General features: G+C 40.8%; 3 protein-coding genes across 5 annotated transcripts in view; 2 read left to right on the forward strand and 1 right to left on the reverse strand.

Moving 5' to 3' along the window:
- Nucleotides 1–658: 658 nt before the first annotated feature.
- On the forward strand, nt 659–26,271 carry slc25a48 (solute carrier family 25 member 48). Its single transcript, XM_060926991.1, has 7 exons — nt 659–745; nt 18,311–18,354; nt 18,456–18,527; nt 18,761–19,017; nt 19,317–19,576; nt 20,285–20,418; nt 26,048–26,271. The coding sequence occupies exons 1-7, from the start codon at nt 700–702 to the stop codon at nt 26,150–26,152; spliced, it is 918 nt and encodes a 305-aa protein (XP_060782974.1). The 5' UTR covers nt 659–699; the 3' UTR covers nt 26,153–26,271.
- Nucleotides 26,272–44,782: 18,511 nt separating this feature from the next.
- On the forward strand, nt 44,783–113,442 carry cplx2b (complexin 2b). Of its 3 annotated transcripts, none has more exons than XM_060926993.1 (5): nt 44,783–44,847; nt 76,285–76,408; nt 97,102–97,258; nt 110,312–110,487; nt 111,648–113,442. In XM_060926993.1, the coding sequence occupies exons 3-5, from the start codon at nt 97,228–97,230 to the stop codon at nt 111,843–111,845; spliced, it is 405 nt and encodes a 134-aa protein (XP_060782976.1). In that variant the 5' UTR covers nt 44,783–44,847; nt 76,285–76,408; nt 97,102–97,227; the 3' UTR covers nt 111,846–113,442. The 3 variants fall into 3 exon arrangements, with proteins under 3 accessions (XP_060782976.1, XP_060782975.1, XP_060782977.1); XM_060926992.1 differs by lacking the exon at nt 44,783–44,847 and adding an exon at nt 62,436–62,550; XM_060926994.1 differs by lacking the exons at nt 44,783–44,847; nt 76,285–76,408 and adding an exon at nt 62,436–62,550.
- A 25,096-nt stretch (nt 113,443–138,538) lies between these two features.
- The window catches only part of thoc3 (THO complex 3), an 18,261-nt gene continuing 12,620 nt past the window's right edge, over nt 138,539–144,179 (reverse strand). Inside the window, exons 3-6 of the mRNA XM_060926995.1 lie at nt 143,924–144,128; nt 140,055–140,216; nt 139,291–139,391; nt 138,539–139,169 (exon numbers count right to left, since the gene is read on the reverse strand). Of these exons, the coding sequence (XP_060782978.1) occupies nt 139,006–139,169; nt 139,291–139,391; nt 140,055–140,216; nt 143,924–144,128 (632 nt within the window). The 3' untranslated portion in view covers nt 138,539–139,005. The remainder of the gene's footprint in view (nt 139,170–139,290; nt 139,392–140,054; nt 140,217–143,923; nt 144,129–144,179) is intronic.

The following is a 144,179-nucleotide window of genomic DNA, read 5'->3' on the forward strand; positions in this document are numbered from 1 at the left end:
CTGTGGTCAAAAAAGCACTTTTTCTAAATGACACGAGTAATTTTGCTAAATATGACATATATTGCCATACATCCACCAAAAATAACGTTATCAACAATTTTTTTTTTTTTTTTTTTTTTTTTTTTTGCATGGTAAATAGAGCTATCACAGGGCTGCAATAAACAACCAAGTTTATTTAGTCAAGCCTTTTGATATTGAAGATAATAAGTGTTAAATGTGATTTTTAGCTTGCGTACACTGATTGTAAAACAACCCATGTGTAAACAAGATATTTTCACAGTCAAATAAATAAATAAATAAATAAATAAATGTCTGGGGTGATCATGGAAATATACCCTGCCTTAATGTGATACTATGGATACATTTGCAACATATACTTAATAATAATAATAATAATAATAATAATAATAATACACTAATTTGACAGCATACTCAAGATTTAATCATATCAAGGAATTAACCGGGTTTGTGGTCTGATTCCGTTAAAATCTCTCGAGGCTCCTATTGGTGCAGAGAGCCGTGTTTCCACAGAGCCACGCCCCCTAAAACGCACAGCTCGAATGAAAAGCAGTTTAGCCCTCGCTCTGCTCAATAAAAAGGCAGTGATCTAAAATGTTTTCTGCAGTTCGAAGCCCTTGATCGCGCAGAAAAATAGCGCTTTTTTTTTTTTTTTTGCATTTCTAAAACATCAAAGAGAAGATGAGTTATTTTCAGCTGGATGATTTTTTTGCAGGCTGGATAGGAGGTAAGCAGTGTTTTGTTTGTTTTTATTTATTTATTTACTCATTCATTCATCCATCCATTCATTCATCTTATAGACTGATTGTAATGAATAGAATAATTAAAATGGGTTTGTTATCTACAGCAGCTTGGTGTGGGGGGGAAACCTTCTCTGTTTGCTTTGAGAAGTGTGGTAATGGCTTACATTGGGAAAAGTAGCTCGATAAGTGCTGTTCAAAGTCAAGTGAAACACTGTAACAAAGGCCGATAACGTTGGCATGGATTCCGTGTAGCTACTGAATCAGTCCTGAGCCTCAGATCATCTATCACCGCTTCAGAGTGCTGACCTGTTGTTTAAAATCATCAGAACAGCGGCTTTGATCGCATCAAATATGTATTAAAATAATAACATGATGTTAATCGGTATTGTGTGGAGTAACGTCGCTTTTCTTCCAAGAAAATATGCAGGAGTTGCATCTACTGTTGTTAAAAAGCCTAAGATGTCTAAGCTGTGATGTAGTCGCTTCATAGGACTTCACAAGAGTCTTAAGAGATTTCAAGTTTGTAAGCACTGCACTGCAAGCTGTACCTATCTATACTCTCAAACCATCCTTTAAAACTGCCAGAGTTTACTTGGATGTTTACTTTATGGCAATCTATCATGGGGCTGCAATATTATGCCTGAAGCAGGGGTGTAGCACAAAACTCTGGGCCCTATACATAAACAGTCTCTGTGGGCCCCCTTCCTCTCAATACTTTTTTTCTAAGGCCTGTTTAAAAAAAAAAAAAAGAGAGAGGTTCATTGCAAATGACAACATTTTGTGTTTCCTGTGTACTACAAAGTCCACAGTTTCCGAAACGGATGTCCATTTAACTTAAGTTTTGCTGTGAGGCAGGCAATTTTTGTTTGTTTGTTTGTTTGTTTGTTTGTTTGTTTGTGTTTTTTTTAAAGGATAAACCTTGATGGGTGCTCTGGTATTTCTGGCAACATAGCAGAAGAGAAGTAGTTCCAGTGACCTTTTATTATTTTTGCTTCAACATACAGATGCTACAAATCAAAATAAAACCAGCCAGATATGTCTTGACCTCCTCGATGGAAAACAAGTGGGTTTGAGATAAAGGGATGTGACAGGGTTTGTTTGTTTGTTTTTGGGTTTTTTTGCTGCAAGACATCAGAATCAGAATTATGGTTATCGGCCATGCGTGTTGATACACACAAGGCATTTGGTTTCGGCAGTTGGTGTCTCTCTAGCCATAGAGAAGAAAGGGGGGAACGCCCCCACCCCCCCCCAAAAAAAAAGTCTGAATATATGTATATGTAAGTTATGTATATGTAATATAAGAAATGTACATGTAATGTACAATATAGGCATTACACAATAATATGCAATCTACTATAACTATTATATAAAATGTACATAATATGCAACAGCTACAGTATATTATACACAATATGTCTAAAATATCGGTATTGTTCAATATCTCCCCTTATATTGCTCATATGATTTTAATCAGTGTTTTGCTTTAGGCACTGTTCCCACCTCCCTCAAAATTGCTTCAGTTGCACTAATACTAAAGAAACCTGGTCTAGATCCTCTTTCACTGTCTAATTACAGACCCATTTCTAATCTCCCTTTCCTAGCTAAAGTAATGGAGCGAGTTGTAGCCTCTTAGCTTCATACTTTCCTTGCTCATAATGATCTCTATGAACCCTTTCAGTCAGGCTTTCGCAATCTGCACAGCACTGAATCTGCTCTCAAGAGTTGTTAATGACCTCCTGCTCTCAACTGATGCTGGTCATCTCAATGTCCTTGTCCTCTTGGACCTCACAGCTGCCTTTGACACTGTACATCATGAGAGTCTGGAAATGAATATCTTCTTTTGGTATTACTGGCTTAGCTTTAGCCTGGTTTCAGTCATATCTAGCAAACAGGCAACAGTTCATCTCTATTGGTGTTCATAAATCATCCACAGTTACTTTTGCTCAAGGTGTGTCTCAGGGTTCTGTCCTTGGTCCCCTTCTCTTTATATTCTGTTTCTCCTATAGGCCAGACTATTTGCAACCATGGCCTTAACTTTCATTGCTATGCTGATGACATTCAAATCTACATCACTGTCACCCCTTCCATAGCCTCTGTTCAGCTGCTAAGGACTTGCATCACTGACCTCAAGCAATGGCTGCATAAGAACTAAACTTAATGCTAGCAGAACGGAGGTTCTATTAGTAGGTACCAAAAGACAGGTTCTGAACTTCTCCAGTTTCACTATTGATGTTGATGGTGTATCTAATAAGTCCTTCCCAAGTTATAAAAAACCTTGGCATTCTCTTTGACTCCACCCTTACATTTGAACCCCATTTTAAACTTATTACTAGCAATGCTTTCTTTCACCTCTGCAATATTGCACGTCTCCGCCCTTTTCTCTTTGAAACTGATGCCAAAATGTTGGTCAATGCGCTTCTTTTCTCGTCTTGACTATTGCAATTCTCTCTTTTATGGTCTCCCTGCCACATTGCTCAATCGCCTGCAGTACATCCAAAACTCAGCAGCTAGAGTCCTCACACTCACCAAGCATACTGCTCACATCACTCCTGTTTTACAGCAGCTGCATTGGTTGCCAGTTATCTCTCGGATTAAATACAAAATCTTGCTTCTAACCTATAAAGCTCTTCATGGTCTCGCCCCTTCCTATCTCTGTGAGCTAATTCATTTGTACTGTCCCTCCTGCTCCCTCAGATCTTCTGTCTCTGGACTTTTGACTGTCCTATGTTTTAAACTGGCATCTATGGGTGGCAGATCATTCAGTGTTGCTGCTCCTAAACTTTGTAACTCATTACCACTATCACTTCATGACTGTTCCACTCTCTCTTCCTTCAAAGCTAACTTGAAAATTTTCCTCTTTACCTCACACTACTCTTCCTAATGTTGTTTTTTTGTGTGTGTGTCTCTCCTTGGGTTTGTGAAAGGTGCTATATAAATTGAACTTATTATTATAATAAACACTATAATATATCTATATAAATAATATACAATATCAGTAATATACCTCCCGCTGCCTTAGCAGAGCTAAGAATATTATCAAGGACGCTCCCACCCTGGCTTTGATCTGTTCGAACTGTTGCCCTCAGGGAGGCGCTACAGGTGCATCAGGGCAAAGACAAATAGATTTAAAAACAGCTTCTTTCCAAAAGCCATAACCGTCCTAAACTCGGATATGCTCTGACTTTATAGTCTATTTTATTTTACTAATTTATAAATGTGCAGTACTTTTATAAGGTGACTCTCCATGCAATACTTTTATAATGTGCAATACCACACTCCAAAATGTGAAATGCAACACATACACCTCAGGACTGTGCACCTTACACACAACACATGCACCTCAGGACTGTGCACCTTACACACAACACATACACCTCAGGACTGTGCATCTTACCTTACCTTGCAATACTTCATAATGTGTAATATTTTATCTTATGTGACTCTCTCGTGCAATAATTTACAATGTGACTGTCACTGTGCAATACTTTATATGTGCAATACCTCACTCCATAATGTAACACAACACATACATACACCCTGGGTGCGATTTGCTGGGGGGGATCATCCCCCCCTCTGGTTTTTATCTCTGCTGAAAAAAAATCCTCGGGGACAACCCCGTCAATAAAACAAACAAACCAAAAAAAAAGTTGACATGACAGGCATGTTGTGACACAGTTTTCTATGGTCTACATTGCACTCACTTTCAAAATGACCCGAAGTGGCAGCTTTGATGTTCACGAACGTCCCCAGCAAATAGATACATTGTAGATAATAACAATATCTTTGCGTTCTCATAGAACGCAAAGATATTATCTACAATGTATCTGCAGGGATGCAAACAGCGCGCCTTTTGGCGGATGCCGCCTTTTTCACGGCCGTTTTTTGTTTTTTTTGTTTTTGGGGGGGGCGTTGGAGTGTCTGATTATAATTTCAAAGTAAATTCTGTATTAAAATTACTAAATAAGCAAATCCGTTACAGTCCATGAAACAGGAAGTATAAGGATGAGAAAAGTTTAAATCGGAAAGCTGCGCACAATGTGAACTGCGCCATCAGAGCAAACTGTTCATTTAGTATTCATGTATTTTAGTGATTTTCGAGTCACTGTCCATTTAATCCGGAGGGAGAGAAACATCACAGCAACGCGACAAGCAATGCGAACTTTGTTGTGTTCGTGTATTTAGTCAGAGAGATAGGAAGATGAATTTACTGTACTATCTCTGGTTTAGTGTTCGTTTTCATTTAGTGTTATTCATTTGATATCATCGGATGTTATTGAGCTGTTAGCCTATTGTTACCTTAATTTTGTGACCTTTCATGATTTAAAAAAAAAAAAACATCCCCCCTTCTGGTTTTTTGACAAATCGCACCCTGCGTACACCTCAGACTGTGCACCTTACCCCCCTTTTTTTTTTCCTTTCCTCTCTCTTCCCTTCCCCCCCTTCCTCTCTCTCCCTATCTACACGTTGTTTGCACTGTTATTGGAGATGCTTTAATCTCATTGTACATGTGTACTGTATAGTGACAATAAAGGCATTCTATTCTAATATACTGTATACATTATAAATGTATGCTAACAATATAAACAGTACACCATATACAGACAATATGCAGGATAGTTACAGACAAGACATATACTAAAAATATACACGACAGTCAGAGTACACAGAGTGCAGTGAGGTACAAATGAGTATACAGGAGGTAAAAGTGGTACAACAGTATAATGGCAAGGAAGGTTCAGGTCAGGTATTTGACACTGATGGCATGGGGAAAGAAGCTGCTCTTATGTCTGGTGGTTCTGGGTTGCAGTGCTCTGTAGCACCTGCTGGAAGGGAAGAGTTAGAAAAGGTTGTGACCAGGGTGTGAGGAGTCCTTAATGATTTTTTTTTTCTCTGCCCACTTCCTCATCTCATTCATCTCATTATCTCTAGCCGCTTTATCCTTCTACAGGGTCGCAGGCAAACTGGAGCCTATCCCAGCTGACTATGGGCGAAGGCGGGGTACACCCTGGACAAGTCGCCAGGTCATCACAGGGCTGACACATAGACACAGACAACCATTCACACTCACATTCACACCTACGGTCAATTTAGAGTCACCAGTTAACCTAACCTGCATGTCTTTGGACTGTGGGGGAAACCGGAGCACCCGGAGGAAACCCACGCGGACACGGGGAGAACATGCAAACTCCGCACAGAAAGGCCCTCGCCGGCCACGGGGATCGAACCCGGACCTTCTTGCTGTGAGGCGACAGCGCTAACCACTACACCACTGTGCCGCCCCTCTGCCCACTTCCTGGTTCGTGAAATGTACAAATCCTGGAGACTGGGCAGGGGAGTACCAATGATCCTTACTGTTTGCTGCAGTCTGTTCCTGTCTGGTTTTGTGGCTTCTCCAAATCAGACTGTGATGGATGCGCACATGAAAGATTCAATGACAGCAGTGTAGAGCTGTCAGGAGCTCCTATGACAGACCATACTTCCTGAGTTGCCACAGAAAGCACATCCTCTGCTGGGCTTTAAGGATGGCATTGATGTTGGAGTCCCATTTCAAGTCTTGTGAGATGGTAGTTCCCAGGAACTTGAATGTCAACTGTGGAGACATAGGGCTGCTGGATATTGTGAGGGGGAGCATCGCAGAGGGGTGTCTCCTGAAGTCAACTATTATTTCCACTGTCTTGAGTGTGTTTAGCTCCAAGTTATTCTGACTGCACTAGAGCACCAACCGATCAACCTACCGCCTGTATGCAGACTCGTTGCCATCTTGGATGAGGCCTATGACCATAGTGTCATCTGCAAATTTCAGGAGTTTTACAGTTGGGTCCATGGAGGTGCAGTTGTTGGTATAAAGGGAGAAGAGCAGTGGGGAGAGGACACATCCCTGAGGAGCACCAGTGCTGATTGACTGCATGCCAGAAGTGACTGCCCCCAGCCTTACTTGCTGTTCCCTGCCTGTCAGGAAGCTGGTGATCCACTGACATATGGCAGGTGAGACATTGAGCTGGAACAGCTTGGAGAGGATTTCTGGAATTATGGTGTTGAATGCTGAGTTGAACTGTACGAATGGGATTCTTGCGTAGGTCCTTGGGCAGTCAAGATGTTGCAGGATGTAGCACAGTCCTATACTGACCACATCATTCCCTGACCTGTTTGCCCTGTAAGCAAACTGCAGGGGGTCTAGCAGGTGACCTGTAATGCTCTTCAGGTGGGCCAACACTAGTCGTTCAAAGGACTTCATGACCACAGACATCAGAGCCTGTAGTCATTTAGTCCAGTGATGGAGGGTGTCTTGGGGACTGGAATGATGGGGTGCTTGAAGCAAGCGGGGACTTGAGACAGTTCGAGGGATCTGTTAAAGATCTGTATAAAGATTGGACCCAGTTGGTCAGCAAGGCAGGAAGGGGAGACTCTATCAGGGCCTGGTGCTTTCCTGATCATGTGACTCTGGAAGAGCCATCTCACGTCCTCTTCAAACACCAAGTGCAGCCTTGGCATTAGAGGAGGGTGGTAGTGGGGTTGCCAAGAGTGTGATGAGGACTGTTGTTGATGGGCTGAGATGGGTGAGGGGAGTTAATGTGTTCTCCTCAAACCTGCAGTAGCAGACATTCAGGTTGTCAGCCAGGTCTTTGTTTTCCTCAGCAAGGGGGATAGTCTCCTGTAGTTGGTGACATATACCCCTTTTCCACCAAATCAGTTCCAGTGCTGGTTCACAACTCGTTCAACTTGCAAGCCAGCTGAGAACCAGTTTGCTTTTCCATAGCTCGCGGTGCTAAGGGAAGCCACGTCAGTTACGTCATTGTATGCGTCAGTTACGTCGCTACGTTTGCATAAACCTTGGCGCGAATATCGAAGCAAAAACAACACAGAAGAAGCAGCAGCAGCAACAACAACAACAATAATAATAATGGATGACTTCGTGTTTGTACAGCTGCTGCTTCTCGTTGCTTAAAAATGGCAATATTTTGCGGTCTTGTTATTGTTGTTGGTCTTAACAACTCCGCCCCCCGCTGATGTAAGCGGTTCTTTCCTCTGGCCCAGCAAAGAGCTGGTGCTAGCCTGGAACCGGTTTTTCTGGCCCCAGAGCCAGTTCTTTGTCAGTGGAAACAGAAAACTCGGTTCCAAACTAAGCACTGGCCCTGAACCAGCCCTGGAACTGCTTTGGTGGAAAAGGGGCAATAGAGGCCTGCAAGACACTGTTGCAGGGTTGTTGGCTGAAAATCTTTCAGCTTTTCAGTGTAGCTTCTCTTAGCTACTTTGATTTCCTTAGTCAGTGTGTTTCTGGCCTGCTTGTAGGGGGCCTTGTCCCCACTTTTGTAGGCATTCTCCTTGGCCTGTCAGAGTTGCCTTAGTCTGGGTGTGAACCATGGTTTTTACTATTGTAATTGCAGTAGGTCTTGTTTGGTACAAGCATGCCTTCACAAAAGCTGATCTAAGATGTCAGTGTCTGTCAGTTCATCCAAGTTGTCAGTTGCCACTTCAAAAACACTCATCAGTACAATCAAAACAGTCTTGCAGTTCATGATTTGCCTCGCTGGTCCATTTCTTCAGTTTTCACCACAGGTATTGCAGATTTTAATTTCTACCTGGAGGCTGGGATGAGATGGACTAAGCAGTGATCAGAGTCCCAAAGCTGCACAGGGAACAGAGTGATATGTATTCTTTAGAGTTGTGTAGCAGTGATCCAGGATGCTATTATCTCTGGTGGGACAATTAATATGCTGTATATATTTTGGTAGTTTCAGGTTTAATTTTGCCCTGTTAGACTGATAATTTGAGAGCTCTTCCCTGAACATTGTAGCCACAGAAACTCTATGTTCTAGGGAAATGAGTGTTTCACGAGGATATACACCACTTGTATTTTTCATATGAGCTTCATCTGGGATATGGAGATCCAAAACCATGACCTAAATCTCTGTCACTCATGAGGAAATTGATTAATTGTTTTGATAAATGTGTCTATATAATAAAAAAGAACATCACACATTGGCTCGAAGATATTAAATTTATCTTCTCGTGTTAAAACTTGCATTTTTCATCTGAAATACATCAGATTTTCATCAGATGTCATCAGAGTGACATTTCATTTCGAAGACGTCACTTCCAGTGTTTTCCCGCTGACTAGACACGTGTTGTCAAAGTGGTGAACCGGTTCAAAATTATTTTCATTAACTTGTGTTTTTGGGGGTTTTTTTGTTTGTTTGTTTTTTGTTTTGTTTTTTTGTGTCCCCATATAAAGAATATTACACAGTGGAACAAAGATAGGAAGTTTATCTTGTGTTGAAAATATTTTCACTTCATTTCACTCACTCATGGATGTTCACCACTCAAAGAAACTTCATATCTTTGTGCAACCATGTACAGTGGTGCTTGAAAGTTTGTGAACCCTTTAGAATTTTCTATATTTCTGCATAAATATGACCTAAAACATCATCAGATTTTCACACAAGTCCTAAAAGTAGATAAAGAGAACCCAGTTAAAGAAATGAGACAAAGATATTATACTTGGTCATTTATTGAGGAAAATGATCCAATATTACATATCTGTGAGTGGCAAAAGTATGTGAACCTTTGCTTTCAGTATCTGGCATGACCCCTTGTGCAGCAATAACTGCAACTAAACATTTCTGGTAACTGTTGATCAGTCCTGCACACCAGTTTGGAGGAATTTTAGCCCATTCCTCCATACAGAACAGCTTCAACTCTGGGATGTTGGTGGGTTTCCTTACACTGCTCGCTTCAGGTCCTTCCACAACATTTTGATTGGATTAAGATCAGGACTTTGACTTGGCCATTCCAAAACAAACTTTTCTTCTTTAACCATTCTTTGGTAGAACGACTTGTGTGCTTAAGGTCGTTGTCTTGCTGCATGACCCACCTTCTCTTGAAATTTAGTTCATGGACTGATGTCCTGACATTTTTCCTTTAGAATTCACTGGTATAATTCAGAATTCATTGTTCCATCAATGATGGCAAGCCGTCCTGGCCCAGAAGCAGCAAAACAGGCCCAAACCATGATACTACCACCACTATGTTTCACAGATGGGATAAGGTTCTTATGCTGGAATGCAGTGTTTTCTTTTCTCCAAACATACCACTTCTCATTTAAACCAAAAAGGTATATTTTGGTCTCCTCCATCCACAAAGCATTTTTCCAGTAGCCTTCTGGCTTGTCCATATGATCTTTAGCAAACTGCAGATGAGCAGCAATGTTCTTTTTGGAGAGCAGTGGCTTTCTCCTTGCAACCCTGCCATGCACACCATTATTGTTCAGTGTTCTCCTGATGGTGGACTCATGAGCATTAACATTGGCTAATGTGAGAGAGGCCTTCAGTTGCTTAGTTACCCTGGGGTCCTTTGTGACCTCGCCGACTATTACACACCTTGCTCTTAGAGTGAGCTTTGTTGGTCGACCACTCCTGGGGAAGGTAACAATGGTCTTGAATTTCCTCCATTTGTACACAATCTGTCTGACTGTGGATTGGTGGAGTCCAAACTCTTTAGAGATGGCTTTGTAAGCTTTTCCAGCCTGATGAGCATCAACAACGCTTTTTCTGAGGTTCTCAGAAATCTCCTTTGTTCATGCCATGATACACTTCCACAAACATGTGTTGTGAAGATCAGACTTTGATAGAGCCCTGTTCTTTAAATAAAACATGGTGCCCACTCACACCTGATTGTCATCCCATTGATTGAAAACACCTGACTCTAATTTCACCTTCAAATTAACTGCTAAGCCTAGAGGTTCACATACTTTTGCCACTCACAGAGATGTAATACTGGATCATTTTCCTCAATAAGTAAATGACCAAGTATAATTTTGTCTCCTTTGTTTAACTGGGTTCTCTTCATCTACTTTTAGGACTTGTGTGAAAATCTGATGTTTTAGGTCATATTTATGCAGAAATATAGAAAATCTAAAGGGTTCACAAACTTTCAAGCACCACTGTAATATCCTCTATGTATTTGTACCAATGCAGAGAAACATAAGTGAACCACATCTGAATCGCTCATGTTAAACGATGTGCCAAACCTCTCAACTGCACATTCAAAATCAAATTAGAACTATTACAGCCATTATAATTAAAGGTCCGTATTCTTGGGTTTCACGTGCGGTCACATCCGCCTCATTAGTTATTTAAAACTTTAGTTGGTGGTCTACCAAAGCTCAGTTGACAGTGTTTGTACAAAGAATGTGCATTGCTCGCATGAAAAATGCCTTATGCTTGCGTTGTTTTAGGTTGTTCAAATCACTCAAACTATGAAACTGATAAGTTTCTTCAGGGTTCCCTGTGAACTAATAAAGGGTGAGCGAACACAGGATTTCACAAAGATGTTGAGAGGTTGCTTTTGAACCTCTCACTTAAATCGAAGGAAGCCGATTCGAAGCATGCTTGAGTTTGCAGTGATCACTTGGTGAAAGGTTTGTATATCCCTCTCAGCTATGTCCTTAATGTTTTCCAAGTACTTTTCCTGCTACGTGTCGTTATTTTACAGTACTTTATTTATTATTATTATTTTAAGTCACGAAGTGCTAAAGTCCCCAGCGGTTTCTTTGTTTACTCCTCACTCAATGGCCACCATACTGAAAACAACGTGTGTCTTGCTTTCTTTAACAGGGTGTCCTAGCGGTCTTTTCAACGAGTCTTTCAGCAAGTGCACGCGATCAAAACAACCACGAATAATAAAGTCCATATGCATGAAGGTCACGACAAAATTCTTACCTAGCCATGCAGTTGCAGTGCGCCGTGATCACTTCTCCATCTTGTTTAACTAAGATCCAGGTCTTTAAAGGGATTTCTGATTATCTTTGTGAATGATTTACCCAAGCGATAAGAGCCAACATAAGTGAGAATCAAGCAAACTGTTTTTTTTACACTTCAACTTGCAACGCTTCGTTGTAAAGACGTGAACGAAATGCTTAAATTACAAGATTCATTCGGCAGCAACTTGATACCAAGGTCCTTTACCCAGCCACATACAAAAAAAATTGTAAGCCTCCATACTCTTCCATGCTTTCATCTGTTTTGCGGTGAAGAAGGATGTCTGCACCAGACAGTTCGAGATGTCGGGGAACTCGACTGAAGGGTAGTTTTCAAGATCATATGACAAATCCTTCTTTCCCAGACTGTAGGGGTCGATTCCATTGCACATAGCAATATTCTGAACATATCTAAAGCGAGCAGTGGCTTCTAGATTACGAGCATACTCGAAGTTATCGCTTGTTGTTTGCACTATGGCAGCCATTTTGGTTTGCTCGACCACCAACAGTTTTTGTTTGTTTGTTTTGTTTGTTTTTTACCGGAAGTGAAATCGCTACAAAAATTCACGTGACTGAAACCCAAGAATCTCTTCATGTCATATACTTCAGCAATCTAGATGTACTGGGTTAGCAGAACAGAGCATATAAAACTGTAACACTCTTGACAAAAAAAAAAAATCAAATCAGAAAACATGCTGCAGCAGAATCAGATATTTTTGTATATGTTAGGTGGACCTTGGACAGCTGAAACAGACAAGTTTTTCGATCGACATGAAATTGTTCTGGCTGAAGACAAAAAAATATATATAATTTTCTCAACTTTTTAAGTAAACATGAACACAGTTGGAAACAGACCAATGTTAAAAAGTCACTCCCTCCACCAAGAACAATATGCCTGCAGTTACCAAGGGTGCCAACAATTCAGTGTTATGAGCCATGCAACCACAAAGACTTGAACAGTGCCAAAACAGCCCAAATTGTCAACTAGTTTAACCACTACTCAAATTATTTCTAAAAACTGCCTTCAGGATATCTTATAAAATGACACATTTATGATTCTCTATTCAATTTCATCTCTTCTAGCTTTCTAAGACTGTGAATGTATCTTTGCTGTCAACATGGTCAATATCCATCCATTATCCATAACCGCTCACCCTGTACAGGGTCGCAGGCAAGCTGGAGTCTATCCCAGCTGACTATGGGTGAGAGGCGGGGTACACCCTGGACAAGTCACCAGGTCATTGCAGGGCTGACACATAGAGACAAACAACCACTCACTCGCACATTCATACCTACGGTCAAGTTAGAGCCACCAATTAACCTAACCTGCACGTCTTTGGACTGTGGGTGGAAACTGGAGCATCCAGAGGAAACCCACGCAGACACAGGGAGAACTCCACATAGAAAGGCCCTCGTCAGCCGCTGAGCTCGAACTCGGGACCTTCTTGCTGTGAGGCAACAGTGCTAACCACTACACCAGGGGTGTCAAACATACGGCCCGCAGGCCGGATCCAGCCCGCTAGATGGTTTAATCTGGCCCCAGACTTGTAGAGAAAAAATTTCTAAGGATGTCAAAAAAAAAAGTAAATCTCTAGCCCATTCCTGTGACGACTTATAAATTTTTAAAGAAATAACCGAAATGCTCAATTCAGCCGCTAGGGGCAGCCAAAAAAAAAAGCAGCACTAACATAAGAGATCAGGAGATAAACAGCACATTTTAGCAATGTGGCCAGATGTGCTGTCTGATTCCATGAATGGCAGTCTTGCCTCACCACTAAGTTGCTATCAAAATTATCAAGAGTGATTTCCCCCCCCCCCCCCCTTACCAAAATGTCTTTGTCAAAAAGAAGAAAAGTTGACATAGAGTGCAGAGTTTTCCAGGAAAAATGGACTGAGTATTTATTCACAGAGGTGAATACAAAACCAGTGTGCTTGGTATGTAATCAACAGGTTGCAGGGCTCAAAGAATATAATATTCAGCGCCTCTATGAGACTCATCATAAAGAGAAATCTCACAATTTGTATGGACAATTAAGAAAAGAGAAGATAAATGAATTGTTAGCTGGTCTGAAGAAACAGCAGTCTGCATTTATTCGCAGCCGTGAGGTCAGTGATGGAGCAGTGAAAGCTAGCTACCTTATTGCAAACGAGTTGGTGCAAGCATCCAAGCCATTTTCTGATGGTGAACTCGTGAAAAAATGCATGCTGAAGGCTGCAGAAGTCGTGTGCCCTGAAAAGCAATCTGCCTTTGCCAACATTAGTGTGGGGAGTTGGTTCAAGTTGTCAGATGTAAAAATGTATTCACTCAGCTGTATAAAAATAAACCAGTTGTTTGAGAGTGAAATGCATTTTATTTCAAATCCATTGGCCTCTCTGTGAATAAATGTGTAATAATCTAGATCCCTTGTGATCAGTGATTATGTAGGCTACAAATGTAGGCTGAAGCATAAAGCATAGCCTACTGAAAAAAACAATGCTAAAGATTTGGAGTTGACAAAAGTTATTTTGCAATTATTTTACTGGTCCGGCCCACTTGAGATCAGATGGGCTGTATGTGGCCCCTGAACCAAAATGAGTTTGACACCCCTGCACTACACCACCGTGCCACCAATGGTTAATATCTCTCATCTCAATATCTCTAGCCGCATTATCCTGTTCTACAGGGTCGCAGGCAAGCTGGAGCCTATCCCAGCTGATTACGGGCGAAAGGTGGGGTACACCCTGGACAAGTCGCCAGGTCATCACAGGGCTGACACATAGACACAGACAACCACTCAGACTCACATTCACACCTACGGTCAATTTAGAGTCCCCAGTTAACCTAACCTGCATGTCTTTGGACTGTGGGGGAAACTGGAGCACCCGGAGGAAACCCACGAGGAGAACATGCAAACTCCACACAGAAAGGCCCTCGCCGGCTACGGGGCTCGAACCCGGACCTTCTTGCTGTGAGGCGATAGCGCTAACCACTACACCACCATGCCGCCCCCATGGTTAATATATTATGTATAATTATGCTTGCTCATAAAAGATGTTTGGATCCCAGATATAGGTTTTGTGGCTGTACTATTATACAAAGAGATAAGAAAAGTACATCTGTAGCTAAAAAAAAAATCATATAGGAACTTAAAGCGTACATGTCACATCCCCATTGTGTATGGAGGAAAAAGTACACCCAACAACATATCCTGGTAGATACAGCATGTCCTCCAAGTAAACTGCTTGCGCATCACCAAGTCATCCCCAGAATCCAAAGCGCATGCACCGTAGGGCAATAATTGATCTTACTGTAACACTCCTGACAGTTTTGAGGTGTTTTTGAAAAAGCTTTCGTCCCATCGCCACTGTATTAGCCACGTAAATGGTTGGCAGCAGAAGGGAAGCGCAAATGTAGAATTTTAAAAAATGGTCACAGGTGTAGTATTTGGGGTAATTTTCAAGCAATAATGATCCTGTCTTTGCTTAAAAAAGACAAATTAGTCAATTTGTTACAAGTCAACATATTCAATGCCAGCTGGTCTAACAACAAGGTTAGCAACAGCTAAACAACTGTCATCTCTAAGAATTGAACCACCAGCTGGATATCTAACACCAATGATCAGCCATTAGAGTACCTGTAAAATTAAACAGATTACTGTTGAATTCAGAGCATTTAAAAGTTCACACACAAAGCACAACAATCCTGACTTTTTTACATTTTCAAGGAGCATAACTTTGGTTGCTTTCAAGGTCACAACACCAAAATTGCAACAGCTTATCTTTAGCATAAGGACTTTGTGGAAAACTGCTAACGTCATCTACAATAGATAACATATTACACTACATTACACTACATTTAGCAGACGCTCTTATCCAGAGTGATGTACAATGAGTGCAAAAGTCAGGTACACAAAGTGCTGAACTTCTAGACAAGAAAGTTCTAGTGCCAACTGAACAAGTGACCGCAATACCAAGTGTAATATGCTGTCGAAGTACCAATATTCAAACAGCCAAGGAAACAAACCAAATATATAACTAAATAGAGAACTCAAAACTGCTAACCCCAGGCTAGACTGTACACAGCCTGAGTTGGTCAAGACCAAAACACAGTTACACAGTGGGCAGGGAAGAAGGGAAGAGGTGCAGCCTGAAGAGGTGAGTCTTCAGTCTGTGCTTGAAGGTGGTCAGGGAGTCAGCAGTTCTGACCTCAATGGGAAGGTCATTCCACCAACGGGGAACCAGGACAGACAGCAGGCTTGGCAGGAGCAGAGAGGAGGAGGGACCAGGCAACCAGTAGTGGAATGTAGGGATCTGGCTGGTGTGTAGGGGCGGATCAGACTCTGGAGGTATGCTGGCCCTAACCCTTTGAGAGCCTGACAGTGCAAAGTTATTTGAGTGCAACCCATTTTTTTTTTTTGGTAACAGGCCCTAAATGCTTGTGTAAAAGTGGATCATAATGTGACAACTCAAGAATGCCAAGAAAATTTCCATTAGGGACCTCAAGTAAATTTGAGGTTTTGCCTCTGAATGCAGGATTTCTTGAAGCTGAATCCAGGATCACATCCAAAAGCCTCTGGAAAATCATTTTATTTTTCTCTGCTTCTGTCTGCAGCTGTTTTTGATGATGGCCAACAACTCCAGTTGCTGCCAATAATGAAGGCTGAATGCTTTTCCATTTCACATAGTACTTCTTATGTGGCAGATGTGTCTCATGTTCTGGTAGTTTTCTGTTCATTTTTAGCCATTTAATGTTCTCCAACTTAAGTCCATCTTTGCTGTTCAGGGCACTTTTGGATGGTTTTGTTTGCTCATGAGAGAACCGAATGTATGGAATGCAGTGGCAAGCCTTGGCACTCACACTATAAATAAGCTAATCTTTTTCCATTCTCTCATGCCCACTGGCTGACATACTGAAGATAATTCAGGATTTGATCCATATCTTTGGGTTCCGTTTTGGTTATGTCTGGAGGTTTTTTGAGGTTTTTCTTTTTCTGCACTGTTAGCCAGCCTGTAAATAATTATTTCCCTCTGTTGATTTAGTTAGCCTCTCTGGCCAGCCCTCTCCTCGGCTTTATCAACACCCTTACTTCGCTTCTCTTGCTTTCTTCACTTCCATCATCTTCTATCACATCATCTTGCTCACTATCTGCTACGTGGACAAACCCCTCTACAAGCATGAAGCATACTTTGATTTTAGCGACTTAACCTGCTTATAGCGCAACAGTACAATAAAACAGACTACTTGATTTTTAGTGTTCAGTCTTAAGCTCCTTTCAGTCGAAAATGCGACAAATGATCGCTTGAAATAAGGTTCAGTTGCCACTACATGAGCTCACCTTGTCTCATGTCCTCAGTAACATTAGGTGATGAGGGACCTGCTGCTTCACGTTCTGAGGCGGTTTCTGAAACTAAGGGCTATGTGTTTCATTGTGTTTTAGCTTTGTAAGGCAATTTTGATGGATATAATGTCATGACATTGTAGCTATGATGCTGATCAATTTATGATTATTCACAGAAGGCGAAATGAATCAGTGAATAACCAAGATGAAGTCAAGGTTATTATTCACTGAGCCTGAGGTGGATAACTGTTTTAGTATAAATACGCAGGTGATTTTATTTTTAAAAATCATATTTTAAAAAAATGTATTTCAAACTTCAAAAGTGGCATGCACATGTAATGTAAGACTTGTTACTTCTCAATGCTGACTCATAAAGACTGTTTTGAAATAGATAAAATAAATCACAATTCCACCTTACCTTTTGAATAGTTTGTAGCATCTTTAGTGCTTTTAGAAACAGCATTTTCCTTTCATAATTTGTAATTCTTCCTCATTTACAGTGGCTATGCGATTGGCTGCTATTTTGCTGAGTCACTTGAGGTGATTATCGAGAAATAGTACGAATTTCTCGACCAATCAGCACGTGGTTTTCTATAATCGCCTGCGTATTTATACTAATGTTATAACGTACAATGCAAATATGCTCCAAGCTAGATTCCTGACTGAGTCCCTTCAATCCAAATAACAACTGCTAATATTAGCTAACATTATTTTCAACTAGGTTTTTTTTTAACCGGAGTCGTCTTTTTAGATCTTTTTGAGTCCAAATTTTTACTAAGGAGAAATATGATTGAAATTGGTCCAGTAGTACCATGTTGCAATGCTAAAACCTGCAACTTGGCTATATGGTGTAATCCAAAGGGGCAGGCATGCACATCAGATCACGACTGACAGGCGACTTCCTTTCTTCATTTTTGATATCCAGATTTGCCTTTCTTGGGGAAAGACATGACTAATGTTATGACTAGTGTTCAAAAATCAGCATTTTGGCATAAGCAGTCACTCTGGTCATTTAGCATAATTGGAGATCAAGTGTGGCGGTGGATTAAACTATTTTGCACTTTTTGTAAGGGGTGAGAGTGGATTCAGAGAGCCTCTACTATTTTTCCAGAGTTTGTGTACTTCTGATACCAATTACTGAACTAAAAATATATATGTACAGACAAACTTTTCATTCTAGGCTTCAAGGCCCCCACCCAGTAGGGCCCTGGGTAGTCATTACCCTTCCCCCCCCCCCCCCCCCCCCCCCCCCCCCCCCCACTACAACACCCATGGCCTGAAGCACATATGTGGTATTCAATAGAGAGGACAAAGTGTTATTCATTGATCAGCACTCAGGCTGGACAAGAAACTACAAACCTGAACAGCTCATCCTCTCCAGCAGCCTCGTCCTTCCCTTTAAAACAGGCTAATTGTGTATGTGTGTGTGGGTTTTTTTTTTTTTTTTTTTTTTTTTTTTTTTAATTTTCCACCAGGTGCCTCCAGTGTGGTTGTAGGACATCCACTTGACACGGTGAAGGTATCACAAATATTAAATAACTATAGCTGTAAAAGTCAATGCTGCAATCTGAACCTTTCTTCCCATCCTTGTGGAATATTTAAAAACTCTTCATTTAACAGACACGTTTACAAGCTGGAAAAGGCTACAAGAATACCTTCCAGTGTATTCTAACCATCTACAGAAAGGAAACTGTAAGTGATGCAGACATATCCATGAGCATGAGGAAATGTATTTTAAAAAAAAAAAGTTGACAATCCTTTTTTTTTTTTTTTTTTTTTTTTTTTAAATATATAAATGTGGCATCCTTGTTGGTTTCCAAATATCCCAAAACATCTAAAGTTCTTCAAAAGTCACTGGAGGATGTGTTTTTCTAACATGTGTAAATTGTGTTAAATGAACAAAATTGACCTTTTTTCACTTGCAGTTTACTGGCTTTTTCAAAGGCCTGTCCTTCCCGCTAGCAAGCATCGCACTGTATAACTCAATGGTGTTTGGCTTCTTCAGCAATGCTCAGAGATTTATTAGCGATCTTCGTTATGGTGACAAAAGGCGCCCGTGTAATATGGTTGACCTTACCGTGGCCAGCATGATGACCGGCCTGGTATCAGTGAGCCTGGGGGCCCCGGTGGACCTAATCAAAATCAGACTGCAAATGCAAACTCAACCCATCCTTTCACGTAAGTCTGAAACTGAAAAAACTACATTTGAAACAACTACAGCTCACGTAATGCTGTATGTGGTTTTTTTTTTTGTTGTTTTGTTTAAAAAGTGTTGGACATTTCCATGTAAAACACGTGCTGTACCTTGCAAATATACGATAGTTGTTAAAATTGGATGCCCAAGTGCAGTAAGATTTGCTAACTTCATAATCATTGTTTAAGACTGCAAAGTTAGCAGAATAGAGACATGACCTATTTATGTCTCAAGGGTAAAACTGACCTACTGTTTTCAGAAAACTTCACACTTGCTGGCAATGGCAGTGTCCCTCTTCGATCAGTGGGGCTCCAGAATCAGCATAAAGAGTGTACAGTATACAGAGGACCTCTTCACTGCATCAGCAGCATCCTGCAGGCTGAGGGAATCCAAGGACTCTATAGAGGAGCAGGAGCTATGATACTCCGTGATGTGCCTGGTTATGCCCTTTATTTTATCCCATACACACTCTTCTGTAGCTGGCTGAACCCTAACAGTAATGGCTCCCCTCACCCCTGCTCCATATGGCTTGCTGGTGGGTTAGCAGGTAAATAATACCATTGCACTACATGTAGACATACTCTGAAACTTCGTGATTTAAAGCCCAGCACACATGGGTGACTTCTCGTCGCAAGCGTATTGCGATTTTTGGACGCAAGTTTCCCCTCTCGGGTAGTTGCATGTGCGCATTATCTGCGACCGGTGGGTGATTTGGGGAGGGGGGAGGCAAGTCACGTGGAAATTACATGAGTACTTCGTGGGCGGGCATTGGCTGAGCCTTTGGAGGTGATTGCTTCGTTATCATGAAGACACGCATACGTGGCGATATCTCTGCAACAAATCAGCGGCTGGGGTTTTTGTTTGTTTGTCACGGAATATCAGGCATGTTTGATACCTGCAATCTGTCACAAATATCCACACCCGAAGCAGGGGTTTTTTTGTTTGTTGCTTGCATCAAAAAGTTGCGTGACGAAGCGACAGAAAATCACCCGTGAGTGCAGGGCTTAAGATCATATTTATGCATATTGTTAACCTGGAAAAACAACTTAATGACTCAGTCTTGTTTTGTTTGCTCCTCATTTATTCCTAAATATTAAGAAAATATATTGTTAATTCACTTGACATCATATCATGGTGGTTCTATGATATAGATTTGGTCTTATGGCAAATTATGCGTAAATCAACAAAATTAAATCTTTTAGATGCTTCTCATTTGAGCATGTGTCTCACTTCTTGAATGTGTCTTGCTTCACAGGAGCTATCTCCTGGGTCACAGCAACGCCGGCTGATGTGGTTAAAAGTCGACTGCAAGCTGACACAATGCACCACAGAAAATATAAAGGAATTGTTCATTGTATCATACAAAGTTACAAGACTGAGGGACTGCATGTAAGTTTATTACTTCCTAGTTATGTATGTAACTGCGATTCAGTGGTTCACCAGATAACCACCTAAGATGCCTCCTTGTGTGCATGTACGTGCATATGGAGAACAAAGTGACTGTATGATGTATTTGATGTAAATATTGTTGTCATACAGCTATAATTCCTTTAAACCTTATCAAAGGATTGTGAACAGATGTTGGTTCCAAAAGACAGGCAAACCTGGAAGTTATCCTGTGTTCATAGAATCAGTTATCTACATAACTAAAATGCTAGTTAAGCCCTCTTAACTGCCATGGTTGGTAATGATCATACTGATGACCTACTATGCCACAGCTAAAGCCAACTTTACACCAAACAACGATTTCACTGTCACCAAAAAAGTTCCAGTGTGGGAATAAAATCATGAGGTTTTTTGCTAGAGTTGTGGCACATTCCCTTCATCTCGATCATTTGGTATAAGGTGGTCAGGATAGCTGTCTTAAATCGGTCTTTTTGTCATCTTGACAATCCAATAAAATCAACCATGTTTATCACAAGTTTTTCATGCAAAAGGTGACATGATTATTGTCGACAACCAATAGATGAGCTCTCTCCAGCACCAAGCAGGAAGCAGCAAAGTGGGTACAGGAACATCTCTCAAAAGAAATCTAGTTGCAGTCTTGCAAATTGTGACCCTGCAAGATCCCCAGTTTTTGTAAAATCATATTTTGTGGCTAAAAACTTTGATTAATGACTTGTCTTTAGATGTGAATGTGTCAGACTTAAAAAAAAAAAAAGCCTTTCAAGAGTCTTTTCAAAGTCTTCTAGTGTATGATCAGCGTAAGTACTGTCTATGAGCAGGAGACACTCCTGTGGCATAAGTAGCAAGTCACAGCCTGTGCTCACGAAAAAGCTGGATGAGGCAGGATGCAAGTGCAGTGAAAGAGGGTTTATTGAATGTATAGAGATCTTGCAGTCACGTGACCGGAAAGTACACAACCGCCATCTTGTCGGTCAAAAACACAGCTGAATACTACTGCACTCGTGTACAGAATGGATCAATTTCAACCGACGGACTACACGGCTCATTTTTCTAATGAACAGATAACTAGATACATGTCTAAAATAAACGATCTACAGATTAGTGACCCTTATGGCTTACCGGACGGAGTTTTCACGACCGGATTTTGAACTGCCAGCGGAATACCCGGACGTGTATAATTACCTCATTAACTTTCCCTCGCTGTTCAGTGGTGAAGCACTGTGTGCTTATAAATCTCTGGACAGTTATCTTTACAGAAATTCAGGATTTGTCAGCGACTCAGATGTGGCATCTTGTAAACAAGAATCCTCATTGGATGGGTAAGTCACTTAAGTATTGAGTATGGAGCACTTGCATGTGACGTCACAGCCGATCCAGATTGTGACAGACGCCATCTTGTAGGTCAAACGCCATATTCCGCCTTCTACTTCTGCTTTTACTTCTACCTTTTCTTCTGGAAAACCCTACTATATACAATTCTACTACAACGGCTGCAGCTACAAGCTCTCCCTACCTGTGCACGTTTTTTGTTTTTTGTGTGTATTTTTGCGTGTTGTTCGTCTGTACCGGACTTCAATATCCACTACAACCGTATGGAATTACTGAACATTGGTTTCCAGCAGAAAATGACGGTTTGTAGCGATTTCCATCGCATGCACAACATTCCGGACGAGATGGCGAGACCAGCGGGGTCTCTGTGGATTGTTATCAGAAGCAAAGCTAAGGAGGCGGCGCCGGGAGTGGAAGCAAAAGCGAGGCTGCAGAGCCGGCCTGTTGACTAAGCTCAGAAAACAGCCACTCAAATCTCCACTGCCAAGCCTCTATCTCTCCAACGCCAGATCCATGTAAACAAGACGGACGATTTGGAATTACAGCTGGAATTACCTTATTCTATTCTATAATCGGCTGGTCAGTGCTATAGAGATCTTGCAGTCATGTGACCGGAAAGTACACAACCGCCATCTTGTCGGTCAAAAACACCGCTGAATACTACTGCACTTGTGTACAGAATGGATCAATTTCAACCGACGGACTACACAGCTCATTTTTCTAATGAACAGATAACTAGATATATGTCTAAAATAAACGATCTACAGATTAGTGACCCTTATGGCTTACCGGACGGAGTTTTCACGACCGGATTTTGAACTGCCAGCGGAATACCCAGACGTGTATAATTACCTCATTAACTTTCCCTCGCTGTTCAGTGGTGAAGCACTGCGCGCTTATAAATCTCTGGACAGTTATCTTTACAGAAATTCAGGATTTGTCAGCGACTCAGATGTGGCATCTTGTAAACAAGAATCCTCATTGGATGGGTAAGTCACTTAAGTATTGAGTATAGCACTGACCAGCCGATTATAGAATAGAATAAGGTAATTCCAGCTGTAATTCCAAATCGTCTGTCTTGTTTACATGGATCTGGCGTTGGAGAGATAGAGGCTTGGCAGTGGAGATTTGAGTGGCTGTTTTCTGAGCTTAGTCAACAGGCCGGCTCTGCAGCCTCGCTTTTGCTTCCGCTCCCGGCGCCGCCTCCTTAGCTTTGCTTCTGATAACAATCCACGGAGACCCCGCTGGTCTCGCTATCTCGTCCGGAATGTTGTGCATGCGATGGAAATCGCTACAAACCGTCATTTTCTGCTGGAAACCAATGTCCAGTAAGTCCATACGGTTGTAGTGGATATTGAAGTCCGGTACAGACAAACAACACGCAAAAATACACACAAAAAACATAAACGTGCACAGGTAGGGAGAGCTTGTAGCCGCAGCCGTTGTAGTAGAATTGTATATAGTAGGGTTTTCCAGAAGAAAAGGTAGAAGTAAAAGCAGAAGTAGAAGGCGGAATATGGCGTTTGACCTACAAGATGGCGTCTGTCACAATCTGGATCGGCTGTGACGTCACATGCAAGTGCTCCATTGACACAGAAAACCAGATATACGCTAACGGGCATGAATTAGAATTAGGAATACACAAGGAAACTGACTGGCATTGAAACGGGTACTAAAACCAAGGAAATGAGCCTAAGCATGGAGCAGGATCTAGACTATACATTGGAGAAAACAGAGCACGAACATCAAACTAAAACTGATGCTTCGCATAGGGCACAAGAAAACGCAGTTCTTAAATATATACACTACCGTTCAAAAGTTTGGGGTCACCCAGACAATTTTGTGTTTTCCATGAAAAGTCACACTTTTATTTACCACCATAAGTTGTAAAACGAATAGAAAATATAGTCAAGACATTTTTCTGGCCATTTTGAGCATTTAATCGACCCCACAAATGTGATGCTCCAGAAACTCGTCTCGTCGTCTTCCGCTTATCCGGGACCGGGTCGCGGAGGCAGCAGTCTAAGCATGGAAGCCCAAACTTCCCTTTCCCCAGACACCTCGGCCAGCTCCTCGGGAAGAACACCGAGGTGTTCCCAGGCCAGCCGAGAGACATAGTCCCTCCAGCGTGTCCTGGGTCTTCCCCGGGGCCTCCTCCCGGGGGGACATGCCTGGAACACCTCCCCAGGGAGGCGTCCAGGAGGCATCCGAAAAAGATGCCCGAGCCACCTCAGCTGGTTCCTCTTGATGTGGCGGAGCAGCGGCTCTACTCCGAGCTCCTCCCGAGTGACTGTGCTTCTCACCCTATCTCTAAGGGAGCGCCCAGCCACCCTGCGAAGGAAACTCATTTCAGCCGCTTGTATCCAGAAACTCAATCTGCTCAAAGGAAGGTCAGTTTTATAGCTTCTCTAAAGAGCTAAACTGTTTTCAGCTGTGCTAACATGATTGTACAAGGGTTTTCTAATCATCCATTAGCCTTCTGAGGCAATGAGCAAACACATTGTACCATTAGAACACTGGAGTGATAGTTGCTGGAAATGGGCCTCTATACACCTATGTAGATATTGCACCAAAAACCAGACATTTGCAGCTAGAATAGTCATTTACCACATTAGCAATGTATAGAGTGTATTTCTGATTAGTTTAAAGTGATCTTCATTGAAAAGAACAGTGCTTTTCTTTCAAAAATAAGGAAATTTCAAAGTGACCCCAAACTTTTGAACGGTAGTGTAAACTAATCAGAGGAGTGACAGGCAACAGGTGAGGCAGGTAGTGACCTGGGAATATGGGAACATAATGAGAAAACAAGGGTGGAGACAAGACCTAAACAAGTGCACATGGCAAAGTCCATAAAGTAAGTCCTATGGAAGTGTATGTCTAGCACCACGTGTACACGTATGTGGAGCTTCAAACCTGTTCCATGTTTGGGATGAAAGGGGTGATTCATAATGACTGCCAACCTGTAGGCCAAATTGATCACCCAGTGGGCTGGTTTGTGTTTAGAAAGTGGACCCCTCCAGTCCAAATAGTATTGCAAGGTGCATACTGTGCATAGTGAGCAACACTCAGCAGGTTCCCATCATGGAATGCTGTGAGGTCAATACATTGGTTATTTAATTGAGTGGGTGATTTTAAGCAGAAACCCAAGAACACAAGCGCAAGTCCGCCACACATCCAGCCACTGGTACATTCAAGATGAGCTTATAGCCAAGGCATGCAGTTCTCCAACACCTTTTGCAGAAGTGATCAATAGCAAAATGGCAGACTATTCATTAAGGGGAAATAAGTATTTGGACCCTTTTTTTTTTTTTTTGCTATTTAATATACATCCTGTGCATATATTCGCTTCACATTTACACCTAAAATGTCTTGACTTTTGTACTTGGAGGAATAAAACAGTATGTATTCATATGCATACTGGATCCAGGTGATAGATCAAAAAGGAAGGTGCTAATACAGTCCACTCACTCATGAGAGCAGCAGTGGAAACTAAGGTCTCACAGGTCAATTTAGGTCTTGGTTTCATCAGGTTGCTGAAGCCATAGTCTGTAAAGAGCTTACAAAGCATATACAGGATCATATTGTCAATAGGTATCAATCAGAAATACTGGTCACTCCTTACACGTGGCAATAATCACTTATATTTTCTACATGTCTAGGATATGGGTTAGAGTGGCTAGATGGAAACCTTTTCTCGTGAAAAAACACATGCAAGCCAGCCTAAATTTTTTGAAAACATATTGCAAAATGTGTTTATGATCTGATGAAACCAAGAACAATTTTTGGCATAACTCTAAAAGCTATGTTTAACACAAGGCAGATTATCAGTTGAAAAACACCACACCCACAGTGAAGTATAGTGGTGACTGCATGCTATGGGTTGCTTCTCTTCAGCTGGGACTGGGGCTCTAGTCAAGGTAGAGAGAATCATGGATAGGTCCAAGTACCAATCTATTTTGGCACAAAATATGCAGGCTTCTATTAGACGGCTAAAGATGAAAAGTTCGACCTTCCAGCATGATAATGACCCAAAGTATAAATCCAAGTCAACAAAGAAATGGTTTGAGATCAGTGTTTTGGAATGGCCCAGTCAGACCTTGACTGGACTCTTGCATTACAGACATTTAACAGACACTCTTATTGATCGAATTGCTGCTTCAGTTATAATTACTGGATTAGTATTATCCTGTATTATATGCAATATATTGTAGACTGTACTGTCAACTACGTAGGACAAATGGATGCATGGAACTGTCTGTAATGCTTTCACTCTCCATTTCAGGTCTTCTTCCGTGGTGTATCAGTGAATGCCATCAGAGGATTTCCAATGAGTGCTACAATGTTCCTGAGTTATGAGTTGTCTCTCAAGTTCTTACGAAGCTTGTGAGAAGTGTCCAGAATTCCACCAAAACTGAGACTTTTAATGTGGAACATTTTTAATGTTAAGAATTTTGGTCCACAATCTCACTATGTGCCAACATTTAAGTTTAATGGACTAAATGTGTGTTACCTGATTGATGCTTTACTTTTGGTATCAATTATATTTTTACTTCTTATATTAAGAAAAAAAACCCTATATGAATTGCACATGATTTTACAAATCTCAAACTTTTTATCAGAGCATTTTAATACATGTACAGTCATGTGAAAAGATAAACACATCCCATGGAAATTAAAGACTTTTTCTCAACATATTTAAACCAGCAAACATTTCACCATTTTGATGCATTGCCTACAGATAGAGCGCTTTAGAGCTTGGCATGATGACACCACACTCTCTTCAATAACAAGGAGAACACCAGACTCTAGATGCCAGGTTTAAATAAGACCGGTTCCACCTGCACCTCCATCTGCAAGAGTTTCTAATTAATGGCACCAAATCTGGAACAACTGATTCTAATTTTATGGACTTGAAATTGGGATAAATGTAAGGGTGTAATTTTTTTTTTTTTAATTATTATAAATTACTATAGACTGTCTATTTTAGGTGTCGTTTGTTGGAGTATATTACTTTTATCTGTAGGCAACGTATCAGAGGGTGAAATGTTGGTTTGTTTAAATATGTTAGGAAAAGTCTACAATTTAAATGGGATGTACTTATTTTTCATGATTGTATATTTAATAATTTAGTCTTTTGTTGACATGCTTTCTCTGTAAACATTTGTAACATCTTGGAAAAATAGGACAGTAGTTCGTGTCTTAAGATGCTTTATTCTTTTTTTTTTCATTTTACCATATTAACATTTTATTCATTAAATACAAAATGGCATATTTCTAACGAGAGATTTGTTTTCAATATGATATAATGTAGTCCTGTCAAAAAAAAGTCCCTCCTGTGCCAGGACCTGATTTTCCCAGGCAGTCTCCTGTCCCAGTACTAACCAAGCACTTAGCATGTTGGGCAGCGCCAATCTCCATAGTCCTTGGCCTCTCACCTAGTACATAGCTAGGGTTACAGGGGTCAGTCAACGTAGTCCTGTAAATGTAGCAAAGTTAGCAAACTCAATTCCATAAAAAGTACAACCCCAATTCCAAAAAAGTTGGGACACTGTGTAAAACATGAATAAAATGAAAACGGAATGTGAAGATTGGAAAATCATTGAAACTCTACATTTCATTGAAAATAGTACAAAGAGAACATAAATGTTGAAACTGAGAAATTGTTTTTTTGAAAAATATATGGTCATTTTGAATTTAATGTCAGCAACACATTTCAGAAAAGTTGGGATAAGGGTAACAAAAGACTGAAAAAGTTGTGTAAGGCTGAAAAAAAACCTTATTTGGTTAATTGGCAACAGGTCAGTAACATGATTGGGTATAAAAAGAGCATCCCAGAGAGGCAGAGTCTCTCAGAAGTAAAGATGAGGAGGGGTTCACTGCTCTGTGAAAGACTATGTGGGCAAACAGTGCAATAATTTAAGAATAACGTTCCTCAGTGTAAAATTGCAAAGAATTTGGGGATCACATCATCTATGGTACATAATACTCAAAGATCCAAAGAATCTGGAGAAATCTCTGTATGCACTGCAAAAAATGGCCTTTCAAAAATAAGAAATAAAAGATTAAAACAAAGCATATTTGCTTGAATCAGGTGAAAAAAAAATCTGCCAATGGAACTAGTCAAATTTGACTTGGTAAGATTTCTTAAAGTAAGATGAAAAATCTAACCTGTTTTTAGATGAAATAATTCCAAAATAAGATTGGGGAACTTATTATGCGAGATCTGATTAACTCAAAATAATCAAAATAGTTCTTATAACAAGATCGTACTTCTTACATTTAGCCATTCAAGTCATTTTTATTTATTCCATTTTAAGGGTATTTCACTTAAATTCATGACAGTCTTAGCAGTAAAAACTGAATTTAAGATAAATATACTAATATTAGGATTGTTAAATTCTACAACTAAGCATTGCTAGCTTAAAAGATTCTCCTTTTGTGACCTGTAATTAGTAAAATACTCTAGATATGAGACCAGAGACTATCTTGAATCAAGTTGACGACACGTGTAGCATTGCAACAAGTTTTTTTTTTTCCCATTTCAACATTCAAACATTAAAACATCTCTTAAGATTCCACTTCCCCAAGACCTCAGGCACCAAAAAAATTTAAAAAAAAATTTTTAAAAAGTCTACGCATTTTGACTTACAGTGCTTACACAACGCCAAAGCAACAGTGCATTTTGGGGGCACTGACTATTCATGTATACGAGGGGTTTACTAGATCAGGCACAAAAAAACCCCAAACAAAAAAAAAAAACTGAACTTAACTCACAGCATTCCAAAAAGACCTCACTAAAAGGCCCTCCACTCACGCATAGCCTTTTTGAAGGCACTTGTCTGGTCTAGAGTATGTACAGCATCTAGAAGGAGCTCACTCTGAATGACTGAGAAAACAGTCGCAGTAAACTTAGGCCCACTTTACACGGGGACGGTCTGAAACAAAAACGCAAAAGTCCGTTTTCATTCTCATTTTTTTCCGTGTCTACACGACCGTTTTCAAGGAGGAAATCTGCGTCTATACGGTGATGCATAAATGTGTGGAATCCAATTGGATGTGCATGCCAGGCGGCTAAGTGGTGCTGTGAAAGACCTCCGCTATGTCTGCACGCATGCGCAACGTCTTCCGTCTTGTCTGATCTGCACATCTGCGCCGCGAAAACTTTGACTACTCTGGCTATGGTAAGTAAGAAAGTAAGTAAAAAAGTAAGAGCATACTATACCCGCCTCTGTTCATTAACGGTATATGTGCAGATTTGGTATAGATGTTCAAAGGACTCCTGGACGTTTATTAAAGCTGCCAGAGCAGCTTGAAGGTCCGTTGGATCGATGTAATCAGACATGCTCTTACTTTTTTACTTACTTTCTTACTTCCCGGGCTGGCATGTACAGTATATGACATGTATGACGTAAACGCGTACCCGACGGGGGCTGTTTTTAACTTATCCACTCTGGAAGGCATTTTCAAATTTTTTCCATTTGTCAGCCTCGGAAATGCCGTCCCCGTGTAGACGAAAGGCACTTCCGATAAAATATTTAGTCGTTTTTACCCGACAGCGTCCTCGTGTAAACGGGCCATTAGGATATGTAAGGTGGAGTTGAATTGTAATGAAAGATTCAAAGATTTCAGTAAAGTTCATTTATTCCCAAAACAAGCATACTTTGTTTTTTTTTCTTGAAACAAGATGAACCGCATTTGACAAATGTCCAAAATGTACTTACTTTTTTTAAAAAAAAACTTGTTTTATTTTCAAAGGTGCTCTAAATAAGACTTTTTCAAGACATTTTGTCTATACAAGATTTTCAAGATGGACTGTCTAAAAACTAGCCTTTCTAGCTAAATGAGGTTTTGCTTGTTGGGCAATTATGTCTTATAATAAGGGTGGCTAGATGTTTTGACTTGAAAATAGACAAATAAACTTCCTAAGATTTTTATTTTTTGCAGTGTGCAAGAGACAAGGCTGAAAACTGACATTGGATGCCTGTGATCTTCAGGCCCTCAGGAGACACTGCATTAAAAGCAGATAGGTGTCTGTAGTGGAAATCACTGTATGGGCTCAGAAACACTTCAGAAAACCATCGTCTGTGAAAACAGTTCATTACTGCATCCACAAATGCAAGTTAAAACCATACATAAATAATATCCAGAAACACCGCCACCTTCTCTGGGCCTGAACTCTTTTACGATGGACTGAGGTCTGATGAATCAAAATTAGAAATTCTTTTTAGAAATCATGGACACCACGTCCTCCAGGCTAAAGAGGAGAGCGACCATCCGGTTTATCAGTGCACAGTTCAAAAGTCAGCATCTGTGATGGTATGAGGGTGCATTAGTGCACATGACATGGACAGCTTGTACATCTGGGAAGACATCATTAATGCTGAATGATATATACATGTTTCAGAGCAATATGCTGCCATTCAGACAAAATCTTTTTCAGGGAAGGCCTTCCTTCTTTCAGCAAGACAATGCCAAACCGCTTTCTGCACGTATTAAAACTGCATGGCTCCGTAGTAAGAGTCCAGGTGCTAAACTGTCCTGCCTGCAGTCCAGACCTGTCTCCCATTTAAAACATTTGATGCATGATGAAGCACAAAATATGTCAAAGGAGCCCACAAACTGTTGAGCAAATTAAATTGTATATCTGGCAAGAACGAGACATTTCTTTTCCAAAATTACAGCAGTTGGTTTCCTCAGTTCCCAAATGTTTACAGAGCATTGTTAAAAGTAGAGGTGATGCAATACAGTGGTGAACATGCCCCTGTCCCAACTTTTTTGAAACCTGTTGCTGACATCAAATTCAAAATGAGCATATATTTTTCGAAAAACAATAAAATTTCTCAGTTTCAACATTTAACATGTTGTCTTTGTATTATTTTCAATGAAATATAGGTTTTCCATGATTTGCAAATTATTGCATTCTGTTTTTATTTACAGTACACAGTATCTAACTTTCCTAATTGGAACTGGGATTGTACAAGTCAGCCAGTGGCATTGATTTATATATATATATATATATATATATATATATATATATATATATATATATATATATATACACACACACACACCACTCATATTTTTCATACGCGTTACATCTGGGACATGGAGAGCCAAAACCGTGACATCTTTCTCTTTATGTCACTCGTGATGAAATCAATGAAGTTTTTGATCAATTTGGGTACTTTTTGTTTGTGAATGTGTTTATATAATAAAAAGAAAATCACATGTTGACTTGAAGATGAGAAGTTTATCTTCTCATGTTGAAAAACTCATATTTTTCATACAAAATACATCGTGGATCTGAGTGACCTATTTCACTCCGATGTCGTCACTCCTAGCGTTTTCCCGCTGACTAGATGCGCATTGTCAAAATGGCGAACCAGTTCAAAATTTCAAATATTTTGATTAACTTGCATGGGTTGGTGGGTTTTTTTTTTGTTTGTTGTGTTTTTTTGTGGACGAGTCTATATAATATAAAGAATATTACATGGTGGTGCGAGGATATGAAGTTTATCTTCTCATGTTGAAAATATTTTCACTCATTCACTTTGCTCACTCATGAATATATACATTCACCACACGAAGATAAACTTCACATCTTCACACAACCATGTAATCCGTGTAATATATATCCATCCATCCATTACCGCTTATCCTGTGCAGAGTTGCAGTCAAGCTGGAGCCTATCCCAGCTGACTATGGGCGAGAGGCGGGGTACACCCTGGACAAGTCGCCAGGTCATCACAGGGCTGACACATAGAGACAAACAAACATTCACATTCACACCTACGGTCAATTTAGAGCCACCAATTAACCTAACCGCATGTTTTTGAACTGCGGGGAAAACCGGAGCACCCGGAGGAAACCCACGCAGACACGAGGAGAACCTGCAAACTCCACACAGAAAGGCCCCCATCGGACACTGAGCTCGAACTCAGAACCTTCTTGCTGTGAGGCGATAGCGCTAACCACTACACCACCATGCCGCCCTAACATATATCCTCATATACATAATTAGTGTATATGTGTGTATAACAAGATTCAACAACATTTGACAGTATAGGTTAGTGTTCTAACTCATCAGAAATGGTGGCTCTAAAATTTAGCTATTTTATTGTTTGTTTTTTCATACATGTTAAAATGATGTAACTTCACTGACGCGTTCATCCTGCACTGCCCCTCCCCACACACACATCCTCTGTGAGCCCCTGTGCAGTGGAGGAAGGAGTTTGACGCTGGGGGTGCCAATTTTGCCCCAGGGTCAGGTCTGGGGGGAAATAGAGATGTAGCATTTAATGTCACAAACAATATCAGGGCCATATTGACAGGAAAAAGTTTTTTCTTTTTTTCTGGAGTGCCAGTTTGTCAGCTGGAGTTCAATCAGTTAGCTAGTAAGAAATAGTCAGACTGTACTTTTCAAATGGTTGACAATTCTTGTGTCCTGGCATGCAAAAATAAACTTCTGAAAAACAACAGCAAGTTGTTTTACCATCTTCCTCGAGATATTCAAAGAAGGAATCCATGGATTTACCTGTCGCTCATTGAGTTCATCCATTGCGGCTTGAGGAATCTTAGCCTACCTGTTCTAGGAAAATCATTCATTAATTAGATTGAAATCTTTACTGACGATTTATGCATTGGAAATAAACTAAGGCTTAATCAACAGTTTTTGAATAAAAGGCTGTTTGTCTGCTTACTACAACAGTTAGCCCAAATGTTTTTAGCCACAAAGCTAAAAACTAACAAAGCTCCTCTTACACACTGCAAAAAAAGATCTCTTGTTGAGAGAAAATATTTTTAATTTGGGTGAATTTATCCATTATTTCTTATTAGAAGTTTACTAGAACTCAAATATAAGATTATTTAGCTTACTTTGAGACGCTTTTACTAATTTCAAGCCTTAAATTTTCTTATTCTATTGGCAGATAATTTTGCTCATTTTAAGCATTCAATTCTAGAAAGAAGCAAAATTATCTGTCAATAGAATAAGAAAATTTAAGGCTTGAAATTAGTAAAAGCGTCTCAAAGTAAGCTAAATAATCTTATATTTGAGTTCTAGTAAACTTCTAATAAGAAATAATAGATAAATTCACCCATATTAAAGGTCCCATGGCATGGTGGTTTGTTGACGCTTTAAACGGGCTCGTGGAGGTTTCCGGATGTTATATCCGCAGCCTTTCTCGAAATGAACCCTCGGCACGTAGATATAGCCTCCTGGGAGAAAGCCCCATTTCAGCGCTTTTCCCAGTGCGTCGTTTTGCTAATGAGAAGCAGGAGGCGGGGAAGGGTAGAGGGTGGGGGCGGGTCTTATCATTAATATTCATGACATGTAAACATCTTACCTCTGATTGGCTGACAGCACTGTGACGCTACCTCCAGTGGGTCAGAACAAGCGGATGTGGGTGTCTTACTATGGCGAGAGAGAAGGAACAAACCGTGAAGGGAAAAATACCGCGCACTGACGTCATTAAGGTGCGACGCGCGGAAATAAAATAAATTCAACAAATGTTTGGGTTTTTACTGAACAAACAAACAAACAAACAAACAAATAAAATGAAAGAGTGACTTAAAAAAAGAATGTGGGTGTCTTTGTAAAAACTGTTTTGATTGGCTATTATGACAGAGCAGGCTGCATGTTTTTTGGTTTTGTAGCGCAGAGTACCTGGCTAACTGCAGGAAGCGGTTAGCTGCACAGCTAATGTAGCCATTGCAAGGCTAACATGGCACCGATTTTACAACACGGCAAAACGACTTAACAGTTATACACTTACTTGTTCGCTGTTTGTGGCTGATGCAGCGGGTATGCTTGGTACGGACCCAGGCTTCAGTGACAGTTGATGTGCAAAACCTGCCCTGTACTGTCCCAAGTTGTGGAAACATTCCTCAGGAAAATGCTTCCGACAAACATATACCGTCTTAGGTAGACTCGACGGCGTATTATTGAAGTAAATAAAATTAAGCCACTGCGTCTTCAGGGGCTCTCCCGTCGGCAGTAAAAACAGATTCTTTTCTGTGTTGTCACATCCATGTACAGCGCAATTTCCATGTTTCGCTCGCTTAGGTGATGCCATGTTGTGTCATCCCTCTATGGTCTCCTCACTACAACTGGGCGGGCAATTCATACAGTGGGTGGGAATCCAGAGGGGGGCGTGGGGATCATCTCCCTTGCTGACGTAGGCAAGGGAAGAGTTTATCAACGTGCCGTTTTGACACACCATTCTCAAATGTTGGGCATAGTTTGGTTTACACATTATGAAATTTCTAGCCACTGGGGTGACTTAAGAAGGTCAGAGGAACTCATTTTAACGTTAAAAAACCTCAAAGTGAACATTTCATGCCATGGGACCTTTAAAGATATTTTCTCTCAACAAGAGATCATTTTTTGCAGTGCAGTGCTTCATTTTGAAATTTCAATCACCAGTAACAGCAGAAATGTTTTTTGCTGTCAGGCTATAGGCTACTCTGAGTTGGAACAGAACAGTTTAGACAGAACTGTTGTTGTAAGATGTGGGTGGAATGACAGGAGACATGATGGATGGGATTCCACATGAAGGAAGCACATTGCATGATGGTTATTTGACAATCTAATCACAACCAGAAATTCTCTAACTCTGCCTGTCCCCTCTGTTTCCTACACCCTGCCCCTGTGTATGCACTCTCTCTAGGTTATGCCAGGGATTTTTTTTTGTTTGTTTGTTTTTTGCTACACTTGTTCATTTAGGGTGGCACGGTGGTGTAGTGGTTAGCGCTGTCACCTCACAGCAAGAAGGTCCTGGGTTCGAGCCCCGGGGCCGGCGAGGGCCTTTCTGTGTGGAGTTTGCATGTTCTCCCCGTGTCCGCGTGGGTTTCCTCCGGGTGCTCCGGTTTCCCCCACAGTCCAAAGACATGCAGGTTAGGTTAACTGGTGACTCTAAATTGACCGTAGGTGTGAATGGTTGTCTGTGTCTATGTGTCAGCCCTGTGATGACCTGGCGACTTGTCCAGGGTGTACCCCGCCTTTCGCCCGTAGTCAGCTGGGATAGGCTCCAGCTTGCCTGCGACCCTGTAGAAGGATAAAGCGGCTTGAGATAATGAGATGAGATGAGATGTTCATTTAAGCAAAGGTTACTAAACTGAGGACCTGGATTACTTCTATCACCAAAATATTTGGTATAATTATTTAACAGTTTAAAATAAAAAGAGCTACCACAATTTGTAAACCATTTTTTTTCTCTTTATTGATGTCTAGTTATAAATGGCTTTCTCTGCATCAATAGTCTTTTTTTTTATTGTACCATAAAGTGACTTGAATGGTATTTGAAATTCATTGTGTAAAGAGCGAACCTGAAAGGACTATCTGTAGTCCAAAACAGCAATGTTAATGATTTTGAAGAATGTTTCTTTGCATTTTATTTTATCATAAATGCATTTCCAACAGTGTGCATTATTGTAGAGAATGTATTAAAACCTGACATGGTACATGTTTCCACCAGGTGGAAGCATTGTATCAAATTGTAATGGTCTGTGCAATGTGTTGTGTTTCTTTTTTTTTTATATAAAAGCGTGATATAAAAGTAGTTTACTTATTTTTATAATTAATTCAACAATATAAAAATTGCACATATTTAGCTAAATGTATTGCTACAGGATCAGTATTCACTGTTATCATCGTGGCTTTTAAGATTAAATATACAGAAAAGCAATAGCTGATTTTATTTAATAGAACAAAGATTTATTATCATGAAATATTAAAAATAAACTTTTAGATTAAGTTATTCTATAAATATTTCTCTTGTTATTGGCTAAACTAAACTCCAAATGTCAGTAATATCTTTCCTTAAGGTCTTCTGGTACTGTAGCTTCACATGCGTGGGATATGTATGTGAAATATTCAGTATATTAAGTAGCATAGTGGATGATGATGATGATGATGATGATCGTGGATCAGTTCCATGCAGTAGGTTGGATAGTTTCCTACAACTAAGAATTACTGACTTGTACTTGATTTAATATACAGTGGTGCTTGAAAGTTTGTGAACCCTTTAGAATTTTCTATATTTCTGCATATGACCTAAAAGATCATCAGATTTTCACACAAGTTTTAAAAGTAGATAAAGAGAACCCAGTTAAACAAATGAGACAAAAACATTATACTTGGCCATTTATTTATTGAGGAAAAGGATCCAATATTGGCTCTAAATTGACCGTAGGTGTGAATGTGAGTGTGAATGGTTGTCTGTGTCTATGTGTCAGCCCTGCAATGACCTGGCAACTTGTCCAGGGTGTACCCCGCCTTTCGCCCGTAGTCAGCTGGGATAGGCTCCAGCTTGCCTGCGACCCTGTAGGATAGGATAAGCAGCTACAGATAATGGATGGATGGATCCAATATTACATATCTGTGAGTAGCAAAAGTATGTGAACCTTTGCTTTCAGTATCTGGTGTGACCCCTTGTGCAACAATAACTGCGACCAAACGTTTCCGGTAACTGTTGATCAGTCCTGCACACTGGCTTGGAGGAATTTTAGCCCATTCCTCTGTACAGAACAGCTTCAACTCTGGGATGTTGGTGGGTTTCCTCACATGAACTGCTCGCTTCAGGTCTTTCCACAACATTTCCATTGGATTAAGGTCAGGACTTTGACTTGGCCATTCTAAAACATTAACTTTATTCTTCTTTAACCATTCTTTGGTAGAACAACTTGCATACTTAGGGTCGTTGTCTTGCTGCATGACCTACCTTCTATTGAGATTCAGTTCATGGACAGATGTCCTGACATTTTCCTTTAGAATTTGCTGGTATAATTCAGAATTCATTGTTCCATCAATGATGGCAAGCCATCCTGGCCCAGATGCAGCAAAACAGGCCCAAACCATGATACTACCACCACCATGTTTCACAGGTGGGATAAGGTTCTTATGCTGGAATGCAGTGTTTTCCTTTCTCCAAACATAATGCTTCTCATTTAAACCAAAAAGGTCTATTTTGGTCTCATCCGTCCACAAAACATTTTTCCAATAGTCTTCTGGCTTGTTCATGTGATCTTTAGTAAACTGCAGACAAGCAGCAATGTTCTTTTTGGACAGCAGTGGCTTTCTCCTTGCAACCCTGCCATGCTCACCATTGTTGTTCAGTGTTCTCCTGATGGTGGACTCATGAACATTAGCCAATGTGAGAGAGGCCTTCAGTTGCTTAGAAGTTACCCTGGGATCCTTTGTGACCTCGCCGACTATTGCACGCCTTGCTCTTGGAGTGATCTTTATTGGTCGACCACTCCTGGGGAGGGTAACAATGGTCTTGAATTTCCTCCATTTGTACACAATCTGTCTGACTGTGGATTGGTGGAGTCTAAACTCTTTAGAGATGGTTTTGTAACCTTTTCCAGCCTGATAAGCATCAACAACGCTTTTTCTGAGGTCATCAGAAATCTCCTTTGTTCGTGCCATGATACACTTCCACAAACATGTGAAGATCAGACTTTGATAGATCCCTGTTCTTTAAATAAAACAGGGTGCCCACTCACACCTGATTGTCATCCCATTGATTGAAAACACCTGACTCTAATTTCACCTTCAAATTACCTGCTAATCCTAGACGTTCACATACTTTTGCCACCCGCAGGTATGTAATATTAGCTTATTTTCCTCAATAAATAAATGACCGAGTATAATATTTTGTCTCATTTGTTTAACTGGGTTCTCTTTATCTACTTTTAGGACTTGTGTGAAAATCTGATGATGTTTTAGGTCATATTTATGCAGAAATATAGAAAATTCTAAAGGGTTCACAAACTTTCAAGCACCACTGTAGTGTATGGCCTGGAAATGTTAGGTAACATACTGTACAAAAATGCTTTGCTTCAAAGGGTGTTTGCTAATTGTATTCATTATAGATGAATTATAGTTATTAAAATAAAAGAGAGTGCAGAAAGTATTATACCATGTACTTTATCTACAACCCATGGAGACTGAGACCACAGGCATAAGAAACTGTAAAGCTGCATTGTGTTTCAGTCCAGCTGAAAGCCTTCAGCCCTTCCTCTACTCATACCAATTGCCTTCCTCCAAAGTCCATTAGCAAGATGTCAGAAATGTCACTGTCAGAAATAGGGGTACAGTAGGAGTCCATTTCTGTTCCTCAAGGTACAGTCTACACTAATGTACCCCCTAGGGCTCATTATTGGACCAAAAGGTAACTATCTGTACCTTTTTGGGGCCAAAAAGGTACATACATATATGTTCCCAATCAGTATATAAAGGGTACTGCCCCAGTGACAAACCATTGTACCCCTAAAGGTACAATAATGTACTTTATTTTCTGAAAGTGTAGAGGCATGGGTAAATCAAGTCAATAAGTTACTGAAGAAAATCTACAACCCCGATTCCAAAAAAGTTGGGACAAAGTACACATTGTAAATAAAAACGGAATGCAATGATGTGGAAGCTTCAAAATTCCATATTTTATTCAGAATAGAACATAGATGACATATCAAATGTTTAAACTGAGAAAATGTATCATTTAAAGAGAAAAATTAGGTGATTTTAAATTTCATGACAACAACACATCTCAAAAAAGTTGGGACAAGGCCATGTTTACCACTGTGAGACATCCCCTTTTCTCTTTACAACAGTCTGTAAACGTCTGGGGACTGAGGAGACAAGTTGCTCAAGTTTAGGGATAGGAATGTTAACCCATTCTTGTCCAATGTAGGATTCTAGTTGCTCAGCTGTCTTAGGTCTTTTTTGTCGTATCTTCCGTTTTATGATGCACCAAATGTTTTCTATGGGTGAAAGCTCTGGACTGCAGGCTGGCCAGTTCAGTACCCGGACCCTTCTTCTACGCAGCCATGATGCTGTAATTGATGCAGTATGTGGTTTGGCATTGTCATGTTGGAAAATGCAAGGTCTTCCCTGAAAGAGACGTCGTCTGGATGGGAGCATATGTTGCTCTAGAACCTGGATATACCTTTCAGCATTGATGGTGTCTTTCCAGATGTGTAAGCTGCCCATGCCACACGCACTAATGCAACCCCATACCATCAGAGATGCAGGCTTCTGAACTGAGCGCTGATAACAACTTGGGTCGTCCTTCTCCTCTTTAGTCCGAATGACACGGCGTCCCTGATTTCCATAAAGAACTTCAAATTTTGATTCGTCTGACCACAGAACAGTTTTCTACTTTGCCACAGTCCATTTTAAATGAGCCTTGGCCCAGAGAAGACGTCTGCACTTCTGGATCATGTTTAGATACGGCTTCTTCTTTGAACTATAGAGTTTTAGCTGGCAACGGCGGATTGCACAGTGAATTGTGTTCACAGATAATGTTCTCTGGAAATATTCCTGAGCCCATTTTGTGATTTCCAATAAAGAAGCATGCCTGTATGTGATGCAGTGCCGTCTAAGAGCCCGAAGATCACGGGCACCCAGTATGGTTTTCCCGCCTTGACCCTTATGCACAGAGATTCTTCCAGATTCTCTGAATCTTTTGATGATATTATGCACTGTAGATGATGATATGTTCAAACTCTTTGCAATTTTACACTGTCGAACTCCTTTCTGATATTGCTCCACTTGGTGCAGAATTAGGGGGATTGGTGATCCTCTTCCCATCTTTGCCTCTGAGAACCGCTGCCACTCCAAGATGCTCTTTTTATACCCAGTCATGTTAATGACCTAATGAGTTGCAATTTGGTCCTCCAGCTGTTCCTTTTTTGTACCTTTAACTTTTACAGCCTCTTATTGCCCCTGTCCCAACTTTTTTTGAGATGTGTTGCTGTCATGAAATTTCAAATGAGCCAATATTTGGCATGAAATTTCAAAATGTCTCACTTTTGACATTTGATATGTTGTCTATGTTCCATTGTGACTACAATATCAGTTTTTGAGATTTGTAAATTATTGCATTCCGTTTTTATTTACAATTTGTACTTTGTCCCAACTTTTTTGGAATCGGGGTTGTATCTTTTATTCAGATTTACTGTTCTTCTTTTGTTGTTTATATAACTGAATAGCATTCAGTACACTGCACACACTGTAGAATTAGCATAATGCTCAGATGTAGCTATGCATAAGGAAAATATTGCTTTAAACATATAATAAAGAAATGTAAATATGTTGTCTTGCTTAAAACCTACCTAATGTGATAAGGATTTTGTGAAGAATCTCATTTTCAAATATTCTGTTGTAGGAAAAGTGGTTATATGGAAACAGATCGCAATGTTTCTTCAGAGATGACATTATTGCTGACTGGTCATAAACTCTTCTAGATAACCTTGTTGACAGTCAGTGTCCAAGAGGTCCTGTCTCCATCACTCTGTTGATTCTGAACAAACCGAATTCAATTAATCTCTGTGTCACAGAGCATGTTAAATCAACATGATCTATCAACATGCAAAAAAAAATGCTTGGAACTATTTTATAGAAGTGCATCTTGTAGTAGGACCACAAAGTAGAATTAGATTTTTGCATCCTTGAAAATATTTCATAACTGGGGAAAATAGAATCTATTTTGCTAAATCTAGTGAAACCCACAGTAAGAAAATGAGAGCAGGCTCTTTGGTCATTGATTTCTTTCACAGGATTAAAATGGAATCTTGAGGTTTGAAACCTCCTGAGCCACGTAAATGCATGTACACTCCTAACAGAGATGGATTATTGTCCTCCTCATCTCTCTTAGCCAGGTGATGGCTGCTTGACTCAGCTGCTTTAAAGAGGAAACGACATCACGAACCAAAAGCAGACGCTGTTGTTACTAGCTTTAATATTTAGAATAAAGCAAGGGAACACATTCAATTTGTAGGTCTGTATTGCAAAATTCATATTATTTTTGTAAAGAGCCTTGTTTGCAGATTTTTTTATTTTTTTTGCTCTAAATATTAATGTTTCATTAGGGAAACAGTACATTGAACTAAATTCAGTTGTAATTGCATTTTAACGGCACTAATGTTTGAATCTCAATTGCAATCCACATGCTGTAATTCACTATGCATCAGTGACTGTTTCTCTGCAAACACATTGTGATTGGGTTACCTCAGCATGTACGTGGATGTCATGAATAAGGTTTTATTGCTCTTTTATTGTTGGGACAGGGAAGGTTCGCATGCCAGCTGCTGCTCCTGGCTGGTATATAAATCCCCTGAGTGTACTTCCCTACAAAAAAAGCAAACATGAGACAAGAGAAACATAATACCCAGTCTCTGCACTACCTGGAGATTCTTCTTTACTAAGCTGACTTTACAGGCTGTAGAACAGATTGTCTGGATGTTATTTTGTCGCAGTGGCATTAATGACCTGATGCATCAGACACAAAAATGAGATTAAATCAGTTTATATAAGATGCGTGGGATTTGGTTGGCAAAAATCCCACAAACTGTCTAAGCTAGAATGGATAGTAGTGGATCACATATGCAAATATAAAAGTGTCACAATAGTATTTATGCATACGACAATTTTGCCCTCCGTATAGACATCTTCCTGCTTATCATGATAATATCCATCCATCTATCCATAGCAGCTTATCCTGTTCTACAGGGTCACAGGCAAGCTGGAGCCTCTCCCAGCTGACTATGGGCGAGAGGCAGGGTACACCCTGGACAAGTCGCCAGGTTATCGCAGGACTGACGCAGAGACAAACAACTATTCACACCTACGGGCAATTTAGAGCCACCAATTGGCCTAACCTGCATGCCTTTGGGGGAAACTGGAGCACCCGGAGGAAGCCCACACGGACATGGGGAGAGCATACAAACTCCACACAGAAAGGACTCGAACCCAGGACCTTCTTGCTGTGAGGCGACAGCACTAGCCACTACACCATCATGCCTCCCCTTGTGATAATATGAGATTCCTAAATGCAACACAAAGATCATTGCAATATGCTTTAGCTTATATAAAGCTATAACACTATAAGATATAAATGATACAATTTATAACTGATAAAACACTATAGCTACAATTATAATGCTAAGATGTTTTTAAAACCCTGGATGAAGTTAAATGTCAGTGCCAATGGCCTTTAAGATGAAACACTGGACGGATGTTTTTTCTTGACCGTGAAATGCACTCTGGACACTAATCCGTCTAAACAAGACGTGTTTTCCCTATGGACTATCAAGTTTATCTTGGCTTAACCTAACTCAGTTGTATTGAGATGTGTGTTTAGATGCAGTAGCACACTGTGTCTCCTCAAACAGGCTCATAAATATCATGGTCTTACACCATATTTACATTGCATTCATTTGTATTCTGTTGCATAGTGCATATTTAAGAGATTATAGCAGAGTTTTGAACATGGATATAGCATATGAAGAAGCTCCATGGGCTGAGGCATGTTTTAGACAACAGGATGGATTAAATTAACCATATTAACAAAATGATTATTTTGAACTGATTATTTCTTTTTTGGTGCTACATGACTCTAAATGGTATGTAAATAGTATACGAGTGTTTCTGTGAATACTGAGAAATTTGGGGTGGGCAATTTGGCAAAAATGAAGTATGTTGGGTTTTGGTATCTGCCAAATGATAATACCACATCCCAAGTGAAAGGTACACAGCAGAGCCACACTCAGGACACCAGGTCATCACAGGGCTGACACGTAGAGACAAACAACCATTCACACTCAATTTAGAGCCACCAATTAGCCTAGCCTGCATGTCTTTGGACTGTGGGGAAAACCCACACAGACACGGGGAGAACATGCAAACTCCACACAGAAAGGCCCCCGTCGGCCACTGGGCTCGAACCCAGAACCTTCTTGCTGTGAGGTGACAGTGCTAGCCACTACACCACCGTGCCACCTGATACCAACACTGAGCCAGATATTTTATGCAGCTCTGTTTAAGTCATGTCCATTTATGTGCACTACTAGGTCTGTTCTTTATGAGTGTTTCTGTGAATACTGAGAAATGTGGGGTGGGAAATTTGGCAAAAATGAAATATGTTGAGTTTTGGTATAAATATTGCCAAATGATAATCCCACATCCCAAGTGAAAGGTACACAGCACAGCCGCACTAAAATGCTTTTATATTTTTCACTATACAACACTAATCACATACATCATTCTGTGAAATGTCAGCTATGTGACAGATAGACCAGCTACTATCTATTCCTGTAATACAATCCTGGTGGCTGTAATCCTTAAGTATTTTGATCAAATGGCTTGTTGTCTAGAATTTGGCTTCATCAGTAGGCATTGTTGATGAAATTGTAGCCTGCACTGCAGTACCCAGCAGCACTGGCAATGCTAAATCTACCTTAAATTAGACATCACATAGTTGACAAATTTTGAGCTTTCTGGCTTGCCATGTCCATTGGTATCAACCAGGGACGCAGGAACTAGGGGTGCTGAGGGTGCTGCAGCACCCCCCTCCTGGACAACAGACGCAACTACAACATTGGCGTTGTAAATTCAGGCATACGTTTTTCTTTTATTCTAAAATAAAAACAAAATGAAAAAACATTTTTTTTTCTAATTTTTACATGCTTATAAGTAGTTTTAAATGTAATTTAAAAATTTGGTTTGAGGTGAGTGATAAACGTTTAGACTTCAACCAGACCGGAAAGAACAGTGGCGTAGAACAGTGCACTGGTGGCGGGAGAGTTCGTTTAGCTAGTGGTGTGTGTCAATGTAGCAGCAATGAGCCAGAAAAGGATTTCTGATTTCTTTAAAGATGGAGGGGGCCAAAAAGCCAAAGAGAAAAAGTCTTATGACGGAGGGCACGAGGAAGTTCAGGAGGAGGACGAGAGGCCTTCATCATCAGGGCAGGCTTCCCACTCCAGCACTGGCTGTAGCACTGCCACTGACCAGCAGCTAACTGGCTGTAGTGAAAGCACCAGTAGGGCTACCACCTCCCCTGTCAGCGAGGCAACAAGTGGGTATGTACCCGATGATAAACCCTTTCAGCCTACTGTAAGAAATAATACTGAGAATATAGCCTTTGGGCTATATTTGGTGCATCATCCGATGACATAGCCTACAGCACCCTGCACTTCAGATGAGTTCCTGCGTCCCTGGTATCAACCTATTATCACCCAGGGTCATGTGCATGAAGGGAGTGGGCTGCCACTTTGTTTCATCATACTGACTACTTACCGCAGTTAATCATGCAGATGTAATCATCGTCACATAGTTGACACATAAAAAAGGTACGCTTCAATTTTTACACACTTGACTCCATGCAAAAAAAAAAAAACATACCAAAAGCATTACACAAGATGGTGTGTATGAGATGTTGTTCTGTTGCCCTGCCAGATAACACGAGGGAGGCGAACCTTGTATCTGAGTAGCCATTGCAATATTGGGGCTGAATTCAGCATCGTCACATAGTTGACCGCAAGTTCGTGGGACACCTACTTAGGCTGAGCTGTAGTCGAAATGATTAAAAGCTGCATCAAGTTTAGATGTATTTTCTTTAAACACGCTCATATCCATGACATGCACAGAGGGTAATCTTGTCTCCTGGCTTTCAGTGGAGAAATAACACTGTTAGTTCAAACCAAGGTGACAGGTAGGACAAGCCAAGTTGGCCATTTTCACACTTATTTCGATTTTTTTCCAACAACTAAGAAATGTCAGCGAGGTCTGCCGAATTTTTTCACAGTAGGCCCCAGGGAGTTCTTGCTGGATGTACAGGTCTTAGATCTCTCCACATTACACAGGCCTTGAGATGGCTCTGGGACACAAATTTCTCAGCATTCACAGAAACACTCATAAACTATGTTAATTAGGATAGTGCATTATTTGGTGTTATGTAAAACACAGCATAGTTATATAATAATGGGTAGATTATAACATTAATCATTTAAAAAATTACAACACCACAACCCAAATTTTCTATTCACTGTAAAAATAAATTATTCAAACATATTCCATATGCATTGTGAAACGCAGAGAACATACTGTATAGATTGCAGTTAGCTAAAAACAGATCTATTGACTTTATTGTTCAGTGAGCTTCAAAGTCATAAAAGAGCTGTCCATATAGTCACAAATGTTACAGGAAATAGATCACGCCTACGTAAATGTCTAATGATTTCAGATAGATACAGCTTACTGGACAGCAGGATTTATTACAGAAAACTGCACAACGCCAAAAACAGGTGAGCAGGCTTTTTGTAATAATAAATACTGTGGTGTATGAAAGGTGCAAGACATACAGTACCTAAGAGTACAGATGACACAACTATAGTACACAACTGGTTCTCTTTTTTTCAAAGGACCTTTTGAATTAAAGAAAATGTTTCACTAATGAATGACACTTTGGTTTTATGGTTTCTTATTGCTATTCTCGCATAAAAGCTCTGACATAATAACCAAGCTAATATGATGGTTACTTGACAGTTGCCTAATGCTTCATATAATACCAATCAGAAAAATTTGGGATGGTACGTAAAATGTAAATAAGAAAAGAAAACAGTGATTTCTTGATTTGTATTTCATTACAAACAGTATGAACCCAAGATATTTCATGTTTTGTCTGGTCAACTTTATTTCATTTGTTAATATACATTCATTCCTGTGTTTCAGGCCTCCAATACATTTCAAAAAAGTTAGGATGGGGGCAATTTATGGCAAGCAGTGAGGTAAAACAATTATATAATGATGTGATTTGAAACAGGTGAGGTCAACAGGTGATTGTAATCATGATATGGCACAAAATCAGTATCCAAGAAAGGCCTAGTCTTTGAGAAGCAAAGATGGGCCAAGATTCTCCTGTTTGTCAACAAATGCCTGAGAAAATTATTGAAATGTTTAAAAACAGTGTTCCTCAAAGAAAGATAGGAAGGGATTTGGATACTTCATCCTCAAAGGTGCATACCATTGTTAAACGATTCAAGGAACTTGGAGGAATTTTGGTGTTTAAAAGGCAAGGGCACAAGCCTAAGCTGAACACCCATGAGCTTTGATCTCTCAGACGGCACTGCATCATCCTTCTGAACCATCATTCTTGTATAGCTGATATAACCACGTGGGCTTGGGATTACTTTGGCAAACCTTTGTCAAACACTACAATATGGAGTTACATCCACAAATGCCAGTTAAAATTTTACTTTGCAAAAAGGAAGCCTTATGTTAAACTGTGTCCAGAAGTACCATCATCTTCTCTGGGCTCAGACGTATCTGGGATGAACCATCTCACAGTGAAAATGTGTATTGTGGTCAGACGAATCAGTATTCCAGGTCTTTTTTGAAAGAAATGGATGCTGTGTGCTCCAGACCAGAGATGAAAAAGACCATCCAAACTGTTACCAGCAACAAGCCAGGGTCTGTCATGGTATGGGGTTGTGTCAGTGCCCTTGGCAAAGGTAACTTACACTTCTGTGATGGCAGCATTAATGCAGAAAAGTACATTGAGATTTTGGAGCAACAGGGATATTTCAACAAGACTATGCAAAACCCCATTCTGCACACATTACAAAGGCATGGCTGTAGAAGAAGAGCGTGCCTGTCCCCTCTGTCCCCAATAGAAAATGTGTAGTGAGTTTTGTAACAAAAAATATGACAACGATGACCCCGTACTGTTGCGCACCTTAAGACCTGTTTGCAGGAAGAATGGGACAAATAACACCTGAAACATTTCATCACTTGGTGTCTTCAGTCCCTAAATATCTTTTAAGTGTTGTGAGAAGGAAAGGCAACATTATAAAATGGTAAATGCTTTACCATCCCAACTTTTTTGAAATGAGTTTATTTGGAAAAAAAAAACAATAAAGTTAATGAGGTAAAGCATCAAATAATGTGCTGTTGTATTGTTTTGAGTGCAATACAGGTCAAAGATTATTTACAAATCATTGTTTTCAATTTTAAGGTTTCAGGTTCAACAGATCGTTCCAATTTTTTCTGATTTGGGGTTGTATCTTTTCATGACCTTGAACTCATTGTGGCTCTAATTCGAACAGAATAGACTTTTATTGTCATTGCACAGTGGGGTACAACGAAATTGTGATTATAGTGTCATAAGCCTCATTGTTCTCTTTCTCCAGTCACAGCATCATAAAACATGAATATAAAAAAAAGAGTATACAGTCTATTGGAGCTATAATGTATTGTTTGTTTCAAAGGTTATCTGTGAGTAAGTATGGCCTGTAATCTAGAATTTATAACAGTTAGCTAAGTACAAATGTTAAACTAAATCACAACCATTAAAGGACCACTGTGAATGTACCACAGAAGCACAGAGTACCTCATTTCTTTTGGATGATCTATATAGAAGTTTTGAGTCTGTAGTGAAAAAGGTAGGTAGGTAGGTAGGTAGACAAATAAATAAATAAATAAATAAATAAACAAACTAACAAATAAACAAACACTCACCAGCCACTTTAATAGGAACTTGTTCTTGATTCTAAGAGTCCTGTTCTTGGCTGGCAGGAATGGAACCCAATGTGGTTTTCTGTTGTTTCATGCTGAGATGCTTTTCTGCTCACCACGGTTATAAAGAGTGATTATATGAGTTACTATATCCTTCCTGGCAGCTTGAACCAATCTGGGGTGGGTTTCCCCAAAGCCTCTTAATGCTAAGACCATCTTAACTAGGAGAGAGAGTGTTCATTGTGCTGTTCCCCATGATCTTTGTGTTATAATGCTTTTGGGAAACTCACCTCTGGCCATTTTCCTCTGACCTCTCTTATCAACAAGATGTTTCCACCCACAGAACTGTCGCTCACTCAATGTTTTTTTTGTTTTTCGCACCGTTCTGCGTAAACTCTAAAGACTGTTGTATGAAAACCCCAGGAGATCAGCAGTTTCTAAAATTTTTTAATTTTGCATTTTTTTAATTATGTTGTATTATATTGACAATTTATATTGACAAAAAGACAGGAGGCTGAACTGAAGGTAGTAGAGCTGAAGATGCTGAGATTTTCTTTGGGAGTGACAAAGTTGGACAGGATTAAAAATGAGAATATTAGAGGGACAGCACATGTAGGACGGCTTGGAGACAAAGTGAGAGAGGCGAGATTGAGCTGGTTTGGACACGTACAGAGGAGAGATCCAGGGTATATTGGAAAAGAATGCTGGAGATGGAGTTGCCAGGTAGAAGGAAAAGATGAAGACAAAGATGAGATTTATGGATGTGGGAAAAGAGGACATGAGGACGGTTGGTGCTACAGAAAAAGATACGGCAGACAGGAGAAGATGGAGGGACATTATCTGCTGTGGTGACCCCTAACAGGAACAGCCGAAAGAAGATATTTGAATTATACACACATCATATTGAATAATATTAGTTTATAGTCTAATTAATAAATGTATATCATTTTAAAATAAAAAAACTTGTAAATAAAAATCTCAAAAAATATAATTTCACAAATAGAGATTTCAGGGTGGCACGGTATTTATTATATTGTGCAACTGTATCCATAGTATGAGAATGATGCATGTTACATTTCCGAGACAACCTACGATATTTAATGATTTGACGATGTAAAAATGTCTTGATTTACTTATTGATCTGTGCATTGACCGTGATACATTATCAAGTGGCTTCCCATTTAATCTTTTGTGCTTGTAAATGACCGCATAACCTTGTAGTTGCCATGTACTGTATTTACAGGATTATGCTTTAATCAGGATGTTTGTTGAAGTGGGAAAGTTACATATTTTAACTCAGTTGGGAAAAAAGTACCAGCAAGATTACACAAACAGAGCTTATGTTGCAATTTCTGAAAACTGTATATGCTTAATTTTTATATGTATTATGGTTCTTCTTGTCAATGTGAATATAATGGGATTTAAGATTTACTTCATGCAGCTGCTACAGTAATAAGGTGAGGCTCTAGCTGTGGGTTTGGTGTTCACATTTACAGTATCATTACACCACTGAGACTTGATAATGTATCTTTTATCCAAATAATATCTGATGGACAACCTTTTATTTTTGGTCTCATAAAATATGAATCTACAAGGGATTAATTTACATTAATCCAACAACAACTTTTATTGATGATGATGATGATGATGATGATGATGATGATGATGATGATGGCAGGCAACATGGCCGTATTCACATTCCTACATGGTATTTTATAACTGTAACTGACTTCACTAAATATAGTTTTGCATGTGGTTTCACTCAACATGTTTTGGCACTCTTGATTCTTAGAAGGTATTATACATATAGCAGCACCTGACACAGGAACAAAAAGACATGGAAGAATAAGTGATATAAATAAATACAATATTGAAATTGTATATTTATTTTGTATTTATATATATTTGAATTGTTTATTGTGATAAGCAATTAAAATAAGTCATCAAGTACATCAACCTATGCCAATTCTATAACCCATATAAATTCTAAGTACATCAGTCATACCAAACCAACTGATAAACCCATGGGAGCAATGGTTAAAGATTGACTTGCTTTATTTTGACTATATGATGTATATTGGTTAGATTATATGAACTCTCATATTCATGAACACGCCTAAGGAAGCATTCATCTGGTTAATCTAAGATTGGTCAGGATGGACTGAAAATATTTCTATTGTACAGATTAACTTCTGTCCTGCACTTAGTAATCCAATAATTTTAGTTTTATGCTCTATATACATTCAGGATATTTTGCTGACTAAAACATATTTTAATATAATAAAATCTACAATAAAAAAGTCCTCTTTGTTTATTATGCCCTCTGTTGGTAAATGCAGAGCTAATCCTGGGGAAATAATTCTGTTTCATCAACCACTGACTGGGTCTTTGGTTTAAAAAAGATCACATGTTTAACTGTTTAAAAAAAAAGGCCACTTGATTTAATTATTTGATTTGAAAACACTTATTAGGTCATCATTTTAACAACACACAAAAGTGGCCTTTACACTGTATTAGAAGGACAGGCATTCTTTATTGGTACTTGATTAAACATGAACACCAAATACAAACACAAAATGTGAATAAACAGGTCCTTTATACAACAATCCCAAAACTCAAATCTCAATCTTTTTCATTTGCATTAAGTATCCTCAGCAAGAGTTTTTTTGCTCATCATAAATCTGCAAACATGTCCATGTATACAAGAAGAACAAATAGACAATCACATTGCAGAGTTCAAAATTGTGAAGCTTGTGGCCAGCGAATTGGACAAGACAGCAAATGCTCTATGGGATGTGAACAGAGCATCTGTAGCTGAGACTAAACAAACATGACCATAAAAGCATGGAGACTAAATGGAAACAGTTCTGATAGTTCTCACCAAATTTGAAACAATGTTATTTCATACCCCTGTTTCCATTTAGTCTCCATGCTTTTATGGTCATGTTTGTTTAGTCTCAGCTACACATGCTCTGTTTACATCCCATAGAGTATTTGCTGTCTTGTCCAATTCACTGGTGGCATGGTGGTGTAAAGGCCTCTGCATGCTCTTGCGACAAGGCTTTCGCAGATAGCTTTTCGCAGACAGCTGTAATTTATCGTTGAGCGGGGAGTAATAGGCGTGCGCGATGTTATTCACCGCCACAACGCAAGGGGGCGCGAAGTCGCGAAATCGCTAGGAGTAGTTGGTGGGTGTGGTTAGTGGAGTGTTTACCCTCCGGTTACTTATAATGACTAGAACTGGAGTCGTATAGATGTACGTACTTCCTCACTTCCTCGATCAACCGCTCTTCGTGCTGCTCCATCTTCGCTCATGTTTTTAAAAATGGTGGTCGTGAAAACAAAACAAACCGGGAAAGTAGGGAAGCGAAAGTGCATGTACAGCGGATGTAGAGTGGACCAATCAGAGCCCTCTTGTCTGCGACGCTGTCTGCGAGGCTGTCTGCGGTGGTCACAATTTTTGGGAGGTGCGCGCAGAGCGTCTGCGAAGGGGGGGGCTTCGCAGACGCCATCTGCGACGCCATCTGCGAGGACTGGGTTGTCAGCATAAATTGGCCTTAAGTGGTTAGCACGGTCGCCGGGTTCAAACCCAGCGGCCGGCGAGGGCCTTTCTGTGTAGAGTTTGCATGTTCTCCCCGTGTCAGCGTGGGTTTCCTCCAGATGTTCCGGTTTCCCCCACAGTCCAAAGACATGCAGTTAGGTTAACATGGGCCTTGGGCTGAAGTGCCCTTGAGCAAGGTACCTGACCCCTGACTGCTCCCCGGGCGCTCTGGTGTGGCTGCCCACTGCTCTGGGTGTGTGTGCGTGTGTTCACTGCTTCAGATGGGTTAAATGCAGAGGATGAATTTCACTGTGCTTGAAGTGTACATGTGACAAATAAAGGTTTCTTCTTCTCTTCTGTGTGGAGTTTGCAGGTTCTTCTCATGCCTGTGTATGTTTCCTGTGGTGTCAGTTTATTTGTATAACGCTTTTAACAATAGATATTGCCGCAAAGCAGCTTTACAGAAAGACTTTAAACATATGAACTAATCCATCGATCCATCCATCCATTATCTGTAGCCGCTTATCCTGTTCTACAGGGTCGCAGGCAAGCTGGACCCTATCCCAGCTGACTATGGGCAAGAGGCAGAGTACACCCAGGACAAGTAGACAGGTCATCACAGGGCTAACACGTTTTATCCCTAATAAATTAATTTATCCCTAATGAGCAAGCCTAAGGCGACAGTGGCAAAGAAAAACTCCCTCAGACAACATGAGGAATAAACCTTGAGAAGAACCAGGCTCAAAAGGGAACCCATCCTCATCTGGGTGATAACAGATAGCGTGATTATAAATAACTTATTTTATAACTGTGTCCTATATAGTCACACAGTACAACTGTGTAACCAGGAAGTTCATTATAGTTTTAGCATAAAGTCTACTTTGTTGATGTTATCAGCTGTTCATTGATGAAGACTTGAGTGCAAAACTGTTCATGACAACTGCAGTCCTAAAGTTATCATGTCAGTTGTAGCCCAGAGCCATCTTCTAAGTGTGTCTTTCGACTGTGGATATGGGTCCTCCACAGGAGTGATTTGATGAGACTCTAGCCAGAAGTAGGGCATCAGGATGGATCAGACAGGTCTGAAGAGCAGGATTTATTTATTTATTTATTTATTCATCTCATCTCATCTCATTATCTCTAGCCGCTTTATCCTTCTACAGGGTCACAGGCAAGCTGGAGCCTATCCCAGCTGACTATGGGCGAAAGGCGGGGTACACCCTGGACAAGTCGCCAGGTCATCACAGGGCTGACACATAGACACAGACAACCATTCACACTCACATTCACACCTACGGTCAATTTAGAGTCACCAGTTAACCTAACCTGCATGTCTTTGGACTGTGGGGGAAACCGGAGCACCCGGAGGAAACCCACGCGGACACGGGGAGAACATGCAAACTCCGCACAGAAAGGCCCTCGCCGGCCCCAGGGCTCGAACCCAGGACCTTCTTGCTGTGAGGCGACAGCGCTAACCACTACACCACCGTGCCGCCCCTTATTTATTTATTTATTTATTTATTTTATTAAATTTATTTCTTACAGGGACCATGTACAAAATGCATTAATCACATAAAGGGAAAATGTGCTGTGTACCAGATTTAGCTACTAGCTAATTTCTATCTGCAGTCCCTGGCCAGATGAAGAACAATGGGATACACTGCAATAAAGAGAGGCCAGCATCACTGGTATCTCAGGATCACCATGTAACTCAACAGAGACAGGCAGAGGGAGAGGCAGAAAGATGGAGAGGGGCGGGAGAGAGAGAAAGAGAGAGAGAAAACACAGGTTGTTAGGTATGCCCATTGTCATCTAATGGTTAAGAACAGTATACATTTTCTGCTGAGTGCAAGCAGGGACTCTGGCAAGACTAACTATGACAGCATAAGTAAAAGGAAGAGCCAGAAGGTAACACAGACATGAGGGAGCCCTGGGACATAAAGCAGTCAGCCAGTCCACTGTCAACAAACTGGAGTGAATGTGTAAGAATGGGGGGGACAGCATCCATACATCCCAGTTTACCTAAATACTCTATGCCTGAGGACCCTCCAGATCTACTCCTTTACCTAATAAAAGGCTTGAATAAACTAAAACGTTTTCAGGCTAAACTTAAACCACTGATGCCCCTTTTCCACCAAAGCAGTTCCAGGGCTGGTTCGGGGCCAGTGCTTAGTTTGGAACCGGGTTTTCTGTTTCCACTGACAAAGAACTGGCTCTGGGGCCAGAAAAACCGGTTCCAGGCTAGCACCAACTCTTTGCTGGGCCAGAGGAAAGAACCGCTTACGTCAGCGGGGGGGCGGAGTTGTTAAGACCAACAACAATAACAAGACCGCGAAAGATCACCATTTTTAAGTGACGAGAAGCAGCAGCTGTACAAACGCGAAGTCAGCCATTATTATTATTATTATTATTATTATTATTATTGTTGTTGTTGTTGTTGCTGTTGCTTCTTCTTCTTCCGTGTTGTTTTTGCTTCGATATTCGTGCCAAGGTTTATGCAAACGTAGCGACGTAACTGACATATACAGTGACGTAATGACGTGGCTTCCCTTAGCACCGCGAGCTATGGAAAAGCAAACTGGTTCTCAGCCGGCTCGCAATTTGAACGAGTTGTGAACCAGCACTCGCACTGGCCCCGAACCAGCCCTGGAACTGATTTGGTGGAAAAGGGGTATGTGACTGTGTCTGAGTCCCGAACACTACTTGGAAGGCTGTTCCATAATTGTGGGGCTCTTTAACAAAAGCCTTTGCCCACAGATGTACCCTTTACTATATGAGGTACCGACAGGTAGCCTTTGGTTTCCTCTGATAGTCCAAAGACATGCTGATTAGTGAAACTGACTACTCTAAATTGCCCATAGTTGTGAATGGTTGTTTGTCTCTGTGTGACCACCCTGCCTCTCACGCAAAGTCAGCAGGAATTGGCTCCAGCTTCCCTCGTGACCATGATGGATGGAAATACAGATTTTATATAAATCACACCAAAGGTGAAGCATTCAGGATTTGCAGAGAAATTTTTTTAGAATCATCAAACACAGCATTTAACAAATCATGGTCTTCTGCCACATTTATGTCCATGAAATGAAGTGAAGAGATGTAGACTAGAGGTAAACGGAGTAAAAAATGGAAGATATGAGCCATAATGAAGTAAGTGCTTCTAAAATGTTTATGTTGGAATGAAATAGATGTGTTTTTAAATTAAGCTAACTTTGGTTGTTAGCTGCTAATAATTACCAGCAAGCAGAAATTAGCATAGCCTTGCTAGCTAGAACATGACCTAAGTACTGTAATTACACTGGAAATTGTGATTTACATCTGTAGAAAACTTTGAGTAGAACATTTTTTTTTAAGTTATTTGATAACTTGGAAAGCATCTACTTTTTCCTGGGAATACTGGATGCTTCACAGTGGCATCTCATCTCATCTCATCATCTGTAGCCGCTTTATCCTGTTCTACAGGGTCGCAGGCAAGCTGGAGCCTATCCCAGCTGACTACGGGCGAAAGGCGGGGTACACCCTGGACAAGTCGCCAGGTCATCACAGGGCTGACACATAGACACAGACAACCATTCACACTCACATTCACACCTACGGTCAATTTAGAGTCACCAATTAACCTGACCTGCATGTCTTTGGACTGTGGGGGAAACCGGAGCACCCGGAGGAAACCCACGCGGACACGGGGAGAACATGCAAGCTCCCCACAGAAAGGCCCTCGCCGGCCACGGGGCTCGAACCCGGACCTTCTTGCTGTGAGGCGACAGCGCTAACCACTGCACCACCATGCCGCCCACAGTGGCATCATTTACATAAAATGTTTATTGTTGAGATTTGTATTTTTGAGATTTGTATTTATTCTGAATGTGTTAAATCTCGGAATCATAACTTGTAAATGTAAATTAAAGGAAACTTTTACCCCTATCCAGTTTAAAACAAAGAAAAAAACTGTCTTTTTATATTAAAGGAATAATTTTATTTAATAAGATGTGTATTTAATCCAAATATATGAAATTCATATTCAAATAATTCTGTCAGCTTCTAAGCTCCATAATATTCTACCTTGGTTATGCCTACAGCGCCGACTGAACAGTTGGCAATAGTGTTTGTTTGGTTTTGATGAATAGGAGAGATAATGACAGATGAGTAGAGCACCTTCACAGCATCACCAAAAAGCTGTAAAACCCCTCTTATAAACAAACTAAAGTTACCGAACACATGTAACACTAAGTTGTTGATTGATGGTGCCACTGGCTGAAAAGCAATGAAAAGCAATTCAGTGCTGACGTGTCCTTCAGTACAGGTGTGAAAATATTATATGGCAGACAAAGTGATTAATGTTCATGAAAAATGAAAATAGTTTGAATCAGCTCAAAATGTTCTCCTCTTTCAAATAAGGTAAATATCAAGTCACAAATCTGTTAACACTACAATATTGAAAATGACAATAGATTTCACTGCTTACGCATGTTTCCTATGACTTAACATAGTATTATTTTACCAGGCCTTCACACTGTATATGTCCATCATGATTTACTGAAAAGAAACAAAATATGAAACGAAACTAGCTACTAGGCTTTATCATTGTAATCTCCGATTTTTATTTTCTTGACTGAAAATGTATGAAAAAGCTCAACACCCCTTATTTCCATCAAAATTGCTTAGTGTTTTATTAATCTTACTGTGTTTATTTGTGTTGATTTCATGAACATAAGAGTACGTTTAACTGGATTTGTGTACACCATATGTGTTAATGCAACAGTGCAGGTGTTAAAGGTGTATAGAAAGCAGAATCTAACTGTTTTTAAACTTAAAATTCAACTTCAGGCTCTTCCATTAGCGAGCCTTCCAAAGAAAAACACATACATACGTATACAGTGAGAATGCTAGTGCAAGAGGAAAAGTCAGCATGGCTGACCTGTGAGAAGAGATTCCTCCTCACTGTGGTTGGTTGGATGTTGTGGTTTATTCATCTGAGAATAAATTTTATTGAAAGCTGCCGGAATGGAGAACTTAACAAAATATTACAAAAATTATTATTTAATTAAAAAAATAAGGTCTAGTTTGGCATTAAGAACACACTGCATGTCTGCAGGGCTGCTCACAGCTCCAGGGTTCCTGTGTTTGATCCCAAGCTTGGGTTGCTGTCTGTGAGATGTTACACATGTTCTTCCCATGTCCACATCCATGTGAGTTCCTTCTGTGGTTTCCTCCATTTTCCTCCCACCTCCCAAAAAATTGCTGGTAGGCGAATTGGCTTCTTGAAATTGTGTGTGTGTGTGTGTGTGTGTGTGTGTGTTTGGCCTGGGATGGCCTCGCACCCAGTGTTCCTGAGATCAGCTCTGGAAAATGGATGAATGAATGAATGAATGAATGAATGAATGTCTGCAACAGTATAAGTGATTATTCTATACTCTAGATGTTTGTTCAAGGCGTATATACAGTCCAGTCCATTGGCATTGTTAGGCCCTATCTCTCGGGGCTATAGCCCCAGGTATTTTCACCCTCAAAAAAAAGTAAGAGATTAATAGAAACCAACTGACTGAAACTGATCAGAACTTGACTTACAGCATCCAAAGACGGGGGGGACACGTAATTGAGCACTGCACAGTGCACATTCAAAATTTTGGTAACTGCCAACAGAAGAAGAACATTCAGAACTGGTTGGAAGATAACTTCAGGGGAAAAAAATCCACTATTGTTGGATTTTTCCAAGATGAAAACAGATGGTAAGTCATCAACCATGGCTGTGTATATAGAATGTATCAACAATGTAGCCTCTCGAATTATGTTGATGCACAAAAATTGCTCTGTGTAGCCTGGTTATGTTGAATTTACAGCGTGGGGTCTGTATGATTAGTGAGCCAGGCGAGCTCAAAAGTTCGAGTGGTTTAATGAATATCTATGGTGGTGGTCTATTTGCCCTGACTAAGCTTATTTAACAGGTCAACAACAATTTGTGTTCATGTAGACACCAATAGTTGCCCTGACATAATTTAGTCATATGTTATAATGCTACATGTCGACTACGCGGAACCAGCCAGCCGACCATCCCATAGCCAGCCTTTGGCATATTAGTCACGTAGAGGGATAAAATAGTTTTATGTTTTGCCACACAATATTAATGTCAACATAAATTTGTGTTGTCCAGACACCACAAACGAGTTGCTGCAGTCAACTGAGCCTGGATGTATTGGAGAAAACGGTATTTATGTGTGTGAGTGTGTGAGAGAAACTTGGAAGACATATTTATATGATCATAGTCCTGTGAGATGGGATGTCATCTGGGATTTTGAATGCTGTAATATAATAATTTAGCTTAGAATTGGTGTCTTTGTGGTCCTAAAGGAGACATGTGAGTGAGAAATTATATTTTTATTAAACTCAGGATTGATTTTATGAGTGATATTTAATAGTCAATTGACACATGCGTCAGTTTCCTGAGACATCATGGGTGTTGATGATAATTTAATAATAAGGAGACAGAAACTGAAGTGAACTACATACATTTAAAAAGAGCAGTGCAAAAATCACTAATAGTAATGTCATAACCTTTGAATTTGTGTGGGTGATAATCTCATCTCATTATCTGTAGCAGCTTTATCCTGTTCTACAGGGTTGCAGGCAAGCTGGAGCCTATCCCAGCTGACTACGGGCGAAAGGCGGGGTACACCCTGGACAAGTCGCCAGGTCATCACAGGGCTGACACATAGACAACCATTCACACTCACGGTCAATTTAGAGTCACCAGTTAACCTAACCTGCATGTCTTTGGACTGTGGGGGAAACCGGAGCACCCGGAGGAAACCCACGCGGACACGGGGAGAACATGCAAACTCCACACAGAAAGGCCCTCGCCGGCCACCGGGCTCGAACCCGGACCTTCTTGCTGTGAGGCGACAGCGCTAACCACTACACCACCGTGCAGCCCCGTGGGTGGTAATATTTATTGTAAAGTTAGATATAATATGGTGATATAGTGGTTAGCATTGTTGCCTCACAGCAAGAAGGTTCTGGGTTCGAACCTCACGGCCGACGGGGGCCTTTCTGTGTGGAGTTTGCAAGTTTGCTCCAGGTGCTCCGGTTTCCCCCACAGTCCAAAGACATGCGGTTAGGTTAACATGGGGCAGCTGAAGTGCCCTTGAGCAAGGCACCTAACCCCCAACTGCTCCCTGTGTGTGCATGTGTGTGTTCATTGCTTCAGATGGGTTAAATGCAGAGGTTAAATAGCCCCCAAGCATAACTACATCATCACTTGTTTGCCACAGTGGGGCATAGCCGGGGTCGGTAGTTGAGCAATATGATGGATGTCAGATTAATTTTACATGAGAGCAATGGGAGAGGAGCGATTTTGCTGTGCTCTGTCGTGGAAGACAATGAAATTGGTGATTTAAAGAGGTGGATAACATGTCACGGGTTTACAGCAGGAAAATCGGAATCCAAATCAAGCTTGGTGAGAAGGTAAGAGTCTACCATACAGAGTCTACCATACTGTACAACGACAACATCAAATCTCAGAATGTCTCATTTCTGAGAACGTATATTGGATCACGAAGCAATCTTAGACTTAAGTCTAAATTTGTTTCTTTTAATATTCAGTTATTCTTTAGCATTTTCTAAGAAACTTTGTTCTAATGAAATCTTAGCCTTGTACTTAATCTTGATCCAGCACAATGAAAGTTACAGCTGCAGTTAGGGAAACTATTATGAAAAATCAACTGTTGACTTAAGTCTAAGATTGCTTCGTGATCCCGGGCCCAGATGAACAGCGTCAAAACATTTATAAACTAGAAAAGCACTCGGAGAGCACAGACCTCTGCCAAGAATCCTTTAAAAAAATTCGGGATCCAGAAGGTGATCCGGATCACCGCCAAAATTTAATGGATTGTTACTTGTGCCCAGTCACGCCTCTGGAAAAAAATTTCAGAGCAATCCATTCATAACTTTTTCCGTAATGTTGCTAACAGACAAACCAACAAACAAACCAATGCTACCGAAAACATAACCTCCTTGGTGGAGGTAATGAGTGATTAGTTAAATAAAACTTGATATCAGGAAACATTACAAAAAAAAAAATTGGAAACCCGCTGATCTGCCATGTCATGTTCAGTATAAGTGCATTTTCTTCAATAAATGCCGCTAGTGAGATACACTGAACATTATAGACCCCTTCGCAGTAAACGTCATTCATACGTAAGCGGAAATTGCGCGCGCAGCCTGGACCCAAAAAAGACTCAGAAATGCCTAGTTGTTGTGTTGTCGGGTGTCAGAATCGTAGCAGTGATGGGGTTAAAATGTTCAGAATTCCAGCAGGATCTCACCCATTCCAAAAAAATCGCCGACATCTATGGCTACAAGCCATCAAACGTGTAGACTGGGATGAAAGCACTATCAAAAACGTGCGGGTTTGCAGCGCCCACTTCATCACAGGTAAGATCAGGCTATTTATTAAATCTTTCTTTTTTATTCTTTCTAGTCTTCGCTTATTGATGTAGCAAAATATTTTGGTAACGTTTGTTTGATTAGCTGGGTCATAGTTACACAATGTAATGAATATTGTTAGCATGTTAGCTTAGCTTTGCATGCAGTTTTGTTTGTAGGAGAGGTCTCGCTTGACTCAAGCAGTCCAGATTTTGTGCCATCATTATTTGTGTATGCCGAAAATCACAATTTTAAAGCAAGGATGGAAAGGTAGAATTGTGTGCCCTCACTCTAAATGCCAACTTGCGTTGACTGCTCTAACCTAGCTCCCGCCCCGTTCAGTTTCATTTCTGCTCTCTGCCTCTCGCTTTTTACGCAGCTCTGATTTCTCTTAGCTGCACTCTTTACACTATCATTCCTTTCATGCCATTACCTCCTGCAAATTGCTGTTTAGTGTTGGTATTTGCTGTTGTAGCTAAAGCCACATTGCCATCACATCACTGGCATAATTTGATTAAAACAAAATGAATATGAATGTCCCATTGTTAATCAAGTTGTACATGCTCGCACATAACATAATCATATGCGTCTAAAGACTTGTAGGCACGAAGTTTTTCGTGGGTGTACACTGAAGTCTTGTCAATAAGGTACGAGTATATATCTGGCCATTGTATACCAGGGAACTTACTAACATCGTCCGTCCACTCTTTAATTAAATGCGGATCCGGTAGGCGATGTCCACTTGTTAGAGTTAACTTATTTATGTAGCATTCTCGATCTTGTAACGACAATTGTTTTGCATAATCTGACAGCTCATAATGCTGGTCTATGGGCAGCGCCATTGTTTCTGGGTCCAGGCTGCGCGCGCATCCTGGCAACGGTCGGTTTGTTTACAAACATGCGAAGGGGTCTATACATAACCGAAAGAGAACCCTTCGTGGTTTGGGAGTTTTATTGGTCCGACAGGCTCGTTTGGCTGCCAAGCGCTTAGGCACATTGAGAGGCAAAGGCCAAAGAATGCTTCTTTATTTTACAGGCTTTGGAATATCACTAGTTCCAGACAATGAACAGTGTCGATTGTTATAATCTTCTACAACCGAAGGCCAGTCCGCAGACCATGGAAATATTGCTGGGTCACAGTTTAAGTACGGCTTTTTCCCACCAGAGAAATGTAAGCTACAAACACTTGTCCATTTCATTGCATATTAAACTTATCCATTTCTTTCTTCTCGACTGGCAGCTGATAAAACTCAATTTAGGTGTTCCCTTTGTTGTGGAGACACAGTAAGGCACACAATTCCCTTTAAGCATGGTTAAAACCAGTCAGACAGAACAACGCAGTGTTTAACAAAGGTGAAACTAAACAATATAGCGGAGCTGACTCCGGGTATCGCCCATAATGCATTGCGGTAAACAAGCGATGACGTAGTTATGGGTTAGGGTCATTTCACTGTCCTTAAGTCTGTGCTTGAGTGTACGTGTGATTAAGTAAAGGCTTCTTGTTCTAACCTCATCAATCTATTGATGTCAATCTCCCATAAAAAAAAATACACCCCAAAAAAACTTGACTTAGCCCCTGGTCTTTTCAGTAGCTAGAAACGCCTCTGGTCTGTTCAGTCGGTTACAATTCAGAACAATGTAAGTGTTAATGCACAAAGTAAGAATGTATTCAGAACAACAGATTTTCCATCCAAGTGTTAAAAGGGAACTATGGTCATTTTTAAACTTGCTTTATTTCTTAATTAATGTGTTATTCAATTACATTTTCGCTTTTAGTAACCTTATATTGTGACTCATATTGGCAACTATCCATCCATCCATTATCTGTAGCCGCTTATCCTGTTCTACAGGGTCGCAGGCAAGTTGGAGCCTATCCCAGCTGACTATGGGCGAAAGGCGGGGTACACCCTGGACAAGTCGCCAGGTTATTGCAGGGCTGACACAGAGACACAAACAACCATTCACACTCTAATCACACCTACGGTCAATTTAGAGCCACCAATTAGCCTAACCTGCATGTCTTTGGACTGTGGGGGAAGCCGGAGCACCCGGAGGAAGCCCACGCAGACACGGGGAGAACATGCAAACTACGCACAGAAAGGCCCTCGCCGACCACAGGGCTCGAACCCGGACCTTCTTGCTGTGAGGCGACAGTGCTAACCACTAAACCACCGTACCGCCCCCATATTGGCAACTAATTGCAATTAAATATTATACTTATTGGCCTATTTGGTTTTTAGCCATGTTGAATTTAGTTCGTTTGGTCCACGGCAAGCGTCGCTTATCTGCACGATCTTCACGAGACTTGTGCGAGACTTTGAAACGTCATGCGTCAGCCAGGTGTCAGTGCCGCCATTTTGAACACTGTTTTCCAAACGAAATATTGCTCAAAAACAAGTTTAAATGACGATTACTGCCTACTTTTTTCAAACTTTCCTGATTGCTATCAAAACAAATAAAACTTCCGGCTTGATTACATCAGCATTCGAAAGAGGGCGCGCATGTCTCTTGACAGCGTTGGCAGATGTCGGTCACTTTGATTTCCGCTGTACGTTTTACTTCCGTCCTACGATGTCTTGCACAGGTCTCAACGAATCTCGTTTACGCCCATTGCTTTGACATATGGACTGATATATTACATAGCGTATTTCAAACACTCCTAACTTGCGATAGCAGCGACAAAATCTCATCTCATCATCTCTAGCCACTTTATCCTGTTCTACGGGGTGCGCAGGCAAGCTGGAGCCTATCCCAGCTGACTACGGGCGAAAGGCGGGGTACACCCTGGACAAGTCGCCAGGTCATCGCAGAGCTGACACATAGACACAGACAACCATTCACACTCACATTCACACCTACGGTCAATTTAGAGTCACCAGTTAACCTAACCTGCATGTCTTTGGACTGTGGGGGAAACCGGAGCACCCGGAGGAAACCCATGCGGACAACATGCAAACTCCGCACAGAAAGGCCCTCGCCGGCCACGGGGCTCGAACCCGGACCTTCTTGCTGTGAGGCGACAGTGCTAACCACTACGCCACCGTGCCACCCCAGTGACAAAATAGCTCTCAAAAATGCATTCCTATATTTAATAAAATGGGATAAATAGAATTTTGATAATAAGAAATTTGCCTTCAGTTCTCCTTTAATGCAGCAGTGGAGGTATTCAACACTTGGATAGTATATTGAAAAGACGATTGTCAAGGGAATATTACGGTAGGTATGTTGTTGTTGTTGTTGTTGTGTGAAGTATTGCTTGATGTTTTGCACAATGATTTGAAAAGAAATGAGGCGTGGGACTGTTGTTATTTATAACAGAGAGAGGAGGTGTGGTCGGGAGGGGGTGCACTGTGGAAGAGAAGGTACAGAGAGAAGGAGGGAGGAGTGGAGCTCTGCGGAAGAAGGGAGGGAGGGATGGACGGACGGTAGGAGGGAGGTTCGGAACAGCGCAGGCGAGCAGACGCTGTTCTCTTCAAACACATAAGGCGAACTCACCCGGAGGTTGCAGCTCTGTGTCTCCCTCCTGTCGGCGCAGGTCTGTATGCCTTATGATGATTGCATGCCTGGGTTTTTTTCGCTCTCCATCATCCGCAGTATTAATGCGGGCGCAGGATAGCGTCAAGCGCGCGGCACCGGGTAGGACGGCTTCAGCTTCCAAAAAAAAAAATAATAATAATAATAATAATATTTTTTTTAAATCACATGCACACACACACACACGATGAGCACCATGAGTAAGTTTCCAGGTGCATGAGCGCTTTAATGCGGAAGGCGGCTGGAAGGATGCGCAGGTACACAGAGAGATGCGATGGTGGAGGCGGAGGAGGAGGAGGATGCTGCTGCTGCTGCTGCTGCTGGGTTTGTTGTGGAGGCTGCCGGTGTAACACTGGTGTCCGAAAACCGGAATCACACATCGCTTCTTCTCATTTGGTTCCTTCCGTTATAGTTCCATCAGTAACCGAATACGCATGGGCCTGAACAGATGCGCAATATTTACAGCAGGCTTTCACATGCATACACAGCTTAAATAATTGATTTGAAGCTCAACTGATCTTCCCTGATGCCTCATGATCTCGTGTGTGTGTGTGTGTGTGTGTGTGCATATTGAGGACTGGAATACATTTTATACCACCAGAGTTAGGACATTTTTGAGGAAGTGAGGACATTTTTGGCCGGTCCTCACTTCTTCAAAGGGCTGTTCGAGGGTTAAAACTTAGTTTTAGGGTTCAGGTTCGAATTAGGTTTAGGTTTGGGTTGGGATTAGTTGTGATAGTTAAGATTAGGGTAAAAGGTTAGGGGTTAGACTTTTAGGTTGAGTATTATGTCAAATAGTGTCCCTACAAAGGTAGAAGTACAAGGGTGTGTGTGTGCATATTGAGGACTGGAATATGTTTTATATGACCAGAGTTAGGGCATTTTTGAGGAAGTGAGGACATTTTTGGCCGGTCCTCACTTCTTCAGAGGGCTGTTCGAGGGTTAAAACTTAGTTTTAGGGTTCAGGTTCGAATTAGGTTTAGGTTTGGGTTGGGATTAGTTGTGATAGTTAAGATTAGGGTAAGAGGTTAGGGGTTAGACTTTTAGGTCGAGTATTATGTCAAATAGTGTCCCTACAAAGGTAGAAGTGTGTGTGTGCATATTGAGGACTGGAATACATTTTATACCACCAGAGTTAGGACATTTTTGAGGAAGTGAGGACATTTTTGGCCGGTCCTCACTTCTTCAGAGGGCTGATCGAGGGTTAAAACTTAGTTTTAAGGTTCAGGTTCAAATTAGGTTTAGGTTTGGGTTGGGATTAGTTGTGATAGTTAAGATTAGGGTAAGAGGTTAGGGGTTAGACTTTTAGGTTGAGTATTATGTCAAATAGTGTCCCTACAAAGGTAGAAGTGTGTGTGTGCATTTTGAGGACTGGAATACATTTTATACCACCAGAGTTAGGACATTTTTGAGGAAGTGAGGACATTTTTGGCCGGTCCTCACTTCTTCAGAGGGCTGTTCAAGGGTTAAAACTTAGTTTTAAGGTTCAGGTTCGAATTAGGTTTAGGTTTGGGTTGGGATTAGTTCTGATAGTTAAGATTAGGGTAAGAGGTTAGGGGTTAGACTTTTAGGTTGTTTGAGTATTATGTCAAATAGTGTCCCTACAAAGGTAGAAGTACAAGGGTGTGTGTGTGTGCGTGCATATTGAGGACTGGAATACATTTTATACCACCAGAGTTAGGGCATTTTTGGGGAAGTGAGGACATTTTTGGTCAGTCCTCACTTCTTCAAAGGGCTGTTCGAGGGTTAAAACTTAGTTTTAGGGTTCAGGTTCGAATTAGGTTTAGGTTTGTGTTGGGATTAGTTGTGATAATTAAGATTAGGGTAAGAGGTTAGGGGTTAGACTTTTAGGTTATTTGAGTATTATGTCAAATAGTGTCCCTACAAAGATAGAAGTACAAGGGTGTGTGTGTGTGTGTTCGTTCTGTAACAATGCTTATAGAGTAGGTAATAAGTCTTATCCTATGCATGATATGTATATCTCTGTGCCACTATTTTTTCCAGTTTGAAATGCACCAAGCATGAAAATGTACTGTTTGGTAAACTGCAATCAAAAGCCTCTCAGTTAGCTTGAGACAAAGATGTTACTCATCTAAATATGTGTAAATTAGCAGTTACTGATGTGCAGATTGACAACCTAATCTACAGACTGCGACGACTAAGACAACGTGAGATCTTTGTAAGACAGAAAAGCACAGGGCATGGTGAGGCTTCTCTGTGCTGCAGATACACTAGAGTTAATGGGACTCTGCACACTCGATGCCCTAAATGCACATTGCTGTTTTACACCATTGGTTCCTGAGGCAAAAGAAGAATAATGTGTAGCCTCTGAACATTCTTCATATGCTTTCTCAAAGCAACGATGTGATCATCACTGTAAAACTGTCAGATACTAAAAGCTGTGATTAATGTAGGCTGCGCTGCTCTCATGTGCTCTTCAGTGTATGAAGGGTTAGAACATGATGTTAATCAAAGTATAAAAGGACACATAATCATATAGCTAAAAATTATACAATTATTTAATTATATGATAATCTAAAACTGACAGGGAATGGGACATGGTGGTGTTGGGCTGGCCAAGACTAGCTGGGATTGGCTCCAGCTTCCTTCATGATTCTGATGGATAAGCAGTACAGATGACTGATGGATGGATGGATTGATGGATGAATGACAGGAAATGCAAATAAAGACACAGATAGGGAAATGGTACAAATAAAGTTGTGTACATCTCACAAACAGATAAATGCTGTGTAATTTTGAATAACCATTTGACACGGCTCTAGGAGAAGACTAAACATGAACATACGGGGAAAAAAAACATACAACATACAGTATGCATAAAGCCTGCCTCTTCGGGCCAGTGGGTCATGAAATAACAAGCAGCCTTGTTACTGTAGCCTTGTCCACTGCTTAAATATTTGTTTGAATCTATTTATCCAGTCTCGGAAGGTCAAAATCCAGCACGGTTTGGTGATTTTCCTGCTCTGACATGTCTATTTAACATTAAGTGGTGAGTTTAGTCATGTGACATTGATCAGCAAAATAACAAAACCATCTTGGACCCTAGCCTTGTTTGACTGGTGTTTGGTATACTTCTAAATAATCCTGATAGTCTTACTGGAAACCTTTGCTTTTAATGGCATAAATATTGTATTCACCCACCCACACACACACACAAACACACACACACCTGTGCCATCACCTAAATCTATCAATTATGACTATAAAGCTCAGCAAAGTGAAAGAAGTGTGTCAGCTGCTAATAAGTTGCATGTGACAGGTGAAGAATAGCATGCGCTGAAGCTTTTCCTTGTGTTTTTCTGAAAAATCATCAGCAGAGACCCAGCAGCAGGGAGAGAAATCAAGTGCTAAATTATTCATATGTGCACCAAAGAAATAGCCCATGCAGGATGTAGTCGGAGCTTTCTGTGCTTCACAGTCATCTTGTTAGGTTCTAATGGCATTTAGCCCATAGAAAAAAAAAACCTTCCGATGTACCTGGGTATGAGGACATATTTTTTGGTACTGATACCAACACCATCCATTATCTGTAACCGCTTATCCTGTACAGGGTTGCAGGCAAGCGGGAGCCTATTCCAGCTGACTATGGGTGAGAGGCAGGGTACACCCTGGATAAGTCACCAGATCATCGCAGGGCTGACACATAGAGATAAACAACTATTCACACTTGCGGTCAATTTAGAGCCACCAGTTAACCTAACCTGTATGTCTTTGGACTGTGGGGGAAACCGGAGCACCCGGAGGAAACCCACGCAGACACGGGGAGAACATGCAAACGCCACACAGAAAGGCCCTCGTCAGCCACTGGGCTCGAACCCGGACCTTCTTGCTGTGAGATGACAGTGCTAACCACTACACCACCGTGCCACCTGATACCAACACTGATCCAGATATTTTATGTAGCTCTGTTTAAGTCATGTCCATTTATGTGCACTACTAGGTCTGTTCTTTATGATTGTTTCTGTGAATACTGAGAAATGTGGGGTGGGCAGTTTGTCAAAAATGAAATACCGTATGTTGAGTTTTGGTATAAATATTGCCAAATGATAATCCCACATCCCAACTGAAAGGTACACAGCACAGCCGCACTAAAATGCTTTTATATTTTTCACTATACAACACTAATCACATACATCATTCTGTGAAATGTCGGCTATGTGACAGATAGACCAGCTACTATCTATTCCTGTAATACAATCCTGGTGGCTGTAATCCTTAAGTATTTTGTATAAATGACAGAAAATACTAACTTGTAACTTTTTTCTGAAGTTGGGACAAAATATAATCAAAATATTTAAGCTAATGATAACTAAGCTAGGCCTGTTACTTTTTGTGCTCCCCTTCCTTTAAAGTCAAAATCAAATGGCTTGTTGTCTAGAATTTGGCTTCATCAGTAGACACTGTTGGTGAAATTGTAGCCTGCACTGCAGTATCCAGCAGCACTGGCAATGCTAAATCTACCTTAACCTCCTAAGACCCAAGCTGTTTTTTTTACATGCATTTTTTATTTCTTTTTGCTATTTGGGCTTATTAGAACCTGATTAGAATAAAAACTAAGCATCATCTTTGATAAGATGTACTTTTTGAGAAAAAGTATGTCCACATATGTGGATTCTTGTTCTGAATTTCTAAAAAGTGCTGTCCACGTATGTGACCGCTAGGCCCTAGGAGGTTAAATTAGACGTCACGTAGTTGACGTCACATAGTTGACAAATTTTGAGCTTTTTGGTTTGCCATATCCATTGGTATCAACTTGGTATCACCCAGGGTCATGTGCATGAAGGGAGTGGGCTGCCACTTTGTTTCTCATACTGACTACTTACCGCAGTTAATCATGCAGATGTAATCACCATCACATAGTTGACATGTAAAAAAGCTACGCTTCAGTTTTTACACACTCAACTCCATGCAAAAAAACATAGCAAAAGCATTACACAAGATGGTGTGTATGAGATGTTGTTCTGTTGCCCTGCCAGATAACACGAGGGAGGTGAACCTTGTATCTGAGTAGCCGTTGCAATATTGGGGCTGAATTCAGCATCGTCACATAGTTGACCGCAAGTTCGTGGGACACCTACTTAGGCTGAGCTGTAGTCGAAATGATTAAAAGCTGCATCAAGTTTAGATGTATTTTCTTTAAACACGCTCATATCCATGACATGCACAGAGGGTAATCTTGTCTCCCGGCTTTCAGTGGAGAAATAACACTGTTAGTTCAAACCAAGGTGACAGGTAGGACAAGCCAAGTTGGCCATTTTCATACTTATTTCGATTTTTTTCCCACAACTAAGAAATGTCAGAGAGGTCTGTTGAATTTTTTCACAGTAGGTCCTGGGGAGTTCTTGCTGGATGTACAGTTAGATCTCTCCACATTACACAGGCCTCGAGATGGCTCTGGGACACAAATTTCTCAGGATTCACAGAAACATTCTTATAGCATTATCTACTTGAATTAAAATCAGTCACATTAGTTAGTTACATTAGTTGCCTTGATCGAGTAAGGTTGCAATGGAGAAAAGTGGGTTTTCCTTTACTTCGGAAAGTGCTTCTGTACGGCTGTATGTAAAGTATGTTTCGGTGTTTTCATTCATTATTATCAGTGACTGATAGTGGCTAATTGTCAAGAGTGAAATACTGAGTATGGACTGTTATTTTCACTCAGCTCCTTGCCTGGTCAGTAATTGCTGCAGCACTGATTGCTGTCATGTGCTGCTAGCAATGAACTCTTTGTGCTGAGTGTTACATTTAAGATATTATTTTGAAGTTCTTGTATCCCGTAGGAAGATAATATGGTACCTCCTCTAGATATTTCTGAAGAGAAATGTTGTTGTTGTTTTTTTTAATCTTTGTTTCGATTGCCATCTTTAATCACGAAGTACGTCAAGCTCAGAAAACTCATTTTGTGTTATCTGTTCATTCGTGCAAAAACATACACTCACCGGCCACTTTGTTCTTGATTCTAAGATTCCTGTTCTTGGCTGGCAGGAGTGGAACCCAATGTGGTCTTCTGCTGTTGCATGTTGAAATGCTTTTTTGCTCATCATGGTTGTAAAGAGTTGCTATGAGTTGCTATATCCTTCCTGGCAGTTCGAACCAATTTGGTCATTTTCCTCTGCCCTCTCTTATCAACAAGGCGTTTGTTTCAACCCACAGAACTGTCATTGCTCACTCAATGTTTTTTTGTTTTTCGCACCATTCTGTGTAAACTCTAGAGACTGTTGTGTGTGAAAACCCCAGGAGATCAGCAGTTTCTGAAATACTCAAACCAGTCCATCTGGCGCAAACCAATACCCATGCCACAGTGAAAGTCACACTTTGAGATCACAATTTTTCCCATTCTGATGTTTGAAGTGAATATTAACTGAAGCTCTTAATTTGTATCTGCGTGATTTGATGCACTGTGCTGCTGTCAAGGGATCGGCTGATTAGAGAACTGCATCAAACAGCAGGTGGATGGGTGTTCCTAATAAAGTGGCCGGTGAGTATACACTAGGCTAATAGCACATGGTATCAGATGTTTGTGTTAGAGTATTTTTACGACTATGAATAAATGAGCGTAGTATTTGACCAGTACCCAAGACTAGTGTCTGGATCAAGCATCCCTACTTCAGAGGCTAGCAGTACACATTAAAATATCCTAATAACGCATCCTTATCAATATCACAGTTAGTGACAAGCTAAACAATATTATTTGAAATACATACAAAAGCTCTTCCAATGTTGGGAGATTCTCATGATAGCAGGTGTGTGTGCACAGGTGGGAGAGTATATTGTAGATGTAGAAAATGGGGCAAACACATTAACATCAACTTTTTGTTTCAGATTTACATGCATTTTTTTTGTTTTTACTTCACCTTGTTACTCCAACACCGAAATGAATTTCTGTAATACAAATATGATGAAGCAATTATAAAAAATGTTTCGAGGATGTGATCCAAGCACATGAGGATTCACTTTCAATAGGAAACTCAAATTAATTATTTTGACCCCAAACAGAATGCATAGTACCAGTTAAGTTTGGACACACCGACTCGTTCATAGATTTTTCTGTATTTTTACTATTTTCTTCATTGTAGAATAATAGTGAAGACATCAAAACAATGAAATAACACATGGAACATGTATGGAATTATGTGGCAAGCAAAAAAGTGTTTTAAAAAACAAAATGTGTTTCATATTTTAGGTTCTTCAAAGTAGCCAGCGTTTACCTTGGTGATGCTTTGTACACTATTGGCATTATCTTAACCAGCTTCATGAGGTAGTCACCTGGAATGCTTTTCAATTAACAAGTGTGCCTCGTCAAAAGTTAATTAGTGGATGAGTTTCTTGCCTTCGTAATGTGTTTGAGACCAAACAGTAAATAGTAAATAATAAAAATACAGTAAATAGCCCTGGGCGGTATGGTGGTGTAATGGTTCGCACTGTCGCCTCACAGCAAGAAGGGTCTGGGTTTGAGCCCAGTGACTGACGGGGGGCCTTTCTGTGTGGAGTTTGCACGTTCTCCCTGTGTCTGTGTGGGTTTCCTCTGGGTGCTCCGGTTTCAGGTTAGGTTAATTGGTGGCTCTAAATTGACCATGAATGTGAGTGTGAATGGTTGTTTGTCTCTATGTGTCAGTCCTGCGATGATCTGGCAACTTGTCCAGGGTGTACCCTGCCTCTCGCCCATAGTCAGCTGGGATAGGCTCCAGTTTGCCCGCGATCCTGCACAGGATAAGCGGTTACAGATAATGGATGGCTGGATAAATAGCCCTATTCCACAAATGTAATAATGCATATTATATCAAAAAACACTCAGCTAAGTAAAGAGAAACGACATCCATCATTACTTTAAGATATGAAGTCTTAAATAAAGAAAAACCACTGAATCAAAACCTGTGTCCAAACTTTTGATTGGTCCTGTAAGGGTTAAAAACTGTTGCAATTGGCAGTGAGACATTTAGGAATTTGGCAGTGAACTGAAAAGACCTTTAATTAATCTAAATAGTTAGCGATAATTCTCTTTTGGGTGCCTTGCTCACAGCAAGCATTTTAAATGAGAGCTTACTGTATCTTTCTTGCCCACATTGTTCCTCCGTCTAAGTGGTGCGCTTCTGGGCAGAAACAAAGACACTGAGCACTCCGACTCACAAGATATGCATGAGGTAGCTAAATGTCACTTTTTATCAGGTTTTGGAAGTTGTTGTTTTTTTTTTTTTTACTGAATCATGCATGAAATAATATTTAGTTTGTGTGATTTTATTTTAAATGGTTTTGTGTGTATAATATAATATAATATAATATAATATGTTGTGTTATATTATTACTTTTCAATCTACAAAAAAACACAAACAAATTTTAAAATAATTAAATAAATGCAAAGCTCTAGCATACGTCGTAAAGCACAGCAGGCCTGTTCCCGTGGCACAGATGGGCTAATATATATTCCACAGGAGTATAACTGCTAATATCCTTTGCTAATCTTAAAAACTACATGTGGTACAGAAAATTGAAACACATTTTGATGTGAAAGCCTTACAAGACAGATGTTGCAAGCCTGCTTTTTGGTTCATTTACTTTGTAAGGTCTGTGTTCACTCCTTCCTGTTTATACTGAGATAATGACAAAACAGCAGAGAGTAATTAGCCTTTCTACAGGCCTGAGAGTCAATATAGCACATATTATAAAATAATTTGTCAATGAAAAGTGCCTAAAACAGGATAAGCTATCGTGTTAAACAAAATCTGGGACTAATAAAAAGTCAGTAAATAAATGATAAGTGATCGTTTAGATGATCAGACTTTTAGGCTTGTTTTTTTTTTTTTTAAGCACCATATGTATTTAACTTTGAATAACAGCTACAGTGGTGCTTGAAAGTTTGTGAACCCTTTAGAATTTTCTATATTTCTGCATAAATATGACCTGAAACATCATCAGATTTTCACACAAGTCGTAAAAATAGATAAAGAGAACCCAGTTAAACAAATGAGACAAAAATATTATACTTGGTCATTTATTTATTGAGGAAAATGATCCAATATTACATATCTGTGAATGGCAAAAGTATGTGAACCTTTGCTTTCAGTATCTGGTGTGACCCCCTTGTGCAGCAATAACTGCAACTAATTGTTTCCTGTAACTGTTGATCAGTCCTGCACACCGGCTTGGAGGAATTTTAGCCCATTCCTCCGTACAGAACAGCTTCAACTCTGGGATGTTGGTGGGTTTCTATACATGAACTGCTCACTTCAGGTCCTTCCACAACATTTCGATTGGATTAAGGTCAGGACTTTGACTTGGCCATTCCAAAACATTAACATTATTCTTCTTTAACCATTCTTTGGTAGAAGGACTTGTGTGCTTAGGGCCATTGTCTTGCTGCATGACCCACCTTCTCTTGAGATTCAGTTCATGGACAGATGTCCTGACATTTTCCTATAGAATTTGCTGGTATAATTCAGAATTCATTGTTTCATCAATGATGGCAAGCCGTCCTGGCCCAGATGCAGCAAAACAGGCCCAAACCATGATACTACCACCACCATATTTCACAGCTGGGATAAGGTTCTTATGCTGGAATGCAATGTTTTCCTTTCTCCAAACATAACGCTTTTCATTTAAACCAAAAAGTTCTATTTTGGTCTCATCCGTCCACAAAACATTTTTCCAACAGCCTTCTGGCTTGTCCACGTGATCTTTAGCAAACTGCAGATGAGCAGCAATGTTCTTTTTGGAGAGCAGTGGCTTTCTCCTTGCAGCCCTGCCATGCACACCATTGTTGTTCAGTGTTCTCCTGATGGTGGACTCATGTATATTAACATTAGCCAATGTGAGTGAGGCCTTCAGTTGCTTAGAAGTTACCCTGGGGTCCTTTGTGACCTCGCCGACTATTACACGCCTTGCTCTTGGAGTGATCTTTCTTGGTCGACCACTCCTGGGGAGGGTAACAATGGTCTTGAATTTCCTCCATTTGTACACAATCTGTCTGACTGTGGATTGGTGGAGTCCAAACTCTTTAGAGATGCTTTTGTAACATTTTCCAGCCCGATGAGCATCAACAGTGCTTTTTCTGAGGTCCTCAGAAATCTCCTTTGTTTGTGCCATCATACACTTCCACAAACATGTGTTGTGAAGATCAGACTTTGATAGATCCCTGTTCTTTAAATAAATTTGGGTGCCCACTCACACCTGATTGTCATCCCATTGATTGAAAACACCTGACTCTAATTTCACCTTCAAATTAACTGCTAATCCTAGATGTTCACATACTTTTGCCACTCACAGAAATGTAATATTGGATCATTTTCTTCAATAAATAAATGACCAAGTATCATATTTTTGTCTTATTTGTTTAACTGAGTTCTCTTTATCTACTTTTAGGACTTGTGTGAAAATCTGATTATGTTTTATGTCATATTTATGCAGAAATACAGAAAATTCTAAAGGGTTCACAAACTTTCAAGCACCACTGTATATCTTCTGCTTGGACATTAATAGTCAAGTCAAGTTTATTTGTATAGCACTTTTAACAATAAACATTGTCGCAAAGCAGCTTTACAGAATTTGAACGACTTAAAACATGAGCTAATTTTGTCCCTAATCTATCCCCAATGAGCAAGCCTGTGGCGACGGTGGCAAGGAAAAACTCCCTCAGACGACATGAGGAAGAAACCTCGAGAGGAACCAGACTCAAAAGGGAACCCATCCTCATTTGGGCAACAACAGACAACATGATTATAACATTAACACTTTTAACATGAAGACAGTTTCGTTGATGTTATAAACTCTTCATTGATGGAAACTTGAGTGCAAAACTGTTCATGACAACTGCAGTCCTAAAGTTAGCAAGTCAACTGTAGTCCTCAGCCATAAAAGCATTACTGTAAGAGTCCAGAGCATCCTCCAGGTGTAACTTTCAACTGTCCTCATGGGGCCGTCCTCCACACACAGGGCACCAGGATGGATCAAGCAGGTCCGAGGGGCAGAAGAGGTCAGCATCTCGATCCCAGGACCGACATGTAACTCAGAGGGACAGATTGGGGGGGAGAGAAAACACAGGTTGTTAGGTATACCCTAAAAATGCGATGGTGTTTCAATTTTGACTGAAGAGTTGCTCATGTTGATCCATGGCTGTATCCGTGGCTAAACGTCGTGCAAAATCTATTGTTAGATTTTTAAGAAGTCCCACCTTTATTCATGAAAAATTAGCCTGCGCATTTACACATTATGGTGATAATTAAGTTATTCCATGAAATTGAGTCATACGTGTGCTGATATGTGCTATAAGCCATGTACAACGAGATTGAGTGGAATAACTGTTTTATTTTATCCACATCTGCTGGATTTTGAGAAACAGCACTTTTATTTTTTGCAAATTCGATAAATAAAAACTTTATACAAAATGTCTGACAAAATCATTTCCGCTTAGAATGTAAACAAACTGGCAAAATGACCATAGCAATTTGTGAAAAATGCTATAATTCTTGAAAAATAAAAAAAAGCTACGTTCTTACCATCAAATATTTTCATTCCATATTTATTGATTTTTTTTGGGGGGAGGGGGGAGATCTGCTTCTTCTTCTTTATGTTTTTTTTTTTTGGTGGTTGGCAAACCGACTTAAAGGTGCATTACCGCCACCGACTGGGCTGGAGTGTGGAACAGGAGATATCTCGGGGGGGAATATATTCTTTTAGCTATTTCTGTTGCTTTTAAATACTTGATAACAATTTTGGGGGTTTTGTTTCCAAGTAGAGTTTTTATTTTGTCCTCAGTTGGTTCAGCAACACGCGCCACCATTTTGTTTTTCTCTACTCACGGTATATGAGCTGATAGCCTAGTAGTAGAGTAGCCAATCAGAACACGCGATTGCTCATATCCAGTGAATGTGGATAGAATAATAAATGATATTCACAACCTACAGGTTAATTTATTGCTCCTGCTATACAAAATTAATCAAAGATTGAACATTTGTAACAAAATCTAGTAGTATATAGAATTGCAGTCATCTGTTTTACACCCAATCTTCCATAAGTCTACAATTTTATGTTTCTTAATCTATGCAAAGTTTTGAACACTTGTTTACATGTATTACAGGCTTGTAACATTTGAAAGAACCAATGAGTATTAATAAATATTGGAGAGGCGATTCAGAGCTTCTATAGAATTAGTGTTCCAGTACTTTTGCATTAACCCTGCATTATTATGTATGAATTCCACTATAATTACTGAAGTCAACAAATGTGTGGCAGACATACAGTAGATATGGTGTTGTGACAGAAGCTAATTGGCCCCCATATGTGAAAAAGCTTTTGTGACCTCCCATGCTATTAGCACACACTAATATACTTTGACACCTACTTCGTAGGTGGTTAGGGAAAGTGAATGCAGAAACCTTCCTGGAAAGCAACTAGCTACAACTGGTCTTTCAATAAATATTCATATGCTGCTGTAGTATAAATATACATATGTTGGCCTAAGAACATCAAGATTGGGCAATTTTTATAGTGCAGACAAAATTTTTAGAAAAATTTTATAAAACTAATAATTAAATAATATTGGCTGGCGTTGAGTAGTATATCAGGTATATTCCATTCAGCTGGCATGATATTGAACTTGTCTTTGACTTGTTCAGTATCATGCTAGCTGAATGGAATATATCTGATATACCACAAAAAAAAGCCAGGCATCATTATTATTATTATTATTATTATTATTATTATTATTATACATTCCTTTCGGATGTTCAACGCGTCTTTCAAAATTCTCTCAAAATCTTACTTTTTTAACGAAGCAAACCTAGCGGCCATGTTTGTTTACAAATTGTCACAGTTGCTCGCTAGCGCAGAAGTTTTACGTCTCCGGTGTATCTCTTTTCCAGTTTTTCAATGTCCGTTGATATGTTTTTTTTTCTCTTGTAAATATGCATGAAGAATATCTCATGAAGTTTTGGTAGCCTTTCAGGTGTTCAACACGTCTTTCTCTTTCCTGGCGAACAAAGAAATGCTTCTGCACATGCGCAGCAGAAAGCTTTCTCATTGAATATTCGCATCAGCTCCAACGTGTGACGTCCTGTTGTCTTGACAACCATGCAATATCGTAAACCATATTCAACGCTCATTCTCCATTGGGCAGAGTGACGTAATACACGAAGGATAAGCGATATGCTAACAATATTGCATGCTATCAAACCAAATGAATGGAACCAGCTAGAAGGGAATAGAACACTTTTTTATTCCCTCGAAAAAGTGTCCTGTATGGATAATAATACATCATATTTAATATTTTAACAGTTATATATTAAAGCTACAGTGTGTATGATTTCTTTGATTAAAAGTGGCCAAAAATATACTGTATAATAAGATGCTCCTGTCCTGTGCTGTCGTGAGTCGCCCTGACCATTGACACCCAGCGCAGTGGCAGAGGGGTCAGCTTGGAGTTGCCAGGACTTATGGCAGGTCATATGTCAGCCTGGATATTTTAAACATCATCATGGCCCAACTGTAGGCAAAAAAGAGGTCTGACTATAGTGGCAGGCAAAGTCATAGCCTATTATTATGTTTATTATATATAAAATCGTGAATAGTGTTAAATGGGTTTATGTGAAAATCTGCTCTATGGATGTAGCTGAATATGAATACATTATTCAAAATGAACAGATAATGTGTTCTAAATGTATACAAGTACAGATATGAATCAGAGGGTACGGTTCTTTTTTCTTTTTTCTCTTTTTTTTTTTAGAAACCTTGCAAGAAAGATTCACAGGACACCTGGTGTTGAGGCTAGAGACGTGGACTGGGCCTGGGATCTGCAGGACACAAAAAAAAAAAGTCAGAAAAGCCGGAGGGATTTTACTTTCATGCAGGTATGAGTGAGTGGTCAAATATGAAGTACACAGGACAAGAAAGACATTCAGCACTGCACAGTGCATTTATAGCATCCTTAGTAACTGCCTGGTCAGGATCATGGTGGTTTAAATTAGGCAAAAAGTTGATAGTAAAAATAGAACCAACAAAATTTGTTAGGCAATATTGTGGTCCAAACAAAAATAATAACTGCATGAGTGGGATGAAAAAATTGTCCTCTGCACATCTGTAGTTGAGACCAATTATGAATTTGATCGATGTAGCTCAGGTTGAGGAACTGTCAGATCCATATTTCACACACCATGCTGACAGCGTTGGCCGGTGGTGTAGTGGTTAGCACTGTCGCCTCACAGTAAGAAGGTCCTGGGTTCGAGCCCAGAGCTGGCGAGGGCTTTTCTGTGTGGAGTTTGCATGCTCTCGATGTGGGTGTGCTCCAGTTTTCCCCCACAGTCCAAAGGCATGCAGGTTAGGCTAATTGGTGGCTCTAAATTGACTGAGTGTGAATGGTTCTTTGTGTCTATGTGTCAGCCCTGCGATGATCTGGAGACTTGTCCAGGGTGTACCCCGCCTCTCGCCCATAGTCAGCTGGGATAGGCTCCAGCTTGCCTGCGACCCTGTAGAACAAGATAAGCGGCTACAGATAATGGATGGATGCTGACAGTGTTGGCATTTCTATGTCTGTTTTTACCCCAATGTGTTCCAGTGTTTCCAGGGGCATAGTGATAGGGTTCATATTTCATTTTAAAAAACAATATGAAATAAAACCCTCCAGTATAGCCCACATCCACTTTGGGTTTAAATCTGAATACAAATCTGAATACTTGGAGTGCTAAACATATACAAGTGCAGATACAGTTAGAGTCATTGCGTTGCATTCCTAATCTGACCATTGAGAGTGATATCATAGTTAAACATAATTAAAGGTTCTGACTGCAAGGTTGAATTATAGGTAAAATGTTCTATGTTTATTGCTGTCAGAGTTTTAAGATGTTTTGCTGTTGCACACACCGTTTATCCTATGTGTGTGTGAATGTTTTGCCAAGATAAAAGCGTCCCACATTTTATGATTCTGGAGATTGCTGAAGCAAGTGAGCAACAATATCGCGTGACCACCATTAGGCGTGTTTGGCCTACTTTTAACCAAAACAAGTCGGTGTGGACAAACATGGCGGACTCGGCTCTCCCACCAGCTAAAAGCCAGTGGAAAAGGAAAGGAAAGGCTGCCTAGTGAGTGCAACTGCAAGATACAACAAGATTAGATGACGTGTCATTTTTCTGGACAGATAACTAAATCATTCTAGCTAGCGCTTAGCTATCTTAGCCTGAGAATGCATGGGCTCGACTCCATGGTAGCAAGTACAGAGTTATACACCTAATGTTTTGATCTTACAGAGAAAGAAACGATAACACAAAAGCAGTAACAGAGAAAAGATATATTCATCTTTTGTTTCACGGATCTATTCGCAAATGTCAACCACAAATTACATCCCTGCGACTCAAAACTCTCCGAGGTCGATGCAGAGTCGCGAAGTTTTCCACGCATCGCCATCTTGGTGCGACGCAGTTTCATAATTATGCTAATTAGTTAAAGCATCTCGCGTTCGGCTATTTCCATAGGGCCATACTGTTTACCTCAAGAAGTAGGATATTTGGTTCCAAAATGGAGAAAAGCGTCCCTCAGCACATCAAAATGATTACATCTCATCCACATGATATTGTTCTTGCGAGACAGGGGAAAATGCCATGCACAAGAAAAAAAAATTTAATTTCAGATGACCTTGCAGTCATCACCTTTAAACAGTTTAAACAAATTAAATCATATGCAAATTAGTGTGTTGAACAACGTTTAAATATTTAATACATAATTTTTAAAAAAAGTTGTGTTGATGTATTTTTTCACATGATATTGTGATATGAGTAAAGAAAAAAGCTATAGATTCTGAAACCTGGACTTAAACAATACAGACTCAACAAACTGTTTTGCAGAAAATATTTGGACAAGACACCAAGATGAATGTAGTAGTAGAAAATAAGGTGACTGACATATCTTGTAGACATTTCATTACTCATTTGGGGGGCTCCATCATTATTCACTATGATAAGTAGCAAAAAAAAATCATGATTTTCCATGACTTACAACTAGTAGACATTTGCAGTTGACCAGGGTTATTGAAAACCTTGACAGGCAAGTACAGGTGCCTGAGAGAGATGATGCAAAACCTTGGCAAAAATGAGCTGAAACATTCCAGCCAATGCAGGTTTTACTCTGCAAGTCCCAGGTATGACCTGCTGTGTGGTGAAGAGGACAGTGTGTGGAAAGAGTGATGGGTAATGAAGAGTTGATGTCCTGGATTCTCCTGCACTCCACTAGGCCTCATCATGTCCTTCTGGCATCCTGTGTTTTACATGGGAAGCCATTGCCCTGGTAACAACTCTTCACACCTGATTCTTAAACGCCACTTCATTTGCCCCTGCCAGTTTGGCGGTACACTCAGGTGGGACCTCAAGAGGTTATTTAAATGCGCACTTCGCCTGGATATCAAAATCTCTTTTATTCCTATTGAGTGTTAGCTTTGTAAATCTAATTTTCATGATGTTCACTACATAATAGAACTATATTCAAAACCACAGCACCTCAGCTTCATGTCCTAAAGAGTTCATCCATCCATCCATCCATCCTGTGCAGGGTCGTGGGCAAGCTGGAGCCTATCCCAGCTGACTATGGGCGAGAGGCGGGGTACACCCTGGACAAGTCCCCAGGTCATCACAAGGCTGACACATAGAGACAAACAACTATTCACACCTACGGTCAATTTAGAGCCACCAATTAGCCCAACTTGCAAGGCAAGGCAAGGCAAGTTTATTTGTATAGCGCATTTCATACACACAGGCAATTCAATGTGCTTCACAAAAAATAAAAGCATAAGAACAGTAACAAAGAATTAAAGTAAAAGTAAAATCATTAAAATCCAAGATTAAAAAGAAATTAAAATAAAGAAAGTAAAATCATTAAAATCAAAATTAAAAGAAATTATATTAAAGGAAATTAATTACACTCTAGGTAAAAATTAATCAAGTGAAAGCATCTGAAAACAGCTTTGTCTTGAGCCTGGATTTAAAACTAACAACAGTAGGAGCATTTTTGATATCATCTGGAAGTTGGTTCCAAAGCTTAGCAGCATAGCAACTAAAGGCTGCTTCACCACACTTCGTTTTGACAGCTGGTATTACTAGCAAGTTTTTCTCTTGTGATCTTAGAGACCTAGTTGGTGCATATAATTGAAACATATCCAGTAGGTAGCTGGGTCCCATCCCATTTAATGTTTTAAATAGAAGATTTAAAGATAGTCCAGATTTTGAAGTGCAAGTCTTTGGACTGTGGAGGAAACCCACGCAGACATGGGGAGAACATGCAAACTCCACATAGAAAGCCCCTCGTCAGCCACTGGGCTCGAACCCAGAACCTTCTTGCTGTGAGGCGATGGTGCTAACCACTACACCACCGTGCCACCCCCTAAAGGTTTCATTTCAGAGGAACTTTATTTACATACAGTAGGTTCTCAACCTTGGAGGTTTTTAACCACCATTATTTATAATGTTACTCGATGTATATCAACATTTTTTTGGAAAATGTAATAATTAAAAAATTTGGAGCTCCTCTTAAAAACATTTTACACCACCTGTCCCATATAGTGTAATGTTAACCCTTTGATGCAAAACATATGCACACCCCTTCTAATGCACAACATGGGTCAAAAATGACCCGCATTCATTTTCCAGGTTATTTCATGCTGACTGAGTTTTTTTTTTTTTTGCTCTATCTTTTGAAATCAATTTATTTTATGATTGAATATTCCAAGTATTCTTTAAATATCTTGTTTTTAATTACCACAAATCATTAATTTAATTTTTTCTTTCCTACTTTATGAACAAAAATACTTTTTATATTACTACACATGGGTCATCCAAGTGTGATTTAAAATTAAATGTCTTAATACTATAATAATAATAATTTGTTTCAAGTAATTACTTTAGCAGTGAATGGGGCCAGTTATTTATTTATTAACTATGTAGTTAGCTAAGCCAACTACAATAAAATTAGCTAACTAAAGTAGAATATGTCAACAGCTAGGTAGCTAATAGTAATTACTTGTAACTTTCTGACAAGTAATCTACTCACTCTCAAGGTAACCTAAACATCATCAATTTTTTTCTAAGGTAATGTTAGAACAATTGAAAAACATTACTTCCATGTATTAGATGGGCAAAGGGCGCTGTGCTGAGCTGTGAAATGTCTGACACAAGCACAATTCACAGTTCCCACCAAACGCTGGAGTAAATGCATGCGGGTCGTTTCTGACCCATGTGTGTAAACTTGATGTAGAATTACAAAAGCTGTGCTTGTTCATAACTTAAGAAAGGAAAAATAAAAATGATGATTTGTGCTCAACAAAAACAAGATATTTACTGCATATTTGGAAAAGTAAATGACAAAATGAATTTATTTCAAAAGTATATCATAGAAACACTCAGCCATACATGAAATAACCTGGAAAATGAATGCAGGTCGTTTTTGACCCATGTTGTGCATTAGAAGGGTAGTGATACAAAAAGGGTTTTTATTCAAAAAGTAAGAAAGAAAAAAATAAAATAAGGATGTATGATGATCAAAAACAAGTTAATTGAGGAATACCTTGAATACTGAATGATGGAATTAATTTATTGCAAAGATGTAGAAGATAAAACCTTAGCCGGGTCACTTTTGACCCATGTTTTACATCAAAGGGTTAATTAAAGTGGCTTTTACACCAGACACTGGAACAGAGTGACTGTTTTAAAACAAATATAAGCATGTTTTTGTGCAGCATGGTTATGGTTTCTCGCAAAAAACACTATAAAATACAATATTCATGCTATACTTTTTAAAAAGTGCGTTGGTTATATTTTTACTTGTTGCCACTATAGGAATTATTGGGATGGTGTTGTAATTACAGGGCCAAAAAGGTTGGGACTCCCTGGTTTACAATAGGAACATGTGTGAAATGCAAATAAATAAATAAATTAAATTAAATTAAATAAAAGTCACCCCACAAACTCTATACACACCTTTTCAGAAGCACTAGGAGCACCGTCACTCATCATTAAAACCACAAATTATTGTTCAGTCAAGCATGCATGAAGCAGGCAAAGCAGAGGCCAAAGTTAATTAATGGCACAGCAGGAATAGATGAAGAATCCCATAAAGTCAAACCACACAGACATATGTAGAGTTCTTGATAAGAGCAAAGACGTCCTCAAGAGACTTACAAAGACTTTAATTTCCCAAATGCAAAAGCCAGCCTTCAGTTACTTACCAATTGATTGGCTATTTTCTGCATTAATTTTATAAAAAACAAAATGTTGTCAGGGCGGCACGGTGGTGTAGTGGTTAGTGCTGTCGCCTCACAGCAAGAAGGTCTGGGTTTGAGCCCTGTGGCTGGCAAGGGCCTTTCTGTGCAGAGTTTGCATGTTCTCCCCGTGTCCGCGTGGGTTTCCTCCGGGTGCGCCGGTTTCCCCCACAGTCCAAAGACATGCAGGTTAGGTTAACTGGTGACTCTAAATTGACTGTAGGTGTGAATGGTTGTCTGTGTCTATGTGTCAGCCCTGTGATGACCTGGCGACTTGTCCAGGGTGTACCCCGCCTTTCGCCCGTAGCCAGCTGGAATAGGCTCCAGCTTGCCTGCGACCCTGTAGAACAGGATAAAGCGGCTAGAGATAATGAGATGAGATGAGAAAATTTTGTCAAGTATATTCACACTTTTTCATAGAATTTTGATGCAATGCTTTCATTAACGTTCTATCTAATATATAATATAATTAACAGATAATCCTATGAAATTATCTATCATCTCCCATGTTTGAGATATGCTAATTTCTTTCACAGTAAAGAAAGAAAGGGTTTCATGTCTTATGGAACGATGGATCTGCACAGCATCCTCTCTTGACTTTATGCCCTACATTTAATCTTACCATCTATGGTGCTTTGCTGTCAGAATCATTTTGTAAATCAAGCAGGGAAACATGCAGTTTAATGTAATTTTCCTCTGTACCAGGCTTGTAGTACTCGAGTCCGACTCGTGCCCTAATTTTAAGGACTCATTACTCGACTCGGACTTGAGCACTGAGGACTCGGACTTGGACTCGGACTCTTGCATTGCATTAGGACTCGGAAAATGGAGACGAGGACTCTAATTTTTTCTTTATTTTTTTAGTAACATGCCATAATAATTTGGCATCAGATATTTATATCTACATTAATTTTGTACTAATTTTGTTTCAGAGTGTCACACCTGTGCACCTTGGCGTGTGCATCAGATAGACTCTCAGACGCGCTCCGGACAGCATGCGCACCAAGTGGACTCTCTCGTGCACGCCGTAAACATCTCGCACCTGCACAGGATTAAGGTGCAAACAGCGCGCCTATATAAAAACTGTGAAAATGCACTTACTTTGCGAAGTATTGAGTTGCGTTTCTGACACATTACCGAGCCTTATTTCCTTGTTTGGTTTCCTGATCCCTGATTTCCTGTTTCTTGTCTTTGATTCTGCCGAGTCTACGATAGCCTGTTTGTACCTCGCTCGACCTATTGCCTGTTTCACTGTTTTACAATTTTGCCTGCCGTTCTGGATTGTTTACCTGTCTTCACTTGTATTAATTAACACACCTTCTGCATTTACATCCGTCTGCCAACCATCTCTGACAGAATACTTCGCACTCCCTGACAAAGAGAAGCACGTTCACCTGTTCATACGTCATGTTCAGGAACAAACTAATGTTAATGGTGCTAAAACAGCCACCATCAAATGGTGCGGTTGGACTCGACTCGGATCAGTAGTGGACTCGGACACGACTCATATATTTTTTAATGACTTGTACTTGACTCAGACTTGAACACTGGGAACTCGAGACTGGATTATGTTCATGTTGAACAACTCTCATTCTTTTCATGTGCAGCTCAGACCATTTTGTGCTTCTTAACATAAAACAATGCTAATAAAGACCGAAGTACAAATTTACCATACAACAGCTTAAAACACTAAGTGTAATGTCAGTTGGGGGATGCCATGGCCTTATGGTTACTGAAGCAGATTTGGGACCAAAAAGTTGCTGGTTCAATTCCCTGAACCAGCAGGAATGGCTGAAGTGCCCTTGAGCAAGGCACCTAACCCCCAACTGCTTCCCAGGCTGCACTGGGTCTTGTCGCTCTTGATAAGAGTATCTGCTAAATGCCTATAATGTAATGTACAGCTCACAGTGTTTAAAGACCATATATGCTACTTTTTTTTTTATGTCAGCACAAAAATGGACCCCTGATCCGTTTTAAATTTCAGTACAGATTTTTGTTATATTGAAACAGACATTCTTCTCTTTTTAAGGTCTCACAATAACATGATTAGGAATTTGCACAACGGTCATGATACACAATGTTGGGTTGCTCTTTAAATGGTGGAAAATACAAGATTAACAAAGAACGAACTAAAGTAAATGTCACTTAATATTTGTAATTCAGTCTGGAGCTTAGCCATGGACAGCACATATACACTCACACAGGATTTTATTAGGAATGCTACACTTACACAGAGTAGGGTCTTACTTTGCTCTCAGAACAGCCTAAATTATTCGTGACATGGATTACACAAGATACTGGAAACATTCCTTTGAGATTCTGGTCGATGGAGACATGATTGCATCACATAATTCCTGCAGATTTTTTTTTATTCATGCTGCGATTCTTTTATTCTACCACATCCCAAAGGTGCATTATTGAATTCAGGTAAAATGGTTAGGAAGGGGGTGGCATGGTGGTGTAGTGGTTAGCACTGTCTCCTGACAGCAAGAAGGTTCTGGGTTCAAGCCCAGTGGCCAATGGGGCCTTTCTGTGTGGAGTCTGCATGTTCTCCCGTGTTTGCATGGGTTTCCTCCAAGTGCTCCGTTTTCCCCCACAGTCCAAAGACACGCTATGTATCAACCCCGCAATGATCTGGTGACTTGGCTAGGGTGTACCCCACCTCTCACCCATAGTCAGCTGGGATAGCTTGCCCGCGACCCTGCACAGGATAAGCGGTTATGGATAATGGATGGATGGGAAGGCCACTGAAGAACACTGAACTCATTGTCAAGTTCATGAAACCAACTTTAAATTGTGGCTATGAAGGGATGCACATGGTCAGTAACAGTACTCAAATAGGCTGTGGCATTCAAGCGGTAATTGGTATTAACGAGCCCAAAATGTGCCAAGAAAACATTCCCCACACCATTACGCCACCTCAACCAGCTTGGACTGTTGACACAATGCAGGTTTGATCAATGGATTCATGCTGTTGGTGCCAAATTCTGACTCTACCATTTGTGTGCCTGAGCAGAAATCGAGATTCATGAGACCTGGTTATGTTGTTTTTGTTTTTTTCCACTCTTCAACTATTCGGTTTTGGTGAGTCTGTGCTCACTGCAGCCTCAGCTTTCTGTTCTTGGCTGATAGAATTGGAACCAGATGTGGTCTTCTGCTGTTGTAGCCTATCCACCTTAAGGTTTGACAAGTTGTGAATTCTGAGATGCTTTTCTGCTCAGCACAGTTGTACAGAGTGATTATCTGAGTCACTGTAGCTGGTTTTCAACTCAAACCAGTCTGGGCATTCTTCATTCATCTCTCCCATCAACAATGCATTTCCACCTGCAGAACTGCTGCTCACTGGATGTTTTTGTTTTCTTTATTGCATCATTCTGAGTAAATTCTAGAGACTGTTGTGCATGGAAATCCCAGGAGATCAGCAGTTATAGAAATACTCAAACCAGCCCATCTGGCACTAGCAATCATGCCACGGTCAAAATAATTGAGATCACAGTTTTCCCCATTCTGATGGTTGATGGGAACATTACCCGAAGCTGCTAGCCTGTACTGTATATGCACGATTTTATGCATTGCACTACTACCACACAATTGGCTGATAGATAATCACATGAATGTATGTACAGGTGTTCCTAATAAAGTGGTCAGTGAGAGTGAGGCCACCAAAACATATTGCTCTTCATTCAAGACTCATCTCCAAAGCTGAAATGTCAATTAAAATCTCAGTTGTCAGAAAATAAAGGTTTGTCCAGTGTACAACCCCGATTCCAAAAAAGTTGGGACAAAGTACAAATTGTAAATAAAAATGGAATGCAATAATTTACAAATCTCAAAAACTGATATTGTATTCACAATAGAACATAGACAACATATCAAATGTTGAAAGTGAGACATTTTGAAATTTCATGCCAAATATTGGCTCATTTGAAATTTCATGACAGCAACACATCTCAAAAAAGTTGGGACAGGGGCAATAAGAGGCTGGAAAAGTTAAAGGTACAAAAAAGGAACAGCTGGAGGACCAAATTGCAACTCATTAGGTCAATTGGCAATAGGTCATTAACATGACTGGGTATAAAAAGAGCATCTTGGAGTGGCAGCGGCTCTCAGAAGTAAAGATGGGAAGAGGATCACCAATCCCCCTAATTCTGTTCCGACAAATAGTGGAGCAATATCAGAAAGGAGTTCGACAGTGTAAAATTGCAAAGAATTTGAACATATCATCATCTACAGTGCATAATATCATCAAAAGATTCAGAGAATCTGGAAGAATCTCTGTGCGTAAGGGTCAAGGCCCGAAAACCATACTGGGTGCCCGTGATCTTTGGGCCCTTAGACAGCACTGCATCACATACAGGCATGCTTCTTTATTGGAAATCACAAAATGGGCTCAGGAATATTTCCAGAGAACATTATCTGTGAACACAATTCACTGTGCAATCCGCCGTTGCCAGCTAAAACTCTATAGTTCAAAGAAGAAGCCGTATCTAAACATGATCCAGAAGCGCAGACGTCTTCTCTGGGCCAAGGCTCATTTAAAATGGACTGTGGCAAAGTGGAAAACTGTTCTGTGGTCAGACGACTCAAAATTTGAAGTTCTTTATGGAAATCAGGGACGCCGTGTCATTTGGACTAAAGAGGAGAAGGACGACCCAAGTTGTTATCAGCACTCAGTTCAGAAGCCTGCATCTCTGATGGTATGGGGTTGCATTAGTGCGTGTGGCATGGGCAGCTTACACATCTGGAAAGACACCATCAATGCTGAAAGGTATATCCAGGTTCTAGAGCAACATATGCTCCCATCCAGACGACGTCTCTTTCAGGGAAGACCTTGCATTTTCCAACATGACAATGCCAAACCACATACTGCATCAATTACAGCATCACGGCTGCGTAGAAGAAGGGTCCGGGTACTGAACTGGCCAGCCTGCAGCCCAGATCTTTCACCCATAGAAAACGTTTGGCGCATCATAAAACGGAAGATATGACAAAAAAGACCTAAGACAGTTGAGCAACTATAATCCTACATTAGACAAGAATGGGTTAATATTCCTATCCCTAAACTTGAGCAACTTGTCTCCTCAGTCCCCAGACTTTTACAGACTGTTGTAAAGAGAAAAGGGGATGTCTCACAGTGGTAAACATGGCCTTGTCCCAACTTTTTTGAGATGTGTTGTTGTCATGAAATTTAAAATCACCTAATTTTTCTCTTTAAATGATACATTTTCTAAGTTTAAACATTTGATATGTCATCTATGTTCTATTCTGAATAAAATATGGAATTTTGAAACTTCCACATCATTGCATTCCGTTTTTATTTACAATTTGTACTTTGTCCCAACTTTTTTGGAATCAGGGTTGTAAGAGATGTTTCTTGTGTGCACAAATGTATTCCATAATGAAGTTGATATTTGCATGAAATGGGGTTAATTGTATAGATAGATAGATAGATAGATAGATAGATAGATAGATAGATAGATAGATAGATAGATAGATAGATAGATAGATAGATAGATAGACGTTTGCGCATAATTTTAACAAAACCTGTCGGTGTTTCTACAAGGATAACAAGGAAAACCCAACAGAAAATCAAGCACATTAAATCAAAATATTCAAGTGATTCACATGAGGAAATTTGACACTTCGTGTGCACAGAGACTTTCTCAAATTTAGTGCTGATGTTGCAATTTATCTAGTCACAACCGTGAGTCTAATTCAGAGACCAACCAGTTACACACAGTTGCTGTATAAAATGCTTAATTGAAAAATCGATGGTTTAAATTCCTTAGCAAGCACCCTCTTTGTGCAGTTAGTCGGCATTTTTTTCATTATTCGAGTGTAAAATACTTAAATATTTGCTTTTGATTACAGCAAATGTAAGATCTTTATCAATATTTTTGTCTGTCGAACTCAAAAAAGTGAAGAAACACCCAGGATGTTGCCAAGACCATGTGACATTTAGAGTATGGTACAAATAATTTGTCAGATGTACTATATTCATGAAGTCAAAGGGCATTTTTATTACTAATAACACTTCATTACTCGTAAATGTGATCTGTTTATGGAAGTGATTTTTCTAAGTACAACTGCATGCTTGTAAATATTTTTACCATTCACTAATTTACAAGAAAATACATGTGGAAATAGAAGTGACCTACAAGTCCAAATGGATGACATCATCACTACTCAAGAATCAGTCGGTCATTAATTATAACTGCATTAATGCAATTACGAAGCTAGAATTTATTTTAAAAAATCAAAGCAAATAATGTTAAAAATCTGCATTTACATTACAGTTGAAGTGTAATTCTTCAAATCTATTTCATGAAGAAATTCTAAAAAAAGAATCCCCCAGCGTCTTTCTATGACAAAGGCTCGTTTATTATTCTGTGAGATATCTATTTTGTAATGACTTTGTCCTTCAAGCAATGGAAAATGAGATGGCTTTTTTTAGAATCTGTTCTCAGGCTAGGGAGTAAAAATGAGTTGAGTTCCACTAATTTGTTACAGTCCTCTAATACAATGGGCTTGGTGTTTGATACTGTAGTAAAAAATTAATGAAACCAGGCCACCTTTCCCTCTAGCACGACCTGCTGCTAAAATTTATTACCATCCAGCAACAGGAACAAATTATTTCAGTCTATGAACTTAGCAGGTATAGATGAAGTATATATTATAGATGAAGGGATTTATTTTGCTAAATGCTTTATTTTTCAATTGATATTAACAAGACAGGATGCCAGAATGGGGGCGGCACGGTGGTGTAGTGATTAGCACTGTCGCCTCACAGCAAGACGGTCCTGGGTTCGAGCCCAGCGGCCGACGGGGACCTTTCTGTGTGGAGTTTGCATGTTCTCCCCATGTCTACGTGGGTTTCCTCTGGGTGCTCTGGTTTCCCCCACAGTCCAAAGACATGCAGGTTAGGCTAATTGGTGGCTCTAAATTGACCATAGGTGTGAATGTGAGTGTGAATGGTTGTTTGTCTCTGTGTCAGCCCTGCAATGACCTGGCGACTTGTCCAGGGTGTACCCCACCTCTCGCCCGTAGTCAGCTGGGATAGGCTCCAGCTTGCCTGCGACCCTGTAGGACAGAATAAAGCGGCTACAGATAATGGATGGATGGATGGATGGATGGATGGATACCAGAATGACTGGGGAACTAGATGTTTTGTCAGGGTTTTCTTTCCTTTGCAGTTTTATTCCTCTCATATATCCCTTCATAGTCTTTCTATATAAGCAACTGCCAAGCTAAACAGCATTTTCTGTTCTCTGACAGCTCCCAGGCACCCTGATTCATTGATTTTCCTATGGCCTGGCCCCACTCTTCAAGGTCATTAAGTTTTTGCTGGAAACGCTATGTCACAACAGGATTATGGTGTGTAGCCAGTGACTGTGCATGTATCTTATTATATATCTTTATATGTCTGCTCCTGACAAATTCTACACTGGAATAATGAATAGTTTCAACCTTTTATATGAACACCCAGAGGCGCATGAAACAGATATTAAAAAACAGATGCATATGATGCAGTTTATTATAATCACTCCTCATTTTTGTCAGTGATGGCTTGGTAGTTAAGGCTCAGTGATTACGGTTTGAGCTACTTCATCAGAATGTTGTGAGCTCAAATCCCAGCACAGCCAAACTGCAACAAAGAGCAAAGACCTGAGCGTTCTTTGCTTGAGTGGCTACTCATGGCTAACTCTATGCTCTGATCCCTGTGCTCTGAGGACCCTGGATACACTACCATTCAAAAGTTTGGGGTCAATTTGAAATTTCCTTATTTTTGAAAGAAAAGCACTGTTCTTTTCAATGAAGATCACTTTAAACTAATCAGAAATATACTCTATACATTGCTAATATGGTAAATGACTATTCTAGCTAAATTCTACTAAATGTCTGTTTTTTGGTGCAATATCTACATACAGTGGTGCTTGAAAGTTTGTGAACCCTTTAGAATTGTCTATATTTCTGCATAAATATGACCTAAAACATCATCAGATTTTCACACAAGTCCTAAAAGTAGATAAAGAGAACCCAGTTAAACAAATGAGACAAAAATATTATACTTGGTCATTTATTTATTGAGGAAAATGATCCAATATTACATATCTGTGAGTGGCAAAAGTATATGAACCTGTGCTTTTAGTATCTGGTGTGACCCCCTTGTGCAGCAATAACTGCAAATAAACGTTTCCGGTAACTGTTGATCAGTCCTGCACACCGGCTTGGAGGAATTTTAGCCCATTCCTCCGTACAGAACAGCTTCAACTCTGGGATGTTGGTGGGTTTCCTCACATGAACTGCTCGCTTCAGGTTCTTCCACAACATTTCGATTGGATTAAGGTCAGGACTTTGACTTGGTCATTCCAAAACATTAACTTTATTCTTCTTTAACCATTCTTTGGTAGAACGATTTGTGTGCTTAGGGTCATTGTCTTGCTGCATGACCCACCTTCTCTTGAGATTCAGTTCATGGACAGATGTCCTGACATTTTCCTTTAGAATCCGCTGGTATAATTCAGAATTCATTGTTCCATCAATGATGGCAAGCCGTCCTGGCCCAGATGCAGCAAAACAGGCCCAAACCATGATGCTACCACTACCATGTTTCACAGATGGGATAAGGTTCTTATGCTGGAATGCAGTGTTTTCCTTTCTCCAAACATAATGCTTCTCATTTAAACCAAAAAGTTCTATTTTGGTCTCATCTGTCCACAAAACATTTTTCCAATAGCCTTCTGGCTTGTCCACGTGATCTTTAGCAAACTGCAGATGAGCAGCAATGTTCTTTTTGGAGAGCAGTGGCTTTCCCCTTGCAACCCTGCTATGCACACCATTGTTGTTCAGTGTTCTCCTGATGGTGGACTCATGAACATTAACATTAGCCAATGGTGAGAGAGGCCTTCAGTTGCTTAGAAGTTACCCTGGGGTCCTTTGTGACCTCGCCGACTATTACACGCCTTGCTCTTGGAGTGATCTTTCTTGGTCGACCACTCCTGGGGAGGGTAACAATGGTCTTGAATTTCCTCCATTTGTACACAATCTGTCTGACTGTGGATTGGTGGAGTCCAAACTCTTTAGAGATGGTTTTGTAACCTTTTCCAGCCTGATGAGCGTCAACAACGCTTTTTCTGAGGTCCTCAGAAATCTCCTTTGTTCGTGCCATGATACACTTCCACAAACATGTGTTGTGAAGATCAGACTTTGATAGATCCCTGCTCTTTAAATAAAACAGGGTGCTCACTCACACCTGATTGTCGTCCCACTGATTGAAGACACCTGACTCTAATTTCACCTTCAAATTAACTGCTAATCCTAGAGGTTCACATACTTTTGCCACTCACAGATATGTAATATTGGATCATTTTCCTCAATAAATAAATGACCGAGTATCATATTTTTGTCTCATTTGTTTAACTGGGTTCTCTTTATCTACTTTTAGGACTTGTGTGAAAATCTGATGTTGTTTTAGGTCATATTTATGCAGAAATACAGAAAATTCTAAAGGGTTCACAAACTTTCAAGCACCACTGTAGGTGTATGGAGCACTTGCATGTGACGTCATAGCCGATCCAGATTGTGACAGACGCCATCTTGTCGGTCAAACGCCATATTTCCGCCTTCTACTTCTACTTCTGGTTCTATTTCTGCTTTTACTTCTACCTTTTCTTCTGGAAAACCCTACTATATACAATTCTACTACAACGGCTGCAGCTACAAGCTCTCCCTACCTGTGCACGTTTTTTGTGTGTATTTTTGCGTGTTGTTCGTGTGTACCGGACTTCAATATCCACTACAACCGTATGGACTTACTGGACATGGGTTTCCAGCAGAAAATGACGGTTTGTAGCGATTTCCATCGCATGCACAACATTCCGGACGAGATAGCGAGACCAGCGGGGTCTCCGTGGATTGTTATCGGAAGCAAAGCGAAGGAGGTGGCGCCGGGAGCGGAAGCAAAACCGAGGCTGCAGAGCCGGCCTGTTGACTAAGCTCAGAAAACAGCCACTCAAATCTCCACTGCTAAGCCTCTACCTCTCCAACGCCAGATCCATGGCAAACAAAATGGACGATTTGGAATTACAGCTGGAATTACCTTATTCTATTCTATAATCGGCTGGTCAGTGCTATACTCAATACTTAAGTGACTTACCCGTCCAATGAGGATTCTTGTTTACAAGATGCCACATCTGAGTCGCTGACAAATCCTGAATTTCTGTAAAGATAACTGCCCAGAGATTTATAAGCACGCAGTGCTTCACCACTGAACAGCGAGGGAAAGTTAATGAGGTAATTATACACGTCCGGGTATTCCGCTGGCAGTTCAAAATCCGGTTGTGAAAACTCCGTCCGGTAAGCCATAAGGGTCACTAGTCTGTAGATCGTTTATTTTAGACATATATCTAGTTATCTGTTCATTAGAAAAATGAGCCGTGTAGTCCGTCGGTTGAAATTGATCCATTCTGTACACGAGTGCAGCAGTATTCAGCGGTGTTTTTTACCGACAAGATGGTGGCTGTGTACTTTCCGGTCACGTGACTGCAAGATCTCTATAGAGGCCCATTTCCAGCAACTATCACTCCAGTGTTCTAATGGTACAATGTGTTTGCTCATTGCCTCAGAAGGCTAATGGATGATTAGAAAACCCTTGTACAATCATGTTAGCACAGCTGAAAACAGTTTAGCTCTTTAGAGAAGCTATAAAACTGACCTTCCTTTGAGCAGATTGAGTTTCTGGAGCATCACATTTGTGGGGTCGATTAAATGCTCAAAATGGCCAGAAAAATGTCTTGACTATATTTTCTATTCATTTTACAACTTATGGTGGTAAATAAAAGTGTGACTTTTCATGGAAAACACAAAATTGTCTGGGTGACCCCAAACTTTTGAACAGTAGTGTATATAAGTACAGTATAGTGAGAAAAATACTCTCACTATACTGTACTTGCATACCCAAGGTCCTCAGTTTGATCCTGAGCTCAGGTACTGTCTGTGCAGTTTCGCAAGTTTTCGCTTGTCCCTATGGGTTTCCTCTCAAAAGCGTGCCATCCAAAAGCATGCTAGTAGGTGGATTGGTTGCACTAATTTCTCCGAGGTGTGAATGAGTCTATGAATGTCTGTGTATGGTGCTCTATAGCACCATACACAATGAATGGACTGGTGTCCCATTCATTGTGTCTCACTGTCTCAGGCCCAGTGTTTCTAAAAATGAATGAATGTATTCCTATATTCTTTCTTTTTTTCTTTCGATATCATAAATGAGAGAAAGCATATAGGACTGGCTGAGTTCACACAATATTCTTGTCTGTCTGAAAGATTTGCTTATTTGATTTATAATAAAGTCCATCCATCCATTATCTGTAGCCACTTATCCTGTGCACAGTCTCAGGCAAGCTGGAGCCTATCCCAGCTGACTATGGGTGAGAGGCGGGGTACACCCTGGACAAGTTGCCAGATCATCACAGGGCCGACACATAGAGACAAACAACCATTCACACTCACATTTACACCTACGGTCAATTTAGAGCCACCAATTAACCTAACCTGCATGTCTTTGGACTGTGGGGGAAACCGGAGCACCCGGAGGAAACCCACACAGACATGGGGAGAACATGCAAACTCCACAGAGAAAGGCCCTCGTCGGCCACTGGGCTCAAACCCAGGACCTTCTTGCTGTGAGGCGACAGTGCTAACCACTACACCACCGTGCCGCCCTGTATAGACCTAGCAATGTCATTATAAGGTTTGCTACTCTAGATAATAAATTTTATGTTTAGCCTTTCCCTTGTTTACTTTGTACTTTGTTATTACTTAATTATTTACATGCTATAGTTAACATCATGACTGAACTAAACTAAATTTTAATTAGTTTGTCTCGTCTCGTCTCGTCTTCTTCCGCTTTATCCGGGACCGGGTCGCGGAGGCAGCAGTCTAAGCAGGGAAGCCCAAACTTCCCTTTCCCCAGACACCTCGGCCAGCTCCTCGGGAAGAACACCGAGGCGTTCCCAGGCCAGCCGAGAGACATAGTCCCTCCAGCGTGTCCTGGGTCTTCCCCGGGGCCTCCTCCCGGGGGGACATGCCTGGAACACCTCCCCAGGGAGGCGTCCAGGAGGCATCCGAAAAAGATGCCCGAGCCACCTCAGCTGATTCCTCTCGATGTGGAGCAGCAGCGGCTCTACTCCGAGCTCCTCCCGAGTGACTGTGCTTCTCACCCTATCTCTAAGGGAGCGCCCAGCCACCCTGCGAAGGAAACTCATTTCGGCCGCTTGTATCCGCGATCTTGTCCTTTCGGTCATTACCCAAAGCTCATGACCATAGGTTTGTGTCCAGAATTAGTTTGTGTCCAGAAAATGCAACTATATATACAGTTTAAGTGTGTGTGTGTGTGTGTGTGTGTGTGTGTGTGTGTGTGTGTGTGTGGTGTTTGTGCATGCACACACACTATGCGTAGTATTAATATGATAAATGTTCATTTAAATGCATTTCCAATTACAGAATTTGCCACAAGTAATATTGTAGACTATTAATAGTCTATTACTGGTGGAGTGCTAATTCAGACCTCACTAATAGCTGCAGAAAGAAAATGACTGATTATATTCTTCTGGGCTTATTTTGTTATGTCTTAATGGTATGAAACATGTCTTGTACTTGTGCCCACTTGAATATGTGCTTTTTAATTCAATATCACAGCCGAAATCTCTTCTCGATTCTGGGCCAATACATATTTATCATAATAAAGCCTTTATCATAATATTCACAGGTATTAACAGGTTTACCACGGGTTGGCCTAGAGGTTAGCATGTCCGCCTCTCGATCAGGAGATCGTGAGTTCTACTTGCGGTCGGTTCATACCAAAGACCATTATAAAAATGGCACCATCTGCCAAGGCACACTGCACTACAGATGCGAGTGGGGAGTCAAACTCTCGCAGTTACCAGAAGACTAGCCCCCCACTCTAACCCTAGCTATGTAATAGGCGAGAGGCCGAGGGCTACAGAAACAGAGATTGATGCCACCCTGTTCACAGTATGGCGTGGGAAGGACTTATTAACAGGTTTGTGGTCAGTGATTTCATGCAATCCAATCTAATAGAGGTCTTTTCAATGACCTGTTACTCCAATAAGATAGATGACATGAGGTTGTTTCTTTGTTACTGCTATGTTGCAGTGCTTAAGGCTGGAAACTAGAATTAGATTTATGTATTTCCAATAGTCCTATACATTCTCTATAAGACTACTGTTTGCCTCCTGTTTTGCTCTATTGATATAAGTCAGGGGGTGTCAGGATCAAGCTATAGAGGACCACAGCCCAACAAATATTTTGTCCTTTTTCCAAATTCAACCCACTAACCCTCTGATTCATCTCACGATTTGTGTTAAATCAAATAATAGTCCAATCTATACAGTGCTGCATCCACATGATAGTTACAGTTCATAAGTACTTCATTTAATAATTGACCAGGATATCATAGTTGTGTTGGGAAGGGAGCTTCTATGAGTTTTTATCTAATATTTTATAGCTATTTCGATATAATTGCAGTACGTGGTCTTAAATAATCTAAAAATATAAAGAATGCCGGATGGTTTATTAGACATATTGATGCAAGCTTGCTCTTCTAGCTATTCTAAGGGTGAGTTTATATACTAGAATCCTATCATGCAATAATAAGAGTCCATTGCTTCAGAAATTCTGCATGAGCTTATTTACATATTTACATTTAAGCAGATGACTGATGTCATTTTCATGTTGGTTTGTTTAACACTGGTCAGTGTTACATTGATCCATGTTACAATGGCTGCGCAGTTCTTGTGCGTACATGTTTATTAGGTGTAAACTGTTTTTTTAAAAAGATGTATAATTTGCATATACGATTTCTGCCATTTTTATTTGGAGAGATACTTTCGAAAAGCATAATTTGCTGCAGTATTTTTTTTTTAAATCCATTTTTTTTTCTTTACTTTTCTAAAACATCTTGCGTTGCTCGGGAAACCACGGTATCAAGGACATGATTAACACAGACCATTTGATTGGTTTGTTTCATAAACCTATTTGTTATGGTGTGCTAAGCACACCACCAGAAAAAAACCTCTAATGGATTTGATTTCCACCAACGTGCTATACGTCAGCCATCTGTTTGCATTTCGGTCCATTAACGTGATCTAACAAAATGTCATGCTTAATTTACTCAAAGGGCACCACATTATGGTGCATTTTAGACAAAATCCAGTCAATTCTATCTTTGCATTGCAGCTATCTCACCCTCTGATATAAATATGTGATGTGCAGTGTGTGCTTTTTCTTTAAATGAGTCTGATCTTGATTCATAAACAAGTGAATAGCAATGATAAATGATTATTACACCAGTAAATCTTCTCGTTGTAGGTAGTTTTCTCACTCTCAGTTTTGCAGGCTTTTATATGAATCCCTACTCATTTGCAAAGTGTGAGTGTTCATGATTACTCTATGTTATAGCTCAATTATTATAGAGATTATTTGCAGTGCATGGGTCAGATTTCTCTTGCTATAGGCAGAGATCCACTCAACAGCCACTTTAATAGGAACTTGTTCTTGATTCTAAGATTCCTGTTCTTGGCTGCAGGACTGGAACCCAATCTGGTCTTCTGCTGTTGCATGCTGAGATGCTTTTCTGCTCACCACGGTTGTAAAGAGTAATTATATGAGTTGCTATATCCTTCCTGGCAGCTCGAACCAATCTGGCCATTTTCCTCTGACCTCTCTTATCAACAAGACGTTTATTTCCACTCACGCAACTGTCATTGCTCACTCAATGTTTTTTGTTTTTCGCACCATCCTGTGTAAACTCTAGAGACTGTTGTGTGTGAAAACCCCAGGAGATCAGCAGTTTCTGAAATACTCAAACCAGTCCATCTGGCACTAACACCCATGCCACAGTGAAAGTCACACTTTGAGATCACAATTTTCCCCATTCTGATGTTTGAAGTGAACATTAACTGAAGCTCTTGATTTGTATCTGCGTGATTTTATGCATTGTGCTGCAGTCAAGGGATCGGCTGATTAGAGAACTGCATCAAACAGCAGGTTGATGGGTGTACCTAATAAAGTGGCCAGCGAGTGTAGCGACAGCACTATGCAAAACTATTCTATCCTATCTTAAAATACGTGCAATATGTGCATAATTTATTTGTTAATCTACATTATTATTTGTAATATTGATTAATTAACACTGCATGCATTGCTGATTGCAAATATAATGTTCTACTTTTTCATTTCTTCAGATATAAACCATTTACCAGCTTTTTGTCTTTTTTTTTCCCCAACAGACGTAAAAGCAACAGCATCAAGCACAGGATAATACATGCTGTAGAGGCCTAATGCAATTGGGACTACAGATAGATTACATGCACCATTCTCTCTAGCTTTGTCAAGACCAGATATCAAAGTGCATCATGGATTTTGTAATGAAGCAAGCACTGGGAGGTAAATAACGTTTTTAATCACTAATATAGGCTTTATATTAAAGATTCCCCACTAAAATGCAGCTTTGTTCTCTTCACAAGTATTTTTGCAGTCACAGGAAGAGATAGTTCAGTGTTAATGTGTTTCCATTCAGGCAACAAGCTATTTTCAAATCATGTTTAACCCTTTGATGCAAAACATATGCACACCCCTTCTAATGCACAACATGGGTCAAAAATGACCCGCATTCATTTTCCAGGTTATTTCATGCTGACTGAGTTTTTCTTTGCTCTATCTTTTGAAATCAATTTATTTTATGATTGAATATTCCAAGTATTCTTTAAATATCTTGTTTTTAATTACCACAAATCATTAATTTAATTTTTTCTTTCCTACTTTATGAACAAAAATACTTTTTATATTACTACACATGTGTCATCGAAGTGTGATTTAAAATTAAATGTCTTAATACTATAATAATAATTTGTTTCAAGTAATTACTTTAGCAGTGAATGGGGCCAGTTATTTATTTATTAACTATGTAGTTAGCTAAGCCAACTACAATAAAATTAGCTAACTAAAGTAGAATATGTCAACAGCTCGGTAGCTAATAGTAATTACTTGTAACTTTCTGACAAGTAATCTACTCACTCTCAAGGTAACCTAAACATAATCAATTTTTTTCTAAGGTAACGTTAGAACAATTGAAAAACATTACTTACGTGTATTAGTTGGGCAAAGGGCGCTGTGCTGAGCTGTGAAATGTCTGACACAAGCACAATTCACAGTTCCCACCAAACGCTGTAGTAAATGCATGCGGGTCGGTTCTGACCCATGTGTGTAAACTTGATGTAGAATTACAAAAGCTGTGCTTGTTCATAACTTAAGAAAAGAAAAATAAAAATGATGATTTGTGCCAAACAAAAACAAGATATTTACTGCATATTTGGAAAAGTAAATGACAAAATGAATTTATTTCAAAAGTATATCATAGAAACACTCAGCCATACATGAAATAACCTGGAAAATGAATGCAGGTCGTTTTTGACCCATGTTGTGCATTAGAAGGGTAGTGATACAAAAAGGGTTTTTATTCAAAAAGTAAGAAAGGAAAAAATAAAATAAGGATGTATGATGATCAAAAACAAGTTAGTTGAGGAATACCTTGAATACTGAATGATGGAATTAATTTATTGCAAAGATATAGAAGATAAAAACTCAGCCGGGTCACTTTTGACCCATGTTTTGCATCAAAGAGTTAAGAATAAGACCATGAGAGTTAGTAGAATGATAGTATATTGGTTCTCATTCTACACAAGGCTATGGTATAAACAGGTTGTGATTTCAGGCATTTGTTTGTATGAGATATAGATTTTCTCATTTAAGAGGACCGGTTTTGTTTAAAGGTCAAACTCTTCAAATCAATTCCTTGCATTGGTTTCATCAGCTAAATGACTATAGATAATGCATTTCCCCATTGCCTCGGATGGGCCCATATGTGTCAGGCACTTGAGAGCGTTTGTGATCGGATGATGACCTTTTATGTATTGTGTCTCAGATGTAAAAGCACTAAGTTGGAATTACTGGCTTGAATGCTTTTTTTTTTTAAACCAATGTTTTTGTTACCCTAAATCATCGGTTTTTGCTTATGCTTTTATTATAGGAATAGGACCATAACTGTGTTCAAAAGTAAACTTTTATCTCAGATATAGGGCTTTGCTCTGTCGCTTAGTGAGTGGTAAAGAGAAACACACCTAACAAATGAAGTTTTACAGAAGAGATAGCGTTATATAGAGTACTGTGCAAAAGTCTCAGGCACATGCAATGAAATGCTGGAGAGCAAAATTGCCTTCAAAAATAATGAAATGAAATTTTTCTACAGTACATTATAAAAACACATAAAGATCAGTAAGCAATAATGCATGAAAAAAAGTAAATGTTTGGTGTGACGACCCTTTGCTTAAAAAAAGCAGTCTCAGGTACCGTTAGTGCAGTTTTATAAGGAAATGAGCTGTAGGTTTTACTGAGCATCTTGCAGAACGAGCCACAGTTCTTCTGGACACTTTGTCACATTTCCTTCTTAATTTTGCAGCAAAACCCAGCAGCCTTCATTACGTTTTCGTCTGGAAAAAATGGTCTGCTATGTAATATGCTGCTTTCTTTACTGACATACAAACATTTTTCTGTAACATTTAATTTTGCACTGGAAAACTAATGTTTGGAAATCTAAAGTGTTTTTGTACTGGTTCCATAATGGAGAAGTCGTAAAATAGAAATCTATAGCAAAGTTTGTACTACAAACAATAAGGTGCCTAAGACTTTTTACACAGTCAATTTTTTACAGTTACTACAGTAAATTGTATATTTATAGTTGGGTTTGTTTTTTTGTTTTGTTTTGTTTTTTTCAGAATTTTGAATGAAGCAAATAGAAATGTGCTTTTTAAAAATGTCATAAAATGACCTGAGCATTTTTTTCAAAGCTAAAGTACATGTAAAAGATATATTTTTTATCAAGAGCATATCAAGTATTTATCAAATAACATGATTGCATCCAGATACATCTCACAACTTCCACCAGTTAGTACACACTGTCGCGTTTTCACCATGTTTGATGTTGTTTTTATTTCTTTGAGCTAATCTGTGTGCAGTTCTGCAGTAAAAGTAGCAGGACATGATTTACCCGTGAAGGTCCTCTATTATTCAGAATACTTCAACTCATCAAACTTCCACATCCTGTACAAATTATTCAGGAGTAGATCATATTTCAAGGAATTCCTTAGATTCCCATCCATGCACCCTTACTTGTTTAGCAGACCTGAATTCAGTGGTGCTTGTTTTATTCTTCATTGAAACAGTTTTTGAAATAGTTTAGACTGAACAGTTTAAGCTTACAGTGAACATCAATATAGATTGCATTAAAAACATCCATCCATCCATCCATCATCTGTAGCCGCTTATCCTGTCCTACAGGGTCGCAGGCAAGCTGGAGCCTATCCCAGCTGACTATGAGCGAGAGGCGGGGTACACCCTGGACAAGTCGCCAGGGCTAACACATAAACACAGACAATCATTCACGCTCACATTCACACCTACGGTCAATTTATAGCCACCAGTTAGCCTAACCTGCATGCCTTAGGGGGAAACTGGAGCACCCGGAGGAAACCTACACGGACACAGGGAGAGCATGCAAACTCCACACAGAAAGGCCCTCACCGGCCACTGAGCTCGAACCCAGGACCTTCTTGCTGTGAGGCGACAGTGCTAACCACTATACCACCGTGCTGCCCCGCATTAAAAACATCAGAATTAAAATTTTAAACACTCTTCACGTGATGTGTTCTTGCCACTGAGGCACAGGTGGCTCTGAGAGCATGCAAAATGTCAACAATATGCAAAAATAAACTGATGTTGTGTGAACACTCAGTTCAGTGACAGATAAAAATGACCCCAAAGACAATGACAGATAAAATGTGCATTTCAGTAACAATTCCAAATTAAAATACGAGGATATTTTTACAGACACATGGGCACAGTGGTGGTTGTAAGTGGTCGGTTATATTACTCTGTTTCTTACTTTGCAGAAAAATTACCTTATTATTATTATTATCCATCCATCCATCCATTATCCGTAACCGCTTATCCTGTGCAGGGTCGCGGGCAAGCTGTAACCTATCCCAGCTGACTATGGGCAAGAGGCGGGGTACACCCTGTACAAGTCGCCAGATCATCACAAGGCTAACACATTGAGACAACCAACCATTCACACTCACATTCACACCTACGGTCAATTTAGAGCCACCAATTATAGCCTAACCTGCATGTCTTTGGACTGTGGGGGAAACCGGAGCACCCGGAGGAAACACACGCAGACACAGGGAGAACATGCAAACTCCACACAGAAAGGCCCCTGTTGGCCACTGGACTCGAACCCAGAACCTTCTTGCTGTGAGGCAACAGTGCTAACCACTACACCACCGTGCCGCCCCATTATTATTATTATTATTATTATTATTATCTCGTCTCTCGTCTCGTCTTCTTCCGCTTTATCCAGGGCCGGGTGGCAGAGGCAGCAGTCTGCACATGGAAGCCCAAACTTCCCTCTCCCCAGACACCTCGGCCAGCTCCTCGGGAAGAACACCGAGGCATTCCCAGGCCAGCCGAGAGACATAGTACCTCCAGCGTGTCCTGGGTCTTCCCCGGGGCCTCCTCCCGGGGGGACATGCCTGGAACACCTCCCCAGGGAGGCGTCCAGGAGGCATCCGAAAAAGATGCCCAAGCCACCTCAGCTGATTCCTCTCGATGTGGAGGAGCAACGGCTCTACTCCGAGCTCCTCCTGAGTGACTGTGCTTCTCACCCTATCTCTGAGGGAGCGCCCAGCCACCCTGCGAAGGAAACTCATTTTGGCCGCTTTTCGGTCATTACCCAAAGCTCATGACCATAGGTGAGAGTCAGAATGTAGATCGACCGGTAAATTGAGAGCTTCACCTTTTGGCTCAGCTCCTTCTTCACCACGACGGACCGGTAAAGCGACGGCATCACTGTGGAGGCTGCACCAATCCGCCTGTCAATCTCACGCTCCATCCTTCCCTCACTCGTGAACAAGATCCTGAGATACTTAAACTCCTCCACTTGAGGCAGGACTTCTCCACCAACCTGGAGAGGGCAAGCCACCCTTTTCCAGTCGAGAACCATGGCCTCGGACTTGGAGGTGCTGATTCTCATCCCAGCCGCTTCACACGCGATTACAAACCGCCCCAGTGCATGCTGAAGGTCCTGGTTTGAAGAAGCCAACAGGACAACATCATCCGCAAAAAGCAGAGATCCTGTGTGGTTCCCAAACAGGATTCCTTCCAGCCCCTGGCTGCGCCTAGAAATTCTGTCCATAAAAATTATGAACAGAACCGGTGACAAAGGGCAGCCCTGCCGGAGTCCAACATGCACTGGGAACAGGTCTGACTTACTGCCGGCAATGCGAACCAGACTCCTGCTCCGTTCGTACAGGGACCGGACAGCCCTTAGCAAAGAGCCCCGAACCCCATACTCCCGAAGCAACCCCCACAGAATACCACGAGGGACACGGTCGAATGCCTTCTCCAGATCCACAAAGCACATGTGGACTGGTTGGGCAAACTCCCATGAACCCTCGAGCACCCTATTAAGGGTATAGAGCTGGTCCAGTGTTCCGCGACCAGGATGAAAACCGCATTTTTCCTCCTAGATCCGAGGTTTGACTATTGGTCGAATTCTCCTTTCCAGTACCCTGGAGTAAACCTTCCCTGGGAGGCTGAGAAGTGTGATTCCCCTATAATTGGAGCACACTCTCTGGTCTCCTTTCTTAAAAAGAGGGACCACCACCCCAGTCTGCCACTCCAGAGGCACTGTCCCCGACCGCCACGCGATGTTGCAGAGGCGTGTCAACCAAAACAGCCCCACAACATCCAGAGACTTGAGATACTCAGGGCGGATCTCATCCAGCCCCGGTGCCTTGCCACCGAGGAGCTTGCAAACCACCTCAGTGACTTCGGCTTGGGTAATGGACGAGTCCACCTCTGAGTCATCAGCCTCAGTCTCCTCAATGGAAGACATGACGGTGGGATTGAGGAGATCCTCAAAGTATTCCTTCCACCGCCCGACAATGTCCCCAGTTGAGGTCAACAGCTCCCCACCCGCACTGTAAACAGGGTTGGCAGAGTACTGCTTCCCCCTCCTGAGGCACCGGATGGTTTGCCAGAATTTCTTTGAGGCCGACCGATAGTCCTTCTCCATGGTCTCCCCGAACTCCTCCCAGTCCCGAGTTTTTGCCTCCGCAACTGCCCGAGCTGCGGCACGCCTGGCCTGCTGATACCCGTCAGCTGCCTCAGGAGTCCCAGAGGTCAACATGGCCCGATAGGACTCCTTCTTCAGCTTGACGGCATCCCTTACTTCTGGTGTCCACCACCGGGTTCGGGGATTGCCGCCACGACAGGAACCGGAGACCTTGCGGCCACAGCTCTGAACAGCTGCGTCCACAATGGAGGTAGAGAACATGGTCCACTCAGACTCAATGCCCCCTGCCTCACTCGGAAGCTGGGAAAAGCTCTCCCGGAGGTGGGAGTTAAAGACCCCCCCGACAGAGTGCTCAGCCAGACGTTCCCAGCAGACCCTCACCATACGTTTGGGCCTGCCAGGTCTGTCCGGCTTCCTCCTCCGCCAGCGGATCCAACTCACCACCAGGTGGTGATCAGTTGACAGCTCAGCCCCTCTCTTCACCCGAGTGTCCAAGACATAGGGCCGGAGAGCAGATGAAATGACAACAAAGTCTATCATCGACCTCCGACCTAAGGTGTCCTGGTGCCACGTGCACTTATGGACACCCCTATGCTCGAACATGGTGTTCGTTATGGACAAACTGTGACTAGCACAGAAGTCCAATAACAAAACACCACTATGTAATCTAGTATCATGGGTTCAGATCAGGGAGGCCGTTCCTCCCAACCACGCCCCTCCAGGTGTCACTGTCGTCGCCCACATGAGCATTGAAGTCCCCCAGTAGCACAATGGAGTCCCCAGTCTGAGCACCTCTCAGTACCTCTCCCAGGGACTCCAAGAAGGCCGGATACTCTATACTGCTATTCGGCCCGTAGGCACAAATAACAGCAAGAGCCCTCTCCCCAATCCGAAGGCGCAGAGAGGCAACCCTCTCCTTCACTGGGGTAAACTCCAACACATGGCGGCTGAGCTGGGGAGCTATAAGCAAGCCCACACCAGCCCGCCGCTGCTCACCATGGGCGACTCCAGAGAAGTGGAGAGTCCAGCCCCTCTCGAGGAGCTGGGTTCCAGAGCCCAAGCTGTGCGTGGAGGTGAGCCCGACTATCTCGAGCCAGTACCTCTCAACCTCCCGCACAAGCTCAGGCTCTTTCCCCCCCAGCGAAGTGACATTCCATGTCCCAACAGCTAGCCGCTGTGTCCGGGGATCAGGTCGTCAAGGCCCCTGCCTTCGACTGCCGCCCAATCCACACTGCACCTCCTCTACGGCTACCTCTGTGGGTGGTGAACCCACAGGAGGTCGGGCCCACGTCACCTCTTCCGGCTGAGCCCGGCCGGGCCCCATGGGCAAAGGCCCGGCCACCAAGCGCTCGCATACGAGCCCCAACCCCGGGCCTGGCTCCAGGGTGGGGCCCCGGCTGCACCATACCGAGCGACATCATGGTCCTCGATTGATTCTCCATAAGGGTTTTGATGAACTGCTCTTGGTCTGGCCTGTCACCTAGGACCTGTCTGCCTTGGGAGACCCTGACAGGGGCGTAATGCCCCCGACAACATAGCTCCTAGGATCATTCAAGCACACAAACCCCTCCACCACAATAAGGTGGCAGTTCTAGGAGGGGTATTTATTATTATTATTATTATTATTATTATTATTTATTATTATTATTATTATTAATGCTTCTATTGCACAAATTTACATATCAATATTTACATATCAGCATTTCAAGATTAAAATCAACATAAAATAAGCTGCAAAATAGCTCATGCTATAGCAAAATGGCCTATGATTACTATAAAACTATAAATATTAAAACATTCTGTTGTGAAATATCCAATAATAACTATGATAACCGTCCTATATTCAAAAAAGATATTGAAGCTTAATGTACGTAATGAAAAAAACTAACATACTAAATATATCATAAATTCTATTTCACTAATTATGATAATAATATGATTCCTTAGCTTCTATTCGATAGCTTCATAAGAACTAATAAAAAGCCAACCTAAAAACAATACGTTTTCAGTAAACTCTTAAACCTGTTAAAATGAGATTCGTTTCAAACTTCTAAAGGTAATCTGTTCCATACACAAGGTGCTGCCACAGAAAAGGCACGGTCACCCAGGGTTTTCTTAGTTTTGATAGCAGATGGTTGAAGTAGTATGCCATTATTCGATCTTAAACTATACTGTGAACGATCCTTAATCTTAATCATACTGCATATATACTCAGGGGCAGGCCCATGTATTGCTTTAAAAATAATCATAATTAGTTTAAGTTCAATTCTAAATGTCACTGGCAGCCAGTGCAAAGAGAACAAAACAGGTGTTAAGTGTGAATAACGAGGAATATTACAGATCAGTCTGGCAGCAGAGTTCTGCAGTCTTTGCAATTTAGCAATATGTATAGAAGGCAGACCATATAAAACACTATTGCAATAGTCAATGCGGCCTATTATTAAAGATTGAACTAATGTTCGTGCTGCGTCGTTACTTGGATATTTCCTAATTCTTCTAATGTTCATAATATGATAGTAGGCAGCTTGACAAGTCTTGCTGATATGCACCTGTAGCTTGAGATTAGTGTCCATCCACATCCCAAGGTTCTTTACTACTGGAACAGAAGACACGTCAGCATCACCAACTACAAGACGGTTAGCATCCACTTTGGATAAATGATGATATGTACCGATTACCATAAATTCCATTTTTTCATCATTCAACTTCAACTTATCAGTCATATAATTCTAATTATAATTAATTGTCATATAATTAATATGAGCCCTGTGATGACCTGGCGACTTGTCCAGGGTGTACCCTGCCTTTCGGCCGTAGTCAGCTGGGATGGGCTCCAGCTTGCCTGCGACCCTGTAGAAGGATAAAGCGGCTAGAGATAATGAGATGAGATAATTAATATGTTCAGTTAATGATTTTCATATAATCAGGAACAAGAGTTTTCTTTGATATATGAATTTCCAACCAACTCTGTGTTATAAATCATCAGATTTGGTTTCCCACCCATCCTCCATCCTCACAGTCTTTCGTTCATTCAGGGTTTGACATAAAACCTTACATTAGCTATTACAAAAGGAACTCTTATCTTTTGTAATGGTTACAGCACTCAGGAGCACCGCTAGAAATTTTGGGCCCTATGAAAGAATATAATGTTGTGGGCCCCCCCACACACATTTCTGGTAACCCAACTTCTTCATGATGGTGTCGATCTACTGATGGTTCACCATCAATTCTGCTTCTACCGTGCACAGTTAATGTTCGTGCTGGATTGTAAAGCAACAAACCTAATGTGGTGTCATGTTCTGGCTCTGCCTATGCAAGACTGCACCATGTAATGAATAGGGAGGGGGTGAAATATAAAGACTATCTATACTAATAATTTTGCCGAAAATGGAAAACCAAACCAGAAGGTTGTTGTATTTGCTCGTTTTAAGAGAGAAAATTATTCTTTTTTTTTAATTAATTTAACTTACACATGGCAATAATGTTAGAGAGCCCTCAGAGGACAATATTGTCAATGCGGGGCCCTTAGAATTGTCCTAACTTTCCCCCTTTAATGGCGCCCCTGACCACATTCTGTGTGGCATGACTACATTAAATGGCCGACATATTTCCTGTATGTTTAGTGGAAGAGCTATTGCATTTGTATGGTAGAAGAAATTTCTCATAGGAATAGTATAAAAAAGTGACAAAGCTTTAACCTGAAATGGACGGTCATTATTGAACCATTATCGCAAATTAAAAAAAAAAAAGATTCCATAGTCAAGCTTTGTCGTGAACCTGTCAGATCTATGTATCCTATTGTGCTGCACCATTTAGTTGTGAATAAAACAGCAGTGACCTTGAGTACACATGGAATGTCAAAACACTTATGCATTCAAATTCAGTGAGACAAAAGCTGACCACAGGGGTTGCAAGTCAGTTATCTTTTAGGAAGCTTTGTGTGTGTGGGTGGGGGGATTGGGCAGTCCAGTCCTGAAATTAAGAGCAACCTTTTACTATCTATGCTCCAGAGACTGTACACGCAGCTAGAACGCAGCTGAACACTAATCTGCCAGCCCAAGGTGTCCTAATCACACACACATTGCCAATTAAATCTTCCACTGGTAGTCCGTTTGCCAGTGAATGCCCTGGGAGGCCTGAGGGCGTAATTAATGGCAGGAGAGTACTGTGTATTATCATTTCGAGTTGATTTGAAATGGGTTTTTGCACATAGCATACAGTAAGTATTCAGATTTCAAAAGCATAGCTGCTCCATTTGCTAATAAAAATATGAGCTGTGCATTGATTTAACAGATGAAGTCAATGACCGCAAGAAGCACTTAATTAGATTCTGTCACATTCTTTCTTTGCTGATTGGGTTCACATGGATTCACACAAAACAAATATCCAGGTTCTTTTTGTGCCTTATGGAAAGCAATGACTCGTCCAGGTGTATACGGAATATATTTGTTCTTTATCTTGTAACTGTAGGAGTTCAGAAAGCTTTCTCTCAATCATGTCCATGAAATTGAAGAAAATGTTAATCTAATACATGTGATGTAATGTATTACATCTGAATAATACATCAGCTAATGCAATTAACATCACTCAAATGTGGCTAATGGCTGTTCTACCCTTAGCAACATTCGAGATTTTTTTATTTTTTAGATAAATCACTCACACTGTGACAGGGAGGATCATTAGCCACATTAATATTTAAAGCAAATGTAAAGTGTCCTGTCAGAAGTATTACAGCAAGTTACACTTTTGTTGCAGTGTGGTATTAGATCATGGCGTGCTTTTGAGCTATATTGGGTGTAATTTTAAGGTTTTAGAGTAGAGAACTTTCAGAGTATCAGTAGCCTAATATGCATAATTGCAGTGTTGATTGTATGTTCTTGTATTTTATTCAATTACTGCAAATAAAATTACATAATGTCAATATAAGATTTTATCATCAGTCCTAAAGAACTTTTTCTCGACCTTTTTCCAAACAGCATAGAATTCAGTGATGTGAGGGTTAATGAATCGATGAATTACTGAAGCACACTCCTGACCAATATCTTTGAGAAAAGAGAGAAGCGGGGATGCACAGCGGCTGGCTCTAAAAAGGCTCTCTCTCAAATGTAGTCTTAGACAAGTGAAACAGATGGCTGTGAGGGAGGAGAAGCATGTATCTCTCCAGTGGCCCTGTTTGGCTTCTTTATTTTGGCTCAGAAATATCCATTTAGCCAGTGTGTCACACTGAGAACACCACAGCGTCACACACACTGAAACAGCCTTTTCACAGGCAAGCAGAGGAGACTTAAAATACTGTAATCGAACCTAAAATACAACCCCAAATCAGAAAAAGTTGGGACGTTTTGGAAAATGCAAATAAAAAAAGAAAGCAGTGATTTCTAAATTTACTTTGACTTGTATTTCAATGCAGACAGTATGGACCCAAGATATTTCATGTTTTGTCTGGTCAACTTCATTTCCTTTATTAATATACATCCATTCCTGCATTTCAGGCCTCCAATACATTCCAAAAAGTTAGGATGGGGGCAATTTATGGTTAGTAATGAGGTAAAACCATTAAATGATGAAGTGATTTGAAACAGGCGATGACAACATGTGATTGTAATCATGATTTGATACAAAATCAGTATCCAGGAAAGGCCTAGTCTTTGAGGAGCAAAGATCTCCAGTTTGTCAACAAATGTATGAGAAAATTATTGAAATGTTTAAAAACAATATTCCTCAAAGAAATATATGAAGGGATTTGGATATCTTGCCCTCTACAGTGCATAATATCATTAAACAATTCAGGGAATCTGGAGGAATTTCAGTGCGTAAAGGGCAAGGGCACAAGCCTAAGCTGAACACCCATGATCTCCGATCCCTCAGACAGCACTGCATCAAGAACCATCATTCATCTATAGCTGATATAACCACATGGGCTCGGGATTCCTTTGACAAACCTTTGTCAAGCACTACAATACAGAGTTACATCCACAAATCCTAGTTAAAACATTAATGTGCAAAATGTTAACTTTGTCCAGAAGCACCATCGACTTCTCTGGGCTTGGAGTGGAAAATGTGTAATGTGTATTGCGGTCAGATGAATCGGTATTCCAGGACTTTTTTATAGGAAATTGATGCCATGTGATCTGGACCAAAGACAAAAAGGACCATCCAGACTGTTCCCAGCAACAAGCCCAAAAGCCAGGGTCTTCCATGGTACGGGGTTGTGTCAGTGCCCTTGGTAAAGGGAACTTACACTTCTGTGATGGCAGCATTAATGTAGAAAAGTACCTTGAGATTTTGGAGCAACATATGCTGCCATCAAGACAGATATTCTCCAGGGAGATTTCAACAAGATGATGCAAAACCCCATTCTGCACACATTACAAAGGCATGTGGAAGAAGACGATACCTGTCCCCTCAGTCCCCAACAGAGAATGTGTGGTGAATTTTAAATGAAAAATATGACAGTGATGACCCCGTACTGTTGCACACCTTAAGATCTGATTGGGACAAAATAACACCTGAAATGATTCCTCACTTGGTGTCTTCAGTCCCTAAACACCAAGTGTTGTGAGAAGAAATGGCAACATTACAATGTGGTAAATACTTTACCATCCCAATTTTTTTTTAATATGTTGCAAGAATCAAGTGTTTATTTGGGGGGGAATAAATTTCATGAAGTAAAACATCAAATACTATGCTGTTGTATTGCTTATATACATGTCATTGTATTATTGACATGTCATTAATATATGTCAGAGTATTTACAAATCGTTGTTTTCAGTTTTAATTTCAACATACTGTCCCAACTTTTTCTGATTTGGGGTTGTAAGTTTTGTAAAGCTTGCAGTTAAGGCAAACTTTGGTTATGCTAAGAATTTATTTTGCCATATTCTTTTGGGTTGATTTTTATTTTATTTTTGTAATTTTAAAAATTCAAGAACACACTCTACTGGCAACTAGTTTTAGAATGTCTATAGTACATGTGTATATATACAGGTATGTCTCCAGATACTGTAGGTATGTTTATCCTTAAAAAGAATTTTAAGAAGACGACTGTTAATACATATACAATACACCAGGTTTCTCGCAAATAAATTCTGACTTGCATGTCCTTACAATCGTGATTACATTACGTTTCACTGTAGTCACTGAATAATTCATAGCAGTTATGGAATAATATGCTTTTAGATTAATAACTGCGTAATATGACAGGAGTGTAAAGCGTTAACAAAAATGATCTGCATAGGTGGAGTAATCGTGTATCATAATCAACACAATAATAATAATAATAATAATAATAATACATATCACAACAGGGGCCACCAAAGACATGGGGAAAATGTTAGGTGGAGAGGAAGAAAAAGACCCAGATGCCCAGAAGAAAGAAGAGGAGAGGCAGGAGGCACTGCGGCAACAAGAGGAGGAGAGGAAGGCTAAGCATGCTCGCATGGAGGCGGAGAGAGAGAAGGTCAGACAGAGCATCAGAGATAAGGTGAGCTTCCTGTTTTCTCCAAATACCTGTGGAAACTGATCCAGCACCATAGTCTCAGGATGCACTGACTGCATTATGTATCTAATCTCAAAACTGAGTATGACTCATGTTATTATGTTTGAGTATGTGTATGGGGATAAGAGTTTCTTAGTTAATTAAAAATGTAATCTTTATCTCGGGATTTCTGCAGCAGTCTATCCCCATATTTATATTCCAGTTTTGAGCCTGTTATTGTTGTCCATAGATTTTCAATGACATCCAGTCACTTTGTTACAAAATAGGTAGGAAGCCATTTGACATGGTGTCATATATGCATGCCCTTGAAGGAATTATTCTGTTTTTAGGGCTGACACACAGAAATGATTTAATTTGATACAGTTCCATTTCATTTGCACAGCACTTTTAACAATAGACCTTGTCACAAAGCAGCTTTACAGAAACATGGATGTAGATTTATACGTAGACGCCAGAGGTGACGGCGTCAAGGAAAAACTCCCTGAAAAGACATGAGGAACACGACTCAAAAGGGAAGCACCTGATAGTGAAATTATAAATCTTTACTCTTCTGTGTACTGTGAAGCCAAAACAGTACTAAAAATGTTGAAAGGATGTCCATTATGAGCATCGTAGTCTTTATGATTACTCCAGCAGTTCTTAATCTCTTTTATATTATACCTCTTTAAATAAATATGAAATATATTATGTTTCTAAAAGATTGGGCTCTGACTCAACAGGGTCCACATTTAGTATAGATTAGACTCAGTTGAATATCAGCATCTTGAGAAAATGCACAGCTCCTGGCAATTGGTAGACAGTAGATCTTTTATTTATTTATCCAAAGTAGCTTACGAGTGAGGCAGAATAAAATTCATGCATATAATTGAGCAATTGCGGGTTAAGGGGCTTCCTCAAGGACTCAGCTGTGGTACTCTGCCATGTTGGGAATGATTGTGACTCAAAATAATGGGAAAGCACCTGTTATTGTATTTGTTCTTTCCAAGTGCAGGTATTTAAGGTGATATTTTTGGTCATTGATTGAAAACCACAATGCTCTAATGCACTTTAAAAGACATTCAAATAACATTTATACAAATTAAAGCAAGTATTACTCCTTGAATGCTTCATCTTGGTTGTCATCTGAACCCTTTATGATTATATAGTATGGACTGAAGAAGAAGGAGGAGAAGGAGGCTGAGGAGAAAGCAGCCATGGAGCAGGCTTGTGAAGGCTCACTAACTCGCCCGAAAAAGGCCATTCCTGCAGGGTGCGGGGACGACGACGACGATGACGAGGAGAGCATTTTGGACACCGTCCTGAAATTCTTGCCCGGACCGCTTCAGGACATGTTTAAAAAGTAATGGACATAAGATGGTATTTGGGGGCTGCTTGGGAGGTTTACTTTTGCAGGGAAGAGCTTGAGACTGGGGATAGCGGGAGTTTGAGACTGGGGATAGCGGGAATCTTGGCAAACTGTGGAAGGCTTTTCACTGCCTCGATAAAGTCTTAGTTGTTATTTCTACTGATAAAAACAATCCATTCCCCTACAAAGTTGGTCTTGTCACTGCCATTCAGGTTCCAATTGTTTATAAAATTTTTTCTATGGGTTAACATATATGCACAACCATGGCCTCATACTCTGCAAATGGTGGGCCATCAGGATTCATTACAAAGGAAACAACAGGAATACATTCCATGCAGTTGACACTAGAGATCTCTGGCAATGGGATGAGGGGTGTGTGTGTGTGTAGCGAGTTTGTCGTCCCCCCCCCAACATCACTTGTAGTAAAAGCTGAAGGGGCGATTTAAAAAGAAAGAAAAAAAGCATGATGCCTTCCAATGGCTTTCTACACATTTTAGTTGATGGGTTTTTTTTGTTTTTGTTTTTTTTTTGTAAAGAGATTACTGAAAAAAGTTTCCTTCTCTTGAATGATATGTCTCAAATGATTAAGGACAACATGTTACAAGTGGTCAATTATTTCAGTTTGGTGTTGCCATACATAGACCTAAGAAAGAACATGATTGTGTCTATAATGCCATTCTTGACAACCTGAATGCTCAATGTCTAGTTGAAATTTCTCGGATACTCTTCTTCCTTATTTTTCAATAGCTGTCTTTTAATGTGTGAGAGAAGTAATAGTAATTGTTTAACGTTTGAAAGAGAAGTAATATGCACATTAGTCCTGCCAGCATGAGTTTAGGAAAGGAAATCATGTATAGGTTTGTACTGGGTAAAAAAAAAAAAATCAAATCAAACACTGCCACATTTTAGCCAACCAATTATTTCAGTGACCAAATCTTTTCTATGAAGGAAAACATAAAATGATAATGCATAAATGTATTTACTTGTATTTGTAATCCAGCCTGGAAAAGCACTGCAGTGATGGGAGCAAGAGTTTCCAAAAAAAAAAGAGCAGTTGATTGATTTATTGATATATTAAGGTATTAATTTTGCCCCAAAAGACAATCAAATACAATTATTGTAGTGCAGTAAAAAGAAAGGCATCAATATTAAAACTTTGAGTATGAAATTGGTCTGCTAGTTAACGTGCATCCATTTTGATTAAAAAAAAAAAATGTTTTTCATTCAAGGCTTCTCCAGACTCAAAAATCCAGACAGAAGTTTCTAGGAAAATGTTTTGATTTGTGTTCAAAATCAATAGACCAAAGAAAGAGGAATAAAATCTAAATTTCTGTAAACAAATTCAAGTATAGGAAGATCTGGTTTTCATATTTGGCCTCCAAATAAGAATTCAAGGGAAGATTCAATGAATCAGTGGAAATGAGATACTATAATTCTATACTCTAGCTCCCTGATAACTATATTGTCTAATACTGCCAAGATCTTATGCTACGTATTCTTGATTTCCATATCTATAGATAGACAGACATTTATTTATAGCTATAGTTACTTCATAGCAATGGACATTCTATCTAACAAGATTTTTTTAACCACATTTGAACCACTGTGGCATTTTTAATATAAAATATAACTATATTAAGAAGATGGCAAAAAGTCTTTAGTAAAAGGCTTAAAAGGTTTTAACTGACATAATCTGAACCTTAAGTTAAACATTTTGATTTCGTTTTCTTTACATTTCATACTGGACTTGTGTAAGGAGACATTTTGAGGGGGTGTATATACATGTGTATTTATCTATTATGGAAAAGGAGAAAAAAATACTCATCAGGCCACAGCCTGTGAGCCTGAGCAATGCATTAAGGGTAATATAGCTACTAAAACCTTTAATTATAGTTAGTCAGGCAAGGATGGTAGCAGTTGTAGATCTACTGAGAGTGTTTAAACCCAGTTTATAAAACTCCCTGAGCCACTCATTAAATTGGCAGATTTGCTTTGAAACATATTAGAAGTACACATTGACAATAGTTTTAGGTCAAATCCAGCAGGTGAGTTTTCTATTTTGAATAGATAGAAAGATAGGATGAACTTTTTTTCTAGTGCTGAATGTTTTTCCACTAGTTAAAGCCATATTGTTTAGACTGCAATAATTAATGAAAATAATATGTAGGTAAACCGTTTTCAGTCATATGTTCATTTCATATATATATATATATATATATATATATATATATATATATATATATATATATATAAGATTGTGGATGCCTGTATCCACTGATCCTTCTTATGTGTAATCTCTGACGTGTGTGTGTGAAACTGTGTATATACCCAGGTATATATGCAAACATTTCTAAAATGATAACACACTAAAAGCCATTGTTAATGTCTACTATATGTGCTACGAGTTCTCTATGTGAATGTGTATATGTGTCCGTGACCGTCTCTAATGTACGACATGTCGTTAGTTCATGTACTGTTGATACTGTGGTATTTCATAATTGAATGTGCACAAGTCTCATTGTCTCAGAGACAGCACAATGTCTGACTTGCATGCTGTCCGATACCAAAACACTAGATTCAGTGCTGCTTATGTATAAACGTCCCTGCAACAGAAGCTACTCATTAGATTAAAGAGTAATCTTGTAATCTTCTGTTACAACATAAATTAATCCTGTATTAAGGCCAGTGTATGAGATTTACAGTGGTTATTGTCCATTCAGCGCTGTACATGGCTCAGAGTAAAATATACTTCTTACTTATTTCATTTAACTGTACGCTCTTTGAAAAATTAGTACTGTAACTTTTGAAAACTAGTACTGTACCTGTAGAGCTGTACTGTTCTTTGTCGCTGGGGTCGTATCCTGTCACCTTCGGTACCTTTAATATGCATCTTTCATCTGGAAATATGGATATATTGTACCTTTAATAATGATTTAAAGCACATAAATGGAGCAAAATTAGTATGGAAGAGATGTTAAGGAATATTATATGCAGGTTTCTAGGTAAAAGACATGCACTAATGGTACATAAAGTGGACCCTCGAGTGTACCACCTCAACAACAGCGTACAGTTTAGTACTCTTTTTTTTTTTCTAAGTGTGTATGACATTGCATACTACATCATGCATACAGTATGACTTTAAAAATTATTTATAAATTATTCTGAAGATTGTTTTGCTCACCCCGATCAAACACATCGAACATGTTTGTAATATATAATTGCAACTGGAACATTGCATTCTAATCAACTGGGTAAAAGGGCTGGATATGTAAATTCATGCTTCTACATTTTAGATATCCTGAAGAGAATTCAATCTTCCTTTGTTAAAAGGTTTGGCACATGCAGATTGTTAAATTTCTGGTAGTAAGAGATTTATTTATTTATTTATTTATTTATTTATTTGCTTCATCATTTCCTATCTGAGGTAGACTGTTCCTTAACATTCCATGTGCTTTTACTTTACATTTACGCTTTTACCATGCTTACTAAATGTGATATGTGGAAATGATGTTTGTGAGTGTCTGTTGGCTCTCGTCTCTGTCTAAGGCAAACTACAAACTACCTATGATAAGGGCTATCAGTATCACACTTACAGTAGACACACGTTCCTCATTCATGTTTTTGTTGCAAAATCATTTTAAAGAGGAGAATTAGACTGCATTTACAGGAGCATTGAAACATTCGTCTCAGTTTCCTGACTCTGCATTCTGACACTTTTTATTTAGTCCATTAATGCATTTTCTTTTGTATTATAAAGTAGATGAAAATTTAAAAAGAAAAATAAATCCTTTGGGTGAATGTTTAAATGACTTTATTTCAGGTAGACACTAGAAGCTCAGAAAAATGCAGAATTGGTTTAAGTGGGATTAATAAGATGATTTAACTTCTGGCTATAACAGGTCTTTTATAACTGCTTTTCATGATCCATGCTTAAAAGAATAGCACTATAAAGCATAAACATGGTCATTATCTTACATATTAATGGTTTTTGATGGCATTTCTGAGTTAAAAAGTGATTATAAATGCTGATGTTGAATAATTTAATCAGTTTCTGTTGCCAGGGACCTAAAAAATAAATACATAAATAAAAAAAACAGACTTCAATCAGGGGAATAATATTATTTCTCAAAATCTGTTGCTACATACTGTATTTCTTATAAAGAGTACAACATTTTTCACATCAAGTGTATTTAAAGCTTGGAATGTTCTTTCTGGAAAAAGCAATTATACAAAATGTAAATGAACATGTGACGTGTGAGTAGACTACATGTATTAATGTTTACTGCTTGATGATTTAGTCTTGCACTTAAGGGGGATTACTGCTGGGGTTAGTAATTAATCAATGATTCTCTATATAATATAGCTAAACTTTCAACTTTATCATGTCAAGTAAAGAATATTGTAGTGTAGCTTCTCTTAAAATGTAATGTATTTTTCTTGTCGGACAGAAACTCTTTCTTGCATGTAGAAACTTTTTTTTTTATCTGCATTAACAGTGCCACTTTTAAACCTTTACAATGTGGGGATAGCGACAAAAACTGCTGAACACAAAACATTAGTCACTGCAGCCAACAGCTAAATAGAAAACTGCTAAAACAACAGTGTGTAGCAGTATTCCTGATAAGATATTAAACTAATGTATAAATGGACACTAACGTTTTTAGATGTTCCTTTTAAAGCAAGATGATCTGCCAAAAAGTAATAACTGCAGCAGTGTCACTGTCTTTCCTTTATTTATGCTGAATCACTTCTTGGTGTGCTATTGTGGGGTTTTTTTTGTGTGTGTGTATTTTTTAATTTTACAAGATAATGATAAAGTTGAAAGGTAATGATTTACAAATAAAAGAAGGTAAAAAGTAATTTTTGATGCAGAGAGAGAGTGTGTGTGTGTGTGTGTGTGTGTGTACTGGCAATGTATAGTGTGAGTTCAGATGGAATATTTATTTGATTGCATGTCACATAGTACACATCTGTCAAACCCAATCACTGTAAATTTATCATGAAGAAAATTTAAAGTTGAACTTTTTGGAAAAATCATACACAAATAAAACTTGATTTTTAAAAACATTTCTGTGTTGAACATTTGTTAATATTGTCTTTGAATAATTTAATATCTTTGTATTTTGTCTTACTATGTGTTATAACCTCAGGACTAAAATGCATTATAATGAAAAAACTCTGTTTTCAGAACAGAATCCAGCAGCTATAGTTTGCATGAATATCTATCTATCTATCTATCTATCTATCTATCTATCTATCTATCTATCTATCTATCTGTTTAGTAACAAGATGAGTTCTTCAAACATCTACACAGGAGATATTATTTCACAATTATTTGCTGAAGGCAAAGTGAATATCAGTGAACAATTAAATAATATTGGCTGGCATTGAGTGGTATATCAGATATATTCCATTCAGCTAGCATGATATTGAACGAGTCAAAGATGAGTTCAATATCATGCTAGATGAATGGAATATATCTGCTATACCACGGAAAAAAGCCAGCCAATATTATTATTATTATTCATCTCATTATCTGTAGCCGCTTTATCCTGTTCTACAGGGTCGCAGACAAGCTGGAGCCTATCCCAGCTGACTATGGGCGAAAGGCAGGGTACACCCTGGACAAGTCACCAGGTCATCACAAGGCTGACACATAGACAACCATTTACACTCCCATTCACACCTACGGTCAATTTAGAGTCACCAGTTAACCTAACCTGCATGTCTTTGGACTGTGGGGGAAACCGGAGCACCCGGAGGAAACCCACGCGGACACAGGGAGAACATGCAAATTCCACACAGAAAGGCCCTCGCCAGCCACGGGGCTCGAACCCGGACCTTCTTGCTGTGAGGCGACAGCGCTAACCACTACACCACCCTATTATTATTATGCATTCCTTTCTGGTGTTCAATGCATCTTTGTCTTTCAAAATTCTCTCAAAATCTTCCGTATTTAATAAAGCAAACCTGGCAGCCATGTTTGTTTACAAATTGCCACAATCACTTGCTAGTGCGGAAGTTTTACATCTCCGACGTGTGACATGTTGTCTTGACAACCGTGCAATATCATAAACCATATTCAAAACACTCATTCTCTATTGGGTGGAGTGACATAATACATGTAAGATGAGCAATATGCTAACAATATTGCATGTTATCAAGCCAAATGAATGAAACCCGCTAGAAGGGAATAGAACGTTTTTATTCCATTGAAAAAGTGTCCTATATGTATAATAATAATAACCGATATTCACTGAGCTTGAGGTAGATAATTGTTTTAGTATACACAGGTGATTATTTTTTTTAAAAATTGAAAAAATATCTTATTTAAAAAAATTTTTATTTCAAACTTCAAAAGTGGCATGCAAATGAATAATGGTGTGGCGCAGACTTGTGTCACTTATCATTGCCGGCTCACATAAAATACTTTATTTTGAAATTCATCCATCCATCCTTTTTCTACTGCTTATCTGGGCCTGGGTGGCAGGGGTAGCAGCCTAAGCAGAGCTGCCCAGACCTCCCTCTCCCCAGCCACCTCCACCAGCTCTTCCGGGGGAATACTGAGGCATTCCCACACCAGCCAAGAGATGTAATCTCTCCAGTGTGTCCTGGGTCTGCCCAGGGATCTCCTTCAAGTGGAGCATGACAGACAGCCTCCCTTGGAAGACGTCCAGGGGGCATCCTAACAAGGTGCCCGAACCACCTCAACTGATTCCTTTTGATGTGGAGGAGCAGCAGTTCTACTCTGAGCCTCTCCTGCATGACTGAGCTTCTCAACCTGTCTCTAAGGGAGAGCCCAGCCACCCTGCTGAGAAAATTCATTTCAACCGCTTGTATCCGCGATCTCATTCTTTCAGTCACTACCCATAACTCGTGACCATAGGTGAGGGTGGGAACGTACAGTGGTGCTTGAAAGTTTGTGAACCCTTTAGAATTTTCTATATTTCTGCATAAATATGACCTAAAACATCATCAGATTTTCACGCAAGTCCTAAAAGTAGATAAAGAGAACCCAGTTAAACAAATGAGACAAAAATAACATACTTGGTCATTTATTTATTGAGGAAAATGAGCCAATATTACATATATGTGAGTGGCAAAAGTATGTGAACCTTTGCTTTCAGTATCTGGTATGACCCCCTTGTGCAGCAATAACTGCAACTAAACGTTTCCGGTAACTGTTGATCAGTCCTGCACACCAGCTTGGAGGAATTTTAGCCCATTCCTCCGTACAGAACAGCTTCAACTCTGGGATATTGGTGGGTTTTCTCACATGAACTGCTCGCTTCAGGTCCTTCCACAACATTTCCATTGGATTAAGGTCAGGACTTTGACTTGGCCATTCCAAAACATTAACTTTATTCTTCTTAAACCATTCTTTGGTAGAACGACTTGTGTGCTTAGGGTTGTTGTCTTGCTGCATGACCCACCTTCTCTTGAGATTCAATTCATGGACAGATGTCCTCTGTCCATGAACATTAGCCAATGTGAGAGAGGCCTTCAGTTGCTTAGAAGTTACCCTGGGGTCCTTTGTGACCTCGCCAGCTATTACATGCCTTGCTCTTGGAATGATCTTTGTTGGTTGACCACTCCTGGGGAAGGTAACAATGGTCTTGAATTTCCTCCATTTGTACACAATCTGTCTGACTGTGGATTGGTGGAGTCCAGAATCTTTAAAGATGGTTTTGTAACCTCTTCCAGCCTGATGAGCATCAACAACATTTTTTCTGAGGTCCTCAGAAATCTCCTTTGTTCGTGCCATGATACACTTCCACAAACATGTGTTGTGAAGATCAGACTTTGATAGATCCCTGTTCTTTAAATAAAACAGGGTGCCCACTCACACCTGATTGTCATCCCACTGATTGAAAACAGCTGACTCTAATTTCACCTTCAAATTAACTGCTAATCCTAGAGGTTCACATACTGTACTTTTGCCACTCACAGATATGTAATATTGGATCATTTTCCTCAATAAATAAATGACCAAGTATAATATTTTTGTCTCATTTGTTTAACTTTATCTACTTTTAGGACTTGTGTGAAAATCTGATGATGTTTTAGGTCATATTTATGCAGAAATATAGAAAATTCTAAAGGGTTCACAAACTTTCAAGCACCACTGTAGATGGACCAGTAAATTGAGAGCTTTGCCTTTTGGCTCAGTTCTCTCTTCACCACAACAGATTGGTTTAGTGTCCACAACACTGCTAACGCTGCCCCAATCCATCTGTTCAACTCCCACTCCTCCCTACCCTCACTCGTGAACAAGACCCCAAGATACTTAAACTCCTCCACTTGAGGCACCAAGTCCCCCCTGACCTGAAGTGGGCACTCCACCCATTTCCGGCTGAATACCATGGCCTTGGACTTGGAGGTGCTGATCCTCATCCCAGCTGCTTCACACTTGGCTGCAAACCATCCCAGCACCTGCTGGGGGTCACAGATTGATGAGGCCAACAGGACCACATCATCCACAGAAAGCAGAGACATGATCCTGAGGCCATCAAACTGGACACCCTCTGCCCCTTGGCTGTGGCTAAAAATTCTGTCCATAAAAGTTATGAACAGAACCAGTGACAGAGGGTAGCCCTGGCAGAGTCCCACCTGCACCAGGAACGAGTCTGACTTACTGCCGGCTTTGTGAACTAAACTCCTGCTCTGGTCATTCAGAGACCGAATGGTCTGCAGCAGTGGGCACTGGACCCCATACTCCCGAAGCAACCCCCCACAAGACACCATGAGGGACACAGTTGTAAGCCTTCTCCAGGTCCACAAAACACATGTAGACTGGTTGGGCAAACTCCCATGCACCCTCCAGCACCCTTGCAAGGGTCAAGAGCTGGTCCAGTGTTCCACGCCCAGGACGAAAACCACTTTGTTCCTCTTGAATCCGAGGTTCGATTACCGACCGGACTCTCCTCTCCAGCACCCCAGCATAGGCTTTTCCGGGGAGGCTGAGAAATGTGATCCCCTTATAGTTGGAAGACACTCTCCGGTACCCCTTTTTGCAAAGGGGTACCACCACCCCATTCAGCCAATCCAGAGGCACTGTCCCCAACCTCCACGCAATGTTGAAATGGCATGTTAGCCAAGACAGCCCAACAACATCCAGCGTCTTCAGAAACTCAGAGCGAATCTCATCCACCCCCAGAGCCTGGCCACTGAGGAGCTTTTTAACCACCTCAGCAACCTCATCCCCCATGATGGGCAAGTTCCGAATTACCCTCAGACTCTGTGTCTTCCTCGGACAACATGAAGGTGGGATTGAGGAGATCCTCAAAGTATTCCTTCCACCACCGGATGATATCCCCAGTTGAGGTTAACAGCACTCCATCCCCACTGTACAGTGGTGCTTGAAAGTTTGTGAACCCTTTAGAATTTTCTATATTTCTGCATAAATATGACCTAAAACATCATCAGGTTTTCACACAAGTCCTAAAAGTAGATAAAGAGAACCCAGTTAAACAAAGGAGACAAAAATATTATACTTGGTCATTTATTTATTGAGGGAAATGATCCAATATTACATATCTGTGAGTGGCAAAAGTATATGAACCTCTAGGACTAGCAGTTAATTTGAAGGTGAAATTAGAGTCAGGTGTTTTTAATCAATGGGATGACAATCAGGTGTGAGTGGGCACCCTGTTTTATTTAAAGAACAGGGATCTATCAAAGTCTGATCTTCACAACACATGTTTGTGGAAGTGTATCATGGCACGAACAAAGGAGATTTCTGAGGACCTCAGAAAAAGCATTGTTGATGCTCATCAAGCTGGAAAAGGTTACAAAACCACCTCTAAAGAGTTTGGACTCCACCAATTCACAGTCAGACAGATTCTGTACAAATGGAGGAAATTCAAGACCATTGTTACCCTCCGCAGGAGTGGTCGACCAACAAAGATCACTCCAAGAGCAAGGCGTGTAATCATCGGCGAGGTCATAAAGGACCCCAGGGTAACTTCTAAGCAACTGAAGGCCTCTCTCACATTGGCCAATGTTAATGTTCATGAGTCCACCATCAGGAGAACACTGAACAACAATGGTGTGCATGGTAGGGTTGCAAGGAGAAAGCCACTGCTCTCCAAAAAGAACATTGCTGCTCGTCTGCAGTTTGCTAAAGATCACGTGGACAAGCCAGAAGGCTATTGGAAAAATGTTTTGTGGACGGATGAGACAAAAATAGAACTTTTTGGTTTAAATGAGAAGCATTATGTTTGGAGAAAGGAAAACACTGCATTCTAGCATAAGAACCTTATCCCATCTGTGAAACATGGTGGTGGTAGTATCATGGTTTGGGCCTGTTTTGCTGCATCTGGGCCAGGACGGCTTTTCATCATTGATGGAACAATGAATTCTGAATTATACCAGTGAATTCTAAAGGAAAATGTCAGGACATCTGTCCATGAACTGAATCTCAAGAGAAGGTGGGTCATGCAGCAAGACAACGACCCTAAGCACACAAGTCATTCTACCAAAGAATGGTTCAAGAAGAATAAAGTTAATGTTTTGGAATGGCCAAGTCAAAGTCCTGACCTTAATCCGATTGAAATGTTGTGGAAGGACCCGAAGCGAGCAGTTCGTGTGAGGAAACCCACCAACATCCCAGAGTTGAAGCTGTTCTGTACGGAGGAATGGGCTAAAATTCCTCCAAGATGGTGTGCAGGACTGATCAACAGTTACCGGAAACGTTTAGTTGCAGTTATTGCTGCACAAGGGGGTCACACCAGATACTGAAAGCAAAGGTTCACATACTTTTGCCACTCACAGATATGTAATATTGGATCATTTTCCTCAATAAATAAATGACCAAGTACAATATTTTTGTCTCATTTGTTTAACTGGGTTCTCTTTATCTACTTTTAGGACTTGCGTGAAAATCTGATGATGTTTTAGGTCATATTTATGCAGAAATATAGAAAATTCTAAAGGGTTCACAAACTTTCAAGCACCACTGTAGATCGTCGGAACAGAGCACTGTTTCCCCCTCCTGAGCCACCAGATGGTTTGCCAGAATCTCCTTGAGGCCAACCGAAAGTTGATTTCCATGACCTCACCAACCTTCTCCTACACCCGAGTTTTTGCTTCAGCGACCGCCAGAGCCACGTTCTGCTCGGCTGTAATCCCACGCACAAAATGGCAAGTTGAGCGGTATTTGTGATGTCTGTTGTCTCATCCCAGGCTAAAAAGAAAAACTGAAAATCCCTCACCAAGAAACTGAAACCACATTCAGTGTTTTCTCAATGTCTTGTGCCATGTCAGTAATCCAATCGGAGATGATTCTTCGAGATAAACTGACACTTTGGAAAAGTTTCTCTTTGTCTGGTGCGAGCAGTTCTGCAGCAGCAACAAGACACTCCTTCACAAACTCCCCTTCTGAATGTGGTTTCAGTTTCTTGGCGATTAGCTCACTTACCACAAAACTAGACTGTGTAACATTTTCTTGGTTACCTTGAGGTCTTGTGAATGTTGCTTGTTGGGCGCCTAAACTCCGCTGAAGAGCATTAATTTTATCCACATGCACTTGTCCTTTCAGCTCATCCAGTTTGGCATGTTTGGTGCTGTAATGATGCTCCAGATTAGTCTTTTTCATCACTGCTGTTAGGACTGGGACTGTTTTGGCCTCTAGAGGCCGCTATTATGTTTATCTTGTCATGTTTGTTTTGGCCTCTAGAGGCCGCCACTGTGTTTTGTGTTTGTCTTGATTGCCTGTTTCCTGCCCTGCCCTGTTCCTTAATTAGTTTGTGTATAAATACCCCTCTGTCTGTTCCCTTGTCACGGAGTCTTTATGCTATGCTGTCTAGTGCTAGTTTCCTCTGTCCCACGTATCTTGCCTGTGCCCTTATGTTTTTGATATTTTTGCTTTCTTTGGACTTTGTACCTTTTTGATCTTCTGAGCATTCAGCATTTTGCCTTTCCTTTTGTTTTTGGACATTTTACCTTTGGATATTTTTATTTTGGTTTATCTTCTGAGCTTTTGGATTTTCTTTTTGTTTTTTCCATTGGATTGTAAATAGTGTAAATAAACTTTTTTTTTGATACTCTACTTTCGCCTCACACCTCTGCACTTGAGTCATCCCCCTGGTGGCCTAGTGGGGGTTTGCTGGATTATCACACCAACGACCCGGGTTTGAATCCCAGCAAAACCCTAACAGAAAGACTCATGACTGACTCAGCAGAGGCGTCTTCAACGGTCTACCCAGCTAACCTTCAGGGAATTATGGCTTCTTTAACACACTTCGGAGCTACCATGGACACTCATGGACGAACACTTATGAGCCAATGTGAGGTACTGCTTCAGCAAATTGGGAAAACCCTGGGACAGCTGACTCCTCTGCCTGCATCTCCTCATCCTGCTCCAGTGCCTCCTGCCACGCTGTCTCCTTCACCTCGCGAACCCAGCCTTCCTGCACCACAGAGGTGTGCCGGGAGTTCCTTACCCAGTGCCAACTCACCTTTGAGCTTCAGCCTACCACCTACACTACGGATCGCCACAAGATTGCCTTTGTGATAACCTTGTTAGCTGGTAAGGCACGAGCTTGGGCAACGGCCATTTGGCAGAGACAGGGACCCGAGTGCTCTGATTTCAAGTTGTTTATGGAGGAGATGCTTCGTGTCTTCGATCAGGCAGACACCAGTAAAGACACAGCCAGGAAGCTCATGTCCATCTGGCAAGAAGGAAGCGTCGTGGACTACGCCATCGCGTTCCGGACGCTCGCAGCAGTCAGCGGACGGAACAAAGCAGCCCTGGTTTCAGCCTTTCACCATGGTTTGTCTGACCCCATCAAAGACGGCCTGGCCTCTGTCGGATGCCCAAGTGACCTTGAAACTCTGATCTCACATTCTACTCATCTTGACAACAGGATTAGAGAGCGCCGCCGAGTCCTGAGCTTCCCCGGCCTCACTGCCTCGACCTGGAGCCCGTCTACCTCCTCCAGTGACTGTCCAGAGCCCATGCAAGTTGGCCGTACTTGTCTCTCCGCAGCTGAGAGGGATCGCAGAAGGAGGGACAAGTGCTGCATCTACTGTGGCAAGCCTGGCCATTTCCGAGCATCATGTCCTGAGCTCTCGGGAAAAGGACCGCCCCGTCCAGCCGAGGAAGGGTTGTGATGGGGCCTACCCTCTCTTCTGAACTCCCTGGCCAAGGAGTCTACATCCCGGTCTCCATCTCCTGGGGTGAGTCCGTCCACTCTTGTCAAGCCTTGTTAGACTCCGGGGTGGCTGGAAACTTTATGGATGTTCACTTCGCCCAAAGTATCAATGTCCCGACTGCTCCTCTTGAAGTCCCACTGTCTGTGTCTGCCCTGGATGGCCAAGCCTTAGGTGATGGAAGAGTCACCCAAGTAACTTCTCCAGTCTTCCTCCAGTCTCAAGGTCACAAGGAAGAAATATCCCTGCACCTGATTCCTTCACCAGAGTTCCCAGTTATTCTAGGTCTTCCTTGGCTCACCCGCCACAACCCTCGTATAGACTGGGTCACTAGCCAGGTTTTGGAGTGGGGTCCTGCTTGCTATGCCTCTTGTCTGCTCTCTAACTCTCCTGTGTCTCCTGCCGAGCCTCCTGATCTCACCGAGTTATCTCAAGTTCCCACAGAGTACTGGGATCTCAAGGAAGTTTTCAGCAAGAGCAGGGCCGCCGTTCTTCCTCCGCACCGTGCCTACGACTGTGCCATCTACTTGCTCCCTGGGACTACCCCTCCTCGTGGCAGACTGTTTTCCCTCTCTCAGCCAGAACGCAAGGCCATGGAGGAGTACATCAAGGACGCCTTGGCCTCTGGGTTCATTCGACCCTCCACCTCACCCGCTGGTGCCGGCTTCTTCTTTGTCGGCAAGAAGGATGGGGGGGCTCCGGCCATGTATTGATTACAGGGGTCTGAACAAGATCACTGTACGCAACTGCTATCCCCTTCTGCTGATGTCCACAGCGTTCGATCTGCTCCAAGGTGCCACTGTCTTCACCAAATTGGACTTACGGAACGCATACCACCTCATCCGTATCCGACAGGGAGACGAGTGGAAGACTGCCTTTAACACCCCATCTGGGCACTACGAGTACCAGGTGATGCCCTTCGGACTCACCAACGCTCCAGCTGTTTTTCAGGCCCTAATCAACGACGTCTTGAGGGACATGATTAACCAGTACGTTTTTGTCTACCTCGACGACATCCTAATCTTTTCCAAGACCGTGCAGGAGCACCGCCACCATGTCCACCAGGTTCTCCAGAGGCTGCTACAGAACAATCTGTTCGCTAAGGCCCAGAAATGTGAATTTCATGTTCCCAAGGCCTCCTTTCTGGGTTTTATTGTACGGACAGGCCAACTCCAGATGGATCCAGCCAAGACCCTGGCCGTCCGGGACTGGCCCACCCCCAAGTCCGTCAAAGAGGTTCAGCGGTTCTTAGGATTTGCGAACTTCTACCGCAAGTTTATCAGGAACTTTAGTTCTGTAGCAGTGCCCATATCGGACCTCACCAAAGGGACAGGTGGATCGTATGTCTGGTCTCCTCAGGCGGAAAAGGCGTTCAAAGACCTCAAGCACCGCTTCTGCATGGCACCCATTCTGGTCCTCCCGGACCCTTCACAACCCTTCATCGTCGAGGTAGACGCCTCGGACAGCGGCGTCGGCGCGGTCCTCTCTCAACGCTCGGAAGGAAGGTTGCACCCCTGCGCATACTTCTCCCACCACCTGAGTTCTGTGGAGTCCCGGTATGACGTGGGGGATCGAGAACTGCTAGCAGTTAAACTGGCCCTTGAGGAGTGGAGGCACTGGCTGGAGGGAGCGCAACATCCATTTTTGGTCTGGATGGACCACAAGAACCTGGAGTACCTCCAGCAAGCAAAGAGACTCAATCCATGACAGGCTAGGTGGGCCTTGTTTTTCAGTCGGTTCGACTTTACCCTATCATACCACCCTGGCTCCAAAAACACCAAACCTGATGCGCTTTCCAGGCTGTTCGATACCACCAACAGGGAGAGCGAAGTTGGGCCTATTATCCCTGTGTCCCGGATTGTGGCCCCTGTCCGCTGGGGTATTGAGGAGGCCGTCTGATGAGCCCAACGCCAGGACCCCGGTCCTGGGACTGGGCCACCGGGCCTCTTGTATGTCCCACATCAAGCCTGGGCCAAGGTTCTCCAGTGGGGTCACTCGTCCCCTCTCACCGCCCACCCGGGAGCTCGAAGGATCCTGGACTTTTTGAGAAGACGCTTCTGGTGGCCAAGCATGGAGAAGGAACTAAGGTCATTCGTCCTTTCCTGCGAGGTGTGCACCAGAAGCAAGAACCCACGACAGCATCCCCAGGGCCTCCTGCATCCTCTGACCATTCCCCGGCGTCCCTGGTCCCACGTGGCAGTCGACTTCATCATGGGTCTCCCTGAATCACAAGGTAACACTGTCATTTTGGTCATAGTTGACAGATTCTCCAAGGCCTGCCGCTTTATACCACTGTGCAAGCTCCCTTCTGCCCTTGAAACTGCTAAACTAATGTTCAATCACATCTTCCAAGTCTTTGGTCTCCCACAGGATATCATCTCTGACCGGGGGCCCCAGTTCTCCTCCTGAGTGTGGCACGGGTTTTGCAAGCTCATCGGAGCCACTGCCAGCCTCTCCTCTGGGTTCCACCCACAGTCCAATGGCCAGACGGAGAGGCTCAACCAGGACCTGGAAACCACCCTGCGAGGCCTGGCCATGGATAACCCGACATCGTGGAGCACCTGGCTGCCATGGGCAGAGTACGTCCACAACACCCTGCAGTCATCGGCCACCAAGCTGTCGCCATTCCAGTGCCAATTCGGGTTCCAGCCACCTCTGTTCCCAGACCAGGAGGAGGACGCGGGGGTGCCCTCGGTCAACCAATATGTGAGACGGTGTCGCAAGACCTGGAGCAAGGTCAGGAGGACCCTCATCCAGACCTCCAGAACCAACCAGACTCAGGCCAACCACCATAGAAGACCTGCCCACGCTTTCTGCCCTGGGCAGCGGGTTTGGCTGTCCACCAAGGACCTTCCGCTGCGGGTGGAGAACCGCAAGCTTGCTCCTCGCTACATTGGCCCCTTCAAGGTGGTGCGCAGGGTGAACCCTGTCGCCTACCGGCTCCAGTTGCCCCGGACTCTGAGGATCAACCCCACATTCCATGTTTCCCTGTTGTGGCCCGTACTGACGTCCACATATGCCCCTGCCCCTAGGAATCCCCCACCCCCCTGCATCTTCCAGGGTCAGACTGTGTTCACTGTGCATTGCCTGCTTGACTCCCGCCGGGTCTGCAGCGGGCTTCAATATCTGGTAGACTGGGAGGGCTATGGCCCTGAGGAACGCTGTTGGTTCCCCGCCCGGGACATTTTAGATAAAGGACTTTGTCGGGACTTCCATTCGGCCCATCCGGATCGCCCTGGGAACGTCAGGAGACACTCCTGGGGGGGGGTCCTGTTAGGACTGGGACTGTTTTGGCCTCTAGAGGCCGCTGTTATGTTTATCTTGTCATGTTTGTTTTGGCCTCTAGAGGCCGCCACTGTGTTTGTCTTGATTGCCTGTTTCCTGCCCCGCCCTGTTCCTTAATTAGTTTGTGTATAAATACCCCTCTGTTTGTTCCCTTGTCACGGAGTCTTCATGCTATGCTGTCTAGTGCTAGTTTCCTCTGTCCCACATATCTTGCCTGTGCCCTTGTGGTTTTGATATTTTTGCTTTCTTTGGACTTTGTACCTTTTTCATCTTCTGAGCGTTCAGCATTTTGCCTTTCCTTTTGTTTTTGGACATTTTACGTTTGGATATTTTTATTTTGGTTTATCTTCTGAGCTTTTGGATTTTCTTTTTTTTCCATTGGATTGTAAATAGTGTAAATAAACTTTTTTTTGATACTCTACTTTTGCCTCACGCCTCTGCCCTTGAGTCATCTCCCTGGTGGCCTAGTGGGGGGTTGCTGGATTATCACACCAACGACCTGGGTGCAAAACCCTAACAACTGCAAGGGTGTCCCCGCAAACTGGCTTGCTTTTTACTTCTATGAAAAAATAATCATTTGTCCATTTTTCCCTTTAAAGCATGACATTCCACATCTACCGGTACCTTTCTCTTCTTCATACTCGCCATGGTGAGTTTTGGTGAAATCATTAAACAGTCTGTCTATGCCCGCTAAATGACGTGATGTGACCAAGCATGACCACGCTCTGCTTGTGTGGGGTTCAGGACCCTGACCTTGCCACGGAAAGACAACCACTCACCTATTTTATTAATTGCAGTCTCATTTTTTCTGATTTAATTTGTGTGTGTGTGTGAGTAGTTATAAATCATCTTGCAGGCCGGATCAAACAGTCTCGCAGGCCGTATATGGCCCAGAGGCCGGACGTTCCCCACCCCTGATCTATGGCCTAGGATGTCCTCATGCCACGTGCACTTATGGACACCCTTATGCTCAAACATGGTGTTCATTATGGACAAACCATGCATGGCACAGAAGTCCAACAACAGAACACCACTTGGATTCAGATTAGGCAGGCCATTCCTCCCAATCACACCCCTCCAGGTCTCACTGTCATTGCCCACATGAGCCTTGAAGTCCCCCAGTAAAACTGTGGAGTCCCCTCGCGGTGCACTGTCTAGCACCCCACTCAAGGACTCCAAGAAGGCCAGGTACTCTGAGCTACCACTTGGTGTATTAGCACAAATGACAGTCAGAGACTGTTCCCTGACCCAACTATGCAGGGAAACTACCCTCTCATTTACTGGGGAGAAACCCGATGTTCGCAGGCCCCACAGACATAAGCCCAGCCACCAGGTGCTCGCCGACGAGCCCCTCCCCCAGGCCTGGCTCCAGGGTGAGGCCCCAGTATCCCTAGTCTGGGCGAGGGCACTCGGATCCTTGTTCTTTTCCTCATAAGGGTCTTCAGAACCGCTCTTAGTCTGACCTCTCATCTAGGACCTGTTTGCCTTGGGAGACCTTATCAGGGGCAAATGCCCCCAGTAACATAGCTCCTAGAATCACTGAGGCACTCAAACCCCTTCACCACATTAAGGTGGCTATTCAAGGAGGGGTTGTTCTGAAATAGATAAAATAAATCACAATTCTACCTTACCTTTGAACAGTTTTAGACCAAACTTCATAGCATCTTTAGTGCTTTTAGGAACAACATTTTCTTTCATAATTTGTAATTCTTCCTCACTTATGGTGACGAAGCAATTGGCTGCCATTTCGCCAAGTTACTTGAGGTGATTATCGAGAAATAGTCAGAATTCTTGGCCAATCAGCATGTGCAATTTTCTCTAATCACCTGCGTATTTATACTTAGCACATGTATCATCAGATCATGATCTTTAATGGACAGCGAAAAATGAACAGCGACATGGTTTTTGTTTTGTTTTCTTGTGAAAAGAAATGTAATTAAATTACAATCCAGAGTTTGTAAAGGTGAAAATCTTTACAAATCATGAGCTTCCTAGACAGAAAATAGACACAGAAATTGCAAGTCAAAAGTGTTTTGTTTCAAACTCGGCATGAGTAAAGAAAAAAGACAAATTGTTAAGTGTGAAGGTAACTCATTAAAGCTGAAAAGGAAGTGACAGTCTGGTTAGTGAAAACAAAAGAGAGAAAATGAATGACCACAAAAATGTTTGAGATGAAGCAGGTGAAAATTTCTTTATTAGCAATAATTAAATAAAGAAGGGAGCAATTATTTTGTCAAAAGATTGTATAATCAGATGAGGTATATACAACCCCGATTCCAAAAAAGTTGTGACAAAGTACAAATTGTAAATAAAAACGGAATGCAATCATTTACAAATCTCAAAAACTGATATTGTATTCACAATAGAACATAGACAACATATCAAATGTCGAAAGTGAGACATTTTGAAATTTCATGCCAAATATTGGCTCATTTGAAATTTCATGACAGCAACACATCTCAAAAAAGTTGGGACAGGGCCAATAAGAGGCTGGAAAAGTTAAAGGTACAAAAAAGGAACAGCTGGAGGACCAAATTGCAACTCATTAGGTCAATTGGCAATAGGTCATTAACATGACTGGGTATAAAAAGAGCATCTTGGAGTGGCAGCGGCCTCAGAAGTAAAGATGGGAAGAGGATCACCAATCCCCCTAATTCTGCGCCGACAAATAGTGGAGCAATATCAGAAAGGAGTTCAACAGTGTAAAATTGCAAAGAGTTTGAACATATCATCATCTACAGTGCACAATATCATCAAAAGATTCAGAGAATCTGGAAGAATCTCTGTGCATAAGGGTCAAGGCCAGAAAACCATACTGGGTGCCCGTGATCTTCAGGCCCTTAGACAGCACTGCATCACATACAGGCATGCTTCTGTATTGAAAATCACAAAATGGGCTCAGGAATATTTCCAGAGAACATTATCTGTGAACACAATTCACCGTGCCATCCGCCGTTGCCAGCTAAAACTCTATAGTTCAAAGAAGAAGCCGTATCGAAACATGATCCAGAAGCGCAGACGTCTTCTCTGGGCCAAGGCTCATTTAAAATGGACTGTGGCAAAGTGGAAAACTGTTCTGTGGTCAGACGAATCAAAATTTGAAGTTCTTTATGGAAATCAGGGACACCGTGTCATTCGGACTAACGAGGAGAAGGACGACCCAAGTTGTTATCAGCGCTCAGTTCAGAAGCCTGCATCTCTGATGGTATGGGGTTGCATTAGTGTGTGTGGCATGGGCAGCTTACACATCTGGAAAGACACCATCAATGCTGAAAGGTATATCCAGGTTCTAGAGCAACATATGCTCCCATCCAGACGACGTCTCTTTCAGGGAAGACCTTGCATTTTCCAACATGACAATGCCAAGCCACATACTGCATCAATTACAGCATCATGGCTGCGTAGAAGAAGGGTCCAGGTACTGAACTGGCCAGCCTGCAGCCCAGATCTTTCACCCATAGAAAACATTTGGCGCATCATAAAACGGAAGATACGACAAAAAAAACCTAAGACAGTTGAGCAACTAGAATCCTACATTAGACAAGAATGGGTTAACATTCCTATCCCTAAACTTGAGCAACTTGTCTCCTCAGTCCCCAGACGTTTACAGACTGTTGTAAAGAGAAAAGGGGATGTCTCACAGTGGTAAACATGGCCTTGTCCCAACTTTTTTGAGATGTGTTGTCATGAAATTTAAAATCACCAATTTTTCTCTTTAAATGATACATTTTCTCAGTTTAAACATTTGATATGTCATCTATGTTCTATTCTGAATAAAATATGGAATTTTGAAACTTCCACATCATTGCATTCCGTTTTTATTTACAATTTGTCCCAACTTTTTTGGAATTGGGGTTGTACATTGTAATCGGATTTTTAAAATTTACATAAGAAAATAGAAAATTACATTTTACTCTCTAAGCATAATTTAAGGGGTCTACAAAGGTATTGATTTTTCAGTACATAACAAACTTACCTTCCTGCCCAAGCTGATATCATAAGCTATTAGTTATACATGTCGGCTTTCTGTTCTGGATCCTAAATTGCCAGACTGCAAGTGGATTTAGTGCTCGTCTTGCAGCTGACTGGTGTCTGGAAAGCAACGTGATTTAAACCACTCCACGATGCGTCTTCCAGAGATTCCATTTAGATTAGCAACATTAGACCTTTATGAATTCTGTTATGGGTATCCAGGCTGTTCTAATCTCATTTTATTAGTATATGAGTCCAGGCCTTGCCAGTGATCAGATTTCATCACTGAAAAGGAAGGCTCATTTTGTTAATGCAGAATGTTTGGTAGGAAGTGAGAGAAATAAATGTGTACAGCACCAAGAAAATATTTTCCTGATTACAGTATTTGTTAACATTTATATCTTTCTGTAAGAGATGTGACAAGACACAGGTGCTCAAAAGAAACCAAGTTGGTCCTAAAGCCTTTTGCCATTTACGATGTAGCAAATCAGAAATGTCTGTTTTTATTGGGTCTATTTGTCTACGAGACACAGTGCGCGCACACACACACACACACACACACACACAATAAACCAGTCAGGCAGGCCGCCCTTCGTAATGACCCTGACAGGAACATTTACATCAGATATGGAATCACACTGATGCTTACAGATTGTATGAAAAAATAATGAAATAGCCCTGCAATACGATATCACTTAAAAAGCATGCCAGTCCCCAATGCATAACTACATAATCAATCTGGAGCTGACAGAGGGGACACAGAGGATGTAAAACGGAGAACATTTTGTATTGAGCCTCAGTCTACGGTTACACTCAAACGCCCTTGAATTCCTCTAAGACATTCTCTTCTGTTTCCTCCACACTTGCACAATGACGAGCTCTAAGCACTGGTCTATATTTACATCCAGCTCTCTCAGAGATATTTCCTTCTCATTTTCTCATTCCACCATACTTGCACACTGGTAAGCTCAAAGCTCTGGTTTATATTACACCCAATACTACAGAACTCATTATAGACTTAGAATGTAGTATAGGGTTACAGTATTTCCTTTTAAAATGTCTCGGAGCTCATAATTTATGGTAACCTGCTTTATAAAACATACAAAATATAGTTACCATTTCAAGCTTACATTATAATCAGTAATAAATATACAATTAACCAGGCAGGAAGATCAAAAAAGGCTGCTTTTCCAAAGCTCCTCCACTCACCTGGACAAGACACGAGATATGGCTCTTGCTAAATTAAGTGTAATTAAGGTGTATTGAGAAAGTGCTTGTAGCTCCCTGCAATGTGTAGGAAGTGAAGAAGTGAGACATCCTGGAGCCTGCAGGGCTGAGTCACTGGAGAATGGGGTGAGGACAGCTGCCACCAGCTTGTGTGGACACACAGCGCTCATGCTGGGAAAGTCTGTCACCACTGAAGAAGATTAACTACACGCTTGTGTCTAATCTCACTTTGTGCCTCATTCCGCAGTGACCGGAGACTCTAACACTACAGGCAACCAGTGTTTACTTAATCAATGGTAGCCCTCTACTGCACTCTAATTTAATGCATGGCACAACTTGAGCACAGTAACTGTTGACCTCAACATGTAACAAGAGGCAATGAGTGGAGGAGAAGCCACATTGCAGGAGCAGGAGTTTCCTAGTACCAGATACAATAAGTAGCACAACTGCCAAATGTCTTTTGCTTTCCTAGCAGGCCCTAAACCATCCATTCAAACTCGCAAGTCCACCTGGAATAATAATTAAGAGTTATTCCACGAAATCAAGTCGTACATGAGCTGATAGCTGACGAGGTGTGTAGCACGGAGTCGGCTATAAGCCATGTACGACAAGATTGAGTGGAATAACTGTTTTATTCTATCCACATTCACTGGATTTTAAAGGAACAGTCCACCGTACTTCCATAATGAAATATGCTCTTATCTGAATTGAGACGAGCTGCTCCGTACCTCTCCGAACTTTGCGCGACCTCCCAGTCAGTCAGACGCGCTGTTACTCCTGTTAGCAATGTAGCTAGGCTCAGCATGGTCAATGGTATTTTTTGGGGCTGTAGTTAGATGCGACCAAACTCTTCCACGTTTTTCCTGTTTACATAGGTTTATATGACCAGTGATATGAAACAAGTTCAGTTACACAAATTGAAACGTAGCGATTTTCTATGCTATGGAAAGGCCGCACTATAATGACAGGCGTACTAACACCTTCTGCGCGCTTCGGCAGCGCATTGATACCTTCAGTCCTCTTCGGGCACGGCCAGCTCCGTATCAATGCGCTGTCGAAGCGCGCAGAAGGTGTTAGTACGCCTGTCATTATAGTGCGGACTTTCCATAGCATAGAAAATCGCTACGTTTCAATTTGTGTAACTGAACTTGTTTCATATCACTGGTCATATAAACCTATGTAAACAGGAAAAACGCGGAAGAGTTTGGTCACATCTAACTACAGCCCCAAAAAATACCATTGGCCATACAGAGCCTAGCTACATTGCTAACAGGAGTGACAGCGCGTCTGACTGACTGGGAGGTCGTGCAAAGCTCGGAGAGGTACGGAGCAGCTCGTCTCAATTCAGATAAGAGCATATTTCATTATGGAAGTACGGTGGACTGTTCCTTTAAGAAACAGCATTTTTATTTTTTGCAAATTCGATAACTTTATATAAAACGTCCGACAGAATCATTTCCGCTTAGAATGTAAACAAACTGGCGAAATGACAGTAGCAATTTGTAAAAAATGCTATAATAATTCTTGGGGGGGAAAAGCGATACATTCTTACCATCAACTACTTTCATTCCATATTTTGTTGCTTTTTTGGGGGGGGGTGTTATTTCGTCTTCGGTTGGTTTAGCAACACACGCCGCCATTTCTTTTTCTCTACGCACGGTATATGAGGGGTGGCATGGTGGTGTAGTGGTTAGCACTGTCGCCTCACAGCAAGAAGGTCCGGGTTTGAGCCCCGTGGCCAGCGAGGGCCTTTCTGTGCGGAGTTTGCATGTTCTCCCCGTGTCCGCGTGGGTTTCCTCCGGGTGCTCCGGTTTCCCCCCCAGTCCAAAGACATGCAGGTTAGGTTAACTGGTGACTCTAAATTGACCGTAGGTGTGAATGTGAGTGTGAATGGTTGTCTGTGTCTATGTGTCAGCCCTGTGATGACCTGGCGACTTGTCCAGGGTGTACCCCGCCTTTCGCCCATAGTCAGCTGGGATAGGCTCCAGCTTGCCTGCGACCCTGTAGAACAGGATAAAGCGGCTAGAGATAATGAGATGAGATGGTATATGAGCTGATAGCCTAGTAGTAGAGTAGCCAATCGGAGCGCGCTATTGCTCATATCCAGTGAATGTGGATAGAATAATAATCCCATATTAGTAGCCTATCTAACAGCACTTTTTTGTACTATACAGTACCAGTCAAAAGTTTTAATTTTTATTAATTAAAAGACACTTAATGTCTTAAAACAATGATGGATGTTGTTTCTCTTTGCTTAGTTGAGCGGTTCTTGACATATGAATTACTCCAGTTGTTGAATAAGGCTATTTACTGTATTTTTATTATTTACTATTTAGTGTTTGAATTATGAGTGCAAGAAATTCTGCTAATTATCTTTTGATGAGACACACGTGAATTGAAAAGCATTCCAGGTGACATGGAACCATTGATTAAATGCAGGGTTCTACATAGCAACTAAGGCTTCTTTCATAGCAGCAAGCTGAAGAACCCTAGAAGGTGCTTGATTTTCTCCTTTTCCCAAATGGTGTACCTCATTCTGAGTACTGATGTTTAGCTTTTTGTATTCATAATACATATGGGGTGTGTCATCACACAATGAGTCCAGTGTAGCAAAAGTTCATTCTGAGATATAGCGATTTGAAATGAGTGTCAAAAAATGACCCACATATGTTTTTTCTAATTTTGCCATAAGTATGTTCCTTAATCCATAATGTATCCATGACCAAAATATTATACTGTTAAAAAATAAACTATAAATATGAGGTTGTAGGCCAAATAAATGTGTGCTTTGTAACATGCCATAATAATTTGGCATAAGATTTATATCTACATTAATCGTTCATGTCATGTTTCGGAACAAACTAACGTTAATGGTGCTAAAATGCCTGGAGAGAAGCCCCTAGGATTGCCCACTTTGCTTATACAGACTTCTTTTGCAGTGGGAAAAAAATGCACTATGTGTTCCATATGGAGAAGAACTATCAAGGAGACGACGGGGACAACCTCGAACTTCAATCGTTATTTGGTAAGACAACACCCAGAGAAGTAAGTGAGACACTATGTTCAATGCTCTGTTGATAGCAGGGTTTGCTTGCTGAGCGATGAACTAGCTAGTGTCAACCCTCTCTCATGTTATTTGTCCTGTTGATAGTGGGCAGGGCTTGCTGAGCAATAAACAAGCTTTTTATCTGGAGCCTATTAACTAAAATGGGGCAGGCAAGCAGTAACGTTAGTCCAACACAGTAGCAAAGGGGCAATTCCATGTAAATGTCAACCTCAGCATGCAAAAATAAAGCAACATGTAATACATCAAAACCACTCCCAGAGATATCACCTAAGCCTGTATTTTACAGACGTGAATAAGTTGAACCAATTTGTAACCAACCTAATACGTCACTGTCAGTCTTTTTCTTATAATGTAAAACCCAAGCTAAAATCAACTTTGATCATGTACAATTCTATATTATTGCCACAAGCCACAGAAATGTATGCTAAAATCCACAAAACAGCAAAACAATAGCCATCCTAAATATTATTTAAGAACTTTGATAGTTTTAGCTGATAGAGAGTTTTTCAAAGGGTTATGGTGGTTAAATTGCTGATTTTCTAAACATACGCCATGTCTATTTCAGACGCGTCACATCCGTAACGGAATTTCGTCACATCCATAATGCTGACTTTTCCTTCCGAAACTCTGCATGAAATACAAAATATTTTAAACAAAGATTTTTTAATATTCACCTTGGACCCCTCTGTCAAATGGATATCTCCATTTCGACATTAGGTTTACAATTTCACAGAGTTTAATAAAAATGTACAGTCACCCAAGAAAAGTGATACTTTTTCTGTCACATCCATAACGCATCTTTTATTGGCATTTTCTGGCATGCCCTAGATGTACTATGGGAATTGTTCTTGTTCTATCACTTCTCCAGTATGGTACAGCCTTAAAATATGCAACACCTGTTTAAATACTGGGAGACAATAAAACATGCACTGGGTCATTTGTTGCCATTTTGAGTTCAAGTGTTACGTCCATAACGCTGGAATTGCTCAAAGGCGGTTTCACATAAAAACAGCAACAGCCACCGTCAAATGGTGCGGTTGGAGTCTTGTTCTTGGACTTGACTCGAAATTTTCTTTAATGACTTGGACTTGACTCAGACTTGAACACTGGGCTCGGACTCAAGGTTTAGTGACTCGACTACAGCACTGGTTCACAGCTGATTTTCAAGCTACGTTTCCTGTTAAGATGATACCTTAAACATTTTCACCAATTTCTTTGGATGGGCTGCACCAAATTTAACAAACGAGCCTTTATTTTAGAAGATAAAGATGATTACCAGTAGGTTTAGAATATCCAATAAAAATTTCTTTTTTTTTGACCAACTGGACTCATTTTATAGTGACGCACCCCATATCTGTTCTGTATATTATACCCTAGTTTCACATATCATGCCCTTCTCCAAAATAATTTTGCTGTATACAATTCACTGATAATACAGTCAAAGTACTCCATCCATCATCAGTAACAGCTCATCCTGTAAAGAGTCACGGGCAAGCTGGAGCCTATCCCAGCTGACTATGGCCAAGAGGCGGGGTACACCCTGGACAAGTCACCAGGTTATCGTAGGGCTGACACACAGAGACAAACAACCATTCACACTGTGACTCACATTCACACCTACGGTCAATTTAGAGCCACCAGTTAGCCTAACCTGCATGTCTTTGGGGGAAACCGGAGCACCCGGAGGAAACCCACACAGACATGGGGAGAACATGCAAACTCCGCACAGAAAGGCCCCAATCAGCCACTGGGCTTGAACCTAGAACCTTCTTGCTGTGAGGCAACAGTACTAACCACTACACCACCCTGCCACCCCAGTGAAAATACTATGTTCCTAAAACAAAACATGAAATGCAGAGTATTTTTGTCCACAAGAAACCAGCTATGTTTACTGCTAGACCTCACTCTCAGTGCTGCTAACAGACAGACTGATAATTACCAGGCTTTAGCAATTGATACACATCTATATGATAACAAAATGAATTTTTTTTTTTTATAATCATCTTTTTTAATAAAAACACACTACAAAAACAGTGGAATACCTGCAGCAGGAAAACACACAGCAAGTGTGCACTACTGTGGAAATGGCCATGCTGCCCTCTAGTGTCTATTTTCCAAAGTGGTCCTGTAATTTGCAACAGACATTTCAGTTACTTGTGAAAATATGACAAAACACTCAGGCCTGTAAAATAAATTTCATTACTAATGGCATCAGTTCAAGTATAAACAACATTTCATATTTACAGATATTCAAAGTACTTGTCGGACACAAACACAAGCACTACAAAGGAAAGCATTTGCAATTACCAAAACAGGAAGATATCAAAAAACAGTTCCAATGAACAGTTAACAAGTCAGGATTATCTCCTCCTCTTAAAAGAGCAATGTAAAGAAATTCAGAGTAATAATAGATGGTTTAAAGTTACAAAGTCACGTCCAAGTTCAACTTTGCTCTTTAAGAGTCATTAGGAAGGCCAAAGAGTTTAACAGTCCCTGCTTCCCGATTGCTGTCGTATTTGCCCTCCTTATCATCACAGGCATATGCCAGCAGGGGCCTTTTTGGGTGCCAGGCTACAGTGAAGGTTGGAGACTCGCACTGCACTTCCCAAAGCTTCTCTCCTACACATAAATACATCACAAACATCTGAATGAAGCGGAGATGTAAAATGGAAAAGTCACAGAGTGTACCAACACTCAAATCAACTACAGTATACAGAGGAGGAGGAGAAAAATTGTTTACCTGTCTCTACTTCAGCAATGTCAATAAAGTGATCTTCAGAAGCTGACGCCAACATTTTGCCATCATGACTGAAACTCAGGGTTCTCACTGGCCAGTCTAACCTGTAGGAAATCCAAATCAGTAGAATGAAAAGTTACTCTGTATATAGTATTATTCTATCCACATTCACTGGATATGAGCTATGGCGCGCTCTGATTGGCTACTCTACTACTAGGATATCAGCTCATATACTGTGAGTAGAGAAAAACAAAATGGCAGAGCGTGTTGTTGAACCAACCGAGGACGAAATAAAAACTCTACTCGAAAACAAAACCCCCAAAAATACAAATAAATAAAAATAGAAATGAAATGAAATAAATAAATATGGAATGAAAGTATTTGAGGGTAAGAACTTTTTTTTTCAAGAATTATTATTACAGCATTTTCACAAATTGCTACCGTCATTTCACCGGTTTGTTTACATTCTAAGTGGAAATTATTTTGTCAGACGTTTTGTATGAAGTTTTGAATTTATCGCATTTGCAAAAAAAATAAAAATGCTCCGTTTCTCAAAATCCAATGAATGTGGATAGAATAAAACAGTTATTCCACTCACTCAATCTCGTCATACATGGCTTATAGCCAACTCAGTGCTACGCACCTTGTCGGCTCATGTACGACTCGATTTCATGGAATAACTTAAATATAAATCACATTCTTTCTTTTGGACGTAAAAATGTAATAAAATATCAACAAATTGAATAACTGCCTTAAAATCTCTTTACCTAGAGAAACAGCGAACGCACACCAACTCCTCGACATCCCACAGACTGACCAGGGCATCTGCACTTCCAGTAGCAAAATATTTTCCAGTGGGATCAAATTTGATGCAGATACAGTTGGATGGATGGGCGTTAATTGACTGGACAAGCTTCAGGTCAGGATAGCTGAAACCGAAAATCAATCATAAAGCAGATGTGAAAAACAGAAGTACATGAATGAAAATCTGTAAATTGCTTAAATGACAAATGGTTCTTAAATGCGTTAATAAATTTGCTTGTTTACAAAGATGCTCACGAATGCTTTTATATGTACAGAAGGAAATAAAATCAGCAAATACTGGATGCTTTCTTATCCATTATTCTGAATCAAAGTCAATTGCTTTTCGTCTTTTCTGATTTGCAAGCATGTGCAGAAATTATAGAAAAAAACTAAAATCAACTAATATATACAGTTGAACTCAAAATTATTAGCCCCCCTTGTGGAATTGAACATAATTCTTGATTTCTCCATGAAAATGACCATTGACAACAAATGTTTTTATTCTTGAAATAAATGCACTATGAAGACATTGTCCAACAAGTTTCATTACGATATCTTATCACACTGAGTTTCAACCAAAAACAGCAAAAGTGAGATGTTCAAAATTATTAGCCCCCTGACCATTAGTAGTCAATTGTGTACCCTTTTTGACCCACAACTGACAACAACCTCTTGGAATAGTTTTTCACTAGGTTGGCACAGGTCTCCTGAGGAATTTTGGCCCATTCCTCCATTGCAAACTGTTCCAACTGGCCCAAATTGGATGGTTTTCGTGCATGGACGTTCTTTTTCAGCACTTGCCACAGGTTTTCTATTGGATTGAGATCTGGGCTCTGTGCAGGCCACTGTATGACGTTGGTCTTGGTATCCTTGAAGTATTGCTGGACTATTTTAGATGTATGCTTTGGGTCGTTATCTTGCTGGAAGACCCAACGACGACCCAAGCGCAAAGTGAGAGCAGACTTCTGCATGTTTTCCTTCAGTATTTTTAGGTAATCTTCCTTTTTCATGGTGCCATGCACCCGAACCAGACTGCCTGTACCTGAGGCTGCAAAACAGCCCCACAGCATGATGCTGCCACCACCATGTTTAACTGTGGGAACTGTGTTCACAGGGTTGAAGGCCTCTCCCTTTCTTCGCCATACATAGGCAATGTCCATATGCCCAAACAGCTCCAATTTCGTCTCATCTGACCAAAGCACAGACTTCCAAAACTCATCTTTCTTCTTCAAGTACTCACGGGCAAACTTTAGTCGGGCTTTGATGTGACGATGTTTTAGTAAGGGGGTTCTTCTGGGACGATAGCCCCGAAGCCCATTCCGATGAAGAGCCCTCACAACAGTGTGCCTTGACACACAAACTCCAGAAGAGGCCAGGTCAGCAACAATTTCCTTTGCAGATGTACGGGGCTCTTTACGGACATCTCTGACAATTTTTCTTTCCAGAGTTCTTGAGATCTTACACTTGCGTCCACGACCAGGTTTGTTCTTGACCGAATTTGTCTCCTTGTACTTGGCAATGATGCACCGAACTGCAGTTCTGGAGACTGTAAACCTCTTCGAAATGGCAGTGTAGCCTTGGCCCTTGTCATGAGCCTCCACAATCTTTTGTCGGAGTTCAAGACTTATTTCTTTAGTCTTCGGCATTGTGACAAATAGTAATCCTCCTCATTCATTCAAATGCCCTGTTCCTTGGAGTCCTTTTAAACTGTTGAATGGAGCCAATTGACTACAGGTGTTGCTAGGAAGCCAATTGATTGCACAGGTGTTGTTTAAAAGCTGATTGGTTAATTAACTGTTTTAAAAGCAAGAATCCACATGGGGGCTAATATTTTTGACCAACTCATTTTTACCATATTTCATATAAAGACAGCCTAAAACTAATTTCATATTCCAAAATGCACCACAAACATCTGAATAGTACTGGTGATTGTTTGTGTATATCAATTTTTATCAATGCTTTAAACATTTGGAGGATATTTGGGAAAATGTTCCAAAATTTAAGGGGGGCTAATAATTTTGAGTTCAACTGTACAGCACTGTGCAAAAGTCTTGGGCACATGTAAAGAAACGCTGTAGACCAAAAATTGCTTTAAAAAAATGTTAACATTTATCTCATCTCATTATCTCTAGCCGCTTTATCCTGTTCTACAGGGTCGCAGGCAAGCTGGAGCCTATCCCAGCTGACTACGGGCGAAAGGCGGGGTACACCCTGGACAAGTCGCCAGGTCATCACAGGGCTGACACATAGACACAGACAACCATTCACACTCACATTCACACCTACGCTCAATTTAGAGTCACCAGTTAACCTAACCTGCATGTCTTTGGACTGTGGGGGAAACCGGAGCACCCGGAGGAAACCCACGCGGACACGGGGAGAACATGCAAACTCCACACAGAAAGGCCCTCGCCGGCCCCGGGGCTCAAACCCGGACCTTCTTGCTGTGAGGCGACAGCGCTAACCACTACACCACCGTGCCGCCGTTAATATTTATATAAAATAAAAAAATAAAATTAAAAAAAAAAAAACGCAGTAAGCCAGAATTAATGAAACAAAGTCAATATTTGGTGTGAGGTGACCCTTTGCTTTAAATAAATAAATATGTTTTAAAAACCGTAGTCTCAGGTACAGTGAGTGCAGTTTGATAAGGAAATGAGCTGTAGGTTTTACTGAGCATCTTACAGAACCAGCCCCAGTTCTTCTGGACACTTTGTCACACTCGCTTCTTCATTTTGCACCAAAACCCAGCAGCCTTCATTGTTTTCTTTGTTAATCTGAAAAGTGCTCTCTTATGTAATACACTGCTCAGATACAAACATTTTTTCCCCATGTAACATTTAATGTTGTGCTGGAAAACAAACATTTGGAACTCCTAAAAAAAAAAAATTTATATATATATATATATGTTATTGACTCGATAATGTAGTCATCATAAAATAGAAATCTATAACAAAAAGTTTGTGTGAAAAAAAATATGGCACCTAAAGCCAGTATCTCACTGGGCTGCGACAGCTTGCGACAAACTGCAAACGTCATTCGCGAGAGTGTTTCAAGACACTTTTGAAACTTTCGAGGGGCTTCTCAATTTCCTCGCATGAGTCGCAAAGTGTCGCTCCTTCGTCGCTGAAATTTTGAACATGTTCAAAAAATTAGCGCAACAAAATTTCTCTCAAAATAGCCGCAAATGCGCCGCAAAGCCATCGCAAACCCTTCTCAAGTCAGTTTCCGTGACGCTTCCTCTACTTCCCTGCCCACCGAGGGAAAGCCGGGCTGCGATAGCCTGCGACTAGGTGGAGACACAATTGTGGTAAAATATGTGAATATCAATTCAGCGTGATTCCAAGTGAAAATTGACGCTAATTCGCATATTTTATCGCAATTGTTGTGTCTCCAACTAGTCACGGGCTGTCGCAGCCCAGTGAGATACTACCCCTAAGACTTCTGCACTGTACATATAAAATGAATAATTTATCACAGATTTGTGAACCTTAAGCCCAAATTCAACTGTGTTCTTTAGCAAAGAGAAACAGAATACACGAGACTTTTACAGCACAGCACATCTGTCCTCTGGCATTCAGTTTGTTTTCTTGCCCAAAAAAAAAACCCCACTACATATAAAACCCATAATACATTGCAGGACTGCTTCACTTCCTGCTAGAGATTTATGTTCTCACTCCAATTAAACAGTCTCAGACCAGGTTTAGATCCGACTCTAACTGACAAATTTACTGACAGACCTGCATGACTGCATCCAAGACATAAAACCACAAACCGATTCAGTGATCAAATGCTGTGTTCCGTTATTTACCAAGGAATATTTCAGCATTACCTCAAAATGTTGATGCAGCCATTGCCGTTTGTCAAAAAGAACATATCGTTGTCATTGTTCCAGGAAATCTCGTTGACCTCAAACTTGAACTGCTCTTCAGCACGTGGACGGTGAGTCTTGGCATCAATGAAAGTCACCACATCGTCCTTATTCCCAACAGCGATGGTCTGACCATCAGGACTCCAACATATGTTGATGTTCTCTCCTAAAAATGACAGCACATTTAAAAAAAAAAAAATCACGTCCAACTTGTTTT

Source organism: Neoarius graeffei, chromosome 8, assembly GCF_027579695.1.
Source record: "Neoarius graeffei isolate fNeoGra1 chromosome 8, fNeoGra1.pri, whole genome shotgun sequence".
In the NCBI taxonomy this organism is placed as follows: domain Eukaryota; kingdom Metazoa; phylum Chordata; class Actinopteri; order Siluriformes; family Ariidae; genus Neoarius; species Neoarius graeffei.

Coding starts and splice junctions, on each gene's coding strand:
- slc25a48 (XM_060926991.1), top strand. CDS start 700: ATGAGTTATTTTCAGCTGGATGATTTTTTTGCAGGCTGGATAGGAG. Junction 746..18,310: donor TTTTGCAGGCTGGATAGGAG/GTAAGCAGTGTT, acceptor ATTTTCCACCAG/GTGCCTCCAGTGTGGTTGTA. Junction 20,419..26,047: donor ACAAGACTGAGGGACTGCAT/GTAAGTTTATTA, acceptor TCTCCATTTCAG/GTCTTCTTCCGTGGTGTATC.
- cplx2b (XM_060926993.1), top strand. CDS start 97,228: ATGGATTTTGTAATGAAGCAAGCACTGGGAG. Junction 97,259..110,311: donor AATGAAGCAAGCACTGGGAG/GTAAATAACGTT, acceptor ATATCACAACAG/GGGCCACCAAAGACATGGGG. Junction 110,488..111,647: donor GACAGAGCATCAGAGATAAG/GTGAGCTTCCTG, acceptor ATGATTATATAG/TATGGACTGAAGAAGAAGGA.